The sequence below is a fragment of the Nannobrachium achirus genome (genome assembly GCF_963921795.1).
Source record: "Nannobrachium achirus genome assembly, chromosome: 12".
NCBI lineage: Eukaryota > Metazoa > Chordata > Actinopteri > Myctophiformes > Myctophidae > Nannobrachium > Nannobrachium achirus.
The window spans coordinates 33,358,136-33,474,075 of NC_137832.1; the positions used below are offsets into that span (position 1 = coordinate 33,358,136).

General features: G+C 40.4%; 6 protein-coding genes across 9 annotated transcripts; 2 read left to right on the forward strand and 4 right to left on the reverse strand.

The window, feature by feature from the left end:
- Positions 1-27,227: 27,227 nt before the first annotated feature.
- clip1a (CAP-GLY domain containing linker protein 1a) lies at positions 27,228-59,992 on the reverse strand. 4 transcript variants are annotated; one of them, XM_080738121.1, is made up of 26 exons: positions 59,896-59,992; positions 53,247-53,543; positions 52,439-52,983; positions 51,486-51,610; positions 51,166-51,382; positions 50,795-50,992; positions 50,436-50,527; positions 49,538-49,598; positions 46,491-46,595; positions 42,409-43,317; positions 41,616-41,732; positions 41,007-41,064; positions 40,554-40,637; positions 40,177-40,333; positions 39,416-39,581; positions 38,834-39,049; positions 35,674-38,118; positions 34,095-34,232; positions 33,165-33,271; positions 32,918-33,017; positions 32,763-32,815; positions 31,521-31,626; positions 30,566-30,716; positions 30,345-30,397; positions 28,399-28,526; positions 27,228-27,884 (listed from the first exon to the last, which is right to left on the reverse strand). In XM_080738121.1, exons 2-26 carry the CDS (start codon positions 53,335-53,337, stop codon positions 27,659-27,661), a joined length of 6,648 nt encoding a protein of 2,215 aa, XP_080594247.1. In that variant the 5' UTR covers positions 53,338-53,543; positions 59,896-59,992; the 3' UTR covers positions 27,228-27,658. The 4 variants fall into 4 exon arrangements, with proteins under 4 accessions (XP_080594247.1, XP_080594248.1, XP_080594249.1 ...); XM_080738122.1 differs by lacking the exon at positions 59,896-59,992 and adding an exon at positions 59,496-59,649; XM_080738123.1 differs by lacking the exon at positions 46,491-46,595.
- A 2,749-nt stretch (positions 59,993-62,741) lies between these two features.
- On the reverse strand, positions 62,742-64,628 carry LOC308295534 (eukaryotic translation initiation factor 4E transporter-like; the record flags this gene model as incomplete). The annotated part of the gene is made up of 1 exon (XM_080738586.1): positions 62,742-64,628. The coding sequence occupies one exon, from the start codon at positions 64,626-64,628 to the stop codon at positions 62,742-62,744; it is 1,887 nt and encodes a 628-aa protein (XP_080594712.1).
- Positions 64,629-65,911: 1,283 nt separating this feature from the next.
- On the reverse strand, positions 65,912-73,510 carry zcchc8 (zinc finger, CCHC domain containing 8). Its single transcript, XM_080739010.1, has 13 exons — positions 73,327-73,510; positions 73,159-73,233; positions 72,978-73,074; positions 72,822-72,899; positions 71,950-72,053; positions 71,712-71,777; positions 71,526-71,586; positions 71,232-71,365; positions 70,988-71,130; positions 70,766-70,881; positions 70,431-70,517; positions 67,914-68,022; positions 65,912-67,700 (listed from the first exon to the last, which is right to left on the reverse strand). The coding sequence occupies exons 1-13, from the start codon at positions 73,416-73,418 to the stop codon at positions 66,610-66,612; spliced, it is 2,253 nt and encodes a 750-aa protein (XP_080595136.1). The 5' UTR covers positions 73,419-73,510; the 3' UTR covers positions 65,912-66,609.
- A 1,449-nt stretch (positions 73,511-74,959) lies between these two features.
- LOC308295535 (uncharacterized protein) lies at positions 74,960-76,453 on the forward strand (the record flags this gene model as incomplete). Its single annotated transcript, XM_080738587.1, has 4 exons — positions 74,960-75,004; positions 75,187-75,316; positions 75,424-75,557; positions 75,671-76,453. The coding sequence occupies 4 exons, from the start codon at positions 74,960-74,962 to the stop codon at positions 76,451-76,453; spliced, it is 1,092 nt and encodes a 363-aa protein (XP_080594713.1).
- Positions 76,454-76,505: 52 nt separating this feature from the next.
- rsrc2 (arginine/serine-rich coiled-coil 2) lies at positions 76,506-83,440 on the reverse strand. The gene is made up of 10 exons (XM_080739262.1): positions 83,300-83,440; positions 81,820-81,958; positions 81,208-81,248; positions 78,843-79,021; positions 78,465-78,596; positions 78,237-78,362; positions 78,027-78,112; positions 77,664-77,935; positions 77,465-77,554; positions 76,506-77,372 (listed from the first exon to the last, which is right to left on the reverse strand). Exons 1-10 carry the CDS (start codon positions 83,303-83,305, stop codon positions 77,187-77,189), a joined length of 1,257 nt encoding a protein of 418 aa, XP_080595388.1. The 5' UTR covers positions 83,306-83,440; the 3' UTR covers positions 76,506-77,186.
- An 881-nt stretch (positions 83,441-84,321) lies between these two features.
- kntc1 (kinetochore associated 1) lies at positions 84,322-114,065 on the forward strand. Its single transcript, XM_080737954.1, has 60 exons — positions 84,322-84,472; positions 85,492-85,634; positions 85,834-85,954; positions 86,174-86,289; positions 86,424-86,502; positions 86,693-86,770; positions 86,875-86,909; positions 87,967-88,077; positions 88,395-88,488; positions 89,356-89,408; positions 89,979-90,091; positions 90,191-90,248; positions 90,357-90,455; positions 90,552-90,595; positions 90,731-90,793; positions 90,931-91,006; positions 92,310-92,435; positions 92,637-92,803; positions 93,098-93,209; positions 93,806-93,949; positions 95,622-95,678; positions 95,912-95,983; positions 96,584-96,703; positions 96,812-96,955; positions 97,071-97,166; positions 97,337-97,440; positions 97,789-97,891; positions 98,035-98,169; positions 98,548-98,667; positions 99,236-99,308; positions 99,568-99,635; positions 100,502-100,803; positions 101,372-101,544; positions 101,905-102,005; positions 102,778-102,916; positions 103,013-103,069; positions 103,187-103,350; positions 103,462-103,566; positions 103,657-103,785; positions 104,521-104,637; positions 104,953-105,062; positions 105,585-105,813; positions 106,694-106,783; positions 106,888-107,053; positions 107,314-107,372; positions 107,506-107,722; positions 107,819-107,892; positions 107,973-108,183; positions 109,088-109,200; positions 109,377-109,432; positions 109,965-110,043; positions 110,157-110,287; positions 111,180-111,315; positions 111,863-111,958; positions 112,221-112,277; positions 112,536-112,590; positions 112,705-112,768; positions 112,919-113,048; positions 113,309-113,398; positions 113,958-114,065. The coding sequence occupies exons 2-60, from the start codon at positions 85,509-85,511 to the stop codon at positions 114,000-114,002; spliced, it is 6,402 nt and encodes a 2,133-aa protein (XP_080594080.1). The 5' UTR covers positions 84,322-84,472; positions 85,492-85,508; the 3' UTR covers positions 114,003-114,065.
- The last annotated feature ends 1,875 nt before the right edge of the window (positions 114,066-115,940 follow it).

The window sequence follows — 115,940 nt, forward strand, 5'->3', positions numbered from 1 at the left end:
TGCATGATGCAATTTGTTGTGAATCAATATTATATATCATTGTCATGGCAAATCTGATGTTAATCAGATGACACAATCTGTTATTCAAACCAGGTGTAACAATACAAATCATTAGGAAATTGGCAGAGAAATATGTATTATGCTATAGACATCATGCCCTCAATACAAGGGGAAAAAAATCTATAAACCCAGCCATGTTTTCCATTAAAGGTTGTTTCATAATAATAAATCATTTCTTTCAGGTCAGCTTTTTTAATTTACTGGACTTCTTTGCTTATATTATTATGTCTAAATGCCCAGTTAATATGATTTTGTTTAGTTAAAGTCTGTTCCTGTTTTCCAAACTTGTCTACAAAATAGACTGATCTCAAGGCAGGGGGGAAATGGTGTAATGTTCCTGGTGTTTGTGCTCTCTAGAAGTTGCCAGGCAACCTAAAGCCAATTGCAAACAGCCAACGGAGGCCCTTTGAATGACTGAACAACTATGAGACTTTATACATTTAATAATAGATAGATATATAGTGTGTTTCTGACTGCATTTGTGGGATGAGAAGAATAGTTGGGATAAACTATCTGTTTCCAACTCGGATACAAATATGGGTTATCAGATGCTTTCTTCTGTGTTGGAAAAGCAGCTTCACGGCCTCTGCCTGAAGGACTTTCCTTGTGGACATGGCAGTTGGGTGAGTCAATTCAATTTTGGAATATTTTCCAGATTAGAACTGATATAAGCCTCTGTGGAAAATGTTTATCCATTGGGTCACTATATTATTAGGATATAATGCCCCAGACCCGGCCATAACAACTATGCCAGTTGGGCTCAGCTCCATTGGTGTCACGGTAGGTTGATTTGCCAAGTGGGAGACGGGGGTTCGATCCTAGCCTGGCGCAACTCACTACAAGTACAACACCATGCAAATGGGTTAATTGAAGCATACTTTTCTTTTCACCAGAATGAAATACAATTTAGTAATAGTAAATATGTGTCTTTGTTCACAGAAGGCCAACAGTAGCCTATTTAAAGAGCAGAGCTGGGGCTACACAGAGCAAGATGAGGGCTGTGAGGGAGCAGATAAAGAGGGCCAAGAGGCCCTCGTTGATTTACTGACCTGCCCCCACTCCCCATGGCAACATACAGGATCATGGAGCCCTCAAGTTCCTGGCTTGAGACAGCTGTCTGTACAAAGATGTGAATGCCTTCATGACAACTTCATTTACAAGTATTTTCGTACCCTACGCATTGTAGACAAGGGAGTGAGTATACCAATGTTCTGTCCTCTTCCAAATGTTTGCACTTACATTTACAAGTTAACCACTGTAAACCTGGCATGGCATCCCTATTTTGGTCATATAGATATCATGGTCATAGGTGAAAAATGTACAATCTACAAGCTCACAAGCTTGATCTGTGAGCTTGTAGTTCAGTTATTTTCCCTATTCGTTGGTTGTATTATGATGTATTTAGGATTCAACTGGCTTTAAACCCTAGGACAAGATCTGCATACAGCCTGGCACACATATTTATGATAATCTGCAGTTAATGGTGTGGGCTTATTTAATTAAGTAAAAGCACATCCCAACTAAATGAAAATGCCAGGTGCAGGGCAGAAGTGAACAACAGTGAAAGAATAGTATCCACACAGTGGAATATGCTCAAATATTATTTAAGTATATCACTGCTACTCAAATCAGACATCACTGAAACTCACGTAATACTTCCCACTTCTTCAAAAAGGATTTATGTTTTGTGTTTGACCCTCTTCCTTTTCATTGTATGTATGTAACAGGTATTCATCATTGATGATGGCCTGTTAAAGTTCTCTAACCTAGAGGAATTGGTGCTAAGTGCCAACAAAATCTCTGAACTCCAAGCAGAGCATCTCCCCTGCTCTTTGAGAGTGAGTCATGCTTCAACATTTGATAAGATTTACTAGAACTAGGTTGGTGAAACAGAATCCACTTAATCAAATGGAGAAAGAATGCCTGATCGTATCATCGGAAAGTGGACATCAAGTTCACAGTGTTTGGGTGATGTGGATGGTGTGTGTCTGCATGTGTTAAAGTAACAAATGAAGTCCATATTGTGTTTTAATACATAATTTAAATTACATTTGATCTCATTCACCTGCAAAGAATCCTATTCTTTAATGTTGTTGTTTTTCCTTCAAAGGTTTTGGAGCTTTATGCCAACCAGGTGTCGAGTCTTAAAGGTCTAACTCACCACCAATGTCCTGAATTGCAACATCTGGGGCTTGGTTCAAACAGACTGGGTTCCCAGGAAGACATCCGGTACTTTACAGGAGGATTCTGGTTAGTCGTACACAGACCACAGTTGAAGGCAAATTCAACTGCAGTTTTTTAAGGCCTGAAGTTGGGTGAAACTAGAATTGAATGGGATTGTCAGTTAGTGCTGAAATGTAACATACTGTAGCGGCTTCATGAGAGGACAATGCCTTTTGATCACACCCATAGAATGCCACATACTATGAACTGGCAATGTTAGCAGCCACAAATTTCAAATGTGCAAAAATATTGGAAGACACATTTTTCTACTTTTTTTGTTAATGACACCCAGTTTCTAAACATGTAATGCTGTCTTGCTATTTGAGTATGATCCAGTGTTCGGGCCTTTTCCTGCTGTGATATTAGCGTCCATATCTCCATACAGCAGTAGGCCTACTGATTCTACTATAGCCAGGTGATCCATGTCAGATTTCCACACTCTCCTCGTCAAAGCATTCGAAGCAAGCACCCTTCAGATCCTGTTCTGTCGAAGCAGTCCAGGCACTGAGATATTTCAAGGCACTGGAGAATATTACAATTACAATTTAAATGTATTCTTGTGGAACTGTTTAAAATATTTAAGCCATACTCAGATGTTTACAGATAAGATACAATAATAAGGTGCTCTCTCACTTTTATCAACAAATTGAAATCATTTTCCTTATTAATTTCAGGCCAAAGCTAGTATCACTGGACCTGAGTTGGTGCGAGTTTCAGGAACAGCAAGCCCTGGTAGATGCCTTAACCACCCTACCTTGCCTCAGGACGCTAGTGCTCGAAGGGAACCCCCTTACCCTGACACCTTCCTACCCAGGCTTTATTGTGGACAGTCTCTCATCACTTCTTTACCTTGATGCTTCATTGATCACCCCAGAAGAACGGCATCATTTCAAAGGCCTTGCCAAAATGAGAAGTAAGACCAATCAGCATTGCATGTTTCTTTGTTCTGAGTATAAATTAATAGTATAGGTTAAACTTCTCTGAATTAGCCTTTTTTACAAACAGCTATTTTCATTTCCTCAAAGCTTTGACACAGTCTCCATACAAGCCCAAAGAAAGGCTACACTAAAATGATACATTTCAACTTTAAGACAAGACAATATCTTGTCCTACAGTCCTCCTCCTCTTTGATTATACATCAATTAATGTATCAATTCAGAGCAGGATTTGACAGTTATGCCATGTATTTGACTGTTAAACATACACCATGGTCACTCTCTGTTAACAGAGATGATCGTGGACCAGGCTGTAGCTACAGTACGCATGGGTAGGATCAGAGGAATCTCAGACCCTCATTTATCTGTGGATGAGAACACCCCAGAATACCCTGTGATCTCTTACAGCTATTTTGTTACATATGAGTTCCTAAGTAACCAACCATCTGCTGACACGGTAAGCCTTCCCACATTTGCCTTGAACTGTTTGAGTGCTTTTTGTTTTGTATTTTATTTTGATAGTTAACATAGTGGGACAATCAAATTGATATTATTGTTATTGTGGAAAGTGAAAGCATATAGCGGAAAGTGGGGAGATCAAAGAGAGAATACATTTATATATATAAAATAGAAAAGGTTATGGAAATTAAAATGTTATCTGAATGAGTTACCCTAACCTTTGCTATATTGTTTTCTTGTGATCATCTTTTTCTTATAGCCAGGCAAATGTGACTCGTCATCATTATTTGACAAGGTTGCAACCATATCACATACAAAGGAAGATGCTATCGCTGATATTTACCAAAAATCAAGCAAAAAGTATGACAATCCAGCGCTGACCCATGATACGCCGTCTGGTAATTACTTATATTTATTTTAGAGATGTTACCGATCAATCGGCAATGGATCGGATCGGGCCGATCAAAGCGTGATCGGCGATAATCGGTGGTTTAGATCAAAAGGTAAATTATCCGATCCGATCGGTGCATCCGATCAACCAGCCGTTCAGTATGCCCACTTGAGGCCATTTTGGGGTATTGATTTCCACAGTGCTGAAGGAATAATTAGTTACTGCTATGATAATAAATACATAGTAATGCTGGTAAATAACTATAAGGCAAATATATAAATGAATTCATGAGTGAATTAATTAATTAAAGTTAAAACATTAACATTTAGAAAATATAAATAATATATAAATAATAACTTGATCGGATCGGTGATTGATCGGTATCGGGTCATCAAACTTTTGTGATCGGTGCTCGGTGATCGGTTCCAAAAAACCTGATCGGACCATCCCTAATTTATTTATGTTGCACTCTTCAGAGGTCATCTAATTTTGCAGATTAAAATCTTTATTGTGTTAACATCATATCTTATATTGCATGAAACATCCAGATATTTTGATACCACTTGAGTAAAATAATTGTATTTTGAGCCTAATACATTAATGTATAATGAATGTATCCTCATTACTAGCATTGCGATTCAGTTTTTTGTACACTTATAGACTGAATATTTTCACTTATGGCTATAGACAGTAGACTGACCATTATGCAACATTGTACTCTAATTTTGTATACATTCTGTATTTACTCACTGTCAATGGCCTCCTCTGGTTCTATTTCATATAGTATTGGGACACAGTACACCAAAGCTTACATGGGCAGAGTGCATGGACTTTCTCTACGCATGTTCTTTCATTGTGGGTGATCTTGGTTCCTTGAAGAGATTTCTAAATGAAGGAATTTGGCTTAGGATAGAGGAGGAAAAGGTACAGCATACAAGGTTTGAGCTGTGATAACATTTAAATGGCATGGAATGTTATGCTGTTATATGATTATGTTAATCTTTCACATTTTAGGTCCTTTCATGGCCTGCACCTTCTTCAGAAGTCCCATTGACTAAACCCACCCAAAGCCAGAAAGACAAGAAACCAACAAAAGGGAAAGAAGTGAGTTATATTATCACTGTAAAAATAATTAAATAAAGAATGAGAAATAGAACAGAGGTCTACACTCTGAATACAGCAGCAGGTTGCAGCAACAGTTTGGTTACAAGTAGAGGCTGACACAGACCACTGGTCTGTTGCCACTGACAAGATGTGAACTAGCTGACTAGATGCACAGCTAGTATTACATTTATAGGGGCCATAAATACAGCTGTGTTTGAACCTAAAAAGAACACAGAAGAAACACACGAACGTGTGTTAGATATGAATTATTATACCATAATTCTATGTTTGTGTATGAAGCTCATATGACCATATAAGGTTAAATATTATGAACTGAACTTACAGTATTAGAAGACCACATTTTGGTCGCATACTGTAGGTTCAGGCAAACTGATTACAGGTCATAATAACTTTGGTCGCCCCGACTGTAATCATGTTTTGTTGCCCCGACTGTAATCATGATATACTGTATAAGTCACTAGTGGAAAATTACAAGCACTACGTGGCACTACTTCCTTGTTATGATATGGGAACGAATCAATAAGTCCCACGATTCTTACTGTCATAAACTGTACTCTTTATATACTGTTCTCCTCCATCTTGGAGGAGAGAGAGAATTATCAAGCTGCCGCTATGGTAGCTCACTGTTTGTCTCCTCTGTCTGACTCCTCTCTAAATACAGCAATCTAAAAGATATAGTCCTTTGGTCTCTGTGTTTTATTTTAACTATGGATTTATAGATCCATATTTATCTTAATAATTTATCTAATAATAATGGTCCATCGTAGCCGCATACAGTTTGTCAACATTGGCCGACTGAGGGACGGAGTGTTCAGGCTGTTTAGCCATGGTTCACTCTCTCCCCCGGTGGAACAATGTTGCAACACGTATGAAAAAGTACCAGCCAGGAAAATCTCTACATTGCTGTATTTTCAGACAAAGGTTTTTATTGGACAACAGTGTTATCTTATTTTGGATTAATGTGGAACCTGCGTGGACATCCGGGAGCAGCGGACCGTGTTGGACCATCGGACACAAGAGGTTGGATACTCCCCCGGTCCTGTCTGCGCCTGGATCTCTGCGCCTGGCAAATTCCTAAGATGATTAAGATAAGTACATATTTACTTAGTCCCCGTAACGTGTCGTGTCTTTGAATTTTGAATTAACGATGTTAATGTAATAATAATTAAGATGATTTGTGTTCTCCCTCCATCTGGAGGAGTCCGAAAGCTCCTAATAATGTTTTGGTTTGACACGCATCGTAAATTAACCCTTATCTATAGATACAGAATGGTCGTAAAACTCTTTGTTTCACCTCACAAAGTTTCAGGGTGTATGTACAACACCTTAAATCAATTTTTTTTATCTTTCTCTCCGTTTGGTTTCTCTCCCTCTCATTGTCCATGAGGAAGTAGAGACAAATATTTTCATACTTTAACTTTTTCGGTACAGTCACGTTGTCTTTTGTCTGGACCCACAAGTGAATTTGCAACTCATCTTGATGAATGGTCATTATTTGTTTGCTTTAGCCTAGGGCGAGGCTTATAACCTAGGGCGAGTACTTCTAGTCGGCCTGAATTTAACATGTACTTCTAGTCAGTTGTGGTTATAGCTTATTTGTACTTCTAGTCAGCCTGAATTAACGTGTACTTCTAGTCAGTTGTGGTTATAGCTTGTTATTGTCAGTATTTGTCAGTTTATTACTGTTATGTTCACTGTACCGATAATACTGTGTTTACTCTACGCCTCTCACTCCCTCGCTTGCCCTCGCGAAGCAGAGTGGGGGAGTCAGAAGCAATATGTTTATCTTTAAGACCGTTTTTATGGACCAGTTCTGTTTTCTGTAATATTAAGTACTTTTAAGACGTTTTAAAATGTCTCTGAGAAATTAAAGTTAAGATTTAAGATTAATAATAACTAACTCAAATTATTGATGTCTAAATTAATTTAAAATATTGTAACGTTAAGTTTTAAAACCTCCTGGAGGCTTCTGGGTGTATCTGAGAATGGATTCTGTGAGAATGAATTTACTGTACTGTATGTGTGCGTGCGTGCATGCATGTTCGTGCGTGAGTAGAGGTGGTGTGTGTCAACGTGTGCGTGCCGTTCCAATACTGTATGTGTGAGTGCGGGCATGCGCCCGTGTGTGCGTGAATGCGCTTTAAGCCCTTATCTCTTTTCATTCCTCCCCCACTCTTGTGTGAGTGCGTGCGTGAGCGTCCATGTGACTGATTCATGCCTGCTGAGTGTGTGCGTCTGCTCTTGTATGACTGTGTGTAACCACCTGCCAGCCAAGGCCGCACTGTTTTTTTGAGATATCTAATGTTTTGGGAACAAGTGTCTCTGTTTTGACCTCCTTTCTCTCATTTTCATAAACATTTTGATTGTTTACTGTCTAAAGTATTTTTTTAATTGTTCTGTTCTCGTACTGTTAAAAACTTCATTACCCATAAATCTCTTGTTTTGGAATGTCATGTCCCCTGGTTACCATAACAACCTTTGGACCCCATTGCTGGGAAGGACACAAGGTCGCTTCTCGCCCTTCAGGCGTATTACTTATCACTGACACTGTGCAGCTCTCCCCTGTGCCCACTGCTACTGTACTGTACTGTACTGTAGTGTATGATTTAAAGCTCTTTTCATTGATTTAAATAATTTAAATTATTTTATTTAACTTTTACAACTATGGTTGTAAAAAAGGGGGGAGTAAGGTAATATATTTTAATTTTGATTTGTTTTCATTCATTTAATTTGGTTTTTCATTGATTTAAGATTTATTTGAAACTTAATTGGAAATATTTCTGTTTCATGGGCTGGACGGAGAGATGGAGAGAGGAATGCAGAGTGTGGAAGGAAGGAATCGGGTCACCGGAAATCAACCACGACTGAGATGGAGTGCAGACGAACCACCACCTGCCAGGCCAGAACAGTGCGAGCCCATCCCACCGCAGCGGCACGAGAAATCGTGCCGGGTTGGTGAGTTTCTGTTGCACTGTTGAAGTTATGCCATGTAGTACTACAAACGCTACCTGAAGAATTAAATTGTTATGAACAAATGACTGGCCAAGGTTTCGTCCCCCCTAGGAATCACCTGAGAAGAAAGAAGAGACCCAGAAGAACCCACATCAACTGCATGTCCTCCTCCCTCAAGTCTCACAATGCCCCACCGTCATCATCGTCCCCATCATCATCATCATCATCATCATCATCATCACCGTCCTCATCACCATCATCGTCATCATCGTCATCCGATCACTGGACTTATGGACTTTTTTTAAATTCATCTTTTATTACAGGTTTTCATTTTTCATTCTGTATTTTTATCTGTTTATTCAATTTGAATTCTGTCTTCATTCATCTGTACAAACGATGAAATATTGTGTCAAGTGTCTTTAACTTTAAGGATTTATTACAGTTCCCTTTAAAAAAAAATTATTACAGTCCTTTTTGAAAATTTGAATTTCTAAATGTTAAAGTCTTCATATTATTATTATTATTATTACCCTGATAAAATGTTTAATGTGGAGGTCATATGAACCTCATACAAAAATTAAAAGGGTAGATTGTATCTACCATACCATATTTATCTTAATAATTTATAAATTATTAAGATAAATATGGATCTATAAATCCATAGTTCAAATAAAACACAGAGACCAAAGGACTATATATTTTAGATTGCTGTATTTAGAGAGGAGTCAGACAGAGGAGACAAACAGTGAGCTACCATAGCGGCAGCTTGATAATTCTCTCTCTCCTCCAAGATGGAGGAGAACAGTAGATAAAGAGTACAGTTTATGACAGTAAGAATCGTGGGACTTATTGATTCGTTCCCATATCATAACAAGGAAGTAGTGCCACGTAGTGCTTGTAATTTTCCACTAGTGACTTATACAGTATATCATGATTACAGTCGGGGCAACAAAACATGATTACAGTCGGGGCGACCAAAGTTATTATGACCTGTAATCAGTTTGCCTGAACCTACAGTATGCGACCAAAATGTGGTCTTCTAATACTGTAAGTTCAGTTCATAATATTTAACCTTATATGGTCATATGAGCTTCATACACAAACATAGAATTATGGTATAATAATTCATATCTAACAATCTACGCTTTTAATTTTTGTATGAGGTTCATATGACCTCCACATTAAACATTTTATCTGGGTAATAATAATAATAATAATAATAATATGAAGACTTTAATAATATTTAGAAATTCAAATTTTCAAAAAGGACTGTAATAATTTTTTTTTAAAGGAAACTGTAATAAATCCTTAAAGTTAAAGACACTTGACACAATATTTCATCGTTTGTACAGATGAATGAAGACAGAATTCAAATTGAATAAACAGATAAAAATACAGAATGAAAAATGAAAACCTGTAATAAAAGATGAATTTTAAAAAAGTCCATAAGTCCAGTGATCGGATGACGATGATGACGATGATGGTGATGAGGACGGTGATGATGATGATGATGATGATGGGGACGATGATGACGGTGGGGCATTGTGAGACTTGAGGGAGGAGGACATGCAGTTGATCTGGGTTCTTCTGGGTCTCTTCTTTCTTCTCAGGTGATTCCTAGGGGGGACGAAACCTTGGCCAGTCATTTGTTCATAACAATTTAATTCTTCAGGTAGCGTTTGTAGTACTACATGGCATAACTTCAACAGTGCAACAGAAACTCACCAACCCGGCACGATTTCTCGTGCCGCTGCGGTGGGATGGGCTCGCACTGTTCTGGCCTGGCAGGTGGTGGTTCGTCTGCACTCCATCTCAGTCGTGGTTGATTTCCGGTGACCCGATTCCTTCCTTCCACACTCTGCATTCCTCTCTCCATCTCTCCGTCCAGCCCATGAAACAGAAATATTTCCAATTAAGTTTCAAATAAATCTTAAATCAATGAAAAACCAAATTAAATGAATGAAAACAAATCAAAATTAAAATATATTACCTTACTCCCCCCTTTTTTACAACCATAGTTGTAAAAGTTAAATAAAATAATTTAAATTATTTAAATCAATGAAAAGAGCTTTAAATCATACACTACAGTACAGTACAGTAGCAGTGGGCACAGGGGAGAGCTGCACAGTGTCAGTGATAAGTAATACGCCTGAAGGGCGAGAAGCGACCTTGTGTCCTTCCCAGCAATGGGGTCCAAAGGTTGTTATGGTAACCAGGGGACATGACATTCCAAAACAAGAGATTTATGGGTAATGAAGTTTTTAACAGTAAGAGAACAGAACAATTAAAAAAATACTTTAGACAGTAAACAATCAAAATGTTTATGAAAATGAGAGAAAGGAGGTCAAAACAGAGACACTTGTTCCCAAAACATTAGATATCTCAAAAGAACAGTGCGGCCTTGGCTGGCAGGTGGTTACACACAGTCATACAAGAGCAGACGCACACACTCAGCAGGCATGAATCAGTCACATGGACGCTCACGCACGCACTCACACAAGAGTGGGGGAGGAATGAAAAGAGATAAGGGCTTAAAGCGCATTCACGCACACACGGGCGCATGCCCGCACTCACACATACAGTATTGGAACGGCACGCACACGTTGACACACACCACCTCTACTCACGCACGAACATGCATGCACGCACGCACACATACAGTACAGTAAATTCATTCTCACAGAATCCATTCTCAGATACACCCAGAAGCCTCCAGGAGGTTTTAAAACTTAACGTTACAATATTTTAAATTAATTTAGACATCAATAATTTGAGTTAGTTATTATTAATCTTAAATCTTAACTTTAATTTCTCAGAGACATTTTAAAACGTCTTAAAAGTACTTAATATTACAGAAAACAGAACAGGTCCATAAAAACGGTCTTAAAGATAAACATATTGCTTCTGACTCCCCCACTCTGCTTCGCGAGGGCAAGCGAGGGAGTGAGAGGCGTAGAGTAAACTCAGTATTATCGGTACAGTGAACATAACAGTAATAAACTGACAAATACTGACAATAACAAGCTATAACCACAACTGACTAGAAGTACACGTTAATTCAGGCTGACTAGAAGTACAAATAAGCTATAACCACAACTGACTAGAAGTACATGTTAAATTCAGGCCGACTAGAAGTACTCGCCCTAGGTTATAAGCCTCGCCCTAGGCTAAAGCAAACAAATAATGACCATTCATCAAGATGAGTTGCAAATTCACTTGTGGGTCCAGACAAAAGACAACGTGACTGTACCGAAAAAGTTAAAGTATGAAAATATTTGTCTCTACTTCCTCATGGACAATGAGAGGGAGAGAAACCAAACGGAGAGAAAGATAAAAAAATTGATTTAAGGTGTTGTACATACACCCTGAAACTTTGTGAGGTGAAACAAAGAGTTTTACGACCATTCTGTATCTATAGATAAGGGTTAATTTACGATGCGTGTCAAACCAAAACATTATTAGGAGCTTTCGGACTCCTCCAGACGGAGGGAGAACACAAATCATCTTAATTATTATTACATTAACATCGTTAATTCAAAATTCAAAGACACGACACGTTACGGGGACTAAGTAAATATGTACTTATCTTAATCATCTTAGGAATTTGCCAGGCGCAGAGATCCAGGCGCAGACAGGACCGGGGGAGTATCCAACCTCTTGTGTCCGATGGTCCAACACGGTCCGCTGCTCCCGGATGTCCACGCAGGTTCCACATTAATCCAAAATAAGATAACACTGTTGTCCAATAAAAACCTTTGTCTGAAAATACAGCAATGTAGAGATTTTCCTGGCTGGTACTTTTTCATACGTGTTGCAACATTGTTCCACCGGGGGAGAGAGTGAACCATGGCTAAACAGCCTGAACACTCCGTCCCTCAGTCGGCCAATGTTGACAAACTGTATGCTGCTACGATGGACCATTATTATTAGATAAATTATTAAGATAAATATGGATCTATAAATCCATAGTTAAAATAAAACACAGAGACCAAAGGACTATATCTTTTAGATTGCTGTATTTAGAGAGGAGTCAGACAGAGGAGACAAACAGTGAGCTACCATAGCGGCAGCTTGATAATTCTCTCTCTCCTCCAAGATGGAGGAGAACAGTATATAAAGAGTACAGTTTATGACAGTAAGAATCGTGGGACTTATTGATTCGTTCCCATATCATAACAAGGAAGTAGTGCCACGTAGTGCTTGTAATTTTCCACTAGTGACTTATACAGTATATCATGATTACAGTCGGGGCAACAAAACATGATTACAGTCGGGGCGACCAAAGTTATTATGACCTGTAATCAGTATGCGACCAAAATGTGGTCTTCTAATACTGTAAGTTCAGTTCATAATTGTAAGAGCCAAATTGATGACCTAATTGGAATGACCTAAATGACCTGTGTAGAGCCTAATTGACCTGTGTCACACCCTGAGTAAGTTCTTTGATCTACAGTATGATGTCATTGTAATTAAGCCTCAGCCTATAGTGTGCTCAGTTTGATTTGATTACCAACTCACTTATTCTGGTGAGGTTTCTGTGTTTGCTGTTAGTCTGAGTGAAGCAGTGTTTGGAGCTACACAGTTTTTTGACCACACACTCATATACTGTACTGTTTGATTTAGATTTTTTGGAGTAAAGCTACTTTTGATTACAGTTACTGTTTGGTGCGTCAACTTATTCCTCACTGCTGCACAGGAGTGCAATTTTTTATGGGAAAAGAAGATTGCCACTTCATTCAAAGTCAAAAAACTTTTGCTCAAGATCAAAGAAGGAATGGATATGGATAAGGATAAGGATGGCTCTGATGGAAGGAGGACATCGAAACCCACTGAGAGAGCAATGGAAGAACGACTCAGCAGGTTTATTGCAACAAGAAGAGGTAAACTATCTCAAATTACTACCATGATGAAAAATATGGAGACTTTAAAACATGATGTCTCAAATGTAAATGTTGTGGAGGAAATGCTAAGGAAAAACTTTTGCAAAGCTGTGCAAGAATTTGACGACATTAATGCTGAGGTGATAGCCTTACTAGATGAAGAGGAAAGACAAGCTGATCAACAGAATTGGTTTGAACCCAAATCAGCCACCATAAATGACTTTGTGGAAAATACCGATAACTGGCTTTCTGTCATGTGGACAAGAATAAGAGGAGAGAACGCTAATGTAAGTGAATGTCCAGCGGGCACACTCCATCACAATGATGTACAAATCGGGGATAGCGTGTCTCAAATTGGAACTGTACAGAAAACCAGCACGAGTAAATCTGGCTCAAAGGCTGGCACCAAGTCATCATCCTCATCCTCAGCCTCAAAGACTTCAAAGACCACAGCAACCAGAGTGTCCTCAGCACGTATTAAGGAAGAAGCAGAGCGCGCTGCACTGATTGCACGCTCAGCTGCATTAAAAGAAAAACAAGCGATTGAGATTGAAGAAGCACAATTAAAGGCTAAAAGAGAGATTGAAGAAGCACAGATAAAAGCTAAAAAGGAACAATTGGATGTTGAAGCTGATATTGCTGCATCCAATGCAAGGATCAATGTGCTTAAGGAATATGATAATGTCAGCAGTCACGCATCAAGTAAGCATTCACAAAGGAGAAGTGGGGCTGGGCCAACTTTAAATACTGCTGCAGGAGGACAAGTTCTAAGTAGACCGGTGCAGTCTTCACAAACCAAGCAGTATGATCAATCTCATGATAACAGCCAGAGACCTGCAACAAGCAGACTCGTGCAGTCTGCGCAAACCACGCAGTATGACCAATCTCATGATTATGGCTACAGACAGAGACATGCAACAAGCAGACCAGTGCAGTCTGTACAAAACGTGCCCTATGATCAATCTCATGATAATGTTAACAGCCAGAGAGCTGCAACAAGCAGACCGGTGCAGTTTGCACAGTACGTACAACATGACCGATCTCATGTTCCAAGCAACCCATTGCAGCATGCACGTGACCAAGTTCAAGATAGTCATGTTCAGTCAAGAAATGTTGAAAGTGATCTGTGTCAAGTAATGCGAAGGCAAAATGTGATTACTGAAATGCTCGTTAAGCAGCAGGCTATGTCTAACCTCCCTTGCAAAGACATTCCAGTGTTTACAGGTGACCCTCTCACTTACAAATCCTTCATCAGAGCTTTTGAGCATGCTGTGGATAGCAAAACTGACAGTATGAAGGACAAGCTTTACTACTTGGAGCAATATACAAGTGGGGAGCCACAGGAGCTCGTTCGAAGCTGTGAACATATGTCATCAGATAGAGCCTACTTCGAGGCCGTACGGTTGCTCCAAAGGCACTATGGAGACGAACTTAAGATTGCCAATGCCTACCTGGATAAGGCATTGAAATGGCCTCAAATCAAGTCGGAGGACGGTAAAGCATTAAGAGCCTATGCCCTTTTCCTGATTGGCTGTAGGAACACTATGGATGACATAGAATTCATGGACGAAATGGACAATCCTACTAACATGCGAGTGGTCGTTTCAAAGCTACCTTACAAACTTAAGGAGAAGTGGAGAACAACTGCGTTTGAGATCCATGAGAGGGGAAGAGGACGAGCCAGGTTTTCTAACCTAGTCGACTTTATCGACCGCCAGGCCAAAGTAGCCATGGACCCTCTGTTTGGAGATGTGGTAGAGAATTATCAAGCCACAAAAGGAAAGGAGAAAGTTTCAAAGGAGAGAACCAGCCAGAGGTCTGGTAAGAGGGAGAGCAGTTTTGCTGCTGGTGTTCAAGACACAACCTCAGAAGCAACAGGTGTACAAGACACAACAGACACATCCAAGAAAAGCAGTCCAGTAAAGAATGTGGCTGTAGCTTTCCACAAACCATGTTTATACTGTCAGAAGAATCACGCTCTTGCTGTCTGCAATAAGATTAAAGACCTGACGAACAAAGAACGGGTAGATTTCCTCAAATCTAAGGGCCTGTGCTTTGGATGCCTTACCTTAGGGCATATGACTAAAAGTTGCAAAAAGAGAATACAGTGCCAGACCTGTTCTAAGTTGCACCCAGACATACTACATGTTGTGAAAGAAGAAAACAGTGCACCCACAAATGATGAAGAAAGCACCACTGAGAGTGATGCAGTTACCAGTGCCTATGCGTCACTGGGTCAGGAGGCTTGTGGAAACACTGGGGCTGGAGGGGAATGTGTCCTAGCCGTGGTACCAGTGAAAGTGAAATCACAAAGGAGTGAAAGATATGTGGAAACATATGCCTTCATCGACCCAGGCAGCACTGCAACTTTTTGCACTGAAGGTCTACAGAGAACACTGAACCTAAAAGGAAAGAACACCCAGTATCTTTTAGACACCATGAGTCAAGATAGTCACAAGCTGATGAGGAGTTGTGTTCTTTCAGACCTGGAGGTGTGTGGAATTGAAGGGAATACCTACATTGAACTGCCGAAAGTGTATACACACCCCCACATCCCTATAAAGAAAGAAAATATCCCACGACAGGAAGATATTTCGCAATGGCCTTACCTGAAGGAGGTGCGTTTGCCACGCATTGAAGCAGAGGTGGGTCTACTCATAGGAGCCAACATCCCTAAAGCCATTGAGCCGTGGCAGGTCATCAACAGTGAAGGTGAGGGGCCTTATGCTGTCAAAACTGCCCTAGGATGGGTGATAAATGGACCCCTTAGAAAAGGAGATGGCAGCGAGTCGGCCAGTGGTGAACTGCAGAGCCTCACTGCTAATCGCATCTCTGTGACAGAGATAGAAGAACTGCTAGTTAAGCAGTATAACACAGATTTCCCTGAGCGAAGCTGTGAAGAAAAGGACGAGATGTCTCAAGAGGATCTCAAATTTATGCACTTAGCCACAAGTTCAGCAAAACCGGTTGATGGGAATTATTGCATGAGTTTGCCCCTGAGAAATGAAGACATCAAAATGCCAAATAACCGCCACATTGCCTTGCAACGGGCTGATACTCTCAAGAGAAAGTTCCTGAGAAATCCAGGATTCCATGAAGATTACAAAACCTTCATGAAAAGTGTCATTGAAAAAGGCTATGCCGAAAAAGTACCTGTTGAGCAGCTCAGTCGCAATGATGGCAGAGTGTGGTACATCCCTCACCACGGGGTGTACCACCCAAAGAAAAAGAAGATAAGAGTAGTGTTTGATTGCACTGCTACATATCAGGGAACCTCGCTAAATGAGCAGTTACTTCAAGGACCAGACCTCACCAACCCACTGATTGGTGTACTATTAAGATTCAGAGAACACCCAGTGGCGCTAATGGCAGACATAGAATCTATGTTTTATCAGGTGAAGGTGCCGGAAGAAGGTGCAGATCTGCTGCGGTTCATGTGGTGGCCGGACGGCAATCCACATGAGAACGTGGAGGAGTTTAGGATGAATGTTCACCTTTTTGGTGCCACATCTTCGCCTAGCTGCGCTTCTTATGCTCTGCGAAGAACTGCAGAAGATGCTAAAGATGTCATAAGCACAGAAGCAGTGGAAACCGTGCTAAAAAACTTTTATGTTGATGACTGTTTAAAGTCTGTGCCAACAGAAGACCTGGCAGTCAGTTTAGTACAAGACCTCCAAACCTTGTGTGCCAGAGGTGGTTTCCATCTGACTAAATGGGTGAGCAACAGCAAGGCAGTCTTGTTGACTATCCCTGACCAAGAACGAGCACCAGAAGTCAAAGACTTGGACCTAAGTCACAGCACCCTTCCTATGGAACGTGCCCTTGGTGTTCAATGGTGCACAGAGACTGACATGTTTAGGTTCCATGTAAATGTGCAAGACAAGCCCATCACTAGGCGTGGAATCCTGTCCACAGTCAGTTCCATTTACGACCCTTTTGGATTCTTGTCACCACTTATTTTGCCAGTGAAACTGATCTTGCGAGACCTGTGCAAGAATAAGCTAGGCTGGGACGAAGAGATTGACAATGGACAGGCAAAACAGTGGCAAGAATGGCTGTCAAGCCTGGAGATCTTATCAGGTTTTAGCATTCCCAGATGCATAAAGCCAGATGGATTTGGACCCATTCAGTCAGCACAGCTGCACCATTTTGCTGATGCTAGTGAGGACGGCTATGCAACGGCATCCTATGTTGTGCTAACCAACCAGGAGAACAGAAAACATTGTTCTTTCCTGATGGGAAAATCGAGAGTGACACCTCTCAAGCATGTCACAATACCGCGACTGGAACTAACAGCAGCTGTTGTTGCTGTCAAGATGGACAGAATGATCAGACAGGAGCTTCAAGTCCCGCTACAGGAATCTGTCTTTTGGACTGACAGCACTACGGTGCTAAGATACCTTTCAAATGAAAGCACTCGCTTTAAGACCTTCGTAGCCAACAGGGTTACCACCATAAGGGAGCACTCTCAGCCCACCCAATGGCGCTATGTCAACTCAGCGTTGAATCCTGCGGACCAGGCTTCTCGAGGGTTGACAGCTGAGAAGTTCATCGGAAGCAAAACCTGGAGTCAAGGCCCAGACTTCTTGCTGAAGCCAGAAAGCGAGTGGCCGAAACAACTGTATCAAAATGTTTCAGCGACTGAAGAAGATCCTGAAATCAAGAAATGTGCTACCGCCATCGTACTCAGCACAACAGATGATCTGGATCCAGTTAACAGACTTATCGCTTACTACTCTACGTGGATGCGATTAAAAAGAGCGGTTGGCTGGTTTCTCAGACTAAAGGAGACGCTGATACAGCTGAAAAACAAGAGGAAAGACCTCCAAGTTACAATCTGTCAGTCTGAGAGCAACCCTGAGAAGCAGAATAAGCTCATTGAAAAGAACATGAGGAAGTTCAAGTCAACACTGAAACCAACTCCATTGACACTGGAAGATCTGGTTAAAGCAGAAACTGAGCTCATACGGCTAAGTCAGCTACAGGAGTACCCTGAAGAAATCAGTACTCTGCAAGAAAACCTTCATCTGAAGAGAAAGAGTCCGATTTACAAACTTGACCCTGTTGTGCAGGATGGGATACTGAGAGTTGGAGGCAGGCTTAACAAAGCTGCAATGCCACTGGAGGCTAAGCATCCGGCCATTATATCAAAGTCCTCACCCTTAGCCAACCTCATACTGCAGCATATCCATCAAGAAATCGGACATTGTGGACGCAATTATATGCTTGCAGTACTGCGTCAAAAATACTGGATTCCCCAAGCCAACTCAGCTGTCAGGAAAACCATCTCAAGATGCACAGTGTGCAGAAGGTTCAACACCAAAGCTGGAAGGCAAAAGATGGCAGATTTGCCTGAAGATAGGTTACTACCTGATGAGCCACCCTTTACCAACGTAGGGGTTGACTTCTTTGGACCCTTTGAGGTTAAACGTGGACGAAGCATTGTGAAACGCTACGGTGTGATTTTCACTTGTCTCACCATGAGAGCTGTTCACATCGAAATAGCCCACAGTTTAGACACGGATTCCTGCATTAACGCAATACGCCGGTTTATATGCAGAAGAGGACAAGTGACAACTAGAAATACTGTTCCTTCGAAACAGTGTGGGCTCGATTCCAACCCAACAAATAGGATACTTTAAGGTACTGTAAGGTACAGTACCCTACAGTATTGTACTGTACCTTACTATACTGTACTGCACCTTACTGTACTGTACTGTACTTTACTGTACACTACTGTACTGTACCTTACAGTACTGTACTTTACTGTACTCTGCTGTACCTTACTGTACTCTACTGTACTTTACCTTACTGTACTTTACTGTACTCTACTGTAACTTACTGTACTTTACTGTACTCTACTGTACCTTACTGTACTGTACTTTACTGTACTCTACTGTACCTTACTGTACTGTACTGTACCTTACTGTACTGTACTTAACTGTACTCTACTGTACCTTACTGTACTATACTGTACTGTACTCTACTATGCCGTACTGTAACTTACTGTACTGTACTCTACTGTACCTTACTATACTGTACTTTACTGTACTCTACTGTACCTTACTGTACTCTACTGTACTTTACTGTACTCTACTGTACCTTACTGTACTGTATTGTACTTTACTGTACTGTACTGTACTTTACTGTACACTACTGTATCTTGCTGTACCTTACTGTGCTGTACGTTACTGTACTTTACTGTACTTTACTGTACACTACTGTACTGTACCTTACAGTACTGTACTTTACTGTACTCTGCTGTACCTTACTGTACTCTACTGTAACTTACTGTACCTTACTGTACTGTACTTTACTCTACTCTACTGTACTGTACCTTACTGTACTTTACTGTACTCTACTGTACCTTACTGTACTGTACCTTACTGTACTGTACTTTACTGTACTCTACTGTACCTTACTGTACTATACTGTACTGTACTCTACTGTGCCGTACTGTACCTTACTGTACTGTACTCTACTGTACCTTACTATACTGTACTTTACTGTACTCTACTGTACCTTACTGTACTCTACTGTACTTTACTGTACTCTACTGTACCTTACTGTACTGTATTGTACTTTACTGTACCTTACTGTACTGTACTCTACTGTACCTTTCTGTACTGTACCTTTCTGTACCTTACTGTACTTTACTGTACTCTACTGAACCTTACTGTACTTTTACTGTACTCTACTGAACCTTACTGTACTGTACATATTCTATGTGTTCTAGATCTACATTTTTGATTCTGTGTTTGGGAACCAGCAACTGTCAAATGGACTCCAACTGTAGTGGAGTATATTGAGTGCATATACTGTAGGCTAACAATCCCAGATCACATCTGTCCTCCACTATGTCTTTAACCAAGGCGTTCTTCTATGTGGCCACTCCAGACTGAGGAGTGGAGCATGGCTTTTATTGTGTTTGTGGATCTGACTTGGAAATGCATTGGTTTTGATATCTCCCTGACAACCAACAACAACCACTAATATGGCTGACTGTCCCTGCGGGCTCTAGGATATATGGCTATGGGATTTACATCCCATCGCCCGGACTTGATTCTTGATCACAGCTGTGTAATCAGTAGAGTGGAGAGGGACATTTATTTATAGTTTTAACTATAACTATAGTTTTATACATCACACAGCTTAGACATTTGGATCAAATCAGAGAGCAGACCTGTGTGAACGCAATGATATAGATAGCATATCTGAAGTGTGAACACTGCAGCCACAGCGCCTTAACATAAACATGGGTCTATTATCCTTCTCTCCACTCTGTCCCCACTCACTAAACCCATTGGAAATGCATTGGGTGCTTAAAGTTAAACATTTTTATTTTTTTATATTTATACTACAAAACATTTCAAAACGAAAAATACAAGCACACGTGTCCTCAGTAAGCTGAACACATAAAAATTTGAATGGTGTTGAAAGGTGTAAGCGTTTAAGAGATGAAGCGCGCCAAAGTTTTGAGGAGATACACATATAGCTATAAATAAATAAACTAGAAATACTGTTCCTTCGAAACAGTGTGGGCTCGATTCCAACCCAAAACAATAATAGTAAAAGTGTCAAGTTCCCAGGCAATGCTCTCTTTCATTTTACTGACGTAAAATGGTAATGCAAATACAATGTAGACAAGCAGTGTTATTACATGAACTTAAAGGACCAGGTCACCTTTGGGACAACCAGATCTTATTTTATTGTTGTGTGGGGACACGATCAACACAATGTTGAGTTATTTTTTGTGTTCAATCTGTGTTTTTAGATATTTTAGTATTTCAGTATGCTACAACTGGTCATATGATGCATTTTGCATCATATGATGCATGAGATGATGCAATATCATGCTACAAAGCATCATATGACCAGTTGTAGCATGCTGAAATAATAAAATATCTAAAAACACAGATTGAACACAAGAAATTACAGGATTGTGTTGATCGTGTCCCACACAACAATAAAATAAGATCTGGTTGTCCCAGAGGTGACCTGGTCCTTTAAAGGTATGGACAATTAAATCAAAATAAAATTAAAATATAATGTGGACGGGTAACCAACAACAAAAGTTCGAGACCAGTAGCATGTTGGGAACTGAAGTTATGGCTGTTTAAAGCCTGGGAAGAAAGATGGGGAACCTGTGTGTGTGTGTGTGTGTGTGTGTGTGTGTGTGTGTGTGTGTGTGTGTGTGTGTGTGTGTGTGTGTGTGTGTGTGTGTGTGTGTGTGTCTGTCCTAGGGGTCCCTGAACTACACTTTGCAAACCAGCAAACCACATCAAAGTAATAGTACGCAGATGGTCCTAATATTGACAAGCTTTTTAAAAACAGCAGATCTACAAGATCACAACATGTCGCAATGTCACATTGTAGATCAGCTTCTACGTGATTCATCTACCGTATGTTTTGTATTAATAATAAAATCTGCAAAGTAACAAGTAACTAAAGCTGCCAAATGCAATTGCAGTGGAGTATAAGTAACAAAAGTGTAAAGTAAAAGTTGGTATACAGTACGGGACATGCTGATCCAAATGCATATGGGATATACTAGGATTCAAATGCAGACAGGCTGAAATTCATGGCTTTTAAAGTGTTTGGGGTGTGGTTTTGCCAGGTGGGTCCACTTCGGTTGATCGTCTGATTTGGAAATGCATTGGTTGTGATATCTCCCTGACAACCAACAACAACCACACAGAGTGCCCCTGCGGGTTCTAGGATATATACTGTAAAGCCCATCGCCCGGGAACCTTATTCTTTTTAAGTTAAATTTCTAAAACACTACAAAACATGTGTCAAAGACAAATACAAGCAAACGTCTCCACAGTAACACAGTAACAGTTGTTTGTGTGTCAGTGTGTGTGTATGCGTGTGTGTGTGCGTGTGTGCGTGCGTGCGTGCGTGCGTGTTAATAATTATTATTATTATTAATAATAAAATCTGCTAAATAAAAAGTAACTGAAGCTGTCAAATGCTGTATTTATAGTAGAGTATAAGTAACAAAAATGGAAATTAGAGTAAAAGTACCTAAAAATTGTACTGTAGGTACAAGTACTTGTTTGTATATACTTGAGTAAATGTACTTGGTTACTTTGCAGCACCACTAGCCTTACATTAAGACGTATCTGCCGAGACTTTCGCATTGTCACTGCAGGGCCAACTTATGTAAGGCTACATCACCACAGAACAGCCAATGACAGCCAAGCCTTTAATCACAGCTGTGTCAATCAGTAGAGTGGAGAGGGACATTTATTTATAGTTTTAACTATAACTATAGTTTTATACATCACACAGCTTAGACATTTGGATCAAATCAGACAGCAGACCTGTGTGAACGCATTGATATAAATAGCATATCTGAAGTGTGAATATTGCAGCCACAGCGACTTAATATAAACATGGGTCCCTTTCCTCACTAAACCCATTGGAAATGCATTGGGTGCTTAAAGTTAAACATTTTTATTTTTTTATAATTAAACTACAAAACATTTCAAAACCAAAAGTACAAGCACACGTGTCCTCAGTAAGCTGAACACATAAAAATTTGAATGGTGTTGAAAGGTGTAAGCGTTTAAGAGATGAAGCGCGCCAAAGTTTTGAGGATACTGACTAGTATAGTATAGAAATAAATAATGAAGATAACATACGTGTGCTCGCCTTCCAGGCGAGCCCACAATAATGAAGATAACATACGTGTGCTCGCCTTCCAGGCGAGCCCACAATTATGCGTTCAGACAACGGAACGAATTTTGTCGCTGCTGAAAGAGAACTACGTGAGTCAGTAAAGAACCTAGATCACACGAAGATACAGAACAGCATGGGACAAAAAGGCATCAGATGGATATTCAACACCCCAGCAGCTTCCCATCAGGGCGGCGTATGGGAAAGACAGATTCGCTCTGTACGAAAGGTTCTAAACTCGGTGTTCAATCAACAATCACTTGATGATGAAGGTCTTCTGACTATCATGTGCGAAGTCGAAGCAATAATCAATAACAGACCGATTACGCAGTCTTCAGATGACCCCAACGATTTGGAAGCCTTAACGCCTAACCATCTGCTGCTACTGAAAACCAAACCCAGCATTCCGCCTGGAGTCTTCAGCAAAGACGATCAGTACGCACGACGACGATGGAAGCAGATACAGTACATGGCTGATCTGTTTTGGACTAGATGGACCAGGGAGTATCTGCCACTCCTTCAGGAGAGACAAAAGTGGCTCACACCCCAGAGGAACTTCCTGCCAGGAGATATCGTCTTGATAATGGATGAAACTGCCCCTCGAAACTCCTGGATCATGGGGAGAGTGATAAAGACATTCCCAGACTCCTGTGGTACAGTGAGACGAGTTAGTGTGCAGACCAAAACTAACGTATTGGACAGACCCATAACCAAACTCTGCCTGCTGAAGCAAGCAGTGTAATCGTGAAGATATGAAGACATGAAGAAATATGGACATTAAGATTACTTAATTTTGATGCATGATGATTATGTTTTTGGCTCTTTGTGTTTGATTTTGTGAATTTGTAATTGTTTTGAGTTAATGGTAAACAATTAGGGGCTGGAAATGTAAGAGCCAAATTGATGACCTAATTGGAATGACCTAAATGACCTGTGTAGAGCCTAATTGACCTGTGTCACACCCTGAGTAAGTTCTTTGATCTACAGTATGATGTCATTGTAATTAAGCCTCAGCCTATAGTGTGCTCAGTTTGATTTGATTACCAACTCACTTATTCTGGTGAGGTTTCTGTGTTTGCTGTTAGTCTGAGTGAAGCAGTGTTTGGAGCTACACAGTTTTTTGACCACACACTCATATACTGTACTGTTTGATTTAGATTTTTTGGAGTAAAGCTACTTTTGATTACAGTTACTGTTTGGTGCGTCAACTTATTCCTCACTGCTGCACAGGAGTGCAATTTTTTATGGGAAAAGAAGATTGCCACTTCAATAATATTTAACCTTATATGGTCATATGAGCTTCATACACAAACATAGAATTATGGTATAATAATTCATATCTAACAATGTGCACATCTAAAAGACATCTGAAAACATAGCTACTCCCATTAATAGCTTGCTTTTCAATAATCGTGCAAAGTATATGAATGTTGTTTTCTGGATAGCAAATGTGAACTCCTAGCAAAATGTTCCCAAAGACTTGAGTGTCATTTGACCAAAGAACTGCACATGGATATATGATGATGGCCCTGGGCAGTGCGATATGGGTTGTATGTGGGATAAAGCCACCGAATGAACTGGCAAAACATTTCACTGTGGGGTTAGAGTGCCATTTCCGACCATAGAGATGATACAATGTTGGACAGTTTTTACTTTATAAGGATCAGCTTCATGAAGTTATTTTATCAGATGATTTTGACATTGTGCCCAGGCTCCAGTCAAAGCCGGCTCCAAAGACAGAAAGAAGAAGTGTGTCATTGACATGGTCCAGGACGCCCCCATCAGAACAGTCCTCAGGACTGTCCATGTCCCTCTCCAGGACCTGGTCAAACAAAGTCAGAAAGTTGACCTTGTGGGTGACCTTGGTTTCCTGGTCACAGAACCCAGTATGAGGGCTATGGAACCAATGGAAAAGGTTGGTGGAACACATTCATTTCTACACATACTGTACATTTGGAGTACAATGGCAAAACATGTCACTTTGTCATTTTTAAATGATAACAACTATTACCCAAAGTTCTAGATTTAACAAACCCTAAAACAAGCTGAGAGAGAAACTGATTTAAATCCTTTTAGGATTTAGCAAAGAGAATCAAAGATGACAAAAAGGGGGACAAGAAATCCAAGACGGGCAGAGACAGCACCGTTGGACAGAAGAATAGAGCAGATTCCAAAGGTGAGCATAAATACAAGCTCCTTTATGCGTGCACTCAAAGCACAAGTTCACATCATAAAATATATCTCCAAATTTGTCACCATTCCATCTCATCAGTTAGGGATCTGTCATGAAACAATTCGTTTTTCTTTACTTTAAGTAATCTTAGAGGAACGTCAAAACAATCAAACTTGGAACTTTCTGTAATCAGAGATAGCTTTTAATTCTTGTTTGTGTATAGAACACAATAAGGACATCTGATTTATCTGATTATCTCCATGACCAAGACCAGTGATGGACAAAGTACTCAACTCCTGCACTTGAGTCAAAGTATACTCCTGGTCATTGGTCAAATATTAGTGTCAAATGTGTACTTGAGTTACCAGAGTTTGCCTTTAAAAATACTCATTAATTCAGAATGAAAAAAAAGTACAAATAACAAAGTACATTTTCTTTTATGTTAATGCATTGCTGTATTGAAAGTTTTATTCATCAGTGACTGAAACATTGCTTCTCTCTCAATAAATGTACTCCTGTACCGAATTCCAATTATTACAAAATTCCAATACAATACAAACATAAAATATAATATTTGTCTCTGAAATGTAGTGGAGTGAAAGTATGCAAAAAATACAAATATTCAAGTTCAGATACTCAACATATTTACTTAAGTACAGTGTACTTGGTTATTGTCATCACTGACCAAGACTTTCTCTTGGCTGTTGACATCAATACATTACATTCAGTCAAGGGTGTCGCACCAAATTCTGGGCCTGGGTGCTTTAACTATTGAAAAATAGCAGATCTACAAGCTCGCAGCGTGCAAGTCTTTTTCAAATCCTTCTAAGGTTTTTTGGAAAACCTATGTTTCTATGTCAGTGGTGCTCAAACATTTTCATGTCAAGAACCCCCAAAATGATATGTATTTGACCCCGCAGAAGCAAAATTTGTGTTACAAATGTTCGCTTAAAAAGTACATGTATTCAAAGATTTGCACACATTTTCACAACCTTTTAAAAATAGCAGATCTACAAGCTCACACGTGCTGTGAGCTTGTATATCTGCTATTTTCCAATAGCTAAAGTATAAAATAATTCCAGGCCCCTCCACCTTGGGCCCTAGTAACTCAGTCCCACTTTTCCCCCCTTGTGACGCCCCTGCATTCAGTGTATTTATTGTAATGGCAGTGGCATTTTCATTCCTATGATTTCCTTGCGATAAAAGTAAGCCTATTAAATATTATATAATAGATTGATGATAGGTTATTGGTTTACTTGTGATCCTAGATTACCATTTCTATGCATTTTATGTATTACCTTGTGTTGTCTGATTCTAAATCGCATTGCATTAAGAGCGTCTGCTAAATGTCTAAATTGTAAATTGTAGAATGGGTGATTCCACCCCACGGTACTGGCATTGTTATAGAGCTTATTCAATCAAATATTGATAAACAATGGTGCATTGGTGGCATTTTATAATAATAAAGATAAGTATTAAATTAGTTGGCATTTCAAAACTTTCTCAATAAGAAATGCAGTGTACATATAAAAGGCTTGTACTGTACCTTATCTTTTGATACCCTCTCATTTTCCTGCATACGGTAGGTAAAGGCAAAGGACTAAAGGAAAGTGAAGCTGATCTCCACATAGAGGACCCTGCTGCTGCCATCCAACATGAAACGTTAAGTTTGGAGTTCACAATGCAGCTTGAGAAATGGAGGTCAGCATCTGAAGCCCATCAACTACTTTTGCCTCAATAATGTGCTCCTCCAGTATTATTACTTAAAGCAGCACTATGTGACTTTCCTCTTCCAACCCGGATTTGAACCTGGTTTCCAGCTCAAGTGCTGACATTTTTACCATGAGCTACAGTAATAGAGCCAGCCTGATGAATTGAATCTTGACCATCTGCTCAAAATTTGTGTCAGATCCTGTGTCTAGGTGAGACATGACCTTTGACATGATCTAAATGTCTCAATAGAAGAGCAGGGAGACAAAATACAACCAACTACATTTTATATTGTATTAACTCTACCATAGATTGGACACATTTGCATTTTATTCATTAAAAAAAGAGGATTTAATGTATAAGCTAGGGGTCAATCAGCCTCATGGTGGCGCTATAACAGGCCGATTTGTGTTTTTACCTATAACTCCACTGATCAGTGTACAACTTTGTATGTCCACTCCCCAGAGGCCAAGGAAAAACCTTTGCCCTGCATTTTTCATATCTGAAAAATACATATGGAGATACAAGGTTTCTGCGCAACAGCAATGTTATGTTAGCAAAATGGTAATGTTCTCATTTGTGTAATACAAATAAAACACCTTTAATTGGTTGAGCAAACTGACACCTTTTTAATAATCAAGTAATTTACAGTTTCAAATAAACACCTTTTTTGATATTACAATACATCTGTCACCCCTTGACATGTGCAAACAATTAGGATACTGATAAGTTAACAGTTGTGTGGGAGACCTTTCTTTACCTACAGTATATTCTCACCCACACTACTGAACATAGCAACAAAAACAATTTCCCATGCCCCCCCATAAAAACCAAAGTCACCCATTTAATTACAATACATTTATATTTGAATCATCTGTAAAGTTTTGGGTACTGAATTCAAGGAGACAGTTCTCCCATAAGAGCGCTTAATGGCTGGCTTGGACATTAAAGATGCTTGGCAAAAACAAGCACACAGACGCACACATTACCAACACGCCCATGGGCACCGCATATATTCTGATTCATGTGCAAATATCTTGATTGTGCCAACAATATTCCTGGGAAGGTTTCAGAAGGTCTGGTCGTCATTACAGGATTCGGTCCAGTGGCCAAAGGCCTCACAGATATCGCAGTATGGGCGTTCTTCACCTTTACTGCCATGGTACGCGGTGTGTGGAGGAGAGTCTGGCATCTGCATCTGTGTGGGGCAGTCCTCGGTATCATGGAGGTCAAAGCAGTCGCAGATGTCACAGAACAGCCTCGGTGGTGGTTTCTTTTTGGGTTCCTTGTTTGAACTGCAAATAGAAGTGGTTGATGTGACCGTCACTAAAACTACAAAATATTGCCATTTCATAATACTACAAAATGTAAGATTTAATGTGTTTCACAATTCCCACTTGGCCAAATGTCTTTTTTTCTCGTTATGCCAATACCCGATTCCCCACATATTCTAGTCCAAAATGTTCTTTGTAAATGTATGAAAAAGTGGTCTGTGACCCAAACATGGATCCTAACCCATTGTTTGGGAAACACTGTTCCTAATCACTTCTCACGGCTTACCCGATTCCCCATGTATTCTAGTCACTTGTCACTGCCAACTCCCAACAGTTGGGCCTAAGGAGAGCATTTACCATCACAACGCTCCACTGGACCGTTATGCGTGACCTCAGTGGCGCTTCTTTTCACATGATGGGGAGCCGTTTCACCAGGACGATGTAATGTAACACACAAGGCACCACCTGGGTGCCTAATGTCAATTTAAGGAGAAGTTTGAAATAGTACATTATTGGATATTGGATGTAGGCTTACCCGTCATAGTTATCCAGCTCGTTGCCATTATTCCCGTTCAGAGCAGCCGCCGCCAATTTCTCTAGCTTGCCCTTGAGTTCATCATTCTTCCGCTGTAGGTCAACAATGACTGTATTCAAGAAATCAACCTGCAAATGACAGAAAAAAAAGATAACTGCAGTTGTTGAGTAATTACCTACAAAAGAATGAAAACCTTTTTTTCTGTTCTGTTTTTAAATATAGAATAGATTGTCCATTTCTGTAAACCCAGATTATTATGTTGCGTATAAATGTGAACTACAGAAAACCACAACAGTGCCTAGACATACAGTAATGTAGATGTTAAATAAAACCAACTAACATTGTACAGTCTATGGTCCCTTTAAGGCAGGGGTGGGCAACTTTGATGATGGTGAGGGCCACTATATTTCCACCTTCACTCCAGAGGGCCACATTGCATATTGCTACTTCTTACTTTGTCATTCTAGTATCTCATACAAAAGAAGCAAAAATAGCAGATCTACAAGCTCAAAACGCATCGCGCTGCGATGCGTTTTGAGCTTGTAGATCGGCTATTTTTACTTCTTTTGAATTGGAATCCTGAATAATTTTTTGTAATTTTTTAATTGGAATCCTGAAATGTAACATTTTGATTTAATTTCAAACACATTTAGTTATATATTCATGTTGACTCTATGAACCTAAATACAAATACCTACATTGGACAAAAACAAAAAATACATTTGAATACTACTATACTAGTCATTAAGCTACTAATATAGACTGACGGAATTAAAGCAGGTCATGTTTCGAAATGTAACAGCTGAAATCAATAATATATCAGTATTCCGGTATTAACCAGCGGGCCGCATTAAGTGAAGGTGAGGGCCGCATGTGGCCCCCGGGCCGCCAGTTGCCCATGTATGCTTTAAGGCAAAACTATACATCACCACCTTGAGTTTTGTGTGTGTAATATTTATCGATGAAAGATTGGGTGTCTCAACCGTCCTTTAATGCCTCAACAATCTCACATCTCATACATTTCTAAAGCTATAAATTGTAGAGCTCATGGGCGTCTGAGCCATTATATGAGGATGGGACAATCGTCCCACCGATGTTTTAAAATGTTCAATTTGGTGAATTCCTCAGAATGTGAGTGCATAACAAGAGCCACTGTGATATCAACAGACACACAAACATGCACAAGTGAAGCTGATGAAAAACGTTAACAAACCGCTGCCTGATGGTGGGATAAACATCAGAGACAGGGGAGGAGGAGAGGGATTTAAGGATTAAAAAAAAGGAGAGGGAAAAGACAAAATTGAGATTTGAATTAGATGGCAGACAGCATAGCATACTTCGCCATCATTAACAGAAAATACTAGAAACACTAACCAATTAACTAAAACAGAAGCTGGATGTATTAAAGAAGTCAATGAAGCGCTTCAGTTAAGCTATCATAATAGCACCCAATTCAATTGACATGTCCAATATATTATGTCTGAATTGAGAAAATGAGGGACGCTGGTAAAGTTTTAAAATCTCATTTTAGCTTTGCAATAACAGTGGATTACACACTCCTTTTTGTCTCTTTATCTGAAGATCAACAGTGACTTCAAATGTAACTAAGACACCGCATGGCAGATATCAATATAAGATATACTGTACAGTATGTATGTAGTATATTTCTGTAAATGGTCCAATGCCACAACACTGATAAAAAGCGTTAAGAAACTATCCAAACAGCTGCCCAAAATTATGTATATTTATTATATCTTTAAATATACCAAGTGAGATTGCCCATAAGATTTTCCATGCTATGATATAGCAAAGGTAGAGACATTTCGTTTCCCATGATCTATAAGACAAATTAATTTTATAAACTGAATGATATCATACACATTTGGTCTGCATAATCCCGTGTAGAACAGGATTATGATTTGGTCAATAATCATCATTATGGATACCTGACTCTCTGCAGTCTCCTTATCTTCCCTCAACTGGTCAAGGACTGCATCACCTGGAAGAATCAACATTCAGTACATTTAAAGATTACTCTGAACCCTCAAATAGCCTAATAGTTGATTTATTAGCAAACTAAGACAGCAAACATTCTTAGTTCTCATCATTACAAACGGTGCAGAATAACTATTGGAATTTGTTGTAGGCCTGAGTTCAACAGTGTTACCTGTGGGTTTACTGATGGCATCTGATCTTGCAGCCAGGTTTTTCTCCAGGCTGTGAACGTGTTCCTGGAGACGGGCCTTGTCCTTCTCTAAGGCTTGAATAGCACCCTGCAGTGTCTTAACTGTGGCACTGTCTTCACGCAATACAGACAGCTGTACATGGAGAAAAAAATAATGAAAAAAAGGAAGGTCAATGGTGACACCTCTGGCTTTATTATCCATTATGCCTGTTTAAGGAGTGATTCTGAGGGTGGATTCACACTGCAGTCCGATTGATTCAAACTGTTCCTGAAAACAGTTGCCTGGTCCCCGCTGGCCAGCATTCACATTGGCCAAGATTCTTCCATGCCCAAGTACACTTCATTCAACTATAATGGTATTCATGTGCCTCCCGGGGGTGCTGTTGACTATGGGGCTTTGGGAGATTATAGAATGTCATGTCACAGAAGAAGACTCACTTGTCAAGAGTTTAGAGTGAATAATAAAGTTTGACTGTGTTCCTGACGTTATCTTGAGTTGTAATAACAGAACAACAATACACAACCAAAGCAGTGTGTGCTGACTGTCTTTGAAACATCACAATGTAACGTCTTCTGTAATCATCGTATAACAGTAACGTCACTGGTGCATCCTTGGTATCTTAATAGTGACGTCACGGACCAATCCTTGTTATTTTTATGCTAGGAAGTGGTGACACCACAAGGAAGTGGTGACACTTCCTTGTTTATGGAACGATAGCTTCACATTGCAGCGCACCGTTCTCGAGGACACATCAAACCGAATCGAGACTACCTCCGGAGGTGGTCTCGGTGCCGGTGCGTTGATCCGTTTCGGAGTACAGTAGCCTACGCAGGCTTCACACTACCAAAACATCTGCCAAGTAGCCTCAAGTACGCACCCGAGACCGCAGTGTGAATCCGCCCTGAAACACTGTAGGAATGAGTATCCAATTCTCACCTCATTTTTTAGAGTGTCCAACTCCTCGTTCTTCTCCGATATTAAGGCACTCTTTTTATGCGTAGACTTCTGCTCCTTGTCCAACTCCTTTTTCAAAGAGCTCTCTCTATTAAATGCAAAGCACATGAGTAATTGAGAAAATGAAGACTTGGGCCCAATTTATCTATGCATAGTAATGCATAGACCAAATAGACCGTTTGCACCCACCTCTCCACCCCCATATTTGGACAAATATTGTTAGCTGACAAATATTATAGTTTGATAGCTCGCACATTGATTTGCATTTGATTATCATGGATTTTGATCAAATGCAGAGACGGCACACCAGCGGCTGCACGCGTCAAACGCCGGTGTGGGTTAGTTCATTGAAAATAATGGGGCTGTATGTTTTGACGCGCCGCTTCCGCATCCGGTGTGTGTTTCCCTTAAGACTACAAATACAGGTAGCAGCAATTAATAATTAGACAAAAAAAGGAATTAACACTTTAACAAGCGGTATGGTGCAATACTAGTTGCTCTGTCATTCTGGTGTGTTGAACTCGAACCACATCTCAATACTCTTTAGAATACTACTTTTAGAAACAACTGATTGTCTTCATCACAAATACACAACAGCTATCAAAAATAAAAAGAGCTGACATGTGTTACTTTTTAAACATGCTCATAAATCTAATAAAGAGTGGTTCACTATGCACCATGTCAAAGTAACCATGCCAACAGGTTTAGGAAAATAAAGCACATAAAAAGAACTCAATTGATTTCATAGTTTATCTGTATAAGGAGTGTTGGTATGGGAGTGAGTTAGAGCATTATGAGAAGGGTTAGGTGGAATGATTAATGAAAATTGGTACACAATGGCTCCAATGAGTTGTAGTAAGGTGACAGAATGCCACTTACCATTAGGAAAATTAACCACAAAAGACCAATGAATAATGATTGTCACTAAGGAAATGCATCAGATTATTACAATCTGCTTTCATTCATTACAATGATTGTGACGTGATGCTACATTAAAAGGCATGGGATACCTGAAGGCATTGTTTGGTAAGCTTTGAGGGCAAAACACAACAATGTTAACACTTTATAACAGCACTACATATTAGTGAGATCCATGGTTTACAGCTCTATTATCCTTTTAAGGTGACAACAAAAGCCTTGTTAAAGACATACCATTTTTGATGGATCTGGAATTTAAACTTTATGCCAAAAACAGCATCACAAAATGACTGATTTTTCACTTACCTCTGTTTCAGCACCTCAAACTCTTTTTTGAGTTTTGAACACTCAGCCTCCAGCTAGAAAAACACAGAAGATAATTTGTTCAGTCACTGTAAATTAGTGCAATGCAAAATATTCTATGTATGATATGTAGAAAGTCAGGTAGGAAAAAGATTAACCTTGCGGTTGCTGTCAAGCTCCAGAGTCAACCTGTTGTTCTCCACCTGCAGAGATTCCAGGGACTGGGACTTTTGGGAATTTTCCACTTTAAGAGCTTCACTAAACACAGAAATATAACAAATACAGTAGCTCATGAGTGAACCCAAGTCTGTGTACAAGCTTGTTGCATATATCAAGCAAACCCCCACTAATGAAACTCTACAATGCCATTTCAACCCAAACTAAAAAAATTAATGCTATACTCACTTTTCCTGACAGAGACTTGTTATCCTCTGGCCTTCAGAGCCAAGCTGTTCCTTGGATACATTGAGATGATCTTGGTACTTGGAATTCTGTTGCTTCAACTTTTCCAGCTACGTCACACAAAATATAAACAGGATATTTATAAAAATACGTCCTATATTTAAAGCAATACTGTGTAAGTTGCTCAACTAGTGGTCAGTAGCGTCCGCGTCTTTCGGCTGTTTTTCGCCGCGGACCGGGCCTCACACCCCCGCGTCACCCCCGCGTCTGCCTCCACCTCGCCGAGATCTATCTTTAGAGGGGTCCCTGGTTCCTGTGCGTTCAGGCATTCCGGAGAAACGGAGTGTTTCACCCGAGTATAGATAGAGACACACGGGCGCCTACAAATATGGCCGCCCTGTTGTGATAGCTAGCGACCCCACTTCAAGACGCGCTGTGATTGGCCGGCAGTGTATAACCCTCGCTGTGATTGGCCGGTAGTGTATGATGACGTAATTTTTGCGCGAAAACCGGACCCCGGTCAGGATCATAGAAAACATATAAAGAGAAGGCTTCAGAAGCTGAAAATAACGGAGTAGGTGTTCTAAAACTTTAGCGATTTAAGAGTTAGGACAATTTTAAGATTTGTTTTATAAAAAAAGTTACATGGTACAACTTTAAATTGGCTAATGGGAGGGCAGGTGGATACTATGACAAAGCTCACTACGACATTACTGACTCAGAAATATAAGTCGGATTGGCAGTGTGACATAGGTGTGAACTCTTGTTAAACTTGTAACAGCCCAAACCTCTAGTATTCCCAAACGTGCACAAGAGAAGCAGTGGTACTACTCTAGCCTAGTAAACGGACTCCTCCCATCTTCTGTTCGAATCTCCCTCGCATTCGAATGAAGGCAGGAAGAGACTGGTTTACGAGGCTAGTACTACTCATACCTGAGATTCCATTTCCTTCTTAGAATGTTGGAGCTGCTCCACCAATGCTTGTGCTTCAGTCTTCTCCTGCAGCAGACGGACTTTCTCTCTTGTCAGTTGGTCAAGGGCCTCAGCAGTCTTTCCAGAGACCTCTGCAACCTTAAACATGTTGATAAGAGGAATAAATTACCATCTGAACAATAAGGATTGGTTGCGGTCAATAGCTATTATACCCGTATTACGAGATCTGTAGTTATTACAAATAAAATCACTCCTATTTTCCTAAACAAATCAAAGTAAATATTGTGCAGAATTAAATTGCATGCTTTGCGTTAGCTATACCTATACATTGTGCCACTAGATCAATTAGGTTTTAAATATTGCAATAGATCATGCCAATCTAAATTCTAAAAGAGATTTGTGCATGGTTCAGGGCTCTTTCAACTACAGGTTGACTTTGTGAAACACTATGGAATTAACATCCCAGATATTAAAAGGACCATACTGCCATCAGTACATGTTTTGTCTGTTCACAGCTTTGGCCATTTCATACATAAATAAACAGACAATCTTCTGTAATATTATTATTTTTAGATTTCACTCTTGTTGACATCTTGTCCCAGCCATTAAAACATTAACAAACCTACCTAAATAATAGTTTGCTACATATCAGTCATGGATCTGATTTGAATTTCCACTTCATGTTTTGGCCTATAACTCTTGAACCATAGGTCGCGCAACCAGCATTTTGATGCAACTCCCCATAAAAGCCATGCCAGTGAAGTGGCCTTTTTGAAAACTTGAAAGGGGGGTGGAAGTTTTTCCCTGGCCTACTGAGAGTGTGCGTCCAGTTTCACGCCCATTGGTCCAGCAGTTCTGGACATTTGCTGCCCACACAGACACATACATGGACAACCTTCAGCCGTCCGGCCTGGCAGAGAAAATACATTTGTTGAATTTTCCACCCTGTACCGTCTTTCTTGCAAATGAAACAGACTATGGAATGCTTTGTTAAATGGCTTTGACTTGTAGTAAATGGGGTAAACATGCCAGGCAGTATGGTCCTTTAGTAAAAATCTATAACTATAATTAAGAGGTCATGTATAATGTGGTCATTAATGGAAATTAAACCAGACAAAATATAGAGACATTTGTAACACTGTGGACTCAGAACGGATATTTTGTAAAATTGTAGAGACAATAGTTTTTAAAGTAATGTGTATTTGCACCGTGAATTAATCAGTAGCAACTAGCAAACATATATAGCTCTGGAGAGCTGCTTTCTATTGATATTTATTGTTTGCTCCAAAAGTTGAGTAAAATAAAAACTGATAGTTCCAAGTAGGGTTATACATCTATATTTTGTAAACGTCAATAATGGAACCTGACCTGAAACCTTAGAATTAGACGTTATAAGTCCACAGGAAACAACAATGGCTTGGAGATAGTTTACCAAAAAGCAGTTAGTGAATGGAAGATAGAAATTAGACAAAGAAAAGCAGGACAAAGTGACAAAGCAGCAAGCATGCAGTGAGAAGGCAATACATCTCCAGCCATTCTAACTCTTCTAACATGTCAGGGATTGTTATTAGGGGAATACCTCAAGCTGCTTAGAAAGAGCATTTTTGAGTTGGGTCTCAAGCTGCGTGACTTGCTGTGTGGCATCATCTCTCTCCATTTGCAGAGAATCTCTTTCAGCTCTTAGTTTATCCACACTGATGGAAAGTTCTTGGCTTGTAGCTGATGCCTCCTTAATGGCAGTGCTGTGCTGTTTTTCTTTTAAGTCTTTATCTTTTTGTAGGGACGTGGCATCAAGCTCCAGTTGTTTCTGTGTAGCCTGCAACTTCTCCATCTCCTTAAGAAGCCTTGAACGTTCTTCATCATTACTCTCCTGGATACTGCGCAGAGAAGAAATGTCTTGCTCCAACATGCTTTGTTTAGCTAAAAGAGTTTCCTTTTCCTTTGAAACACAGGCGATCTCTTTGTCCATGTCTTGAAGCTTAGCTGACAAGCTTTCTTTATCTCCTGCCAACTGACTGTTTTCTTGTGCTTTCTGCTTCAGTTGTATGGCCATGGCCTCAACATTCACAATTAAAGCTTTCTTTTCCTCATCAGCTGTGTTAAGGGAAGAAGACCTGTTGGCATTTTCTTGTGTCAGTATTAACAAACGTTTCTGAAGGTCTTCAATCTCTTTGGAGAGACCATCATTGCTAGAAGTTACTTTGTTCCGTTCAATGGTTTCAGCCTGGAGCTTGCCCTCCAGAAGCTTCTTGGCCTCTGACACTGATTCTATCTGACCCTTTAAATCCTGAACCTGCTTAAGTAAACCCTCTCTCTCATTCTGCAAGGATTTAGCATTTTTGTCGGCTATTCTCTGATGTGATTGTAGTTGGTCACAATCTCTTGTGAGATTATCTACCTGTTGAACAAACTCCAAACGAACCTTTTCAGCATCAACTTTAAGTAGGTTATACTCTTCAGAGAGTTGAGCTTTTCCTTTCTGAAGATTTTCCATGTCAAGCTGATGTGTCTGCAATTTCTTTTGTAGGTCTGCCTTTTCTCGTTTTAAAGAACTCCTCTCGGTTTCTGCTTCATCTCTTTTAAGTTTGGTTTCCTCTAGCATTGCTAACATAGTGGACTTCTCCTGAGTAAGATCAGAAATTATTTTGGCAGAACTGTCCAATTGGTCCTTCACACTGTGGATATTACTAACTAGACCATCTTGCTCTTGAGAAAGAACAGTTTTCTCAGACATTGCCTTTGTGTATTTCTCCTCTAATTCTTTCTTCTCCTGTATCAAATGCTCCATCTCCACCTTTTGCTGCTCCAATGAGGATTCTATGGTCATCTTCTGTTTTCGTAGAGTATTTAGAGCTTTTTCAGCTTCTGCATTTTGGAGACGAAGTGCTTGCTTCTCTTGCTCAAAAGATGTAGCTTCTTCAGTCATTTTCTCCTTGGATGCTGACAATTGTTCTGTTGAGATCTGAAGCTTTTCTTTTAATTCGTCTCTCTCCTTAGTCATCTCCTCCTTCTCAGAACAGACCTTTCGTTGGGATGCAAGCAAGTCCTCTTTCTCCTGCAGAAGGTGATGCCTTTCAGAATCAGTAACCTGACTGCTTGTTTTGAACTCTTCCAGCATCTTGGCCAGGCTTGCTTTTGAGGCTTGAAGCTCCTCACAATCACGGACAGACTTATCTAAATCTTTCTTACAGATATTAAGCTGATTCTGGAGCTCTGCATTGGTTGTCTGGAGGCTTTCTTTGTCCAAAATGGCTGCACTGATTTTTGTAGACATTTCAGTCTTCTCTTTTGTCAGTGTTTCTGTTTCCGTCTGAAGCTGTGTATTCTTCATAGTGAGTTCCTCTTTGTCTAGGCTCAAAGACTGAATCTTAGCCTGCAACTCTGTATTCTTAGTATCAAGAGCTTTTTTTGCATTTCGGGCGGTGTCTCTCTCCAAAACTACATTGTCTCTCTCGGACGTCAACTTCAACCTGCTCTGACTGAGCTCTTCCTGGAGTCTGTTTCTCTCTTTAGAGATGTTTTCAAAATCTTCACTAAGTGTCTTCTTCTTCACTTCAAGTTGCTGAATATCCTGCTGATGCTTCAATACCATCTCATTTTTCTCTACGTTTTCCCTTTGAAGTTCCTCAATTTGGGCTTGATGTTCAATTTCTGCATACTTCAGTTTTTTTGTTTCATTCTGTGCATCCTGAAGAACATCTTTGAGCTTCTCCAACTCCTTGCACAAAGACATCTTCTTTTCATCCAACTGCTTGTTGTTGGTGAGCAATTCCTCTTGGTCTTTTGAAAGTTTATCTCTTATTAATAGGAGTTCTTCATTCTTGAGTGAAAGCTCCTGGTAAGCAACCTCTAATGCAGATAACTTTACTTGTAAATCTGAAACTTGCTTTTCCAGTCCAGCTTTCTGAGCTTTAACATCCTTACTTTCCTCAGACATGTGCTCAAGATCTAAAATCTGCTTTTCCAGGTTTTTGGACAACCGTTCAACATCCTGCTTGGAGGAGTCAAGTTCAGCAGAAAGACACTGGGAGAGTTGGGGAAAAAAGGGAGGGGTATATAAAGGAAATGGTAAGATGAATTGAAAAATAAACCAAGCAGATATGGGCAAAAATAATATGCAAATGGAAAGGTTAAGCTGGAAAAGCATTAAAAAAAAAATCAAAGCAGCCAAAACCACACATGAAACCACCCTGAATATGTAACATAAAGTTGCATTACAGCTTCACCTCACCACTGCAATAAATCTAAATTCCATCACCAGCATTCCTTTGTGCTGTGAAATCACCACCAGCCTATGTAAACAATGCAGTCTTACGTAGGTTTCTAGCGAGTTCCAGCACAGAAAGAGCGATCGCTCAACAAACAGAATGGATTTAGTCAGATTAAGATTTTCTTCTCACGGGCAATGTGTCATTTCTATCCGCTAGAGGGTGCTTGTGTTCACTTATCAAAACGACAAAGTGCAACATTTCTACTTGACAAAAATGTGGAAATGTCCAAATAACTGAGGTTACCGGTTACCCTCACTTGTGCAGTTCTTATTCAATCTGCAAAATGTGCAGATATACAAGCACACTACCTAATGTAAACGGTTAAGGGCTCACTGGAGAGAAGAACTCATCAATTTAAGATCTCATCATTATACCTCACTGCCTTATTGTCATCCCCAAGATTAACACACCAAAACAACCATGGTAAACTAAACCCCCCCAGCTCTGTGGTTCCAGCCAGGTACTCACCTGGACCTGGTCCTTATATGATTGCAGCTCGGATACCAACTTCTCCAGCTCCTGGGTTCTTTCCCTAGAAGAGCTGAGCTCCAGCTTCAATTTGTCAGCCTGACTCTGTAGTTCCTCAACTTCCTTCACATGGAGCTCAGAAGCCTGAGAGATGGCCTTCTCCTGTGAGGCCTTCAGCTCTTTAACAACCGTCTCACCTTGTTGCACATTTTTCTCCTAGGAAAATACAATACATAATATGTAATAACATACTATAGTTGTCTGGATGGGACTGAGTTTGAAGGATACAGTTATGGCGCTTAGAGTGTTGAAAACAGGGGATAGACATGTACAGTACGCAGTAGGTGGAAAGTCTGGGGGACTGTCCATGGACTTTTGCCTTTCATAGTCAAGTGTACTCAAAGCCTACCAGCCCCATTTTAAAGAGCTCCTTGGCAGATGTCTGCATGGACCCTGCAGATGTCAGTTGCCTCAGGTTGAAAAGAATATGAAAGAGCCTGTGTTCTTAGCCTGGGTTCACCCTGTGTTGAACTGCCTAGAATCTATGGTTACTACTACTACCACAGCTAACTGTCAACTCACCAAGTTATCAATCTTCTCTTGGAGGGTGCTTATTCGAGAGTCATAGTCATCTCTGTTCTCTTTCAGTTCCTGGTGTTTCCGGGAGAGTTCCTGTTGGTGTTGCTCGGATAAGTGTGCCACCTGTTCCCTTTCTGATGCCAGTTGGCTCTGTAACTCCTCCAGTCTCCTGTATAATTGGAGAAAGAACAAGTGTAGGAGTCCTACAGTTAATTTAACGAATCAATTTAATTAGTTATAAAATAGGGCTTACAGGGATAGTTCACCCCTAAAATAACTTTTTTCTACCGATTACTGACCCCATGGAGAAACTTGGATTAATGGATAGTGGTTCCCTATGGAGAAGGAGATTATTTGTGTCTCCATAGAGAACCACTGCTGTTAATCACATTATTGGCTTAAGAATGCGACAAAAAAAAATCTTGATTAATTGATCTAGTTGGTTATAAAGAAATTGTGTCAATTTGCTGATATATACAAAATTATCCAGGGCACTGCAGAGGATAACAATGTTATAATTCCAACAAGAGAACATGAGTACTGATTACACAGATCAGTATGAAAATGAATATGAATATCTGTGTTTCTAACAACTGAGACCTTTACTAATCTGTTGGAAGTCACAGAAATTCACTTGCACAGAAGGAAACATGGTGATTTGAAAACACATAGTTGATTTGAAAACACAAGCAGTAAATTCTCATTTTTGCACCTTTTACATTCATACGCATCAGCAACTCATACTCATAGAAAACCACAGTTACCTTTCTTTCTGCACTAGGTCTTCATTCATTTTGGTGAGCTGTTCTGAACTACTGCCAGATGACTTCACCATGTCTGAAATATTGCTTTCCAGCTTGGCCTTGTCCTTTGTTAACTGTTCAAGTTTCTCATCTCCAGCTTTTAGTTTCCTCTCCAAACCTAAGTAAAGATATGAGGCATTAAAGTTAGGATCATCAAGTTTCTACAGTATTAAAGAAACGATGATAGTATGCATGCCACCCCAAAGCAGGTAGGCAGGTTTTATAAGTAATGCTATTACTAACTAGTGTGTTTTACAACACAAATAATAAATAATAAAAAAATCATATTACGTATATAAACAATTTATCATTATTTTGATGATAACCGTTTTTCTGACCTGTAATTTGGCTCCTTAGATTCTCGGATTCAGTGGAAAGGGATGTGCAATGCTCTTCCTTTTTACTGAGCTTGTCCTGCAGTTCTGGAAAAACAACACAACACATACATACAGGAATGTCATTAACAGAGTCACACATACTGCAGAACTTTAGATTAGGAGGCAATAATATAATCATAATATAATAATAAGACCTATATCTGACTGGCATACCACATTATTTGATTTATTTACATCTCTGGACAGGACAACGTACGCGTTTCGACTTAGTAGGTCTTCCTCAGCGTTGAGAACGCTGAGGAAGACCTACTAGTTCGAAAGGATTTCCTTGTGTGCTGGTGACCTCTTCTTCGCTTCATGATACTTTTGAGCTGTGCACCAAAAAGATTGAATTTAATTTGGAATGTTGCGGGCTGTCTGCTCTGTTGCAGTCTCCTATACCACATTATTTACCTTGCATAGTTTGTGTTGCTTTAGTCTGCTCTTCTGTGCTTTCAGCCAACGTTCCCTTCTATGAAAAAGCAAACATTTAATATCAGCTTAATGTAAATTCATAAAATGTACCATGCACCGATATTAGAATTAGAATAATTTGCATCAAACTAAAAGCAGGGCCTGACTGGACTGAAACCCATGTTTTATCCCTATACAATACAGGCGCCTCATATACAAAATATATGCCTTTATATTCCCTAATTCTAATTGTTTATTTGACTTCAGTAACTTGCATCGTTAACATTCCTGTTATCACATGTGATGCAGCGCAGCAGCTTTCCCCCACAAAGTGATACTGTAGTAGGTGTATGGTGGAAATGCAAAGTAATCCCTTTATGCTGGACTAGGTGTGATACTGTAATGATGAGATAATGCCCCTCTGTAATTCTCCCATCTTAATGTCTCAAACAAAGCTAAATTAAGAATGTTCATTTCATTTATAATTCCAAAGCGGCCACTTTAAAGTAAAGTTTTATAGCAGATTTACAAGCTTGTGCTTTTAGAAGGGCTATTTTCGGTGAGCGACACTGTCATATGGCTAAGTATAAATCAGGCGTTAAGGCTCACCAGGGTTTCCAGATTCTGCTGCTGAGTGTCCTTGTCCTGTTGTACAGTGGTCAGTCTCTGCTGTAAGGAAATCAGCTCCTGCTGTCTGCTGTCCAGCATGGAGCTCAACTCACCGACCTACGACACAGGTTAGATGATAATACTATGGGTACAGTGAGAATAAAATATGAGAAGCAAGCAAAATATATATTTTTTAAATTGACGCCTCAATTTAGCAGACCACGGTGTACCGCAGTCCTTATCAATATCGACGGTTGCCTGGGAAGGATGTTGACAACGCATCTCCTCCAATACACATGGAGTAATCACCAGCCATTTCTTTTAACCCGACTTTCACCGGGATGGCTTAACGTTCGCTGGACTTTCACACCATCTCACCAAGACCCACTCCCTGCTGAAAAGCCTATATAGAGACGATTCATGAAGAAAAGAGTAGCTTTGGAACGGCCAAAATTAGCGCTTTTGTCTGTGGTACATTTAGCCGCATTTTAGCTGTGAGGAGGGGTTGCAAGATCTCAGAAGAGGGGCAACAATAACAGAAATCCACCAAATCAGCCAGGTACAATCATGATAAAAGGAAAATTAAGGGGGGCATATGTTTTAGCCTGGAATTGTCCTTTAACCCATTCAGGCCGGGTACACATTTTAGTGTATGGGAGGGGCTTACAGTACATGTACAGTATGTAGCAACATATTTGTTTTTGTAGGCTAATTTCTGATTTGGGTTAATAGGTTAATACAACAACATGATCATGACATTGCAGTGGAATTTGACAACAGCAAAGGAACCCACCTTGACACCCTGTGAGTTTGCCAGGGTCTGGGCCTCCTCAAACTGGGTCTTCAAGGTCTGGAGTTCCTGGTTGCCTTCAGCCTCCTTGGAGCGCATCGTCTCAATTGCTGCCATCTGTTCTTTGGTTTCTCTCATCTTGTCCTGCGCCTCTTGGGCCAACTGTGCCTCTTTCTCCTCCAGCTCCTTTACCTTTTGTTCAGCAGCATGCAGCTTACCCAGCACATCCTCCATCTCAACAAGATGTTGTTCCTCAGCAGTATCGATGCTGGACCGCACAGACTCCTCCAGTCGCTCCTTCTCTTCAGTCAACAGCAGCAGCTTTGCTTTCAGAGCCTCCATCTCCTTAGCCCAGGCTCTGGTGTCAGCCTCATGTCTGCATCCAGCATTTTCTAAAGCTAACTTGTGCTCCATCTTCATCCTCTCGATGGTGCTCTTAGTCTCCACTAACTCTGCTGTCTGGTCACCAGTTCCTTTGCTGAAGGACAACTTTAACTCTTCCATGGTTTGCTGGTGAGAGGCAACATTTGACTCAAGCTTGCTACGCCACAGTTCAATGACGTCTGCATTCTCCTTCTCTGCCTGACTCAGGCGCATCTGTAGCTGCTCATTGTCACCAGACAGCTTAACGAAAGAGGTCTGAAGCTGGGCGAGCTCCTCACTGTGGGTCTTTTCTTGAGATTCCAGTTTCTCCTTGTATTTCATGTGTTCCTCTTGCTGCTTGGCTTCCTGAGAGGCCAGCTGAGCCCTCAGTGAGCTTATCTCTTCTAGGAGAGGTGAAAGAGTAGAGTCTGAACCCTCAGAGGCCTGCTGGGCATCTAGTCTTAACCGCAGATCAGCTACCTCTCTGGTTCGCAGCAACTGGTCCTTCTCCAACTCCATGATACGGGATCTTTCTGAAACAGTGGCCACCTGCAGAGTGGACAAATCACCACCAATGACAAATGACACAAAGGACATGATTCCTTAATAAAAGCCATAAATGGGCATTTTCAGATTATCCATACTGGAAATGACTCAATATCAGACACCTAAGGTCTTTACATACCTGGGGCGAATTTGCGAAACATTCTTATAAAGTCAAGGGCAAGCTTCCACACCGACGCAAATTTTGAAAAAGTTATTTATTCGCTCTCGTTTCGAATTTAGCGAACATTCGCAGGCGAACTCCTCTCTCTCTCTCTGTATCAATTCAAGCTAACTATCCATATTTAAAGAGAGAGAAAGGACATGGTTGAGGGACCATCACTTTGCATTGAGCCCGAGGTGAACAGTGTTTCTCCTTCTTCGTGTCGTCTCGTCTGTGTGTGGCTGCTTGCAAGTATTGCCGTCAGTGGTGATATAAGTACTTGAATTTCTTACTGGCGGTGACGTTGTAGAGTGCATTCAGTGTGGCTTATATAAGAACGACCAGTTAACACTTCTATTGTGTTAAAGGAGTAGTTCACCCCCAAAACGACTTCTTTTCTATCGATCACTCACCCCATGGAAACTTGAGTTCAATAATATTTTTTATTTTTTGTTGCATTCCTAAGCCAATAATTTGAGGAGTCTTTGTAGGCCCATTGATTCCGGATGGAGACCAAAATGCATTTGGGTCTCCATCTGGAATCAATGGGGGTACATTTATTATAATCAAAAAATTGGCTTAGGAATGCGACAAACCAAAAAATATTATTGAATTCAAGTCTCCATGGGGTGAGTGATCGATAGAAAAAGGGGGCTGAACTACTCATTTAAGGCCATTTTTGACCCGTTTTCATGTTTAAAATTTAAACTTGAAAACTTTTTACAAAATGTAATTTGTAAAAAGGTGTGTTGTTTACAAATTTAATTTGTAAAAAGTATGTTTAACATTTCTTTATTGGAACAAGGCTTCCTGATATCCTCAGAAACAACTATTTTAACACAACATTAATTATTATCATTTTAGTTCATTCTGATGGTCTCTGTGACACTTTCCGGCAGAGAAGTGTGGCTCAATTCCCCCCAAATTGTCATTATTCTATTGTTACATGTTTGAGAGAGAGAGAGAGAGAGAGACACTTGTCCTCAATTTGCATTTGCTATTAGGAGTAAAATAAAGTTTGGGTTTATGAAAATAAATTACTTTACCCTCTTTACTGTATACAGGTCAATTTTGACCCGTAAAACCACAAGTGTCACTTTTTTGTTAATATTTGTTAATAATATGAAAAAAGTTAAAACAAGTAATTTATTTTTGGAAGTGTGTTCTAGTATTAGTCTGTTATAGCCAGATAACATCATTGGGCATTGTCTTCATTATAGGACATGTAATGAGTGAATTTTAAAATTTTTATTGAAAACGAGCTATAGGCCCATTTAAAGATGACACTAACCCTAACCCAAAATAATATTGTAATAGTATTTACATGGATATGAACGCATAACAAGTCAGCCATGAGACAGTATGCTCGTTAAGTAACACTTTCCCACCTTCTTTTGTTTTACATGTTGATGAATTAAGCCACAAATGCTGCATTTTGCGATCATTTCCTCCATTGTTCACAGCTGAGAAGCGCTCTGGACCACCGCGTTGACGCACCACACTGTCAAACCCCAACTTCTGGAGTAGGGTCGTTCTGTGCGTGTACTGAGCACACCGGGGGCGCAGCGCATTGTATTTTCGAACGACACCGCACTGACTGAGTGCACCGAATAAACGAACGACAACATGGCACACAAGTGTGTTGAGTGCGCATATCCGAACGCACTCGTTATGTCAATCACGTTTGCACACCCGTCCGTTTCGTATCTATTTTCGGACCAGCGTTGATTTTTTGCGATTTTCGCAGCTGTTGCCGCCGAGTCCCTTGCTCTCTCTTTCCTCTCTCTCTCTCTCTCCCTGGCCTCCGGATTTCCAAAACGCAACGAAAAAACGCAGTGCAGTGTGCAACCAGCTTTTGGCGAATACTTTTTCAGGCGACGTTTCGCTAATTTGCCGGTGTGTAAAGACTTTTACAATTCATAGGTCAAGAAAGAAAAGCAGTAAAACGTGGCCCAACCAATAACCTCTCCGATTCAATTCACTCATAGTTTACAATAAGGCGGACACATGCTTACTTTTGACAGCAACAAAACATTACACTGACCTCTTCTGGGTATCGAGGGTATGGTCAAAACTATAAACAGATTTCTACAACTGATAGGCTATAAAGTCTTGGTTCACGTAATAACTTGGAATATTATTCATGTTAATTATTATCACTGACTCTGGTATTTATAAGATATCAGTGCTAAACAGGTTGATTCTTGGTGTTTCTATTTTCAGTCAAGTATAGGGCTTAAGTTATTGGGATTTAATTTGAATGTAAAGGAAATTATGTGTAATTTCTGATAGATACACCAGGAACATTTTAATTTTGTATACCTTGTTTAAATGACCTTCAACCTCACATAACTAAGAGATTTAGAATTATTGTATATATTGTATGGATACACATAGTGGCTGTGATACCCCTGGTGAACACAAAGCAGCACAATCCAGGAAGAGGAGCATGTTAAAGACTTGCAAGAGGTGGGGAGTCGGGGACCCGCCAAATAGCAAGGACAAGCGGGAGCAGAGAGGGTATAGGGAAGGACAACAAAGGATAGTCAGGAAACAAGTAGTCGGACAGAGGTTCATCTGATGAAACAGATACAGTACAATTTACCAGTGAAGTTATAATGAGACCTTTCTGCAAAACAGGTATGAAAAATGTGACTCAGCCAATAGATATACCAGTAGATCAAAGTCTTTCAAGTCATTAAAGAAATAACTATTGTATAATTAAGTGTGGAGAAAATACCAGAATAGTGAGAGTATAATAAATGCAAATTAATTGTGCCAAAGGAGTAAAAGATAAGAATACATTTCTTCTATAACATGACATTGTGGTGTTTTTTTATTTTATTTTTACATTTAGCCTTGTTTTGTTATAACTAAGCCATGTAGATGGATTTGGGCGTTAACCACAAGCCCACGAGACCCTGACACTCTTCAGCAACACTTGTGTTCCCTTTTTTCCCCGTCCTCCCATTCCTCTTTCCAGGAAAGCAGCAAGCGGCAGAGCGGAAGCCATTACCCTAGTGTCTTCTAACTCCCTTTGGAGTTTCTCAGCTTTGGTCTTTTCAAAGAGCAGGCTCTGTTCAAGCTCCTTAATGTGGGCATGCTCCAGTTTGGTCTGCGTCTGTTAGTAGACAAGGGGAGAGGAAGAGAACACACCAGTGCCACCATCACATGCCAGCCCAATGCAGACAGATAGGCCAGGGGGATAGAGTGGAGTGATTAGAATGTTGGTGTCTGTTTGTAGGATGGGGAGAGGAGGGGAGAGACAAGCAATGTTGAAGGGAGGTGATGTGAGGGTGAAAAGGTACCCCATGCAGAACATTCAGGTGGGGCCTTGAACAATGGATGGATGGATGGAATGTTACATAACAAGCAGCAAAAGAGAATGTTGTGTGTTATGGATATGAGTATGGGATGCTGTTTATAAGTAATCGTGCAACATGATTAGACCTGGTGAAGAAAGCAAAGAGTTCACCATAATGATTTACACATATTTTGAGAAAAATAAAATAGAAAATAAAACCAGACTTCACCATGAAGGCCTACGTTAAGAGAAAGCAGAAGTGGTTATGCTCCCCGTACACTATTTTACTAGGTTTCCAACACGACTAAGCATTCTTGTAGACATGAGGAATTTACTTGCTTGACAGGTGTTCATATTAACCCACAAAGCTTGTCAGGGTAACTGTAACATAACCAACCTTTGCTTTCTCTCTTCCGTGATCAGGCCAAAGTAGGTCCATTGATCCTTTTTAAACAACATTGACACAAAGAGTAACACTTGTATGGGGAAATGTGATTTGTTTTTAGTTTCACTTGATTTTTGAGCGGTGATACCCGCTACTATCTGGCTATGTCCCGCGTCTGTATGTACAGTATGTACATATATACAGACACTCCATCCCACATTGGCCAAGCTTCCCGGGACACTTAATGAAATTAGCACCGCTCACTTCACACTGGGTTTGATCTTTTAATATTATTTCTCTACTCTTATCTGTGCCTATCCATGCTTACCATTATTGCTGATATGACACCTGAATATCCCCACAGGGATCAATCATCTATCCATCAATCAATCTGGGTTCCCTGTTCATGCCCTAAAACTGTATGGTGAAAAGTATTCTTAATTGCATTTCAAGGACACTATTTCATGATTTATTTAGTGGCCCTAGTTGTTAAGTGCAGACAGTACATTCACCTTTAGTTTCATCACAAGAGGGGAATACCACTGAGTTTCAGCTTTATATGGGTCATTTCTGTGCCCATGGCCAGTTCAGAAAAACATCATCTTTCATACTGACACTACACCTGCTCTTAACACAGATTCAATACCTTTCTGACAGCAAAGTCGCATGCACATCCACCCACTCAGAGTATGTTAATTCAGACAAATAACAAAAAGAAAAATCTAATGTGACTTTTGTCATGGCAATCACACTAGAGTTTTGTTTTAAGTACAAAGTACAATAAATATAAAACCCAGCAAATCCTTTCATTTAGGTAAAAATGTGTTGCCCACTTCCGATAATGCTTAGCAACTTGTTCACTGCTGCTAAGGCACTTTGGAATCCATGTTCAGCGAACTTCAGCCATCATTATCAAGTGTGCTTTGAAAAGAAAAAAAAAGAAAAAAAAAGGGTATTGCCTTTTGGGTGATGGTGCATGGGTCCTTTGTGATAAATCAATAGATGCAGCTCTACAGGTGTGTCAATATCAAGGATGCATTTCTGAGGTTTGCAGTAGGACTGAAGGACCAAAAGCACAAAAATAACACAACTTTTGGAGGGACAGAGGAAAAACACCCATATGTCCCGCACTTTGTGTCTATGGGTGCAGCTTCAGGCTGTAGTTCAGCCTGGGATGGAATGACAAATTAAGAGTTTTAGCTCTTAGATGCTTCGGGTGTGAACTATTGACTAATGATGCATGCACTGACCTTTCTCATAAGTGCACGGATTCTTAAATTGAGTGCTATTCCCCTTTACTTGCATTTGGGGGGTTAAAATTCTGGCCAGTGACTAGGCAGTGAAATGGCAGGGGAGCATCTCCAGTGGTTCCATGCTAAGCACTGGGCCAACATGAAGGACAAGAGAGGGAGGGGGGAGGATAAATCACATCAATAAATATAGAGGCACTGGGGGTTATAACACAACATTAGTACACCTTCAGCAGCTTGAAATCCACATAAAACAATAAGCAAATAGACCACACAAATAGTGTCTTGGTCTCTTTCTTTTTTCAATGTATTTTAAGCTGCATGCATGTATTTAATACATGTGTAGACATTGGTAAGTATAAAACGATTTGTTAGTATGGAAAGGAAGATAAAGGGGTATTCTAACCCTGTTGTATTCATTTCTAAAGATCTATTTTGAGGAGAGACGCCTTCAAGGATGATCACCTGACTGGTGTTGCACTGTGGAATAATAACACATCTTTTCATCAGAATCAATACAGATATGAATCCATTTTTCTGTCTCGCAAACTTAAGATAGGGACATGAATCATCTGTGACATTGATCAAAACAAAGGCTGTGTTACAACAGCCGCTGCAGTGAAGTGAAATGCTATGACCTGTCTTAAAGTCAGTGCCCAAACAGAAACAGTTTTCAGATGCTCAAGAATATGAAGGAGACCAGCTGTGGATATTACGTTTTGGCACAGCAGAGCACTGCAAGCAATGGCACCGATGACATTGTCATCAATACCATTCTTTCAATACCATGGAGAGAATGAGGTTTCAGACAAGTCATTTATGGAGGATGAATGCAGAATGTATTCATCCATGCAAACAAGCTGACTGAGACTGGTTATCTATTGCTAACAGGAACTGCAGATAATGTAAATGCTCAGTCATTGCCATCATTAACTGGCTCTGACAAGAATGGCAGTGAATTGCATGCCAAGTAGCCAACTGGAGAGACATTCACTAAGATTTATGTTAATTTGTCAATTAAGTAAATTAAATGCATCTTCGTAATCACGCATGTCATGGGCAGTCCTGAGATCAATTGCTGTGTTTCACATGTGAAAATATGTTACTGTCTTGAGTTTACTTACCTCCAGATCTCCTTTGGTTATGCAAGCTTCTTCCACACGGAATTGGAGGTCCTCCACCTTCCTGTTAAAGATCAACAAATCCCTTATGTCATTTGAACACATTGGAAGAAATTGATTATTTCCAAAATGCAATAATAAATTGGGCATATGGTTGAGCTAATCCAGTCGAGAACAGGGTTTCTGCCAAGCATTTTATTGGCTGGCCAACGTGACCGGTATATTTTCTCAAATGTTACATTAAATCGACCATAATGTAATACACATAACGTGCGTGTTTGCAGATACATGCGTGTGAAGTGCACCACCCAACTGATCACTATACCTCCTTACTGTAGTCGTGCATCTATTCTATTTTTACAGATGCACTGTGCTGTACCTGTGTTCATCCATAGTTTCCTACAGCATACCATGGAATTACAGTAGGCCTATAGGCTGAGCAGTGAGCAAGTTTGGGGCTTTGCATTTCTTTCAACATTAATATTTAGTACCTTAAATAATGAGCATTTTGTTACCGTTTAATGATAACCAAGTGCTTCCACCACTCTACACCACCGCTCTCCATGTCATTGACAGTCCCTGTAACCTACTTACACAATATCCATGAGACTATGACTATGCAAGACCTGTATGTGTTCTTGATGTGCCCGTTTTATTATGCTCATTTGGGTCTGTGTCGGTAAGACCAATCTGCGTGAAACTTTGCACACACTCCCGGGAGGCCAAGGAATCACCAATTTATGTGAGATTTGGACAAGATGTGTAGGTGTTCATTAACAGGAGCTATAACAGTTTTTGGGGTGGTAGTTCTTCCTTGGACCCAGGAGTGCTGATCGATATCTTGATTTTGATTGAAATTATTCCTCTTCCACTTTTTGATGCACATCTGTGGAAACCTTACCTCCGCTCCTCCTCCAGCTGATTCAGCAGCTCCACTTTGTCTTTGTCTGCAGCCTCCACCAAGGCACGTAACTGATCCATCTTGGCCTCCATCTTAGCCATGAAAATAATCAATATGAATATAGGGAGAAATGCATGCACACGCACTCACACACATATTCCCACACTTCCATACAAAATGTTTCCTTTCTAGTTCATAGAGTTCCTTAATTGATTGAGGATGTTCATCACACATACGCACATTGTAGACTTTCCAGTTCATAGTAGTTATTAGTTAAGCCTTAAGAGATGGAGAATTTTTACCCATATGAGTGGTGGTCAATTAGCTGTTGGCCACAGGTATTGTGAGATGATGCTGACCTGCTCTTGGTCATCTCTCATTATGTTCAGTTCTTGCTCCACCTCTCCAACATGGCTGGTGGCCTTGGCAACCTCAGCCCTCTCCATGTCCCGCTCAGCCATCAGCTGTTCAATGTGCTGTTGCTTCTCCTTCAGTGCCTCCTGCACGGCTGTGGTACCAGATATCTTGCGATTGTACCGTGATGATGTCTCTGTGAGCTGCGTAGGGACAGAAGAGAAGCATGTTCAAGCTGGTGAAATAGAGGAGCACAAAAAGATGCCTTTCAGTCTCCTTCCACTGTCCCTCCACTGAGTTTATATGCCGACAGTCCTACTGAACTCATATTTATTCATTTATACCATTTTGCAGCTGCTGTGTGTGCATGTCTCACCAGGCCAGTGCGGCTAGGCTTGGCGCTGACAGAAGATGCCACAGAGCTCATGGTGCTGATGGAGGAGGCGCTTGGACTGCGCTTCAGGCCTGATGGAGTGGTCACTACCTTTCGAACAGTCGTCTTTGCTTTGGCTGGTGTGGTGGAAGGGAAGCCAATGCGTGACACCTTGTGGACTGGCGCAAAGAGGCCATACTTGGGCTGGCACTGAAAATATCTGAGATGTGATTGGAAACAATAATTAGACTAATGGGTTTCATAATATTCGTTTTAACTGTTTAATCAGATGTGCTTTTTTCTATATATAGTGGCTTGTTTACCTTGTGCCTGCCACTGCCCCGTCATTCTTTCCCAAGGGTTCATCCAATTCCACACCGCACCACTCGCCTTTGGCAAAATCAGTTTCCCCAAGGAAACGTACCACTCCAGCTTTTGTACCACCAACCTGGAAAAGAAATGTAAAACATTTAATCCACCCATGCACAAGACCATACAGGACTCAAGACCCTGGGTGAGATAATACCATCACCATAGCAAAAGAATAGGGGAAAAAATAAAAAAAAGAATCAATAGGTGCGTGCCTTGCAAACATAAATGTAATAGAACTATAATCAAATGAATATGTGATTACTTCATATTCAACTACACAGATGTATGGTCTGCTTGTGACTAAATTTGATCCAATTCTTTTTGTGAGGGTATTTCCTCTCTCCCCTAGCGTGCTAGTTAGAGACTTCCTCTTTGCATATTGTGCTATACAGCCTCCTGCGGAGGAAGGGAGAGAAAAAAGGAATCGGTCAAGAGGAAGGACGGTATTTATAAAGGACAGCATTTGGCTGTGAATAAGAGGACAACAACACCACAGTCATGGATTAACTACACTAAATACAACGTCAGTGCTACTATTTCCACTGGCTAGAGTTCATAGGAGGGTGAAGCCAGGTGGGCTGAAATGGAAGAGGTCATATTGCACACACATTCCTCAGAGATTACCATGGAGAAAGGGGAGGAGAATGAGTCCTGTGACTCCTGACCAGTAAGGCGCCCGTGTTATTGTGATTTTGACACCTAAAGGGCAAGAGATAGATTTCTAGCCATTTTCTAGTGGAAACAAGGACATAAATAAATAATAATAAATTAATTACTACAAATATGGCCCTTCAATACAATGTTCTTTGTTTTCCTAATGGATTACAAATATGTGTTTGCGATATTTCCTTTTTTTAAATTAGTAAATTCTGAGATAAACAACGGATTATTGTATAAACTTTACCAAAACGCGGTCACCCATCTTGAGCTCCCGCTCTCCTTTCTTGACAGATCCAGTTTCTGAGAGGTTGGAGACAGATTCACTGTTTGCACGTGCCAAGTTGGAAGGTGTTACAGGTTGTGTAGCAGATGTGGCTTTTTTGGCTGTCGGGGTGGTTGAGGGAAGCGCTGATTTTGTGGAAGGTGTACGGGATGCCACACTACCAACTGAAGGTGTGGGTGAAGCAGCGCGGGATGGTGGAGCAGTTTGAGTTCCGTTTGCTTCCCCTTCTGTGCGAGACAACTTAGACGGACGGGTGAATATCCCTCGCAAGGCCTCACACTGGAAGTAGCGAACCCCAGCTACTGACCCATCATTCTTCCCGATGGCCTCATCCAGAACAATACCTGCCCATTGTCCTGGAGCAAATTGTGTCTCCCCAAGGAATTGTATGACGCCAGGTTTGTTCCCATTAACCCACACACACTCGCCAACCTCAAAGGTTTCCTCAGAATCCTGGGGCTCTTCACTGACACTTGCAGCTGTTTTGTCAGTTGCTTTGGGTCCAGCTACAAAGGAAAGAGTGATAGGGTGAAATAGCATTGTTTTCAAGCAGGTGAAATAGCATTGTTCTCAAACCGTGAAACCGTGAGCCCCTTACTGCAAATCAAAGCAGATAGTATTGGATCAAAGGAGAACTATTGTGGCACTGTATAGGTCAGAGGTTAGGCTCTTGCAGCTCATATTTGATCAACATTGTTCCAGTAGCAGCAACAATTGCTACTAGGAGATGTCTGCTAAGTGGTAATGGATGGTGATGGAGAAGTCTTACCTGTGCTTGGGGCAGCCTTAGTGGCTGCTGTCCCTGTTGTCCTGGCTATCTTGCTGGGCATTTTAATCCCACTGGGTTTGGCTGTACTCATGATTCCTCTTGTTGGTGGTGGAATCCAATAGGCTTGTGTCTGTCAGTGGGAACCGACTGTCCGCAGACCATCAACACAGCGTGGCTCAGCTCTGTGATACCAAAGCTGTCCCCTCCGCGACAAAATAACAAACCCAAAGTAAATAAAAAGAAAGAAAAAAAAGGAAAGGGGAGGAGGGAGTAAAAAGGATGTTGCTGAGAACGAACCTGTTGAGAAAAAAATATGTTTGTTCAAGTGAGTGAAATAAAGTTTAACTCTAAACTCACTGAATCTCACTGAATCACATTTCTTTTAAGCATTTGACATACCGATAATTAAGCTATGCAGTCACATTAACGTGACCACTATTGGAACAGTATTATCATCCAATATTGGCCATTGAAGGGTATGTTAACCATGGGCATGAGAAGTACACAATGAGATTTCATACAAGCACTCAGTCAAGATTTGGGAGATAAAAATAAATAAATAAATGACTGAACAGGTACACAGGATTTTTACGGTAAGACCCGCCCCCACCTGCCTCTGATTGGCCTACCAACTTCCGTGTCTGTGACGCATGTGGAAGTGGGAACTGACTGGAAACGACCGGTCGCCAAGTGACGTCAAAGATATTTAATTAATGAAGATAGCTCATCCTCATTGGATCCACTAGAGTGCGACATGGTACACAAATCCTACAAATAGACTCCTAAGTGGGCGCCGGCTCTGACGGCAAATCTCGCGCACGTCCTGTTTACTGGTGCTATAGAACCCGCGAGAGTGTGTTGCTGGGACAGCTAAAGAGCAATAATAAAGTTGATTTTCTCAGTTGTGTCGCTGAAAAAAGCCACTTTAGTACGACAATTTTGTTAATATTATGTGGCTTGTGATGATCTGGTCCAATATTTAGTTCAGTAATTATTTTGCTCTGTGTTCACGTTAGCTCTCCCATTGTAAATGAATAGACTCCAAACATGCTTCCGCCTCCTAAAAAGGTATCTACCTACGTCACACAGAAACGGGAAGTACAGGTCTTTTGCACCCTCTTGCTATCGCCCTCTTGGGTGACGTGAGCATATGCCACAAAGCCGAAGGAGAGTCTACCTTTCTATGTCTATGCCTCCACAGACAAACCAGCCATGAGAGTGAGCAGGTGAGAGCCATTATTTATAGGCGCTGGAGGCCACCCACAGAGACACACCAATCAATGAGGTGCCAATCCGGTGCCTCCATCAATCATCATCAATAACCCAGTAAATCAGTGCAAATACAAATATATCCATATTTGGCTCCTACAGTCAAAATGGACTTTTATGAACGTTCACCTAATTAATCAGAAAGACATAAAAGTCAGGCTTTCAAAAGAAGAAACATTACCCTAATACATTTGGTTTATCACATGCTCACTTACAAGAAATAGCAGTTCAAATGCCAGTCTGTGGAGCAATGACAGCATTACTCGAAAGCTACAATTTATGAGTCAGCTAATAGCTAGCCTAAATGGAAAGTATACATGTTACTTCACGGCACACAACCACTCAGTGACACAGTGTGGTGTAGCGTCAGTGAGAGGGCGTTCTGGTTTTGTTATGACAACAAGCTCTGCAGCACAGGACAATAAAGGCAAGACCTAAAAATATGGCTAGCACAACCCAGTCAACATGCAGTCTTCATATCCTACCACTGGCACCTTCATAGACATTTCTCACGCCATCAGGCCCATGATTTTGATCTGACCATGTCATAAAAACCTTTCCACAACTGCAGCTCAGATTCCATCATTCTGGGCTGTCAAATGGACTGACCGACTGGTGGCTGCCTCCTTCCATAATCCCTAAAAAGAGATTACTGCAGGACCACAACAACTTTAAAGGTGGAGCCGATAGCTGATTACGCTGCAGAGCATGGTCTCCCTGTTGCCTTATGTAAAGCACTCTGAATAACTTTCCTTCATTTATAAAAAAAATAAATTGGCTTGTGGGCGTCACAAATCTAACATACAGATTAGATTGGTATATCTGGTTACAACTTGTTACTAACGAAACGTTCAGATTTGACTGGCCATGTTCTGATCAGATTCTTATGTCACAAAACGGCCTGAAAATCCAGATGCGAAGGCCCTGTAGCGGCCAGAATATAGTCTTAAATAGAAATGACCTTGACATAATCAAACATTTGTTGTTCAGAAATGCCTTGATGTAAATTACTTTAATCCAATAGCAAACATCATCAATGAGCTTTAAATTTCAGGGAATCATAGAATCAAGAATGTACGGTATGTTCAAACATGTGCAGGAGCATGTTTCAATAGCGGCTTGTTTCAGAGAACAGTAAAATTATATTAATTTAAACTGAACCACTCCAAATGTAGCATTTAGCGCAGCTTTAATAAAATCCATTACGAAAACTGACTTTTCAGCCAGGGCTGCTGTACGTTTAGTTTTAGAGCTTGTTTAACAACATCACAGACTCACAGACACGTAGCTTCATTCCATTCCTATTAGCTGGGTTAACCAAAACAACCAAGACAGAGGACACAGCCTCTTACTCATAAACACACCAAGATATTTCTCAGTTCAGAATGAAGGGTGGTCATCAGCTAGGCAGTGGCACTGACCTACTTTGTATGTAGTGTTCCAGTTTTACCCCTGCTGTGCCTTTGAATGATACCGTTTGGTGCCCTCGGGTCAAGAGGACATTAAGTGCAAGCCCTTGAAAGAAAGCATTCAAATGATTGATGCTTTTGTGGTACAAAAAAGGATACAAGAAATGGAAGCCGACTAACTTGCTTTAAGTTGCTTATAAATTAATTCTGCTCTGAACAAAAGCTTAATTGGTAGAAGTAAATAAAATAGGCAAAACCACCAACCTTTAAATACACTAAAGGATATGTCATGAGCAAGATCAAGAGAATGTTTCAGCTCCTATTTGAGAGCTGGTGTAGTCAGCTGAAAAAGATCCACTTATGCTGCAGACGTCTCTCATTGGAGTAATGGTAATCTTTTGCTGCTGACTCCTACTCTAATCTGCAGCTAGGAAAAAAGCCAAGGACCATGTTCTGTCAATGTTTGAACTCAAATGAATGAATTCATTGTATAATGTGTATCACAAACCCACAACCTCAGTTCCTCGCACTATGCTCAACCAGGCTACATTTACATATATTAGGCAATACCACCACATCTCTTGTAGTTCAGAATTGATTATGTATTATTTAACAAAATGATTAAATAAATATAAACCCAAGTCCTATAAAACAGAACTGAGATTGAATGTACTTCTAATTGACTTCCGAGTGACAGAAGCGTGTGAACCCAGTGTCTATGCATTGCACAATATTGCCCTCACTAGAGGAATTAAATAAAAAATAATAATAATAAAAAAATAAAAAATAAATATATATATATATATATATTCTTTTTTTAAATTTTTTTTTTTTTTAAACAATGAAAAAGAAAATCAATCAACAGAGCTGATGCCAACCAAAATGTAACTTTTAGTTACATCTTTCTATCTGCAAAATGTTTGTTTCAGAAAGATCCACCATAGACATGTTATGAGCTACTTTCTGTCAAGAAATTCAGTTCAGGTTATTTTTTCTAAGTATTGGAGTTTGGAAGCACTCGTGGGAAGTCACTCAATGGTCCTGTGTACCACCTGGTTCGAATAAATGTCACATAATGCAGGAGGCAGCAGGACGTTGCGGTATTGAAGACAAGCCCTTCCAAAGTTCAACACATGTCTGCTCGGATTTCTTGACAGAAAGTAAGTAACTCATAACATGTCTATGGTGGATTTTTCTGAAACAAACAATTTGCAGATAGAAAGAGCATAATTCAAGCTTTCCATAGAGCCGCAATATTGGTGAGTTTGACGTTGTTTAATACAATCAGATAGAAAAGAAGAAGAAAATAATGTTTTGGATGCATTGAAACCCTATGGAGATTGGGAGGTATTGCAACCCTAGATCCATCAGATTGAAAATAATCTAGTGTTGCAATTTGCAGCTAGGCATATTTATGAGATTCTAAGACTTGGTATAAGACGTCATTGCTAGTTTATAGTGAGTAACAAGAGAAAGCATGCAATGTTGCTGCGGTCTCCATGCTCTCAGAAAGTATATTTTCGTATTCTTATTGCATAGCTTTTGTCATAACCGAGTTAGCAGAAGGCCACACAACACGCTCCAATACTTCCTTTTAGAGGAAACATCTGCTGGGATGTGTTTTATGACTCCCACTGCAGAGTGGCAGTGTGAAAGCATGAACAAAGCATAAAGAAACATTTGTGCTACTTAGGCTTCTGTTGTAAACCAGACAACACTCAGAAATTACTTATTAGATTAATCAAATCATTCAAATAAAAACAATTAGCTCTGCATTTCTCCTCTAAAAGACGCCTGAATGAAACTAGTGTTGGGATCCATAGGATTTTAACGATTTCGGTTCCTTAACGATTCCCTCTTAACGGTCCTATTCCTTAATGGTTCTATTTAACGATACCTATAGGGGGTTCCAAATGGACCGCAACAGGTCAGGTCTGAAACTCTGACAGTGTACAAATAGAAAACATTTGATTCAATATGTACACTCTCAGAGTTATGCTGGTCCTTATATTCAAAATCAAATACTTGAGAACTACTAATATTGTATTGTATAAGCACTTTTTTTTTTTTTTTTTTTTTTTCTTTTTTTTTTCCTCTTTGATGCTATTGACGTCCACACTGTTCTGAAATTGTTCTTCAATGTTTTATGTTTTTATTGTTCTGCTTTATTGTATTCATGTGTATTTTATTTTTTCTGTTAAGTAATTGTGCTTCATTTTCTGCTCTGTAAAGCACTTTGAGCTGCATTTCATGTCATGAAAGGTGCTATACAAATAAAGCTTTATTATTATTATTATTATTATGTGATGTCCTCATAACGGCTCTGACAGTGTGATACAAATAAATACGGTTCGGGAAAAGGTTCCAAAAGTCATGGAACAGATTCCGGTTCCTCAATGTTGGATCCAGTTCCTCTGGTGTGGATCCCAACCCTAAACGAAACTGTCCAAAATGCTATAGCATAGAGAGAACAAGCACATGAATGCCATTGTCTAAGGTTAAGCTAAGACCAACATCACAAACGTTACAGGTCGACTCAATTCAAGTTCACACATCCTTAAAAAAAGGAACGAAAATGTCAGGTTTCAAACTGAGAAACAAGAAAGGATTTCTTGAGAGCGGTGCCATGGCATTGGTCTGACATCCCATTAGTCCGACACTGGTGAATGCTAACCTGGTGAATTCTAATCCTAACCATCATCCATCACCAACCCATTTTAAATCCTAACCAATGTAGGACTATGTAGGACTTTGTGCAACAAAATAAGGGGTTTTCACTTTAAAACTAAAATACTTATGGGGTCATTTTGATTGCGTGCCCCCCAGAACTGAATCTGATTCAATCAGAGCTTCCCCATATCCACTGAACTTCAAACTCCATTTGAAAGTCGATATCAGTCACCAGAACCAGGGATGTCTAAACATGGTTAAAATGTAGTTTCAAATGGTGCACACGAAAGCCACAGTAGACGTTAAAATGACCCCAGAGGTTTTTGTGAAATTATATTATACCCATTTAAGTAGGCCTAATAATAATTGGGCTGTCTTGATGAGTCAAGAACATAGTCCTGGATTTGAGTCCTGGCTTGTGTGATCTCTGTTGCATAATATCATCCCTCATGCACCTCCTGTCACTCTCTCTGATGTCACAAGGTCACACCTTGAGTGCTGACTCCCCAAAACGGTCTTTTAAAAATGCAGTGTTGTCCACCAGGCACCAACATCTCGGTTGTTTCATCAACAGTCCCAAACAAAACATCTTGTATTATGATTAAGATTCAAGGTAAACGATTCAAGGTAAACGAAAATGACCAGTCTATCCCCTCGACTGACCAAACGCTCATGCAGGGAGGGACACTATACTGACTACTTGCACTTGATGAGGTGGCATGTCTGGCTTTTAGACAGTAAAGTACATAGGGAGGTTAAAACATCAACCCATATTTATATAATAATAGCACAACTTAAAGGCAACGTTGCATGTTTTTCAAATCATTTGTATTTCCAAATCACTTGCACATAGCATGATAGGAGTAAAGAACTTATACCTACAACCAGGACAGATACTTACTAAATTCCACAAGTCCAAAAAAGTGCCCCCGCACTCCGCAGTGTCACCGGGACTATGTGAGCTCTGTGCCTCAAGTTGACATGCCCCCAAAACGTAGAGGATATAATGCCGCTAAACATAACCCACTGTGTGGTTCTGTTCCATAAACACCACCGGCCAGCTCAGTCATGCTTAGGACCCCAGTCTGAGTCATTACGATTAGACGCAATTAGTAGCTAACTACCGTTAGCACCGAGGCCCAGGCAATACAGCTAGCTAGGACGGCTGGCTTGGCTGGCTAGCTGCTGTTAAACTGAACTGTCAACTTTTACCTGGCATTCGGTATTTTTGCCGTTGATCCACATAAACTGGCAAACAAGTGCAATCGAAACACATGAGCTCAACGTGAGCTCAAACTTACCCGATATATCGTCGATATGAATCGCGTATTTATGAAGAAAACTATATTTAGCTAACAAGCTAAGTGTATAAACACGACAGCTTGCTTAGAAGGAGAATGAAGCTGAGAGTGAGACAGAAGCGCAAGGCAGGCACAGCCCAGCTCCGCCGATGGTCTGGCCGACCCGACGCACAAGGTACTTTGTTACCCTCGAAACAAGAGGAAGGCAGCCTGCGTGAATACCAGATCGCTCGCCCCAATTCACACTCGCCTCGGGCGTCTATCCAGCGAAACGGTACGTATAACGGTCTCTGCCTGGTATTCTAAATTATAACCTCGGTAAACTATAAAGGATTTAACCTAGCCCTGAAACATGGAAACATGACGGTCGTATGTATCTCACGACCGTCATGGTTCCGGGTTGACATGGTTTCCTGCAGAGCGACTTAATTTGCCGCTTACAGCTACACAAACATTCAGATTTCACAAACAAAGTGCTTAATCAAGTCACACACGTCTAAACACGGGACGCCCTACTATAATTACCCGTATCCTCCGTATTCTTTAATAAGAATTAAGCATTTTAATCCGATCATTTTTGTTTTACCCAGAGCCCTATATTGGAGGGTCGCGTCATATCCGTTCAGGGCCCCATGAAGTGAACGGAGATGACGCGACTCTCCAATACAGGGCTCTGGGGAAAACCAGGAAATACAAGGAAACAGAAAACGATCGGATAAAAAGGCTTCTTATTAAAAAGAAAACGGAAGATACGGGTAATTATCGTTGGGCGTACCGTATTTAGACATGTGTGAGACTTGATTAAGCATTTTGTTTGTGAAATCTGAATGTTTGTGTAGCTGTAAGCGGCAAATTAAATCACTGCAGGAAACCATGTCAACCCGGAACCATGACGGTCGTGAGATACGAGCGTTGTTGTCAGGGCTAGGTTAAATCTAACCTTGTTCCTTACTTTAATAACCTCAGTAAAACTATAACCTTAAACTTATTAGAGTGGTGGCAACAGAATCTGGTTGCTGTGTTTTGTACAGTTGCAAAACAATAGGAGTATACAATACTCCTATTGCTCTTATTTAATTATTTTAATCTGTTAATTAATTACCTCTTCAATTAAGGAAATGATTCCAAATAAGCCTTTCGGCTTCTGTCCTTCTCCGCCTGCCTCCCCCTAGTGGCTAAAAAAAAGAATGACTTCTGGGAACTCAGATTAGTCAGTTTCTAAACTAAACTAAACACTAAACACTTTCTTCCATCTTTTATTCTTTCCGGATAAACAAAGGCACTTAAAACTAGTCTTTTGTTTCAAAACATCAACTTGTTGATGTTAACACAGTTATCATTGCTTGTATTTATTTTGTTACCAATTTTTATACTTTTTGAGATTATATTGTTTCCCACAGTGAATTCCTATGGGAAATTAATGTTTTTAATTATCTTATCATTTATATTACTGCCATCCACACTGTTTGGCAATTAAAACTAGTCCACTTTTTTTTTTTGTTGCTATAAATTCCATTCAAACTTTTTCAGCTTTACGCAGTTATCTGAGATTTTGGAAAAATCCTATAGGAAATTAATTTTGTTTTACTGCCACCCACATTTTTTGGCACTTAAAACTAGTCCACAATTTGTGGTAATATAAATGGCATGATGCTATTATATTCTGCACCTGTGCATGTTGCCACATTCGTATGTGTGCATTTTGTACTGCCCATAATATACTTTGTGTGTGTTTTCAGCAAGCCCACGCAGTTCCTTCAGGAACTGCATTCCTAGTTTAATTCAATGCCCAGCTTTGTGGGACAGACATACAGTACAGTAGATACACAAAGCCAGGTGTAGCGGTTTGCACAGCAAAGGAATGAAGAAAAAAAAAACACAGAAAAAATAATTGCAGAAAAACAAACACTTGCTGCCTACTAGAGTTCCTGAAATATTCCAGACCTTTCCACATAAGACAGAGTAGACATTCTGTCTCTCCACTATCAAACACTAACATTCTGGCGGTATGTGCCCCGCTCCACACTCGCAAAATAAGTCTCCCCCAAACTGACAATTATTCAGTGGACCCCCATTTGAAAAGATATGCCTGGGATCAAACACTTTAAACCCGCATTAGCCTTATCTCTGTGCAGTTTCTAGCATTAAAACTAGGGATAGGACAACTATACAAAGGAATGCTAAAATACCATAACATCTCTTGGTGGCTCTACATAAATCTCTGGCAGTAGTTGAACTTGCTTCAGGTTAGGCCTCATTTACTTCATGTGGCCAGCCTTTGATGTCAGGCTGGCCAAATCATCTATGACGTAGCTATATGTCATAGATGACATATGTCTCCAAATATGGGTATTGGTTTCAGGCTGATCCGAGCCTTGTTGACCTCCATTAAAACATGACAAGTTAGATATGGCAAAAAATATAAAACAATATGCAGGGAGGAAAAATCGCACCAGTGCGAAGTGAGCGGTGCAAACACAAGCTAATACACAAAAAGTAAAACGTAGGAGCGGTTTGCACCGCTCAAAAAAGAAAATCTATGAGACTAAGTTAGCTTAGCAGTGTGCACAAGAAATCTTTTACCTCTCTCATTCTTTGACCCTCGGTCAGAATTGGGGAACCTTATTGGGAGCGTTCTGTCTCATCCTTAAAGGCCAGATCGCACCAACTCCTTGCAACTGCCATTGGAGATAATGGTTGCAAGTAGTTGCATGTTGCAAGGAGTTACATTGGTGTGGACTGACTTTTACTGTCTGACTCATCTCACGTACGTGTGGGGGTACATTATGTTAATAAGACACCTGTGACATTGCCAGTAGAGTTCCCTCCTGCAAAGTAATATTCATTCATTGTTTGTTTTGGAAGGCCTTGTCTTGTGGTTGTTTGTTGTAACCAGTCTGGAATGGGTGGTGGGCATGCAGAGCATGAAAGGTGTCCAGGCCTGCCTGACCTGCAGCCATAGACAGTGCTCTCATCTGCGGAGTGGGTCCAGGGCTGATGGATGTATGCACATCTGTAAACGTCCCCGTCATCATGGGCTGAGGTACAACTGGATACCCTGATGAAGGTTGCAAGTGACTATTAAAGTAGTCAGGTGATGGTGCACGCTGTGAAAAGACAGGGGATGAAGCGCCCTTATGCAGGGATCCATGTAAAGGAGCAGAAGAGGTTGCCTGGGCATCAAGTGGAGCAAGTGGAGTAGGTGAACCACTATGAGGGGCACCCTGGCCTCCCAAAAGCTCCTGGAATATGTTTTTTTGCTGTTGAACAGGCACTTGACCCTCAGGCAGCGAGACTAGAGCAGCATCCGAGGATGGATTGTGGGAGTTGGCTTTGGGGTGGGAAGGCAAAGTTCCATTTGCCTTCATGCTGCTGACCAATTTATTAAAAGCTGACATGTCAGGGTTATGCGAGCATGGATGAGCACTGGAGCCACCAGTTAAAGCTTCCTCCAAGTGCTCAGCCATGAATGGTGTGCCATCTCCTCTTTGTGGAGGGGAAACCTTTTGCACCTGTGGTCCAGACCCCAGCTTCATCCCCTTCATTTCTCCCTCCACCTCCTCCAGAGATAGCACCATTCCTGAGTTGGTGCTCTCATGTAGCCGAGCTTTGTTCTCTGGCAGACTGGAGAGGAGGGGTTTCAGGTCTATTTTGGCCTTGCGTAGTATCTCTAAGATGTCTACATCCTCTTTGTGCTCTGACAATCTCACTCGCTCTTCACGCGGTGTCGACGTCAAGCTGGAACTGGAACGGCTACCCAAAGGGCTCGGGTTACTGGAGAACCACTGGCTGAAGCGGCTGGCAGATCCTGGGCCACCCCCAAGAACATCTATCATAGAAGGCAGCCCTGATGTGGTCTTCAGGTTTAAGAACTTGAAGTCAAATTCTCCATCTGAAAGCCCTGGCAGACTGTCAGGGTACGAGATCTCCTTATCAGCTGTTGAGGCTCTGCCCACATGTGGCTCCTCTGCTTGTCCACCATTACATTCCTCTGCTTCCTTCTGAGACACTTTCTGCTTCCTTGACATCTGAGACCTACACTTGTCATCTTCCACGATCTCATCATCAAATCCAGTGAGCTCAATTGTTTCAGACTGGCTTGTGGGACCTCCAATGTACCACTCTGGTTCTTCCTCTGCATAAGAATCATTCCTTCGTTTCTCACTGAACACATGTTTGCCAAAATCTCTCCTGAATCTCTTGTCTTTGACATCTCTCTCACGTTCCCTTTCCTTCTCTGCACATGCTTCTCGGTCAGAGGCTCGGCCAGCAATGATACGGCCACTGCCAATTCTGCGTGCCCCACCAAGACTCTCATCCTTATTCTCCAGGGGACTGATGGGGCAATCTGCATTGACCTGACACCCCCCACTAAAGCAGCGGCTCTGTGAGCTGTGTACATCCAGATTGTCCTCCTTTAGACACTCAAGAGGGTCTGAGATTCTACATTTCAAGGGAACTCTATCGTCCCCAAGGTCTTTGTTAAAACCATCCAGTGGAGAGCTGCATCTCAACGTGGGATATAGTGAGTCATGCCACTTCTCAGGATCCCAAACACCATCACTGTAATATCTTTCAGAGAGACATTGTGGCCTTTTGTTGGAGCATGGCAATTCCTTTATATCCAAAAGCTCCTCCTTGGTGTATCTGTAATAAGTAGTGGTGGCAGCCATTTCCTTCACTTGATCAGCATCATCATCCTTCTGCTCTTCAACAAAAAAATTGTTCTCCATTACTGAGGCTTTAGTTTGAATTAGTGCAGTACCCGTTACCAGAGTACATGGACAACAGTCTATGAAGTCATTTATAATGTCAGCACTATGATGACATCATTCATTTCCATATTGGGCATAAAGATTCATGGAATATAATGTACTAGCCCTTACCCGTCCTTACCTATTCAAACATAAATGAGCTCCAGCTCACATTGTGTGCCTAGTTGTGTTGTTGCCTATTTATAGTCTGGATAGACAAAATGTCATGCAAGGCTTGACCAATCCTCAAGCTTGCACGCAGGTGCTTTTCAGTAGTTGGCAGACAGATATTTGGTAGATTAATAGTTACTAGAGATTTGCACCCGCTTCACCCGTTTTATAGTAAAATATTATGTTTCACATGAAACTTGACCAATATGGAGATTGGCCCATTTATTACTGATTACTGATTGGCTACGTGCATAGGCCTCTTGTGGCCCTTATATATGCCTTGATATTTTGATGTCATCCTTTGCCCCTCTCTGATATTTTGGGGCTAAAACCTTTTTTAAGGTTAAAGCTCTATGTTCCGATAGTACAACTTGCTTCTCTCAATGTCACAAAGCAGTTTGGAGTGTCTTATTGTCAGTATCAACCAGTGGTTGTCCAGAATCAAGAACAAGGGGGTCCATCCCCTTCAATGCACTCAAGCCCGCTGGGAGATGGATTGCTGAGGTGGAGCGCAACACCTACTGTCAGCTCCCAGTATAACTGTGTCGTTTTCCCAAGCCATGCTACCCATACACAGAGTTAGTGATGCCCGAGATTGAACCCAAAACCTTGTGATACAAAGGCGAATACTCTACTTACCGAGCTACCCAAACACAAACAACTTCTCTGTTGTATGTGCCAATACCTGTATGCACACTTTTGGTCCCATCTTTGCAACCAGTGACCACACACATTTTAGGACCAATCATCTATTCCATCTATTACAACAATTTCTACTAGTACAAGTTTACCACTATGGGGGATTTCTAATGAGCAAACATGAACGTTTCAAGATGCAACTTCATTTTATTGCTTGTCGCTTGGAAAACATTTGTAAATCCAATTAGAAATATTATCCTGACAGAAAATATATATACATATATTATAAAATGCTGGAATATGACACGAATTTACAATACTACTATTATACAGTCCAGTCATCAGCTATAATTAACTATAAACCAACAGTGTCAATACCTGCATATCCCTTTTTTCCTCCACTTGTAGTCCAACTTCAGTTGGACTCATATCGCAAATAAAATAAAAGGCCTTCGTAATTCTCAGATGTATAAACAAGACTGGTGACAAATCAATTAGAAATTCCCTGCAACGATGCTGGACCGCATTTTAAAGAAGCAAAACTGGTTGCAAGGTGCAGCAATACTGCACCATGTCAGATACTGAGTTAAAGATCCAATTATGTAAGTTTCATTGCCTTTTGTCGTGATTTGATCATACAGTGCATGCAAATAATATGCATATATGAAATAATCTAATTGTGATACGTTATATTGAGTCATTGCAGACCTTGACAAACACAGACTGCGCCACACTTAGAATAGTTTTGCAATAACTTCACAGTTCAAATAACCAAAGTGGGTTTAATGACAAATGTTATAGCATGTCCTGCTGAATCAAAAATAGACATTGTCATAAATATTACTTTTTCCTGGTAAAAACTGGTCAAGACATGACCCTTTTACAAAAGAATTGAATTAAAAAAAGATTCTCCAATAGAGTTCTGCAAAAGAATTCAATGAACAAGATCTACATAGTTCAGTTGTTTCCCCATGTTTTCTGTACACAAGTATCAAATTCACATACAGCAAACACATTCAGTTTGGTACAAAAATAAAACCATTAGAAAAAGAAAAAGAAAAACATTGATCAACTGGTCACAATACTCAACCCTTATATGTATGGAAAATACTTTTCTTAAAAAGGAATCCCTGGGTTTTGATTAAACATCTCACTTTTTGTTTTTTGCCAAATTCCGTGGTGAACATTTTAATACGTCTCTGATCTTAAGGTATGTCCCTGTGGCCTCAGCAACTTCAGTAAACTCAGGTGTATCCTCAAAAGGAACAATTCCAGCTGCAAACCTACTCCGATGGGGTACTGCCGTTATCTTCTCAGAGATGTCATCTAGAGCCTCTTGAGTAGGCTGAGCTGGAACAGGGCTCCCAGGGCTAACTTCATCAAATTTAATTGGACCAGGGCTCTGAGGGCTATCTTCTTGCTCTCTGATTGGATCATCAGGGTTCTTCGTGCCATCTTCTTGGACCAAGATTGGACCAGGGCTCTGAGGGCTATCTTCTTCAGCCTTGACTGGGCCAGGGCTATGAGGGCTAGCTTCTTCAGCTTTGACTGGGCCAGGGCTATGAGGGTTATCTTCTTCAGCTTTGACTGGGCCAGGGCTATGAGGGCTATCTTCTTCAGCTTTGACTGGGCCAGGGCTATGAGGGCTATCTTCTTCAGCTTTGACTGGGCCAGGGCTATGAGGGCTATCTTCTTCAGCTTTGACTGGGCCAGGGCTATGAGGGCCATCTTCCTGCGCACAGACTGGACCAGGGCTCTCGAGCCTGTAATCTCTAGCCTTAGTGGACAAATCAGCTTTCATCGGTTCTTCACTATTTTGACAGTTGGCGTCTGAGGATGCCTTCATCTCAGGTACTCCTTCCGATTCATGCTCTTCCATTTCTGATTCTGTGTGGGCAGATGTGGAAATACTTGGCGAGCTGGGTGCAGGTGTTCCCAGGGCGGGTGTCTCACAATCACTGTTTGTGGCTGTATCTGCATTTTCCAGAGCTGCCATGAGGATCCTTTGTTGCTCTTCTAGCTCCTCCAGTGTCAGGCCATCCGCCACATATTCAGCCTGGTCAGTACCTCCTCGCGGTGTGGCAGGAGGGGTGCCTTTAGGGAGAGGGGGTCGAGTCGGAGTAGCGGGTGGTGTACCCTGGGGTAAAGGAGGTGGTGAACTGAAGGCAGGCGAGCCAGGAGGGAGTGGAGGCTGGAACTGAAAGCCATGTGGGCTTGGGTAAAACCCAGAGGTGTCTAGATCTAGTAGAGATAGAAACAGTTACTTAGTACAAACATTTTCTTCCTGTAAATAAGCTACGAAAAGGACAATACATCCGTTATACAGAATCAATTCTTCCCCTCACGATTAGGAACTCAATGTAGTCCTGCTACTTATTCATATTTCCTCAATATCACCAAGATAAATGAGCATTATTATTTTTAAAGGTACTGAATGAAGAGAAGAACCATTACCAGAGTCTAAATCCATATCTGAGCTTCTGTCAGGACTGGACCTTCTTTTCTTTCTTTGCTGAGAAGATGAGACAGAATCCTGCCTTCTCTTGTTGCTGTTGGCACCAGGCTGTTGACAGAGCATATTATATGAGATTAGTAAAATGACATTAACTAAATAATAATATCACCTTGTCTCACAGGAAGTGTCCAAATGTATTGCCATTTCATAATCACCAGTGATGACACAACTGTATAAATGAAAGGATGGCATACTGATACAGCAAGGAGTCTAAAGGACTTTGGCTATATACAAGGTAAGTACTAGTATTATTGCTGTTATACAAGCCAATCGGTGGTCAGGCTTATTTCCCAATGACACCACTCCCTTTCAAATCTACTGTAGTTTGTTTCATAAAACGTAGTAATTGGGACGTGGTTACTATTCTTGGATTCATCAGTATCTAGAAATTGACTAGTCCATGTGCATTCACACTTGGCCATTCCGGATTGGCCAACATACAATAAATATCCACAGCGCAATAAATAATAGGGTCAGTGAATAGATATAAATGTGCATTGTATGTGTAATGTGTAAACCAGGGGGTGGCAGCGTGTGTTAGCCATCGGTGTGATATATAACTTTTGCTCTTTATGTTGGCAATAAGCATAAAAGTAAACATTAATGCACTTGGCTGCTGCTTGTGCTGCAATGTATTTTCTTAATGGAAGGACTATTAAATACGATATTATATTAAGTAATAATAGGTTTAAAGGTTTGCTCTATACTATTTTGTTAGGCAGGAGAGGATGGACACCAATATGTGGAAACGCTGTGCATTGGTGCCTCTGTGGCCGATAGCGGGGCATAGCAAGAGAGACCATCAGCTCAACGAGGAGTGTTTATCGTTTACCGACAGCTGATAAAAAGTGGTATAGTGGCCTGGACCTAGCCTCAACGTAGCCTGACAGCATGTTGCGGGTTCGAGTGCCGATCCCGACAGCCTTTGCTGCGTGTCACTCCCCATCGCTCTATCCATTTCCTGTCAACCTACTGTCCCATCAATAAATCTTTAGTAGGTAGTGCATTTTTGAAAAGGTTAAACTATTTTACTTTAAAAAGATTTCTGTTCCATCTAGGCCTGGGGCGGTATGGACATTTTGTTACCGCGATTACCGTCTTCCCATTTACCGCCGGTACTGCGGTAATTACCGCACCCCCGTATCTATTAATTAAGGTTCGGCGATAATCCAAAATATTGCAATCATCTTCCCAAAAGTCGCCTCTCCACAGTGGAGAGGAGACACAGCCTGACTGCCCGAGTTATACTTCTCTGTACAGCACAGCGGGTCTGGCTTTCAAAGGAGCAGATCTACAAGCTCACAACACATCGCATCCGCGACGCGTTCTGAGCTTTTAGATCTGCACTGTCGGGTTACCATAGTAACGTAGGCTAGCTACTTGGGCTTTTCAGACACAAACAGCTGTGTGAACAAACCAGAAGAGGAAGGGTAGTCAGATCGTGTACAGTGATTCTGTAAACTCACGTCACGTCTCAACTCTCAAATCGCAGTGATTGAGTGCTGCTATATACAGGTTTTAGTTACAAGACTTGACAGAAAAGGTTATAAAATCGCCGACGCGCCGTACGGGGCACAATGCGCGACGCGGTGGAGAAAGTAAAATAGTTTCATTTTCGGTTTTACTCCACGCGGCCCGCGCTCCGCCAGTAATCCGTATGAATAAAAAAAGATATGCCACAACACAAGGTATGTATTAACATCCTTGTGTCGAGTGGATTACAGAGACAGTGTATGCTGCTCCGTCATAGAGTTGTGCTCCGTACCCTGCTCTGTGCACTGTGTGCAGGGCGTGATTCCTAAACCCACCAGGATTGAGTTAAGACCCGCCTCACTCCTGGAAGTCCTCGCGTTTCCACGAGGCGGGTCTTAACTCAAGCCTGGTGGGTTTAGGAATCACGCGTGTGCAGGTCTGTGTCTGAGTGACGTATGTGGCTTCCAACGTGTGGTACACGGCCCAGAGCAGAGCGGCATGGAGCGCATGCGGTCCTCGCTTCTCCCCCGTTTTAAAACTCGCTTGTTTTCCAATAAAAAATAGACATTTTTTTTTGTCTTTTTACCGCGGTAAGCACAATGACACCGCGGTAGACCTCGGTATACCGCGGTACGGCGGTACGGCGGTTACCGCCTCCAACCCTAGTTCCATCAGAGAAAGCGCTCTGGTCAGCACCTCACATTTTGGTCATTTGTCATAGGGTTTAATGTAAAGATCTGGATGGTGGTGCCTATTATTTTTTAAAGGGCCATAGTCAGACAATCATAAACATTAGTGAGGACAAATTATATGAAGACTGTTGAAAATGGGTGGTCGTCCTTTTAGTACAAATTATCAATCGTTTTCCCGATCTTTGAGCAATCTATATCTTGGATATACTGTATCTGGTGTGATAGGTGGCTTTAGTGAAGCATTGGCTTTAGTGAAGCATTTGTATTTTGAGAAACCTGACCAATTATTACCTCTGGATAATTGTTGGACAGGTAGGCAGCAAAGTTGTCCTTCATGTGGCTGTTCTGCATTGGAACCGAACCGTATTGCATGAACTCCTGGAAGGCAGCCAAAATGTTTATTTGGACAAAAGGTTTATTGGATTAGTACACAGACTATTACTCTAGAATTGGTATTCTAACAACCAAAGCGAGCTTGTAGATCTGCTATTTTTGAGAAACACTCTTCTAAATCATGAAAGCTTAGGTTGCTAATTGCTATATATAACTTAAGTCTAAAATGTCCCAGTTTGAATGGGTTAAAATACCTATAGAAAGTTTCTGAAAGAGTGAAATGTTTAACTTACATCTTTCATTTTGGGGGGTGCAGGAACATTGAAGCCTGGGAAATCTACCAGCTTGGAAACATCGTAAGAGATTTTTTGTCCATTTGTATCATCTTCTACAGCTCCTTCATTTGCAACTACAATAAGAAAAAAAAGAAAAGAAAAAAAGATAAATTGATATCTATATCGTCATGTTTGTCAATGATTTGCTGTAGTTAAATATGCGTTAAGCAGAAAACACACCCTTTCCATCATATAGCGTTAGGCCAGAGTTTTCCATCTCAGCTTCTTTGAGCCAACCTGGTGGATACCCCAACTGTCTCATGCGGTAAATCAGAGGAGGAAGGGTGTTGACACCAACTCCCAACGCTGCCAGCAGTTCCTCACTATTCAACAACACAGGAGGTAAAAGACAAAAGGGACATGAGCATGGTGCCATTATTTAACTTGTTTTACTACAAAAACACTTACAAAATGACAATATTACCTTAAGACTCCAGGTTTGTATTTAGCAAATCGCTCCTCTACTTCAGCATGGTACCGCTGGTTGCTCTGCATGGACTGGTTGCTGTTTTGACTAAACTTATTTCTTCTTTCATTGATTGCAGTCATATCTTTTGGCTAAAGCAATAACAAATACATAATTAAATAAACATGTTTGGCATAATACAATGGCTTCCATAGTTTTCTTTACATTTTGGAAATGTGCGTGTTGGGGTCCATATTTTCCACTTCCTTGTGGATCAACTTCTATTCATGTGATAATTAATAGTATCATTACCTTGGGGCAGTCTCTCAGCTGATGTCCACCTAGTCCACAATTGAAGCAAGTTGGCTTGGGTCTACAATGAACACATCAATTGCATGCTGTGATTAGAGGGTTTGCCGCAGTTACCGTCAATAAAATAGATAAACAATGATATCAACACAGCTTCAAGTACAGCTTCATTCATACTGCCTTCCTTACCTTCTGTCTTTCATTTCTATATCTTGTCCATCTGTGCCAATAACTTGGTTGAAGATCTGCTCGTATCTTTGCAAGAATTCAGGAATTTATCATATAATTGACAAGAATGGTCTATGTTGTCAGTATTGCCATAATAGTTTTGATAAAACACAGAGCATACAAATTCAGCACACACTAGTGAGTGATCCATGTAAATGAAGAAATTCTCTGAGAAGCCATCAGGCAGTCATAAAGATACGTTGGAACTTCCCACCCTTCAGTCAGCTGGGGGTTTTCATTCAGCAAAGGCTGTCCCAGTTTATCAACACTAAAAGTTGTAAAATACAGGACACTTCCCACCATCTGTAGACGAGAAACAAGAAATAATCGTATTATTTCACAACACTAATGCAACAAGAATTGGCCAATAATAATGGGAATTTGAGAATATCGCACAGACTTTTGTCACATAATATACAAGGTTAGTCTTGTATATTCCCAATATTACATGTATTCCATAACATTATGTAATGTTTGAAATTACTCAGTCTTGTATACAAGGCTAGAGGAAATCACTTTATGGGGGGCGTAGCGCTGTTCCGAAGTCCTGTTGTTTCGAGGTCCCAGTAGTCCGAGGCGAACCTGCCAACGCTGGTGAACGCTAACCTGCCAAGGCTGGTGAACACCAACCTGCCGCCGCTGGTGAGCGCTAACCTGCCAAGGCTGGTGAACGCTAACCTACAGACACTGGTGAATGCCAACCAGGTGAACGCTAACCCTAAACCCTAACCAGACAACTGGGACCTCGAAACAATGAGTATTCACTTATTATCAATAGAGAGAGATGAGGCAAAAAAAATTAAAACACAATTTAAGGGCTGATCACATCAAGTACTATAACTATAACCATTTTTTTCCCCTAAGGAATTGTGTGCTTTTTTATGCTCTCCCTTTACAGCTCTCCCTATTTCCTGTCAGTCTACGCAGGGAGAGAGATTGGGTTGGTGACACGCGTGTATCTATTCTGTATCTAGCAGTTCCACAGATTCCCAGAAGCAAAGAAGTGTGAACAGCCTTTATATCTTTAAATGTTTGTCAAAAAAGAAAGAGTTGTGAATTCAGAATACTCACACTAAAGACCTCTGTGATTTTCTTGATGCAACTGCTGGACTTTGTCTGCTGGTCTTCCTCCATGACAAAAGCTGAATTCTTCAAGGGATAGGAAATGTTTAAGGCATGTCATACTAAATTTTCTCTGACGTTTACAGATTCATTGTAGGAGAGTACCTGAGGTTGCATATGGAAGGAACTATTTTGCTTCCCCGGATTCTGGTGCTTCTGGATCACACTACAGATACAATCTTCAATTTCTTGTCGGCACTGCCTGAAAGATCAATTTAAAGGGGTCACTTTCTATCCATGCCAAATAGAGGACAACTAATAAGCAACAAGACAGACAAATACTTACTTTGATATGGCATTGTTTGCATAAAGGACCTGTAAAAGTGGGCCATCGACATTGACATCTTCGACTTGGAGACCACTGTAACGCAGGGTTGTAAATTAATGATGATTATTATTACGTGATCGAATCGTGTTTTTAAACATTATAATATGGATGCAGATCCAAATTTACCTGGGCCTCGTCAAGATCCTCAGCTTTCTGTTTAGACTTTGATGTATAACGGCAGTCAAGGAAATAGTAACACCTGCAAAGACAACAACCATGCATAGCTTTTTGCAATTTTCTTCTGCATCTGCACTATTTTGAATTGGAGTCTCGCAGCGCGGGCTAATGCTAGCCTGCTAGCAAACAACGCATCTGAACAAAAGGATATTTTCATCCGTTAGTCTCTGGATAATCTCCTCACACTCCTCCAGCCTGTCCCTGACGTGGCATGTGTCTTCAGTGCCTTCATCGTCCGTGAAACGAATATGTGTGGGGACAGGCAGAGAGTCGCCTAGTTGTTCAAACAGTTCACTGTCACCGAAATCCACCACCGCCGCCATCTTCCACTACTTCTTCTGTGTGACAACTGACAATACGTGTTTACGTGGGTTCAGAGGTAAATGAGCTGCGAAGGTCTCTCACTGGCTCTTGCAGAGTCACGTGTTATAGAAGAACCAGGAAGTGTGAATCAATAATAGCAAAGATGGTTAATTTACGAAGATACGCTATGGCCAAGAGGGCGATAGCAAGAGGGTGCAAAAGACCTGTACTTCCCGTTTCTGCATGACGTAGGGGAGACACCTTTTTAGGAGGCAGAAGCAGGTTGGAGTCTATTCATTTACAATGGGAGAGCTAACGTGAACACAGAGCAAAATAATAGTTCAGAAGCTATAGTCACTGAACTAAATATTGGACCAGATCATCACAAGCCACATAATATTAACAAAATTGTCATACTAAAGTGGCTTTTTTCAGCGACACAACAACTGAGAAAATCAACTTTATTATTGCTCTTTAGCTGTCCCAGCCAATAGCACCCACACACTCTCGCGGGATCTATAGCACCAGTAAACAGGACGTGCGCGAGATTTGCCGTCAGAGCCGGCGCCCACTTAGGAGTCTATTTGTAGGATTTGTGTACCATGTCGCACTCTAGTGGATCCAATGAGGATGAGCTATCTTCATTAATTAAATATCTTTGGCTATGGTCCATGGAGCCACTTGAGGCGAAAATGGCAGACACAATTGAATGGTCTCCTATTGGTTCTCAAAGTGGGGTCCGGGGACCCCCAGGGGTCCTTGAGGGACTTGGTTTTACTGGACCTTTATGGGTATGTAGCTCAGAGAGTGTAAAAATGGAACCAAATGGCCATTTGTACACTCTCCGAGTTAAATTAACATTGATTTTACAATATAAATTTAAATGAGGGTCTCACTACTAGATATTCACTCATGCGGCCACACACTTCACGCAAATACAGGAAGTAAACCGGAGACGGTCATATCTTCCTTCTTCTTTTTTTGTCTTGGATAATAATGGTCATTATGTGTTCTTCTGAGCGGTCTCGTCTGAGGCTTGAATTGAGTGCATGACCGGTCTCTATTCAAATTCCGTGATCTATCTTTGATATTAAACGTTTTAATTTTAAATTGAAAGCTTCCCGTCTTCCTGCTGCTTGACTGTCACCAGCAGAGAGCCAGAGACTTGACGAGAGGCTTCGTCTCAACTCTTCCGACAATGTCAACTTCCACGACTGTACAATTGACTTTACCTCGTTGCAACGAGGGCTCACGGTCACGGAAGATTCGTTTTATTTACATGGTTGACCAAACATCGTTCAGGCTGTCAGAATGTCCAAACAAGGTGGGTAGACCGTAGACCAATGCTTTATAGCCTACTCGATTGATTTAAAATAGTTTTCCTTGGCCCCTGCAGACTGCTTGATGAAGCCACACTCAGAATGACTGCGAACAACCTCTTAATTACACATACATGAAAAGGGCACAATTCAAAATATTAACAACCTTTGTTTGTTTCTATTTCAGGGTCCAATTGTACCGCTATATTTGGGTGCTGATCTCTTCTCTAATACTGACATTCGTACAGAGAACCATCCCAGATATCATGCAAAATTTGCAAAGAAAGGATTAGCCACAAAAATCAAATTTTCCTCAGGTAAACATTCATATTTGGAGAGATTGGCTGTGATAGTGCCAAGTGCCGTGGTTTCATAATTGCAAATAAGATCCAACCAAAGTTGTTTTCTTCATGTTTTCCGACAGCATTTAGGTTTCATGAGTTGAAAGTTCCATCTACCAGTAATAGCCTCTGGTTCTACAGCATCCAAGGACTGTTTCGCGTAGCCTTTGAATTGTACAGCAAACAAGAACAACTTGACGTGTTGGAGAACTTCCAGGTCAGATGCATGTTTCTGCATAGCTTTGCAAATTGTTACATAAAAAATAGTTTAATCAAATGGCAAATATTGTGAACTTATGATCTAACATTGTATATTTATTCCCCATTTAGGATGTATGGAAGTCCCAAATACATGACAACCCCCTTCAGATGAGCTACAACTTCTGTGTACAGCTTGATCCCACACTGTCAAATAGCATGTTGTATTGTGAAGACTTGAAGGTCAAGCAGGTGTCACATTTTCAATTTGCTAAGGAAATGGTGACTGTAAGTCAGGTTAATACAGGTCCCTTAGATGATACCTCAGTGGATCATGATTACTGTAATTTACCTGCAGAGGATTTGCAGAGAGAGCCTGCACCACTCAATTCATTTACCCTGAGACAAAAACTGCACAGCTTAGAGGAAAAAATGACTTGTAGGAATCAAGGTTGCAAATGGCAGCCTGAGACTGTCTTCATGTTTCTGGACACTATTGATCACTATATAAATGGAAAACTGGAGGAAAATGATGTGACTGAAACTGTGTTAGCACTGCTGGAGGCCAAGCATTTACAATCAGTTTATTCAAGTCAACTGATAAATGCTATTAGTCAATGGCTTGGTCAGCAATTCCATGCTGCAAACAGTAGTATAAGTCATCAAGTGGAGAGTTTTAAAGTTCAGCATATTGAGCGAATCAGCGACCTTCCACCTGCAGAGGAACTTGTCACAGAGCTTTTCCCAGAAGCCATGCAAACGCTGCTGCTTTATTGGATGGGCTTAAGTGAAGAGTCCAGTCTAGAGAAAAGACACAGCGAGTACCCCATCCTGCTCCTAATACTCGAGTTTGCAAACCACAACCTCATTACTGGTGTGGCTCATGTGCTGTACTCGAGTCTTATATGCAAGTAGGAATTGGAACGTAAGAAGGATTTTGAATAATAAATTCAGAGTAATTACAATCAAGTATCAGAAAATCTTATTTTTATTTACGTGTCAAGTTTGTAATGCATGTTTTCCCCCCATCAGGTTCAACAGCAAATGAAACACTGTCTTTCATCTGATTATAATAGAAATCATGTTCATGCAGTTGTTTGGCAATAGTAAAATAGTAATTGTGGCTGAATGTGTAGACACACAAAATACCTTATCCAACACAAACTGACTGATTTTACTTACATTGAAAGTCTGATTACTTTCATGTCCAAGCAATTCCTTTTGAAGCCAGTATTACGATCCAACGACTTCTATTCCAGAAAAAATATGGATTCCAATAACACTACTTCGACTTCAGATACAATTGAAAAACATTTTGGTAGATGTAAACAAATATTAACTTGACCTAGACAATGTTCCAAATCAAACAATCACTTTTAGTAGAAAAAGAAAAAGCTATCACATTTTTTTCAAATATCTAAGTTCAAACAGCATCAGTCATTTCACTTTTGTAAAGATGTACATATTACTAAACTCTGAGACAAGCTCAGTATTTCCCTATTTACATATGAATGTTCCAAGATGTGAGATCTTTGCTTCTAAATAAATTACAGATCAAAGCAACATCCATGCAAGCTTGAGGGCTAGCGGTGAGTTGATGGACCTATAGGATTAGTCGAGACACCCCAAAACAACACAATGTTTGTCATTAGATGGCATCCATTCCACGTGAAAACGATGACCCAAAACCAAGGCCCATTCCTCTCTGGGTGTGTGTCTGAGACCTGGCCATCTCATATTGAACATCAAGGTTTCTAAACATCTCCTCTTGTTGTTGAAGAGTCTTCAAACCCTCCTCATTCAGTGGTTTTGCAGCTTCACCCTCCTCGTCTCCCTATAAATAAGAGAATCTGTTAAATCTGGGGAAATTTCAATTAAAATAATCTGAATGGTGAAATGCCAGTATAATTAAAAGGACTTGCGTACCTTGATACCCATTAGTTTGCGAAATTTAACATTTTGGTCCTTGTTTCCGAAGTTGAGCTTCTCCCACAATTCAGCGGTCTGCGATTTGTCCTTTAAGAAATATTGAGACAGTCAACATCAAAGAATGAACTAGCAAATAGCCAAACAGACAGAGAGAACCACAATATGAGTACATAAATACTAGGTGCTAAATTCTTACCCCTTCTTTCTTTCCCTGCCATAGCTTCTTCCTCTTTTTCTCCTGCTCAGCAAACTTCATGGGGTTTACAGCAGAAGGGTTGTAATAGCTGGGTACAGCAATACCAGTCTCTGCTAACGTTTTGGCTTGAAGGGCTGCCATCTGTGCTGCCATGGCAATCTGAGGAGTTACCTGGGTCCCAGAGGCCAAGAGTGCTGCCACATTGAGAACGGGGTTGGTGGCAGCAGCTGCAGCAGCCGCAACCACTGTGTCACACAGCAGAGGAGTGGCCACTAAAAATAAAACATGATTAGCTAAGATGAAAGGCAATGTGAATCTCTGCATTCTGGGTCAAATGCCAAAGTCTCAAACAGTGTTATTCACCTGCAGCTATCTCTTGTTGTTGCTGTTGCTGCTTCTCCAATATCTCCTTTTCTTTCTGCTCCTGTAGCTTTTTGGCCCTTTCTAATCTGCAAATCAGCATGAATAATAAATCAAAATTAGTTACTATTTTTTGTAAATAAACATATACCAAAAAGGTCAATAAAGTCTCTCTCACAAATACACCCCAGTTTCTCTGAGCTGTTGCAATACCTTCTGGCCAGGGCCTCTTGTGCATCCATAGCTGTGTTTCTGCCCCGAAAAGCTAGTGGACTCACAGACCTGCTCCGACTCTTTCTGCGACTCTTCTCTGGCTTCTCAATCCTCTTCTTTCGCTCCCTATTCAAAACACTCAAATGTTATCAACATACTGTTCTGTTAAGACAAAGGAAATGCAATTAAGTTATTCAAAGAAACATGGCAAATGTTTCACAAACTCACCTGCTTTTACTACGGCTTTTGCTACGGTGCCTGTGTTTGGTTCTGGAACCTGACCGAGACCGGGCCTTCCTCTTCCTGTCCCGGCTGCGTGACCGTGATCGCCGTTTGTCTCTACTTTTGCTGTGATGCCGCCTGGAATCAAGGAAATAATATGACATATTCAGTTAAAATTATCAATAACAAAGGACAATATTATGAACTTGGCTAAGAGTACCAATAGCAACATATTGAAACTTTTCTAAGGCAAGTTGCAAAGTGCTGTGAAAAAGGAACAAAAACAGACAATCCAATCTGCATTAATAAAGCCACATTCTAGTCATAATCCCACTTCAATAGATCTACATGTTTTGACTACATTTGGTTATTAACTACACTCACTTTTCCCGTGAGTGTGACCTTGAGCGGCTGCGTCCCTTGGAGGGCTTCTTTTCTTTGCGTCGGGACCGCTCCTCTCCATTCTCAGTTGAAAGCCTCTCCTTCTCCTTTTCGCTCTGCTCATACAGCTCATCTTGTTTCTTGGATGACTTTGATGGCTTCTCAGGGTCCCGCTTTCGTGCCTGTTTTAAGAAGAAGTTGTCTCTTTCAGGAAAATAGTGCAACAAAAAGAGTTAGTACCATGGCTTACAGCAAATGATACTTAATTAAGTTGACAGGTTGAAAATACCGTGTCACACTGAAAATCTATTTCCATAATGTATTTTAAACATGTTCATGAGTGAAATGTGTTGAGTTTGCTGACTCAAAAACTATGAATTTGACACTAACCTAATGAGGCCAGCCTATCTTTTAAATTTTTCTACTACAATGTGTGATATTTCATAATTAAAAAAAAAAAGAAACAAAAAATTAATCTGATTACCAAAAGAAAAAAATAAATATACAGTCCTGTGACGTCCCTTGGCGCTTAAGTGAGTGCTTTTGTCAAAGTACATAAAGGACATGAGCTAAACTAACTATATCAAACTTTGATATTATATTAGTTGTGATACAAAGGACTTGCAAGTTAACCCATTTGACAAGTGAACCATTATAAAGAGGAGAAAAGAGGCCCCTCTGAAATTCCCCAGTGTGGGAGCCCTAATTTGCAGATAGAAAATAACCAAAATGTAACTGAATCCAGTGATGTGTTGTGTATAAGGATGGACATCCACTGAATTATGGCAAATATGTATTAAAATAGTTACCTCACAAAATAAACCAATGCAAGAGACAATTTTGTTTTAAAACATCAATTCCTGAATTGTAAAACCACCTCTACGTGATCTTCCATAGGGTGTGCTATTTGGACCCACACTAACGCACCATGAGACAAGAGTCAACACCTATAAATCTTTTGATGCTCCCTGCTTATGCACCAGCTCTTGCCCCTCTTCTAGCACCACTATGAGGTTGCTTTTTGCAGACAACAGTATTGTGTATACATGGGGAGCGTGTCGCTGTTACTACGTCATCTTTTCGACACCCGACTCTAACCCTCACCTCCGTGGAGTGAGTCGCTAACCCTCCAATCAAAATGATGGCCGTTCGAAAGAGCGCGATTTTCCCGTATACATGCCACCTGACGGCTGCTTATCTCTCGATTAGGGAGTCTTACTGGTTCTACTTCTCTGCTCAACAGGATTTCACCTTGTTTTCCAGTATGGCATTCAATAACTAAACATTAGCAGAACACAAAAGCATGGGAGGATGTCAATGCACTGCTAATTGTTCGAAAAATAATTCGCCTTTCACCCAATCTGGCAAAGACTTACAAAGGGTATAATTAGAGACTTGTGATCAGGTTATAAATTATCCTATAGTCCAATTATAACAACCACTTAACCAATTTAGACCTGCAACACTGACACGTTGTTATACCTTTCAAGCTGGTAATGCCTGTCATTTTAGTTGTTGCTAGAAACCTCATCTCCATATTCTAATCTTTTGCATATTTTTGGTAAATGAATGGCCTACTTGATCAAACTATAGCGTCACACAAAAGAAGCACATCCACAAGCTCGAACCGTGTTTTGAGCTTGTAGATCTGCTAATAATGCCATTATTGAATTTGAATACTGAAAAGTCACAGTTTTGGAAGTATGAGGTTTCCACCTGACAAAGACGATATATAGCAACATATTTTTCAGAAAACTTAAATAGGATTGTGTTTTTTTTGTTTTTTTTTTCGGTCTTGGTGGGTTAAAGATAATTATCCATGAGATTAAAGATGCGCCATTTGTTTATTTGTATTAGCTGAAAGTGTCTTTATTCCCATCCATAGCTGTAAAAGAAACAATAGTTAATTCCAAATTGTTTACTTATTTTTGTAAAAATAAAAAGGCAAATATGAGTTTGAATGGCTGATAGTTACCTGTCCCAGTAGTAGGCATATAATTTTGCTATGTCAGCAGGGTCTTCTGTTCAGAGTCTCTTCGTGCATTAGCACGCTGAGTATGATTTATTGTAGAAATGTTATCATGTGATCTACACACAAGATTTAACAAAAAAGTCTACTCTTCACCATGTAAAACGGCTACAATTAGTGATATCCAAGGAGGAAAGGTTCCTTTGAGACATGTCAACATAGGGATGGCAGAAAAGGGCATCTTTCCAAGTGAATAAGGCCCCGTCTATCTGGAAACCTATGGTTCTTTAGCTTTTTATCTGTACATATAACCAGATGAAATATACTTACCAAAATCTAAAATTATCAAAACTATCTATAGGCACTGAAGATTTGCATGAAAATGAAATCACGAATTACCTCTTTGCTCCTGCTGCGACTTCGTCTCTGCTTCCTGTCACCTGTACATACAGACGTTTTGAGATATACACTTAAACCTCAGTTTAGTATATTACAAATGTATTTCCACAGTGATTCTGTGTAGGTAAATATACCAAGTCCCTGATGATGGGACAAACAGAATTGTTTCCTTCAGTGGTTTAACATGCAATCTAATAGTGTCAGATCGATGTTAGATTGTTGTCTAGCCAACAAGCTGCGTCTTTTTCGTTGCGTTTTGGAAATCCGAAATCCACAAAAATAAATGCTTTTCAGACCAAGGAGAGAGAGGAGAGATGTGAAAATTGGGGGAAAAAATCAACCCTGGTCTGAAAATAAATACAAACGTGATTGACAAAACATGAGGTCGATTTTTTTATTTACATGCTCCCAAATTTGCTCCGATATTCAGCCGAAAAAACGCAGCAGTGTGCAAAAACCTTTAACTCTGGAGTCTGGACTCCTGAATCGCCTCCATCTCCACCTCTCCTAGCATCATGGCCTTGAGCTCTGCGTCAGATCAATAAGTGACCATATTATGAAGATTCTTATTAAATTCATCTTCAAGTTTGACATAAATTAAGTACTACTTACGTTTCTTCTCCCTGGATCGTGACCGTGAATGATGGTGTTTGGAGGTTCTGGGTGACTTGGAGGACTCTGTACTGTGTTTTTTTCTGTGATGTGCAGGTGAGCTTGTTTTGTGCCGGTCAGTGGCGTCGTCCTCGCTTGCCTGAAAAGAATGGGCCGAGTTAAGACAGTTGCACTGCATTTTGTCTTGGTAGAGGCAGTAGCCTACTACTTTTACCCTTTAAATACGTTTTTATAATTACTTCCCCAAAGACAACTAACAAACATGTTGATGCAGAAACTAACAAAATGACTTGCCAATACCAAAATCTTGCCAAGTAACTTGTCAAGTATTTGTGTAGGTGTTTTAACCAACTTATCTTCTTTCAATGTTATGAGATACATAAAGTGGTTCATGTGTAAATAAGCTGTGAATCTTACTAGGATCTCCTTTTAGTTGACCTTGTACCAGTGATTTGTGCTGTCATGATGAAACTGTACTTTTTTCTATTGCAAACTTCTAATAAACTCTTCAAACTATCTAATCCAACAGTCCAGTCAAATTAGAGTAAAACAACAAATAAAGAAATAAAACAATATCATCTCATTCATGTACAATAATGGGGATCCTTTAACTTAAAGGGGAAGACCACCCATTTTCAATATTGAACTATGTCATTAATATACCTTAGAGGAGTTGTGTGAAAATAGAAAAAAGCTTCCCCCCCTTCTGTGTTGTCTAGAACTGGAGGATTGATTTTGGGGTTTGTATTGTAAAGTACAATGTGTGATGTCATCAAGTTGTAATTTACAATACAAACCCCAAAATCAATCTTCCAGTTCTAGGCAACAAAGGGGGGGGAAGCTTTTTTCTATTTTCACACAACTCCTCTAAGGTATATTAATGACATAGTTCAATATTGAAAATGGGTGGTCTTCCCCTTTAACATAAACCCCAATATGAGCAGTTCTCTCTGTAGGAAAGTGGTTCCATCCATATTGTTGAGTATAAAACAAAATAGCATGCACTAATATAAACAACACACTCGTGATTTGAGTAAAAACGGTTTATTGAAAGCCGTGCCTAAAATCTGAAGAAAGATGTGAACATTTAAATGTTTTATTGTGTGACTTATATCTAATAGGCCTAAACGGCAACTTGAGGAATTCATTGTCAGTAAATTAGCCACAAGCTACGCAAGCTAAAAACCATTGCATCACATGTATTGTCCGTTGGCGAGAATCGAATTCCATATATTACATTTATCAGATTATATTTTAGGACTAGATTTATAAAAGACTATCTTTCAAAAGTAGCGTTCGTAGGTATAGTTAACTTAACAGTCAAATTCTACTCAGTAGCTATGCTAGTGTTAACCTTCTAATCTACAGACGAGTCGGTCGCCATCTTTATGAACCTATACATCTAAATATAATCACGAGCTTACATCGACTTAATGCTAAACGGTCTTATAGTCATGCATCTTCCTCTAACATTACTCACCGACATATTGACTTTGAGGTAGACTCTATACGTAAGGCGACTGTTCTTTGTTTTGGTTTATCCTGAACGTGTACAACCAAGAACAACAACTGAACGACAAAGCTAAGCTAACTAACTAGCCGTCGTCGTCGTGTAGCTCAGCTGAGCGGATATGGGGTTGCCAGATTGTATAGCCGACAACCCCCGCATGCAAGTTTCCTTTCCCTCTACAGGCCCTTTCGCACTGTGCCAGACAGATACAAATGTCAGTTTCTCCATTCAAGTGGATGGATGGTAACTTTGGTAAGGTACAGATAAAAACACATCTGTCACAAATATTGTTTTATCTGTAGACCTATCTTACATCAATTACAGTAGGCCTACTGTACTGTAATAATTGGTGTCTGAAATAAATAAAGTAAATCATTTTAAAACTTAAAGCAATTCTTTCGATTTGAGTGATTTTAGTTTTGCGCATATAGTTTTTTTTTTTTTTTTTATCTCCCAGGCCTGCCGGCTGAACAACTTATTGGGTTTGGGGGTTGTTATCAACCACTTCACAAGGTCTACTAAAAGGATAAAACCCAAGAAAGCACCATGTATTCAATTAATTACATTTCTGATGAATGAATTTTTGATTTCTATTTTAGTTTCTAATGGCATGTCACACCAACATTGCATTGCCTGTACAAGTCAGTGAGTGGAAAATAATAAATAAACCCCTCTCTTGAATTCTTGATTCTACAAGAACCATAAAGGGAGTGGGGATCCTTTTCCCCCAGAAAGCCTGGTGAGGCGAGGTTAGGGGATCCAATGGGCAGACCTGGCAACCCACTCGAGTTTCGCATTGACTTCCTGTCGAAAATAAAGCTCCGCCTTGTGACTTGTTGTGCATCCCGGATGCTATCTACTGCCCGCCAATTTCTGAAGTTATCTGTTTATCTTCTGACTGTAGTGTTCCGACGTGTTGACACCTATGGTTGACACTGGAAACGCCAACGCGATATGCCATTTTTTACGGTTTGACCAGATGTATACTTTGGTTGTGAGTAGTTGTTCGTGACTTTAGTGATAGTACATAGGCCTACCGTAATTACTACCCTGGCGCGACCCAATCTGGCCATCTCTGTACCAGCCAGACTCTCGCTAGTAACAATTTGTCTGTTTCCCAGGCCAATGACAGGCAAACAGTAGGTAGGTATGAGCTTTTTTAGGTCAATGAGCAGTGGTGGGAAAAGTTCTCGCATGCTTTACTTGACTAAAAGTATCAATACTGCAATGTAGAAATACTCTGTTACAAGTAGAGTCCGGAATTCAAAATGTACTTGAGTAAAAGTATTGGTATCACTATCAAGTACTTAAAGTACCAAAAGTAGAAAGTAGTAAGTACCAAAATGTTTGAAATAGCAGATCTACAAGCTTAAGCTTAGATCGGCTGCTTTGAAATGCCCACGTATAGAATAGGGCTAATGTGGTTTAATATTTATATGCTTTACTATAGTATAATAATCTATATATCTGAAAAGTAACTAGTAACTAAAGTTTTTTAGTCACCGTAGTGGAGTAAAAGTACAATATTTGCCTCTGAAATGTGGTGGAGTAGACAATTGATTATTGCTAATACTCCAGTAAAGTAAAGGTACCTAAAATGTTATTTAAGTACAGTACTTGAGTAAATATACTTACTCACCAGTCACCACTCACCACTGGTCAATGAGATGAACTGATAAGTGATAACACTTGATTGATTGATTGAAGGCTTTATTAGAAGTTTGCATAGGAAAATGTACAGATTCATGACGGTACAGTTCACTGGTACAAGGTCTACTAAAAGGAGATCCATGAAAAGACTAAGCTTATTTCAACAGGAAACCATTTAAGTATCTCATATAACATTGAATGAAAGACAAATAGAACACAGTACTATGCAGTAGATATGTAAAGAAAAAGGGGAAAAAAAAGAAAAGAAAACAGTAAATCTAAACAAACAGTAAGTATATACAAGGAATATACAGTAAATCTAAACAGACAGTAAGTATGTACAAGGAATATACAAGTATACAAGTATATACAAGGAAGGGGCAGGGAGGGTAGGGTTGGGCTAGGTTTTTTACCAGTTGCGAACGGCTGCTGCCTGTAAGTGGTTTTTCAGGGCAACACTATGATGAACATTAAGTGACTGATCTTTTCTTAACCCTTTCGTCTAAGTTTAGTTGGAGAAAGAACTACAATGTGGAGCGAGGTTGAACTTCTAACTAACGAGGACACCAGCAGTCTTCGGCTTCGCAATGTTGCAGATGAAAATAGTGGCTTGTACCAAGTGGATACATTGGTCAAAATTTCCACTGGAGAAAAGGTAATACTGAGCGTTTGAATTGTGTCTTAGCAATTACCATGCAGTATGGTTAATATCCATGTGATGGACAGACACCCAGCCTGACCCAGGCTGTCCTCAACACACCTTGCATTTGCTGTACTTGTATTCCTTTTTAAGCTGTACCTTTAAACTATGTATTGACCAAAACTTCACTTATAGAAATTGTTATCCTTTGCAGGTGCAGTCCAATCCACTTCTCTATTCCTCTTGTGATACGAATAGTAGCATTGTTGTTGCTGACAGAACCATTATTCTGTTTGACCAGAATTATCAGAACATCCTGCTGCACCTTGACTTTGGTAAATATCTCTTTGATATAGCTTATTTCAGCATCAATTAGTTTCTGTTCTAGATGTAATTTTATGTTCTTTGGAGTACAATTGTCATAATAATTGTGAATCAGCCTATTAACTTGTTTGTTAGTACATATAAATAAGATAATATGCAGAGAGCTGTGTGTCTGTTACGTGTGTCTGTTACTGTTTAGTCTAATAATTTGATGTTACTTTTTCTTCCAGAAACTGCTGTAGATGCAGTGGATGTGTGTCTGGAAGGACAGTTTTTGGTCGTCTGCGAAAGAAATGGGTACCTCCATTTGATCTATGTTCCACAAAAGAAGATCCTCCTCACCAGGGTATGTGTTCAACAGTGTCTTAGACCTCATGGGATTGTAGCACTGTCCTCTTAACTTGTATTGTTATATGCAGTACTTGTCTGAATTCACCCACAATATTTCGATGTCTCTGCTTGAGACAACCTGACTTGCAGGCTTTGGTGGAGAAACCATGTAAAAGAAATGATAAAACATACCGCCATCTCGTAATAGAGGAGGATAAGGTCTCATCAGGTGAGATATTTTACCATTTATCGTTCTAGATAGTTCTTAGAAACTAGCTTCTGAGATGGACTGCTATCATCAGACTATGAAGGGGAATACATTTACCGGTAGCTTTTTTTGTGTCCAATGAAATGGATGAAGTTATGGAATGTTAGATGTAATGCCAGGTTGGATGTATTTTATTGTTTCATGCTTGCAGGGATATATCGCATTCTACTTCTCATCAACAAGGGATTCTTCCACATCACAAACCTTGCTTTAGTGAAGATAAAGACAGGTATGTGTTATGTTATGCAAAATGCTTACTGTATACATAGAGCGTGTTGGAGTTTATTTTTCCATTGTTTTCCATAATAAATGTTCTTTTCCTTTTTACCTTAGCCATTGACAAATCGGATGTCGGAGCTTTGAAAGAGGTAATTGAAGTCAATTCTCATTTGCTGTGTGTGTAGTTGATGCTCGCTTTTCGAAAAATAGAAACTAAAGCCACCATTCTTGACGCAGTCTATTGTTTCATACTAGTGTCTCTTTTTTTATAAATTAATCACGGAGATTCAAGTTGTATCGATAATATATTTCTCAGTGTCGCATAAACATAAACTCACTATTGGAAAACAAAAAGAGCCTGCAGTCAAAAGACTATAATGCTGGTGTGGTGGTGTCCTTCTGTCTTGCCGATTTTTCAATGTCAACATGTGGAGGAGACCTCAAAACAATCAAATGAACAAATATACATTTCATATACTGGACATTCGAGCAATTTAGAGAGAGTAAACGCTCTCTCTAAATCAGGGGTGGGCAACTTTGATGATGGCGAGGGCCGCTACATTTCCACCTTCACTCCAGAGGGCCACAATGCATATTGCTACGTCCTACTTTGTCATTCTAGTATCGCATACAATAGAAGCAAAAATAGCTGATCTACTGCGATGCGTTTTGAGCTTGTAGATCAGCTATTTTTGCTTCTTTTCTAATTGGAATCCTGAATTATGTTTTGTTATTTCTTAATTGGAATCCTGAAATGTAACATTTTGATTTAATTTCAAACACATTTAGTTATATACTCATGTTAACATTATGAACCTAAATACAAATACATTGGACAAAAAATGATAATACTTCTATACTAGTCATTAAGCTACTAATATAGACTGATGGAATTAAAGCAGGTCATGTTTGGAATTGTAACAGCTGAAATCAATAATATATCAGTATTCCAGTATCAACCTGCGGGCCGTATTAACTGAAGGTGGGGGCCGCATGTGGCCCCCGGGCCGCCAGTTGCCCATGTATGCTCTAAATGTATGGTTACCAGAATGCTTTTTTGTTTATCGTTTTATACGTGTGTTGACCCGCCCGTGATAATTACGTCTGAATCTTGACCTGGTCCCACCTGCCCCGCTGTGGCAACTGATCAACCCACAAACCACTAATGGATGGATAGATATTTAATCACATTTTGCCTCCTTTCAGCTCCAGTCTCTCATCAAGATCGACTTCTGTTCCACCAAAGAATCACATGGGGAAGGATGCAGTACAGCAGTGATGTTCAATCTAAGCCATGAAGGACATCTCATTATTGGGGTACATAACTCTTTACCGTCCTAGAGTAGAGAATAGTTCTGAAGGCAGAACATTGAATTATTCTTCTAAATGGAGTGCATTGAAAGGATGACAATAATTGTACAAAACATGGTCATGGTTCAGCTGTTAGAGCTGTCTTTGAAGTTTTAAGGAGGAGATGGCTCTTAAAACGTTTTGCTTGAAATGAAATCACCATGGTGGTGGGACTTGCAAAAGAGAAATTAGAATTAACTTTACGGAGTCTGATTAAAAGGTGCTGTAATAGTAATTGTTTTTGATACCAAAAAACCTGGTTCTTAATTGATTGCTTTCTAAAGGGGAATCAAGAGGACATTCTCACCCATTGGACATTGGAACCAAACCAGGCCACTATGCGCCTTGCAGACACTCTGGATTCTAGCTTAATCCCAGGTGACTTCTTCCATCATGTATCCATATGAATGAATTCCATATGTATTATCATTACTAGCATAATTACGAGATTTTGCCCTACTCAGTCTATACATTGGACGAGAAATTGTTTCTAAAGCTGCAGTCTGTAAGTTGTCCTACTTGGATTCAAACCACATGAGCCCCAACATTTCTATTGTTGAGCTAATGCAGAAAGTATGTTTGATCAGAGCTTACAGTATATTAAGCTTTTGAGCTTAATTATACCACTCCTACCTGACCTCAGAACATGCATTTCTCAATAGAAGAGCAGGTAGAGCAACTATAACCACTGCGGTTGTATTAGTTACATTGTATTAATATGCTCTACCAAAAAGATTACAGCTCAGAGGCCTTGTGTTTATAGTGTCCGCACTGAGACTGTGTGGTCGGGACGGGATTCAATCCCTCGCCTTGTCATATTTAAAACTATAAAAATGGCACCGGATGCCTCCATTCTTGGCACTCGGCATTGACAAGGGTTGAATTTGGGGTAAATCCCTGCTACATACAGGGGGTTTACTTGTACATCAAGCTACCTCACGCTATGTAAACAGGAGAGAAGCTGCTGTCCTACAGTATGGGCCACATGGCCCTGGAAACATACATTTAGAAGGTTACTTACTCTACACATTGGTCAGAATAATGTTCTATTCACATACAAAACAAAGTTATGGATTGCAGCTTTACATGTAACCTTGCTCTCCTGGTTGGAGAAGTGTGTGTTGGAAGTTGATGAGTGTCAAGATATTGTTGTTCTTATATTCAGATATTTGATATTTCTTATAAAAAGTGTAATTTCTTGTCAACTGTTGGTAAGATGTTGTTTCTCTCACCTTCGCTTGCAAGGTGTAAGGAAGATCCAGGTGGTGGAAAATCTCATCTATATTCTTGACACTGAGGTAAGTTCAAAAGTGTCTGTTAGTTCTCTGATATGTGATAAGTAAGTAATGATAAGGAAAATATTTCGTTTTTAATTTTGCTTAGGTTTTTTTTTTTTTTTTTAACATTGGTCAATCCACCCCTTTTGTATTTTTTTATTTTATTTGAACAGACCACATGAAAGCGGTATATAGGGGAGGCACATAATTTAGGCAAATTCTCACAGGTTCGCCCCCCTTCTCCGCTCACTCCACTGTCACTGTCCCGGTTGCTGCCTGCACACAATACAAAACACTGATGCTGGCCTTCAAAGCAGCCAAAGGTATGGCACCTCCATACCTCCAAAGCTTGATCGATCCCCACAACCCCACCTGTTCACTCAGATCAGCTAACACAGGGATGCTGACAGAATCCTTGCTAAAACCCCCAGGACAACAATCCACTTGTCCTTCCTAGACTCTTTGCCCTCCTGGCCCCCAATCTGTGGAATAAACTCCCTGTTGCACTCCTAGCTTCTGCCGTGGACTGAAGACTCACCTCTTCAGACTCCACCGTTAGTTTTTTGATGTTTTTTCCTGTCTTGGTTTCAGGATGTTCTGAGTATGTGGGACCTACATTGTCTGGTCATGATTTGCTGCTGGCCTGATTTTGCCATACATGACTTCCAACTCATCACAGAGTGTGACTCAGCTGCCATGGCGGTGTATGTATCACAATTTTGTGAGATAGTACATGCTTGAGATATTGTGCGATTTGTTAGACTGAGTTAATATTTTTAAATGTAACTCGATCTGTATTTCAGCCAAGAAAAGGGCAGCATGAAGAAGATGATTACACTGTCCAAGAAGGACAACCACACGGTAGCCTTCATATTTCTTTAGAGGCAATTTGAAAAATGATCATTTCATGTTAATCTACATAAATCTCAGTATGTTTTTGTTTTTTCCTTTTACATTTATTTTATTTAGATGAGTACACTTCACGTGCGCTCTCTACCCTCCATGGCTATTCTCTATTCCCTCGAAGTCTCCTCTACCTCTTGCCTCGTTCAGACAAAAATGAGCATGGTAATTATGTGAAATTCTTGCAAATTCCAATAGAAGCAGTTCTTTGTTGGTCTCAATAGTTGTACACTGTGCTACACATGTCAACTTTCATTTCAGGACACAATTTATTTGCTTGAAGGGATCTCTGAGAACCCAGGAAGGTAAGAGTCTTCTTTAACATTTCCCACCATTGATTAGTACTGTAAACGATTCACAGTGAACATTTGACCATGATGTGATATCTGGGTGATGGATGTTTATTTATTTTTTTAATTTTTTTATCTTATCTAAATTAGCCCAGAGGAGCCTATATCTTTTGTTGTCATGAGATGCTTCACAGAGGCTTTGCCTGAGAACAGGTAACATACTGGTCTTGCACTAATAGTTGGAATCTAAATTTGATCAGCCTGTCATGTCATATGTGATATCAATAACGGATGATACTGTATGTGAGGTCAATAATAGAAGATAAATTGCACTGTTTTACTGTTCCCAGACTCAGTCGGCTTCTCTACAGGCACAAATTTGAAGAAGCTGAAAAGTTTGCTATAACATTTGAGCTGGATTTGGAGGTCAGTGTCTCTTCTAAATGGAATTTCATTTCATTTGACCAGTACTGACAGTACAGTAAAAAAAATGTGGTTAGATTTCCATTGTGTTGCTTTTTTCCAGTGAATACGGTGGCTGATGGATTAAGACATTTAATTCACCTTTTCTCTTTTTAAAAATGTAACAGTAGCTAAAGGGATATTATTCATTCCACAAGGAACTGTGAATATTGGTTGATTCATTGTCAGTTAAAGTGACTGGTTAGTAGATGGTGATATTCTTTTGTTAGAACAATAAAGGTGTTTGTTAATAAAAGGTTATGCCACACCCATTTATGCAATACCCGTTGTACCCGTTGTCATAGAGTACCCAAAGCGATACCGACTACCATACAACTGATTGGCCAAATTTGGAGATTGAGGGATCCTTGGGTCCTGGGCAATACACATGCTAAGTTTGATGTTGATCAGTCTTATTCAGTTTATAGATAGTGCTATTCCCGTTGGAACACAAGCCCCTATGGTCATGCAATGCCTGTTGTACCCGTTTTCAGAGTGTTTAGTGCATCATAGTACTGGGAGGCCAGTCTATAATGTGAATACTATGACGATTATGTAATATATCCGTTGCCCGTTGTCAGAGTACTTTGTTGTAGTTCCCATTATCATAGTACTTGGAGCTCAGTCCATGATGTCACATTGATGAAATCAGGGCATCTTCGTGTATGGGGATTTGTGGAGAATTGCTGATCCAACCAACTTCACTTTGGGCACTCCACACCCTTGTTTGAAGTCTGACGGTTCTTGAGATAAAGGGAGGACAGATACACAGATACACACATGCACATACACAAACACAAACACAGATTTTGACCATTTATGGATGTATAGACTAGAGGTCACATCTAGAGTTAGGGCCGCTAGTTTTCGGGGCCTTGTCAATGTACCTATTCTGTCTGTCTGTCTGTCTGTCTGTCTGTCTGTCTGTCTGTCTGTCTGTCTGTCTGTCTGTCTGTCTGTGTCCCTTTTGCGCCAAGTCTGCCCCATATTTGCACATTACCCTATATGGGCATAGCAGATCTGTCGGTCTGGACAACCAGATCTCCATATATGCATATGGAGATCCGACTAAAGGGCGTATCAGTTTTGTTTATGCTTATGTCTGAGTCATGGTGACGTGGCTGTGGTCCTGCCTATAGATTGGTGTATTGGGTTTGTGTATGTCTTTGTCAGAATGACGTGGCGGTGATCTGCCGATATAGTTGGTTCTGCCTTGATTAGTGGGTTTATACTGTACTACTGACAATGCTTCTTGCTTCTTCCTCAGCTTGTTTACAAGGTGAAGCTGGACTTTGTGCTGGAGCAGCTGGCTTCTGCTTCAGTCGGTGGTTATGGAGACAACGTGTTGTGTGAACTCGTGGAAGAGGCCCACACCAACCTGATGAAAATCATGGTGAGCAAGTAGTCACTGTTTAGAGGGGAGTGATCATTTATGCATTGAAAGTGAAGTGGAAAAAAATTTGAGTAAAGTTGGAGTAAAAGATTTGCCATTGCAAAAATTAAAATGTAAAGGTTTCACAATTGGCCATAGCCAAAATCTAACTATCAACCTTTAATGCTTTGCTGATGGAGGACTATTTTATGTGTTGCTTAGGATGAGGAGTATGTGGTGGAATACTGCCTTAAGATGCCATGGCCCACCTTTGAGACGGCAGAGAAAATGCTGAACCACACTGCCACACGATACACTTCTCTGCATATTCAGGAGGCTTTGGCCAGATTGGCTACATTCTGCAGTCTTTATGGTCCGGATAAGTTCAAGTAAGTGTGTGTGTGTGTGTGTGTGTGTGTGTGTGTGTGTGTGTGTAATATGTATAACTAAAATAGAGTTTCACAGTTCACACCAACATATTAAACAGTCTCTGTCATAAATCAAAATCGACTTATATAGTTGACTGTCAGACTTCTTACCTTTTCGTGGGCGCGAGCGTGTCCATCGTGCACAAGGCGTGTGCACACCGTTCAAGGACATTTCTGTAGTTTTCTTATATCGAACCGTGACATATAAAAAAAATAATACTTTTTTGTGTGGGATTTTTGTTTTGTTACCTTCAGTGGCATTGCCTGGATTGAGTTTCTGAACTGCAAAGACAACTTTGGAGAGATTCTGACCCACTTACGAGAAGGCAATCTGACGGGTGCTCAGCTCCTTTGGCTTCGACATGAGGTAGTCTTCACTCTCCAAATTGTACAGACCACTAGTGTGAGACTTAACCAAAACTAGGAGAGGAGAACATACAGTATTTTTCATATTTTATCTATAGTACACTGGTTGCCTGCCTGTGTTAGAATTGATGTTACTGATTACTTTTATGGCACTCGTGGCTTAATCTCTAATTAAACTTTTTTGTTATTAACACTGAGATCCTAAGAGGAAAACTTGCTGGTTGTTCCATGTTCCTTAGTCAAGGTTGAAGATGGTGGTGTTCAATGTAGCCTTGCTGTCAGGAACGACCTGCCTGAGGAACTCAAACTTGCTATCAACATTGTTTTATAGAAAGGCAAAATGTTTAATTCTTTTGATGTTTTTATTTGTCACTGCACTTAATATTTTATACATGTTATTGTGTTTGTATTCTGTTGGTTATTTATTTAATCATCTAAAGCACCTTGTAATCCTGTTTTGATTCATTGATGTATTATCGGTATTCTTCCTCTTGTTACTTATTGTTGTTACTTCTACATAAAGTGCTGATGACAAACACATTTGATCTCTGTAAGGAATATCATGGTGCTGTATTGATAATGTTGTTCCCTGGACAGGGAGAGATTTCAGAGAAGTTCGACGAGCATGGACTTGAAACTCTGCTTGCTTCAATCCCAGAGGACTTGCCATCGCAAGACCTCTGTCCATGGTTTAGAGCTGTCATTGTCCCTTTTGTAAGGAGGGTACTTCCCAGAGGACAGGTGAGATGTTACAGAGTCTTAATCTCTGAAAGGTATCATTAATTAATTCAGTAGCTTCTGCCAGGTCTTATTTCCAAGGATCCATGAACGCACTGCATGTCCAAATGTAATCCGATTACATCCGGTCGTGGGCGGTCGTATTTTACGTACTTTAGTTTCATCTAGAGGAAAATTACAACCGCAACATTTGTGCTTTTGTTATGGTCCATACTGTAGATAAGGGCTTGTTTGTTTTGACCAAGAACGCGATCTGGAGATTCCAAGATACATCAATCTTCTTGAATTTCATAACATTGGTCTGGAATGCAAAAGCGGCGTTCCTGATGACGTCATCTCCCGATGGATTATGGGAATTTGAGTTTTTGCATCAGTCACGGGTGCCGCAGACCGTACGCTATGGTTTAATATAACTAGTAAGACACCTGAGGGTGGAATGCGACCTCAGGGTGACATGCAACCTCGCCCTAAAGGGCGAGGTTGCGCCAATTCTTGACCATCTGGCCAACCACAGCGTTTCTCTGACGATTCTAGTTGTTGTCATTCTGGGGGGAGTTTGTTCATGTTTTTGTGAGGGTATCAACCCTAGGAGACACGGGGAGAACATGCAAACTCCACACAGAAAGGCCCTATCGCTCATACCCTAGGTTGGGTTGGCGATAGGGCCTTTCTGTGTGGAGTTTGCCTAAACATGGAGATGTGGTACAGAAGGACTCATATATGGGCATAAAAAGTATGTCATGTGACATCACTTCCTGTACAGACAGTCAGACAGACAGCCATTGACTCCGACCTAACAATGGCTACTGTCTATGACGGTAGTTCCATATGACATATTGGACTAGACTATCTCCATATATAGTGTTATCCACATCTCCATGTTAGGACTCATATATGGGCATAAAAAGTATGTCATGTGACATCACTTCCTGTACAGACAGTCAGCCATTGACTCCGGCCTAACAATGGCTACTTTCTATGCCGGTAGTCCCATATGACATGATGGACTGGACTATCTCCATATATAGTGTTATCCACATTTCGTGTAGCCGCCCTGTACAGGAAGTGATGTCACAACTCGCTGACATCACACTGACACCACAGAGGATACGGAAGGAAGGTCACGAGGATACGGAAGGAAGGTCACTCAAGCGACCCGTTTCTTCAGAGTATATGCGACCTTCGGTCGCAATAAACGCTGTTGGACTGATTAATCGCTCCATGGCAGTAAATGTGTTAAAGGAACCACATAGGTATTCTTTACATAGTTTATTCCATTGACTACAAATCAGTGCCATTGTGCCAATCGTGATTTTCCAAAGGATGACACAATACATTTTAGGAAGCCACTGGTCTCTTCAATTTAAGTACTGTGAGAATCAACTTGAGACTTATGTCGCCTTTATTTAATATATGCAATGCAGTGAGTTGAATATACGAAAGTCCCTGGAGAAAATATTGTTTCATGACACATGACCATGTCCATGACTTCTTCATGCAAACATTAATAAGTGGGTTTATTATCACCTAACAGTTTGAAAGAAATAATAATAATTTTAGGGTAATTGTATGGAGGTATGTTGTGGATCTACAGTATGTATGTTGTGTGTATAATTTATTTACATTTTGTGGTAATTGTTAGTATTAAAATTGTTTTGTCAAAACACATTTGTAGAAAATCTTGGCAAGATGGCTTGAGCTGAGGGCAAGGAATCTGGAGTTAACAGAAAAGGTAAAGCAGTAGTTGAGTAGAATTTATATATACTTTCTATAATTATTTGTGGATGAATTTCCAACATTGAATTGAATTACAACCCTTTGAATATTTTTTTCCCAGACAAAACTGTGTGCCAAGCAAATTGTAATTGAACATTCCGATGCATGTTGGTTAAATAAGTGTTTAAGTGAACCAAAACGTAACTAATGTTTAATCAACTAAGTTGTCAATATATCCTGTTCTTCCAGGGAGCCTGGCCACAGAATGGACTTGACATGGCAGAGCTAGGACTGCCCACCTTATGGATGTGGATGCAGTGTGTAAGACTTCCCCTTCCATTTTTACTGTGCTCTGCTTACAGTACACATTATTTCATATCATATCTGTGGACACTTAAATTCAAAGGAGCTTTATTGGCGTGAGAAAACATACTTACCAAAGCAAGTGTCACAAATAAAATAAAAACAGTTGAAAATGGGGAACATATAATACAGTTGGAGGGGATACAGCATTGTGCAAACAGAGCAATGTCGCATTGTGACATTTCTTATATATATACAGGGTATAAAGCTTTTGGAACAGCATTATTTTTTCTCAAAATGCTTTTAAAGGTTGCAGCTCTGTTTCATACTGTATGTGCAGTAGGTCTAGATGTCAATCCATGGTTTGTAGTCCTTAGGGTGGTTTGTTCCAGTTTCTGGCCTTTTGTCGCAACAGATTTTGCTGCCATGTTTGCACATTGTTGTATTTCTCACAGTAGGTATGGGAGTTTTTCCATCATTGGTCATGTTTTCAAACTCCCCTCGGGTGTGTGTAATATGTGGGACGTCTCTGATGTCTTGGTATAGTGGGCGCACTGGTAACATGATACACATATTGGCAGAGTGTAGTAGTAGTATGAAATATTTCATTGTTTTCAGAATGATTATTATGGTGCAGAAGAAATGGAGAGCCTGAAATCCTTGGTCTCCAGCCTGAACCAGCTGTTGGACCTTCATAGAAAGTACAACTGCCGACTGTCCCTCTCTGTCTTTGAGAAGGTGTGTGTAAATGAAACATTTCACTTGCAGCAATGTTCCACAATTGAAGCAGGGACTTGAATTTGGTTTGTTTACTAATATCTCTGAACTTCCTGGTGAACCTGGTAGGGAAGTGTTCGGAATGTGGTGTTTTTCATGCTGGATAAGGTGCCAGCACCAGAGCTCATCCCCGCCGCAGTAGACCGCACCATCCTGCCATATTGCTTGGAACATCAGATTCCTTTTGACGAGTTGCTCCTACAGTATATTAAGGTATTGACCAACCATAATCAGACCCATTGGGGGAAAAAACGCACCAAATTGCCAAAATGATTGTGCTGTAGTGAAGAGATTACATTTTGCATCTCTCTCTTTGATACTGATCTAGGATCTGCTGGAGCGCTGCAGTTCCCAGACCACAACCCTATTTACAGAGTGGGAGGCTAAAGCAGTGTCTGTATTGGGATGCATGACTGATACTGACGTGAGTTCTTGTTACCAAAGTTGTATCAACAGGAAACATTTACTGGTCTTAACAGGTCATGGCAATTATAAAACTATTGATAACTACTGTTGATTATTGAAATTTTAACTGAAGTTCCAATCTCCCATCATCTTAAGTTGTTAAATTGTCTGTATTGTATTTGTGTATAGTTGATGGTGGATGCTGTACTGGAGATCATGCAGAAGGCTGTGGTGCCTTGGAGTGAAGTGGTGGAGACGCTGGTGCAGCAGTACCTGGAGATGGAGGGACCCAAGTATGTCACCTACTGTATGACTTTATATGCAATGCACTATAATGTCATTTTGTAGTAATGTAGTAACCACCTGTTCGCATGACCCTCTGCAATGCTTTGTGGAGGAGGACAGTACAGTTCCCATACCATTCAGGTATGGGAATCAGCTCGAACTGATGGTTTAGAGGTGGTACCTCCTCAGAATGGCCGTAGGACCTCCCCTGAGAAAATGGAGGCTTTGCTGTGCTTTCATCACCTTGTTCAACCATATACCTCTGGATGAATAAACTTGAACCTGGTTCTTAATCTGATGCAATTAGCAAAGTCCAAAATAATATGTTCGCTTTATCTTTTTTTTACCATCTCCAGACAAGAGCTTTTGAAGGAGAGTTACCGTCTGATGGAGATTAGGAAACTGCTCCGAGGCTATGGGATTCGTAACTTCAACCTCTCCAACAACACTCAAATTATGGTATGATTTAGATGTTAATTTAACATCCATTGAATTATTTATTCCAGTTATCCATTAATGTAATGCAAGTTACTCAGGCACGACAGCCTTTGCTATGGATGCATTCATTTGAATCCAGAAAACTGTGATTTGTATTTCCCTAGACATTGATTCGATACATTATAAAGCAAGATCTCCCATCGTCTTTAGAGGACTCCATAAAGTTGGCTGAAGCATACAAACTTACAACTTCCCAGATACATTATTTGTATCTCATCCAGCTCATTGGCCAAGGCAAGGTATGTTAATCATCATTCATCTTTATTTTATGTTTTTTATCTGAAGTTGTGGCCTGTTAGTATCTAGGCTGGGATCAACTCGTTTTAAAGTTTTCTGATTTGTATTTGTTCTAATGGAAAGCTTGTGCTCCCAAAAATAAAGCACTATGAAACCAGGGGTATCATTGTGGTAGAGCCTATGCATAAACCTCTGAAATCTTAAGAATCTGTCAGGTTTCTTTAAATACCGGTATATGTTGTTTTGGCATTCATATGGCGGAACAATAACATTGCGACGCCCAACCAGATATGGCTAGTCGGTTTCAAACAAAAAACGCGTGGAAATTCAGGTGATGGAGTCTGGCGAGTATCTAATGGAAAATGGTGTGTTGTTCACAGACTGAGGCATGCATGACTCTCCTGAAGAAGCTGTCCTCTGCAGAGTTGGAGATTGTGATAGACCGTCTTACAACCTGGGCTAGACTCCAGCTGGAGGACAAAGATCACATATCCGATGAGGTGGGCAGATGTCATTTGCCAGCATGTAAATTCTATGACTTGTTTATTTAGTCTTTTCCATTTTCTAGAGATGCTGCTATCTAGAGTTTCATTTTCGATGCGATTACCGATATGGCAGAATCAATACCGATCCGATAGAACATATTTGATATATTTATATATGATATATATTTGATATATTTATATATGATATATAAATAAGTACAATAAAATAAATGCACATATTTATGATCGGTCATTTTCACCTAGATCCAATATATGTTCTTTTGCTGATATCGGGCCAATATCGAATCGGTGTCATCCATACCATTTTCTGTGTATTTTCTTTGTGAACATGCCGGTTAGTTTATTGTATTTAATGTTGCAGTTCAGCATTTTCACGTTCTGTGTTTTTGCATTCCAGAGAAACATCTTTTAAATTTGTTTAAGGAAAACAACATGTAGAACATTTTATTATTTTGCTGGTTGACAAAACTATCTGAAAATAGTGAGCAGGGACGGACCCAATACTGTGTGAAATGTTCCAATCATTCAGACAACGTATACTTCTAAAATGTCTATTCAACAGCACAAGAAGCATCAGATGGTTATTGCACACGTGATGGTGGAAGCATTACAATACATGCAGATCAACCAAATATGTAAGTCTACTTTTGTACTTCTAAAAGTTATAGGGGGATTTGAAGTTCACCTTTTAAATAATAACTTGTTCACGAAGATTGCATTTTATAATAATGTCATTTTCTCTTTCTCTGTAAAATACACTTCTCTAATCTCTTCTGTGCATCAAGACAAAGACAGAGCTTTCAAAATTAGATCATTTATGATTGTGTCATCATGTAAATGCCATGCTACAGCTACACTGTATGTATTGACCCTAGATTTTCATGTTTCCTGCAGCTGATACACTTAAAAGTCTGGAGTGTGAGAACAATCTAATCATGTTTAAGGCGATCGCCAACTTACAGGTACAGTATAGTAAGCTCCTTTTAAAAGATAACAGTCTCTGCCAGGTCAGAGGGTTGAAGGCCAGAGACTGTTTTAATGATAATTCCTCATAGGATCATTGGATTGATCATTCATTCAAACAGTAGGTTCGGTAATGACTAGTGAGCATAGCGTGTCTCACACAGTAATAAGTTCATTAATCAATTTGTATCCATTTGTAAATCCTTTTTGCTGTGTATACCAATTTGGTGTCATGGCTGGCTGCTGTGATCCAGTGGTCTCTTTAACGTTTTATTATTTATTTAATTTAATTATGTTATTATTATTATTTGTTTTGGTTCCGCTCTTAGCCTATCTCCTGTGTTTCATTATTAGTGTGGTTGGCCCACAGGGCAACCAGACTATTGTTCTTGTCTTTTTTTTTTTCCTCATCTGATGTAACCATTCACCCAATCAGACATCACGATATGTTGATGTCATCCTTTTTCCCCTATCTGATTGGCTCCCCATTAGAGTCAACGGCAACCACACTTGCAATTTTCAATTGCATCTTTCTAGTTACCGCTGTTGCTGCTGACACCTGAATCTCTGCATGAGGATTACATGTTGCTTGTTAAGCAACTTCAGGGCTTGATGATAATGCATTGATCATTCATTCAGGGGGTTGAAACTAAGGGCTGCTCCTGGCAGGCAAATAAAAAAATTGGGCAGGTGGTGTTTGCTTTCGGGTTGCCCAACCGGGCAAGTGTGAATTTGACACAACCGTATTTAGTTCACTATAACACAACACAAGATATCTGTCTAAACACCTGAGTAAACACCTTCAGTTGCCCTTGTGTATGCAATGTGCTGTATTAAAAAAAAAAAAGAAATCTACACATTCCAGGAGGACTTCGATATCTTCTTCACTCCCACCAATTATGCTGATCCCAAAGTCCGAAAGCAGATCCAGGAGTATCACATCATTGCCTATGAAAACACGCGCAATAGTCGTCTATCCAAGGGGAAGGTCACAGCCACCACAGTGGTGGCCAATGATCCTGATGGCAAGACCAAGACCATCTCAACCGAAGCTGGTCTGCATCGTCTGGGAAGGCAACTGCAGCGCACAGAATCGGAGCTGTGGTCTGACCTGGCCCTACGTGCCCTGGGGGTGGGCAAGGTGGATAAGGCCCTTAAGATCCTCAGGTCAGCAAATGTGTGGGTGGTTAAGGAATCAAGAGAAGGGAAGCAAGCTCGTCCTTGCTAATGCAAGGCTTAAAATATATATACCTGTATATTCCTAATTGTGTTGTCCACCCTGCAGACATTTGTTGCTCAAGATTGTTCCATACCATATCTTCTTGGAGACTTGTACCAGGCCGAAGACCTGTACCAGGCCACAGATAACTTGCCCAATATCATAATTGCCTTTGTATTGTAGATTGGCAGGGGCATAATCTGTCAACAGTGCCTAATTTAGAAACCTTGCAATGTTATTATGATAATATAAAACACTATATAGCACTTTTTTAAGTAGCCAAAGAAGCTTATTGATTGTTGACATTGGTGTGGGATGGGATGTAAACTCCACTAATTCTTTTTGAAATGTTGACGTGAAAAACTGGTATTCAAACCCAACTGAACTAGTGATGATAATCAATTTCCTAGAGCCAAACCGCCATCAAATCTTGAATTTGTGTTTTATAACTATTGTAAAATATGAATGAAAAGGCTCATGTCTTGTCTGTTATCTAATTTCTTCTACCCCAAACAGTGAGCTGTATGAGCACCACTGTAATCCCAGCACAGGACAGGTACTGTTCACTGCTGCCCAGAGGCTGTGTCAGATGTTAAATGTTGATGCGCCCATGGTGATCTCTGATGACTTGGACTTGCCAGCTGTCATCCACAACCTGGCCTGTCAGGCTGTAACTGTGTGCCACTCGGGTAAATAGCACTGGACCAATTGCATCCAGACTTACTGTACTTTAACCTGAGTTTCTGTGAAATGTGTTTGTTGATTCAGAGAAAAGTAGCATAGTGTAAAATATTATACAGAAAAGAGAAGGAACGATGGTATTATAAAAGAGTTAACACAGGATCAATGGTAAATTTCGTTGTACCACCCTGTGTTATGTTAACATGCAAATGATTAATAGAGCTGAACCTCCATTAAAAAGCAGCAGGTACTAAAGACACATATGTACATAGACTTTACATGGTTTACAGAAAATACCTAGTGATGAAATTATTTAAACAATTTTAACAAACAAAATGCCTGAAAGGAAAATGTGAAACTGGTTTCAGACCTGCTGCTGGATTGTTTGGAGCTGTGTAAGTGCACACGGACAGCGGTGGACGTCTACAATCAGTGCCAGTTGTCAGACAACTATGGGTTTATACCCAAGGTAAGCATCTCATGAGTTTCTGACAGCATTCTGTTGACTGTCCAAATGATGTCCTGGCCCTTTGATCTTTAAGTGGTGTTCACTGCAAATTTTTCATAGAATGATGACTTGTTTTTGTCTCTGGGCGAGACTAATCCATTCTCCGTTATTTTTCTGTGCTAGCCTGGGTGCCATCCAGCTTGCTCGGTTCCGTGATTTGTTTTGTGTCTCTCCGCATCACAGTCTGGAAAGCCTTGTATCTCCAAGGGGAGGTGGGACATAAAAAGCGTCTGGAACACAACCGCGGCTTCTGATTAGTCTGTGGTGCGTAGTCTGTGGTGCGGGGTGGGACAAATACATCAGTGTGTATTGGCTGGCTGACGCAGCTACCCTAACCCTACTCCGATTCGTTGGAACAACATCCAATCAGCAACGATGTTGCCTCGTCACAACTGACCTTCAGAAATACGAGTCAACTGATTTCTTTTCCAGACTGTGATGCGGAGAGACAAAACAAATCACGGAGTGAGCAGGATGGCACCCAGGCTATGTCTGTGCTATCCATGTTATAGGTTTTTAACCCGTCAACCTTATAATTGAATTTAGGCTAACTCATTTCATGTACTACAGACACCTACACCCCAAAAAACTCAAAGAACTAAACTAAGGGTATAGGGTATATTGTTTTGTGTGTAGTATTTTGTGCAAGGTTCAAACCATTTCACATGCTCAAATCTACACATAACAAATGAAAAGTAAAGTCTGTTTGTTTTAAATTGTGCTTTTTCCAAAGGATGCAACATTGGAAGCAGAAAATGATGGTTATTCCAGTTTCCAGGATCTTTTTAAAGAGGATTGCATTGTTCTGGACCCAGTGTCTGTACTACCAGTCCAGTATGAGATCACCAGCTGCTTGCTGCCTGTGTCACCAGGTAAACAAAATCTCTTTTAGCATTAGTGCCTGGATTTGTGAACCGTTTTATTTAGATATTTTGCAGTTGAGTTAATTTATCATATTATTTTTGCAGATAACAAGCTCTATCCACTGGACTGCTCTTGTCTGTCCCACTGTTCTTTTGAAAATGGTAATTACTTAAAATGACTTGCCGTCTTTAAAAAAGACTGTTACCAGGATTCATATTTGCTCTGCCAAAGTTGTGAGCCTTAGTTTTTATGTGGGATCATACCTGTCCCTCCTATAGATTGCAACTACCTGCAGCCTCTCCTGGGTCCCCTGTCTAACATGATGCAGATGCTGCAGGAGTGCAGTCAGTTGGAGCTGGCCCTTAGAGTACTGGTCAACTCCTCTGGCATCTGCTTGCAGCATGTTACTTCCAACCTAATGGACCCCAAGCTCAGCACACGGGTATGACCTGCAGCAGTATCAGTTGTGGTCCTACAGGTTGTGGCATCTGGACAACGGTATCTGTATCATGGGTATTGAATTATGTCCCTTTTCTCATTTCTCTTCTTTCAGCTTTATGGTGCCAACAAACTAATGCAGTACAATTCTTGCATGAAAGATCTACAGAAAACAACATTGTCCACTCTCAATGTGGTTGCTGTGGGCCTCTTGAACAAGGTGAGTTCCCTGTGATCTCGTGAAGAGGTTTTAGTAATGATGATCATTTGTATGTTTATTTTATCTTTCTATGAATTCCTTTGTTTGAAGGTATTGAACTGGAGAGTAGTGGATTGTGACTTGGCCATTGGACTCTGCACCCTTCTATCCAAAGCCGAAGTCTTCAAAATACTTTGGAAGATGATTGATAGCACCTGGCAAAACTACAGCAAAATCTTGGTATGGTGAAATGGTTTCATGTTTTTTGTCATTCACCCACAAAGAAAATGAAATGTTATGTTATAGATCAGTGGTTCTCAACCTTTTCAGGCCGCGACCCCCCAAATAATCATATTTTAACTGGGGTCCCCCAACCCCGACGAGCACGAGTTGAGGCATTACATTTTGTATAACACGGTTTTATTGTGAAAATAGCACATCTACATGTTCTCGCATGTAGATTTGTGAGCATGTAGATTTCACAATTTCTGCCTCTAATATTTGACAATTTGGACAATGTTTAATTTGTAATTTTAGAGGTATTAAAAAGTCCTTAAATTGTCACTTAATAAATGTGCAGATAGCCTATACACTTAAACTTTATGTTGGTTTGTTTACTGTTGAGTGAGAAAACAATGTTGCACATTAAGTTAATCATCTGGGGACCCTCAAAATAATTTTAGGACTCCCTGGGGTCCCTACCCACAGGTTGAGAACCACTGTCATAGATAAAGGCCAGATGTTAACACATACAACATAGTCCAAAGCATCATACCACACTGGAATAAAATGACAAGATAACCTTTCTGTTGATCTCCACTAACTGTTAAAGGTATAGTTATGTTTTCGCTCATCTCTCTCCATTCTTTTTTTTAAATCGGCACACGATTACTTAGAAATGTCAATTGGAAGTTTGTTAGCCTTGTTGCAGTGCCAGTAGGAACAAATTGAATACTTTTAATTTTCTAATGTCAGGCTGTGGCGAGGGTTGGAGCCCATCTCTGCCACTTGTATGAAGAGGAAGAGGAACAAGAGAAGTTTCACTCAGTCATCACAGATTCAGAGTGGGGCATCAAGCTGGGCAAATTAGGGGTTTGTATTAAAGATGAAACCCACATTTTATTATATTTATATTCACTTGCTCATTTCATATACTGTATGTTAACTGGCATAACTGGCTGCACTGTTGGAAATCACAAGCCGCAAGCTGTCTTTCTTAAACTTAAAAACGGCAACAGATATTTGCCCTAGGTAGATATAGATTTCAGAACTTATAAGTCATTTCCATGTAATTATATTAAAAAAGCAACTGATATTATTGTTGAGATATGGACTAGTATAAATATCAGAAGTTGTCCCTTTTATCTGTTGCCCTTTATTTAACCCCATGTCTTTTCCTGCTTGTAGATATCCATCCAGTCTGTTTTCCGCCAGCGTCCAGAGATGAAAAGTAATCTGATCCCAGTTCTGGTGAAGAACAGGAGCATCACACCTGACGTCATCCTCCAGTACTGCAGGTCTGCTGGCCAGCAGTTCATTGGTCTTCTTCACATCTGTATTGAATGTCTATTTCCATTATGTTATCCGTGTGTAACAGAGCTGTGTGCTCTGGGGGGTCCCCAAATGATTTTGGGGGGGTCCCCAGATGATTAAATTAATGTGCAACACTGTTTTCCCACTCAACAGTAAACAAACCAATATAAAGGTGATGTACTATAGAGGGTATCGGCACATTTCTAAAGTGACTATTTAAGGACTTTTTAAGACCTCTAAAATGAGAAATTAAACATTGGTAAAATTGCCAAATATTAGAGGCTGAAATTGTGAAAATAGCCAATCTACATGCTCACAACGCCTCGCAACGCGAGGTGTTGTGATTATGTAGATCTGCTATTTTCACAATAGAACCGTGTTATACAAAATGTAATTCCTCAACTCTTCTGGTCCCCAGTTAAAATATGATTATTTTGGGGGTCGCGGCATGAAAAGGTTGAGAACCACTAGATTAGATTGACACGTTCCCCTTTGCTTTCCGACAGCACCTTTGGTCTGGATCGAGATGGAGTGATCAACCGCTACATCACAACGCTGCTGCTACTGCAGGAGGACGACGAAGACGGTAGCGGTGCAGCCGGTGATCCTGGGCTGGGCCTGGAAGAGATGCAGCCTCTGAGCCATGCTGATGCCCTGGAACGTGTCCTGCAGATCATTCCCATGCTGCACAGCACCACCAACCTCACTGACAGCCTCAGTGCTGCCATGCTCAAGGTCTGTCATTGGGAGATTATATTCTACCGCTAATTTGTTTATTGTTTAGTCTTATTAACTGAATAAGTTCACTAGACTATTGATTATAGACCTTACCCGTTCGAAGATATGTGCTGCAAAATATGTGCAGAGTGTGGGTTATGGGGAAAGTAACTGTAACTGCATGGTGCGTGCGTGAGAATATGTGGGAGCATCATAATGTAAGGAGCAGCCCATGGAGGAGTGTATATTTATGATGGATACAAATGATTTAACAGCAAAATTAGGTGAATAGAAGTATGAGTATGTATGTGCTTGCTCCACATAATTTTTCCATACCCGTTGGAAGATGAGACACACATCACCCGTTGCATGCGTGACCCATGCAGAGAGAGAGAGAGAGAGAGAGAGAGACAGAGAGAGAGGGAGAGAGAGAGAGACTGCAACATTCCTAACTGTGAGAGAGGTGTGTGTAGGCCCAGGGCTACAGATCCCATGGCCTGGAGGAACGGACTGTAACCCTGACAACAGGCTGTAGAGCTGTAGAGCTGTAGAGTGAAGAAACGCTAATAAATAGCTAGAATTTGGGAAAAATGGAATTCGGGCTCCGTCACCGTGTGTATAATGCTAATGGCCAATGCCATGTTAAATTTGAGATCAGTCGCTGAAGCGAGTGAATAGATAATCCATTGTGTGAGTGACCTACTGACTGACTGACTGCTCTCCCTAATTAGTATATGGATTACAAAGGGCTCCCTAGATTTGTCATGTTCAGTCAGCCTTTTTTTATAGCTGGTGATTGTAAAATATTTTTTTATCAAACCCTGCTGCATGCTTATGTGATGTTTTTAGATAATGTCAATTTATTAGTTTCCATATGAAAAATGCCTTCCTCCCGCAGCTCAGTCCTTATAACTATGAGCGGATTGAAGTTGTGCTCAAGATCATACAGACAGCTGATGAGAATGTCACCAGCTTCTCAGTTAGTCAGGTATGGATTTTTATTATTTTCAGAGATTAGTGCAGTTAACATAATCATTTGATGTCTTTAAAAAAAAAGAGTCCATAAGCAATTGATGTCTTAACCATCTGCAGGCAATGGGCCTCATTCAGCACCTGAAGTCCTACACACGTATCTCACCTCCTTCAGACATAGAGAGCACCTATCTTTTGGAGAACGGCTTGGAGCCTACTCCCCTGTCCAAAAGCAGATTGCCCGTCCACCTGCTGATGCAGACCAATAATTTCTGGAAGATTATCTGTGAGTTGACTGCTAACCTCAAACACTGCTGCATTAGGTTGTCTGCACTGGTTGCCTGTTATTTTAGAACATCATGGCTTTCAATCCTTTTAATCCCCTTTGTGTTATTTTAATACATGCCTAACATTAACATTGTAAACTAATTTTATTGTTTTCGTAAATAATGAAATCCCAAAAGACGTATTTATTGCAGTGCACAGTGATCCCCATTAGATTTGTTTAGAATTCATCATTTGAACATTCAAATATTTCCTATATAGCTCCTGAGCTCAGTGAGGAGACCTTCCCTACTCTTCTCCTGATTAGCAAGCTTATGAAGGTACAGAATACAGATGTATACAACCTCAATACAATCTGATATGTGAATATTATTTGTTGTAATCTGTACATCCATTAGCTGAGCTATCAGATCTAATCTGTGCATTAATGGTGTGTCTTATGTTTACTCCAAGGTGAGTCGTGACAAGCTGTACATGTCTGCCGTGAACCACATCTTTGATAAGAGAATGAAGCCTCTGCTGTTGGAGCAGAGCAAGAAGGGCCAGAGGCATGTACACCACAAGGAGGCTTTCAAAGTGGCCAAGACGATAATGGAGTATATCCACTGCATAGAGAACCGAGAGTGGGCTGCTGCCACAGCCCATAGGATTGCTCAGGAACTGCCCCCAGGTCTGATCTGTCTGTTCATAACAGACACTTGACATAGCATTGCTTCATCTGTTTATACACATGCATTATATTTTCTCACTTGTATTTTATTTATAGGCCATGAGAAGACTCAGTCACTTCGGTTCTGCTTATCTCTTGGTGATAAATGGCTAAAGGACCCAAACATTGAGGTCAGTCTTCACAGTCGTAAGTTATTATTGATTGTAAATCTGTTTGGGTTTAATATTGTTGCTGGTCTTCTCGTGTGCAGGAGACGGCACGGGCCAAGGTTGAGTCCTTTTTGTCCAAGCTGAAGTTGCAGTTCCAGCGTTCAGCCACAGAGAACGTCATGATGGCCAGCCAGCTCAACAGCCCAGAGCTTCTTAAACTGACTGGGTTGCCAGCCAGACTGGTAGTCGCACTCTATGAGCACATCAGTGTGGAGCAGCGCTACAAGAATTCAATGAGTCAAGCCTATCCTGGCAAGTACCACTGCTATGACAAATACTAGGGGTGTAACGATATAGTAACTGCATTGAAAAATCACAATGATCTACTACCGTATATCGATATGCAAACAGCAAAATATTGTATTGTTTGGTTTTGTATCGTATCATTTTACAATGCAGATAAATGATCCGTATCGAATCATTTTGCAAAGCAAATAATAAATTGTATGGAACTACGTATTTGTACCTTTTATTTAGCAATTTTAAGAACAATTCAAAAGAGGGGTCTAATTACTTTTTCATTCCATATAGCTACTCTTGGTCTATCGATAAATGGGTGTAATCTCTGTTCATGTCAAGTTGCTGGTTTGTCCATATGTGTTGAAATACAATGTCCATGTATTTGCCAGAGAATCACTGTTTACTTATTTTATGTCCATAATATTAACATTTTTCCTTTAAAGAACTGCACTATTGACAAGTTTCACACACTTTAATTTCTTTGCTAAATAGTTACTATATCAATTTTAAATCATTGAATCGTATCGTCTTAAGTAAACCAATATCGTCCATGTATGTATCGTATTGCTGTTAAAATGTATCGGTACACCGCTAACAAATACTGAAACCACAATGCTACAATCATCTTTCATCATTAAACTAAGGATTTGTTTTCCATTTCCATATTTAGATCCTGGTCTCCCAACTGGGAGACAAATCTTCCCTGTTTTTAGAAAGCCTTAAATACGGACTAGAACTGATCATTTTTGCAAAAACAATCCCACAGTAGAGTTCCTATCTTGACATTTGTTGTATCTGTGGCTTTTGCCATCCAACTTGGCAGAATAAACAATGTCTGACTGCACAGTGTACATGAGTAGGTGGACATAACCTAATTCAAAATGTGTTTTTATTAAGATGATTTTTCTCTGTACAGACATTCATGCTGTATGTAAGGAAATAGCCACCATCAGCAAGGTGGATCTTGTGAAGATCCGAAATATGCTGTTGGAGAAGTGGATCTGTAAAACTGGCTCAGCCATGGCCCAGGTTTGTCTATAATTATGTCTTTTCAGGCTTGCATTTCTTACATTTCAAATGATCAGATAACTGCAATGGTTATTATTCATCTCCTTTTTTATTTTGCCTATGTTACAGTATGCATTTCTGTAAAGTCTGCAGTGTTGAGTCACTGACTAAAGGTTATTTTTCCTTTTTTTGTGAAGGACATCAACAGTCAAGAATGTGTTGGCAACATTGAGGAAGACCCAGATTTAATGAGGTACAGGCATTTTGTAGTGTGTAGCTGTGTGCTGTCAGTAGTTTTGTAGTCTTATCAGTTCCAAATTGGTGAAGCAATTGAAAAATCCACAAGAAGGTGAAGCCACCCTGTTGCAGCTTCATAATGCTATTTAAAAGACTTGAGACTTTGCTTATCGGTCTACTAAAGCAAACTACAGCCAACTACTTATGTTTGCTTCTCTGCTTAATCATCGATATGAACTGCACTCGAACCTTATAGTAACTGTATTAGTGTATGTTCGCAATATTTCACCTTTTATTCTGCCTACAGGGCTTTTTCAGCTGAAAATTTAAGACACAACATTCATTTCCACTATCACTTCCACTATTATGGAAGTATATCAGACACAATTTATTGTGATTGGTCAGCGGATTAAAAGTGGTCTCTCAAAAAGTTAAACTGTTCTCAACTTTTGACCGTGCCTTTTAAAGGTGGAGGCTTTGCAGTCGTCGCCTTTTTCTCATAGGTGTAATAGAAAATTGCTGTACTCATTGTTGCCTATGTTGTTCAGGGTGGTGCATCTGCTGAAGGCTTACCCCATGGACACTGCTGTCGGCCTGCTGAGCCCCTTATTGTCTGTGGAAACATGGGTGAGTAATTATGTGGGATGAATCAAGTTTGGATGAAAGGTCACGTACCTGAATTATCATGAAATCATAACATTTTGAATGTTCCTGATTGCATGATTTAATTCCTTGTTCAGCCGCATGGCAATTCTGGACCTCGTCTAACCTTCTGCCACCGGAGTCGAGCCTTGCTTTGTCTCATCCACCTGGCGGATGCTGCCACACTGGAGTCCCAGCTACAGATCCCCTCTACAAAGCTTAAGTACCGGTAAGTTATTTGGTCAAAGATCAAATCATGTATATATGGGAATGTTTATAATGCAGAAGGCATATGCAAGGTGTGTGATCAGTGACACTCCTAGCCAAAAGATATCCTCATTGCTGCTTGCCTGAGGTTAGGCAATGATGAATGCCAGGTGATCATATGTATACCACATAACATAGCCATCATTGTATTTATTTAAAAATGCATCAAGAACATAGCTTTTAATCAACACTTCACTTTTGGCTTGCACTGATTGGTCAGCTTTTCTTTTTTTTCCCCTTCGCTTTCCTAAGCGGGTCTCCATCCAGAATCAATGAGGGTACATTTAGTATAATCAAATTATTGTCTTGAATGCGACAAAAACAAAAAATATTATTGAGCTCAAGTCTCCATGGGGTGAGTAATCGATAGAAAAAGTCTTTTTGGGGGTGAACTACTCCTTTAACACAAGCCCAAAGGGTTCTTTTTTCTAGTAGCATTGAATCAACTTTTGGTTTGTGCTGAGTGGGAATGCGATTGTATAATGCCTTGTTAAGATACAACAGCTGACCAATCAACACAAGCTCATCGCTTTCTGGTCCTTTTATCACTACCCTTGTCCAGGGCAATGAAGTTCTGAAAATATACAGATTACCACCCAGGCATTTGTTGTTGCCCAGGTATATCCAACCAAACAAAATGCTATATTCTATCTGAACACAAAGGTACTAAAGACATTCAGTGGACCATCTACGGTTGCCATTTTCCTCTCTTTGCGTAGATATCTTTGCGCCTGGATGATTGGTCCTGAACTTGGATATAGATTCGGGATTTCCCTTATTATATAATAAGAATATTTGAGTTCTTTCTGTTTAACAGTGGTGTTGGGTCTTATTCACTGATGTGTCCCATGCAGGTACTACCTGAAGTGTTACATCTATGTCTCCCGTCTGGAGACCTTAAACATTCCTTATACTGTGGAGTCATTCCTCTCCAGTCCCAAAGAGGGCATGATCAAGGGGTTGTGGAAGAACCACAGTCACGAACCACAGGTGCTGTACCACTGGAAGCATGAGCCTATTTTGTAAGGGTGTAAGGCAGGGGTCTTCAACATTTTCAGGCCAAGGACCCCTTAGATGAGAGAGAGATGAAGCAGGGACCCCCTCAATCTTATAGATTCCTTATAGTTTCATCGTTTGACACCACGATCGTCAGTGTATTTTGGATTCATGTCAATTTGTGTTTTCAGATATGTAACCACTTGAACTGCCAATACTTAATATTAATAAACTTTACCTTTCTGTATCTGTACTTAGTCTGCTCTTTTCCCCTCTACACCAAACCTCTGCTAAAAATAGCCGATCCACAAGCTCACGCCTCGCGCTGAGAGGCGTGAGCTTGTAGATTGGCTATTTTTAGCTAAGTTCTCAGAATATGGACACTAGTGTTCAAGTGGTTAATATAAAATTCACTTTTTGGAGGACCCCCTGTAGTAACTCTGAGGACCCCTGTTGAGGACCCATGGTGTAGGGGTTTTAAGTGATATATGTACATGTATGTGGCTGTGTATAGACATTAACTGAAGTAGTCTCTCCGCAGGCTGTGCACTTGGTAGCAGATCTTTGTCTGGAGTACCAAGTGTTTGATCCTCAGCTGTGGAACGGTTTACTGCAGAAGCTGCTAAGCTTCAACATGGTGAGAAGATGAAGTCTGAACTAAATTAAAGAATGATATTTTCATGAAAAAAAATGAATCTTACATGAATCCTGGACACATTTAGCCATAGACACTGCTTTAATTGGTCAAACATCTGTCAAGACATTGAGGAGCACTAGAATAACACATTTTTAAAACGTTTTCTACTATGCCAACACCACTACATAATCCTACTCTTCTTTTTGTAAGTGAGTGATTAGTTTAATCCCTACTGTTCTTTGAACTTTTTATTTTTCTACAGATCAGCCACCTCCAGAAGGTGCTGGAGGCATTAGCAGCTGTTCCCTCTCTGTGGCAGGTAATTCAATATAGATCTCAACAAACTCACACAAGAATGTACTAAGTTGTGTTTACTGGGGGCTTATGGAATTACATTCAGCAGATGCAAACCTGCCCAGGTGGTATTGTTTGTAACACAGAAGCAGTACGTCCTTCTCATAATTAAAATGTATTCACATTTATTATTCACACAAATGGAGTTCGTTAAAGCCAGTTAGTTTGCAGCATTTTATATAAAAATGTAATAAGCTCTTGTGACGTTTCATTGTCCACACAGATCTCCTGTTTTTCCCGAATCTGGAGGAGCATGATACTGGCACCCTTTGTCACAGGTATCACGTCACAACGGCCACCAGCCTCTGTTGCAGTTAAATCTTTAAATGTTTAATGTGTGAAAATAACTGACGTGCTTGCGGTTATTTCTTTGGTTGCTTTGATTGTCACAGCATCTGTTCCATTGAGTCCCGATCAACAGGCCACCCTCCACAGGACTTTTGCCCTTCTCCTCAAGTAAGCTCTATTGAAACGTTTCTTGTTGCCGGTCATTCCAGACATGGTGGGCAGACATGTCACTGGATAAATCAATGAATGGGTTCATGGGACAGCAGTGACCTGAATCATGGGTAGTAATGTGTCCCGTCTTGGCCGTTGTTTCAACAGGTGTCCGTTCCTATTGAATCTGGATCTGATAGGAATTGCCAACCGCTTTGCCCAGTTTGGTCTGTCAGCCTTTGCACTGGGATGTCTCCTCCTCATCCCCTGTGCCAGGAAAAAGGAACAGCAGATCCAGGTGACTCATTAACACATTATTTGGCCAATTTCCGCCTCCCTGAACGCTCGCCGCTCTTTGACAATGAATTACTAGACATGTGTAAGTGTAAGTTTGTATTGTAGTGTGTAATTCAGCTTAATTTTTTTTATGGTTTCATTAATCTTTCATTATGTTGTCATCTGTTAAATCAATTTATTTTTTAAATTGGCATTTAATATCAATTTATTCTCTCACAAAGGATAACTTGATGTCCACAACTGTCTTTTTGCTATTTGCAGGGTTTCCTTTCTCGCTCCAACCCTGTGACCATACTGGAGCAAGTAGAAGAGCTTATGAACAGTGGAGAGTTGGCTGGAATACCATTGCAGGTTATATGCTGTCATTGCATCTTGCATTATTATCCCCTGCATTCTCTTCTCTAAATTTGAGATTGATTAGTGTTTCAAAATTACCTTGTTAGATTGCTCTTGTTAAATAGAATTAATGTCTATAATACTGTTGTGCTGATTTGCAATTATAGATACTGTATATAGATAAAAAATACATTTTATTGGTCCCTTGAGGGGAAATTCAGTCCATGAAAATTACAGCAGTCATAAAAACAGAACACATTATAAGAGAACACAGCACATTAGTGGGGCCAGAGTAACATTAACATTTGGTCTCTGGACCGGGGCAAACGTTGGGTCTGCCCAGTGTTAAATAAGGGATAGTGTAGATCCAGATCATCCTTACTCCATACTGAATGATCTGTTTTCTCAACTAAAACCTAACCACATGAGTTTAAACCAACTTAAATTAAACTGCTGTAGGTTGATTTGACGATTTGGTTTGAAACAATTTTGTCGTTACACTGTTGTACTGATCAAAACCTGTATTTTGTTGTACTGATCAAAACCTGTATTTTGTGCATTTCTACCTCCCCAGATCAAAGACACAGTGTTGACATTCAACCAAAGGGCAGCAGCATAAGGTGCTGAAGACTGAGGGAGCACTTCAAGTAGGACTAGGTCCTACAGGGTAGAGGCAGGGTTTGTGATGTTAATATTTGTATTAAAATGGTGCATCTATATAGCACCTCTTTACAATGTGCATTTATTACATTCACGCATTCACACACCCACGACAGAGGAACCATGAAAGGTACAGCTTTGACACTTAACACAGGGGGAACCAGAAATCAATTTGGGGTACTTCACTGCCACTCTTTCTATTGTAAATATAACACAAGAATAAATGTTTCTCAAAAAAACGTGAATCAAACTGGGAAATTCTTTGAAGAACAGATATTCCATTATGATTTAAATTTTTTGTGTATGCATTATGCACATTGCCAACCAGCTTTTACACAGTTGGAGTATGGGTAACTATGTACAGTACAGCATAGGCCTCAAGTCTGTGGGTGCTGTGGGGTTGCGGCACCCCGCAGAGTGCTCCTATAGCTTATTAGCGTGTATGCAAACGGGCGGGGGGTAGCGCTCGATATGGCTTCAGCCCCTCCCCCCCCCCCCCCCCCCGGCGTGTGGACAAAACTTGGCGCCTCCGCAGTACAGTCAATCGACTACAGGGAATATAATGAGGAAGTAGGATGAAATGCATGGCAGTGAACGGAGCCAGCTGGATCAGCTCATGAACAAAACTATTTATGAATGACTGAGACCTTTGTCATATAATCGGTTCAGGAATATAAAAGACATATCACAGGTATTTTTACAATCACTTGCTTTTTGATGTGCACAGTACATAAAAAAATATTTTTATTGAGGGATCTAAACAGCCGCAGGTATAGTTTCTGTCTCAGAGCTATTACGAGATTTGGTTTCCAGACAGGAAATGGTGGGTCTTGCGGTATTAGCTTTTACAGAAACATACTTTGTTCTCTTTAGATACCTCTAGTGTACAGTACACACCGAAAAGCAACACAGCAGAAAACAATGTGTGACATGTTTTCTTTTATTTTCCTGAGCCGAGTATTTTATAGAGATCTCTCGTTCCGAAATAGTGTTTATTCATAAGCTGTCCAGCCGGCTCTCAGACTCCAATGTTATTCACTGAACTTCCGGTGTTGATTTGCCACAGAGTTTGACGAGAATGTGCAGACTGGAATTGCAGGGTAGAGAAAATGACGTTAATGACTTTTCCTTTCAAGACGTTCATTGGAGAAACCTACACACCCAATTTGTTGGGGGAGGAAAAAACTGGATATTTCACTCACACATTAGAAGGTCCTTATAATGCGTGAAGGGGGCTGTGAATTTTTCATTTAATATATATATATATTTAATATATGTGTGTGTGTAGATGGAAGGAATACAATCGGACAAGCACTATAGTCTGGTTGCACACTAATAAACGTTATTTTGCCGCGCTACTTCTCCCACAATTTTGGTGGCACTCACTTGGGCCATATGTCAAATCGACCAGCTTTATCAGGAATTGTTCCTTGTTATTCACTGAACTTCCGGTGTTGGTTTGCCACAGAGTTTGACGAGAATGTGCAGACTGGAATTGCAGGGTAGAGAAAATGACGTTAATGACTTTTCCTTTCAAGACGTTCATTGGAGAAACCTACACACCCAATTTGTTGGGGGAGGAAAAAACTGGATATTTCACTCACACATTAGAAGGTCCTTATAATGCGTGAAGGGGGCTGTGAATTTTCCATTTAATATATATATATATTTAATATATGTGTGTGTGTAGATGGAAGGAATACAATCGGACAAACACTATAGTCTGGTTGCACACTAATAAACGTTATTTTGCCGCGCTACTTCTCCCACAGTTGTGGTGGCACTCACTTGGGCCATATGTCAAATCGACCAGCTTTATCAGGAATTGATTCCTTGTTATTCACTGAACTTCCGGTGTTGGTTTGCCACAGAGTTTGACGAGAATGTGCAGACTGGA

Excerpts from the sequence above, each read along its gene's own strand:
- clip1a (XM_080738121.1), bottom strand. The coding sequence starts at position 53,337 with ATGAGTACAGCCAAACCCAGTGGGATTAAAATGCCCAGCAAGATAGCC. Across the intron at positions 34,233-35,673 it reads CTCTTTCTAAGCAGCTTGAG|GTTGCAGAGGTCTCTGGAAA; the intron begins GTATTCCCCTAA and ends AACATGTTTAAG. Across the intron at positions 30,717-31,520 it reads TGGACACTCTAAAAAATGAG|CTGTCTGTATTGCGTGAAGA; the intron begins GTGAGAATTGGA and ends CTCCATGTACAG.
- zcchc8 (XM_080739010.1), bottom strand. The coding sequence starts at position 73,418 with ATGGTTGTTGTCTTTGCAGGTGTTACTATTTCCTTGACTGCCGTTATA. Across the intron at positions 73,234-73,326 it reads AGGATCTTGACGAGGCCCAG|TGGTCTCCAAGTCGAAGATG; the intron begins GTAAATTTGGAT and ends CCTGCGTTACAG. Across the intron at positions 73,075-73,158 it reads GCAAACAATGCCATATCAAA|GCAGTGCCGACAAGAAATTG; the intron begins GTAAGTATTTGT and ends TTGATCTTTCAG.
- rsrc2 (XM_080739262.1), bottom strand. Across the intron at positions 79,022-81,207 it reads GTCGCAGCAGGAGCAAAGAG|GCACGAAAGCGGGACCCTGA; the intron begins GTAATTCGTGAT and ends TTCTTAAAACAG. Across the intron at positions 77,555-77,663 it reads GGCAGGGAAAGAAAGAAGGG|GACAAATCGCAGACCGCTGA; the intron begins GTAAGAATTTAG and ends TATTTCTTAAAG.
- kntc1 (XM_080737954.1), top strand. The coding sequence starts at position 85,509 with ATGTGGAGCGAGGTTGAACTTCTAACTAACGAGGACACCAGCAGTCTT. Across the intron at positions 105,063-105,584 it reads GTCATCCTCCAGTACTGCAG|CACCTTTGGTCTGGATCGAG; the intron begins GTCTGCTGGCCA and ends GCTTTCCGACAG. Across the intron at positions 113,049-113,308 it reads AAAAGGAACAGCAGATCCAG|GGTTTCCTTTCTCGCTCCAA; the intron begins GTGACTCATTAA and ends TGCTATTTGCAG.